Raw genomic sequence first — 144,179 nt, forward strand, 5'->3', positions numbered from 1 at the left:
CAGAGCATTCGTAGTTCGTGGAACTACGGTCGATTGGTGTTTTATAAATGAACAACTGTTTAGATCGCATCCTAAAGGCTAAACGTTGGCTTGTCTACTCTCGGCGGAGGCTTAAGCATTGGGTTGTTATGCGCATTAGGAAGGATTAAATGGTGTTCTTTTTCGAAAAGACTTTTGGTTACACGAGGGTGACAAGTTGGATTAATATGTCAGATGTTTTGATTTGTTGAGATGTTTTTGGTTGGATGACATTACTCGGATTGTCGAGTAAGACAACTCGTATCCTAACAGTCGGGAAAGGGAATAGAAGACTCTAGACCACTTCCTTTTTCATCCTTAATTATAGAAAGGATTCGATAATAATTAAGGTGCTTTAAATGGATGACGAATACTCGGATAATTGAGTAAGACAACTCGTATCCTAATAGTCGGGAAAGGGAATAGAAGACTCTAGACCACTTTCTTTTTCATCTTTATATGTAAAAGGAGTTTGATAAAATTAAGGTGTTTTAAATGGATGACGAATACTCGGATAGTCGAGTAAGATAACTCGTATCCTAATAATCGGGAAAGGGAATAGAAGACTCTAGACCACTTTTTGTTTCATTTGAGTAATTATGAAAATAAGGTTGTGTATAGTTGATGTATTTTTAGAATAAACGACAAGTACTTGAATAGTTGAGTAAGACAAATCATATCCAAGCATTTGAGAAGAGGAATTGAAGACTCAAGACCATCTCCCTTTTCATATAGTTTACTGCGAAAATGGTTTGATTAATTTATTAATTTTCGGAAGAATGACAATTGTTTGACTAACCGAGTAAGAGAACTCGTATTCAAACAATTGAGGAGAGGAGTTGAAAACTCAAAACCATCTCCCTTTTTCATTAGGTTTATTAAGAGAATATTTTAATTTAATCGGGTCTAGAGGTTTGTAAAGAGATGACGAGTGTTTAACTGACCGAGTGAGAAAACTCGTATTCCAACAATCGAGGGGAGGAATTAAAGGCTTAAAACCATCCCCCATTTCATTTTTATTTATTGTGAGAATAAATTGATTTAATTCTGTTTAGGCGGATAGAAATGATAATTATTTGACTAGCCGAGTAAGAGAACTCGTATTCAAATAATCGAGGAGAGGAGTTGAAAACTCAAAACCATTTCCTTTTTCATTTCCAAATAAAATGGTGTTTAATAGTAATTAGATGTTTTAATTAATTTGAATAGAAATACTCGATATTGGATCGAGATTTGAATTGGTATTTGTAAATGGATTGTGTTATTACTTAGTGAATCGATTATCTACTCGATTAATTAAAATCGAATAGGTCTCATTGTAAGAAAGCTCAAGAGTAAGTCATGTGAGGTTGATGGCGATGCTTTAAAAGCGATCGACTTACAAAGGCATGAAAATGGGCTCGATATTAAATCGAGAATTGTGTGATTTTAATGGTTTAACATGGTTCAAAATTGGTGATGAGGTTGAATGAGATTTAGAATAATAACGGAAAATGATGGCGAGATTGAATATATTTGAATTTGTATTATGAAATGGAGGAGGATGGTGAACTAAATCAGTCCATTTTTATTAACAAAACTAATTGATTAAAATTCAATTAAGTCATCTAATTAAGGTAATTAAAATCAATTATCCAAATTATTTGATTAAAGATTAATATAATCAAATAATTAAATTAATTAAAATTAATTAACAAAATTATCTAATTTAATCAAAACTTTAATTAATTAATTTAATACGTGACGATTCTGAAGGAAAAAAAATCAAATTTGAATCGGGAATCATGTGCTCATAAACCGGTTTGTACGAAATGACAACACGATTAATGTCATTCGCAATATCATAACACAGTGAAATATTCTATTTATTTATTGTGACTTTGGTGGTATATATACATAAAAAGGCCGAACCCATGGATAAAAAGAATTAGATTTTATTGCAACAAAATTGAAAGAATCTATCCCAAGCATTGTTCACCATCAATGTGAAAAAATTGATATAAAAAGAGACTACAATTTTATTTGGTAAATACCTCAAACCTATATAAAAACAAAGTAAAAACAAATTCTAGTAAATAAGTAGCAACCCCATAATTAACCCATTAGCAAACTTTTAACTCTAAACAACAGTCGATCATGATAATTAAAATAGAACAATCATTATTAAGTAGTTTGCAAGTGGAAACACATAAGTGTTAAGCTATTCGTCCAGCCTGGTTACAACAAACGGCAGTTTGAAATACATACGTTCGGAAAAATCCAATTCAACATCCTACACAAACTCTTCATGATACTTATATCATTATCACTTATCAAATAAGTATGAAATTTTTACTGAAAGACATGAATAATCATAATCAAATAAAAATTGAAATTCCTTATCAATTTAACCTGGAAGTACTTCCTGAATGACAATCAAGTTTAAACCAATATATATTGTAATTCACTTGAATTTTAGTTCAACAACATTAATAATCTTTTGGCTCAAATTTCACACACACCCATAATCGCATAAACAACATAAATAATCTTTCTATACTTAAGCAAAATTTCGAATGGACAATCTGAAAAATAAATACTGCTGACTAAAACTTGTGATCATGACATAGCCAAAATTTTGCATATAGTAGATTGATAACCAAGATGCAAAAATGACACGAATATGACAAATTGAGTTCAGAATAAAACCCGGGCAGCAACCAACAAATGGGATTCAAATGACAAAAAGAAGATTTACCGCAAACTAAGCTGGATGAACTCGTCGATGGATGATGCGAGTTGTTTCCGAAGTCCGAAATTCCCTTCATTATCAAGTTCGAACCCACTTCTGCTAAAACTTGATTGGGTCAATTCAAATGACCTCTGTGTTGTTTAACCATGATAGTGAACTCGAATCGCTTCCCCGCCTGCGATCACATGAAGGATGGTTGTTGTATGTTCAAAGAGACGGACAACAGTCATAGTAAGAGTTCACATAACGGAATGTATGAATTTGACGAGCAAATTAATTTCGGAGTTGTGACGACGGTGACTAAAGATTTGTTGGATCTGCGTCGGAAGTCAGTTCCAACCAGAAGTGAGTATTTCACGGCGTTAGATCGAAGACAGAAAGAGAAGTGGTTGAGATTTGATGGAGGTTCCGCCGCGTGGTGGTCGGAGTGGGTTTCGCACGGTGTAAGGGAGTACCGGTGGTGGTCGCCGGTGAATGTGCTTGGAGGAAGTAGCGGTCGTATCGATGGCGAAAGGGGTTTGTGTTTCATTTTTCGGAAGTGGTGGCATTGGATTCACGACAGAGGTGTAAAGATGACGGAGTTGGCGTGATGGTCGTTGAGAGGATGAATCGCGCGGCGGATGGAGGCGAATGGCGGTGATTGGGACGGTCACGGTGAGGATGGGTAGTTTTACGGTGGTGTGGGTGTGTTTACGTTAAGAGGCGGAAAAAATGGAGAGAGGAGGAGTGTGTTGTGGTGGTCGCCGGGTGGAGACGTGGCGGCGAAAGGAGATGGAACGGAGGGATGAAGGTAGTTGTTGGTTAAGAAGATAAACAATGAGATTCTCTGTGAGAGAAAAAGTGGATCTCCAGGAAGAAAAGGAACGATCCCTCTTTCTTTTTTTATTATTTCCTTTTTTATTTTTTTCTTTATTTTTTAGCAGAGAGGGAGATATAAAGTGGAAAAAAAACATGCATTCCTTTACTATCCGTTGGACTCTATGTACCGAGAGAGAGAGAGAGTTTTTTTTTCATTATTAATATTCAATTAATTTAAATGCTATTTTTGATTGGATGATAGAAATGGACACGGATTGCTAATGAGGAGCATTGATCAATTTGAATTGATGGCCTGGATCGAATCAAAGAAGCACACCAAGAAGCACATACTATTTAACTAAATTAAAATGCCTATAATGCTGTTTTTAGATGACTTAATCAATTGAATCAAATAAAATTCATAACTTTTAAAATAATCATGATAAAATTAAAATGATAACATGGGAAATTCTATTTATTTAATCTGACTATTTTGACGAAAGAACAAAATTAAAACAACTAAAAATGAATAAAAGTCGAACGAAAATTTGCTCGAAAAATTAAATCGGATGCACTAAAATGATCAACACAAAATATACTTATTGAAAAAATACAGCGTTTCTTTAAATTTTGAAATAAATTTTCATCGGTTAACAGGCTCAGGCAGGTCAAAACGCAGCCGAAACGGTCGCTAAAAAAATTTGATGAGCACACCAAGTTAAACTACGTGAACCGTAGATTAATAATACTGGTGTCTACAATTTTAATTTTGAAACTTTTTACCCGTTGATTTTTGCACGTTCTTGAGAAATGATTCAAACGATTTGTCTGTATTTTCAATAAATTTATTCTGACTGATATTTTAGTTATTATTCATGATGGAATGCATGTCATGCTGTGAATATGATGCAAATAAAAATGAAATCGTTTTTTTACAAAAAATGTAAATATGCCCGAACAAAATTGAGGTATGACAATATGAAGAAGACTATTGGACGGCAAAATGGAGAAAGCTCATAGAGCGGATGTCCACTGTTGGATGGGAAATGAGTGATACTGTGTACTGTCCTTCACCCATAAAATCAGTGGCAAGTGTGATGTATAGTACTGTCCTTGCCCACGAAATCAGGTAGTGGAAATGATGTTTGATTTTTACTATGTACTATTTGATCACATTCCCATTTGATCTTATCTTCAAGTTCATTGGATTCTGATTAAAGTTGATGAAGAATGAAATGAAAAAACATAAAGCTGGATTCAGAAATTTCATAATCTTTGGTCAGAACCTTGACAACATCAGTAGTCTGGTTTGAGATCTTCAGAGTCTCCGGAATCTTCAGTCAGAACCTTCATAAATTAAATCGTCTGGCTTGATATCTTCAGAATCTTAAGCTACATAACACAACTTCAGAATCTTGCCATTCTTCAGAAGTTTGGTGATCAGAGTCACGTCTAGAAGCATGAATTGAGAGAATATTGCAGAAGCAACATAATGTCTCGTCAGAAGCTTCTTAGGAGTGAATCAACACAGAAGCAAAATGATCATTGCATCAGCAATATTTAACATCTTTCAGAACTTCTAATAGTTGACGCATAAGCGGATTTAGAACACATAGTTCAGAAACTGGTGACGTTGCACATCATATATTCAGAATCAGAATTGGCTATTAAAGCTACACTAACAAACCATTAGGGTACCAAAAATTTTCTCACACAAATACAATATTGTTATCATCAAAACTCAAGGTATAAATACATAACCAAATCTTGTTCTAACAATCTCCCCCTTTTTTATGATGACAAAACATGTATTTTGATGAACAACTTTGTACATGGTAATCACAAAAGAATACATCTTACAGAAGCACAAAGCTCCCCCATGAGATGTATAATCCTATAAATATAAAATCAGAATGAAATAACACTTTCCTAATTAACCTTTTTGAAATACCAAAGTGAATTTTCTGTCAGCATCTGGTTTATCTTCAGAAGTTGATTGATGTTGTCTAGAGCACTGGTTTGATAACATCCTCATTCTGATAAGCTTCACTTCAGAAGCTTTGTTGAGTTCTTTTGAAGAAACTTTAGAGCTAGTTATCTTCTTAAACGAGTTGGTTTCTTATAAGAACCTTGACTTTTCAAGTCTGATTACTATAGAAGAAATTATTCCTTATAGGTGGATCCCAATTCCATGATTTTCAGAAACACTTCGATGCTAAGTACTCAATGTTCTAGGTTCAGAACATGAATATTAGTTCCTTGAATCTGATATTCAATCATCAACATGAAGGTTTATAGACTCAGATAAAAGACAATTTCATCAGAAACTGGTAACTTATATTTTGATATTTGATACTTCATGACAACTTCAGATGTTTGGTTATAACTATTTTTATTCTTGAGATATAGCCCTGTAAAACAATTTAACAAACTCGTTTTCGAAGTAGTTGTTAGCAGAAAACATTAATCAATGTTTAGGTTTTTAATTAAGGAATTTAGATATCAAAATAAACATTAATTATTCCCCTTAGATACGTTATCTTTTCTCCCCCTTTTTCATCAATAAAAAAGACATGGAAAAAAATAAATGAAGAGAAACAAACATATTTTCATTGAAATTCCAAAAAGGCAGTGAAAGATACAACTGATTTTTAACAAAACGGAAATACAAATAACTAAAAGGAACTATAAACGAAATGCAGCAAGTAAACATAAAAGACGTACATACACACTTAGATAAAAAATACATGTGCGAAGACACTTTTTAGAAAAACTAAGGATTTTGGGAAGAATGAGGAGGAGGTGGCGGAACAGCTAGGTAGTCATCCGAGAGATTTAAGGGATCTACCAACGGATCAACACCGTCTTCGAGACATATCTCCATGTAATACGCCAAAACTTCAGGTGGATCAATCTTTGTGAATATAGGATAGCTATCCAACTGGGTATTACTACCGTTGATTTTCTCTTTGGATGGAGGAAAAATTTCACTAGAGACAAACTTAGGGGGAGATCTGGGCTAAGCTAGTTGCAGTTGTTGAAACTGTTGTTGAATCGATTGTTGTTGAGCAACCATTGATGAAGATGAAGATGAAGATGAAGAACAGTTGCAGAGAGGGAGAAGGTTGTTTTAGGTTTGAAAACTGAAAGTGTGGGAGTAATGTATGTGTAGTGTGAAAATGTGAGTGAAGTGGATTTATATAGAAAATTTTGCAATGATGACAAAATGGAAATACACAGTCATAGAGGGAAGCGTAAGAGTTTAAACCTAATTCCAAGAATTGCAGAACCCAATGTGTCACGCTTTTATCATGCATGCTCAGAAAGTGGGTCAATTGTCACCACTTAGAACCACATGAAATCAAATGATAAGACAACTACTTAATGCAACAATTGTTCAGAATCAGGAAGACATATCAATAAGATTGCTTCTGATCAGAACCTTTATGATTTATGAAAACTTCCTTACTTCAGAAAGCTCATGTTTCAGAGTAAAAAAGAAAACATTCTCAGAATCTAATCTAGAGTTCTGAAGACTTAAACATTATGAAATACATCTTTTCATTGTGGACATAATTTCATAAATAAGCTTTTCAGAATGAACATTAATCTATCTTCAGCAATGGGTTTTGTAAAGATATCAACCCATTGATGGTCTGTATCAACAAATTTTAGATGAAAAATACCCTTATGAACATAGTTACATAGAAAGTGATGTTTAATTTCAATATGCTTAACCCTATAATGCAAGATAGGATTCTTAGATAAACAAATAGAAGAATTATTATCACAGAGAATAGGAATGTTACTCTCAGATATTTGATAACCTTACAACTGACTCTTCATCCAGAGTATCTAAGTGCTGCATCCAGAAGCTGCAATATATTCAGCTTCGGCTGTTGAAAGTGAGATTGTTGATTGTCTCTTGCTGGACCATGAGATCAAGTTATCTACCAGAAATTGGCAACTTCCAGAAGTACTTTTCCTTTCTATTCTGTCTCTAGCATAGTCAGCATCACAATAGCCTACCAATTTGTATTCACTTTATTTTCTCTAAAACAAACCAAGATTAGTAATACCTTTCAGATACCTAAAGATTCTCTTAACATCAGTTAAGTGAGTTTACTCAGATCTGATTGGAAGTGAGCACATAAGCAGACACTAAATAAGATATCATGTCTAGAAGTGGTTAGATATAAAAGAGAGTCAATCATACCTTTAAAAAGCTTATGATTTACCTTGCTTCTTACCTCTTCTTTCTCTAGAATACATGTAGGATGCATTGGAGTCTTCGCTAGCTTACATTCTGATAAGTTAAACTTCTTCAGAAGTTCCTTTTTATATTTGCTCTGATGAATATATGTTCCTTCTGAATGTTGATCAATCTGGATTCTCAAAAAGAATTTGAGTTCTCCCATCAGACTCATTTCAAATTTTGTTTGCATTGACTTAGCAAAATCCTTGCACAATGATGCATTAGCATAACCAAAAATAATATCATCAACATAAATTTTCATAACCAGGATATCATTCTTAAAGGTTTTGCAAAAGAGAGTTGTGTCCCCTTTCCCTCTAGTAAAATTATTTTTCAAACGAAAGTTACTTAGTCTATCATACCAAGCTCTGAGAGCTTGCTTCAGACCATATAACGATTTTTTTAGTTTAAAGACAAAATCAGGATTTTGAGAACTTTCAAAACCAGGAGGTTGATGCACATATACTTCTTCAGAAATATATCCATTCAAGGATGCACTCTTAACATCCATTTGATAAAGGATGATGTTATAATTGATTGCAAATGAAATTAAAAAACGAATAGACTATAACCTGACAATTGGAGCAAAGGTTTATGTATAGTTTATACCTTCTTGTTGACTATGACCTTGTGCTACCAATCGAACCTTGTTTCTGTCAACCTCGTCTTTCTCATTCAGTTTATTTCTAAAGACCCATCTAGTTCCAATGACATGGAAACCCTTTGGTTTTTGAACAAGATCCCAGACATCATTTATGGTGAATTGATTGAGTTCTTCTTGCATATCCATAATCCATTCATTATCCAAAAGAGCTTCATCAATAGATATGGGTTCTATCAGAGATACCAAACCTAGAAGAGTCTCTTCAAAAGGTTTGAATGAAGATCTTATTATGAGTGGACCATTCTTATCTCCCAAAATTAGTTCTTCAGAATGAGAAGTTCTTGATATACTATTCTTCTGATGAGTTGGATCAACGATAGCTTCTGGTTTAGTCGTTTCTCTAGATTCCTTGGCTTTGCCTTCTGAGTCTTTTTCTCCATAATCAGTATCCTTGGATTCTGAAAGATTGATCTTCAGATCTGCAAAATTCTCAACTAGCTTTGACTTTTCAGGTTAAGTTTATCATTGAATCTAACATGAATTGATTCCTCAATTATTTGTGTTTCTGTTTTAAAGATTTTGTAGCCTTTAGAGCATTCAGAATATCCTAACAATAAACACTTCTTTGCTTTAGAATCAAACTTGCCAAGATTCTCTTTAGTGTTCAACATAAAATATTCACATCCAAAAGGGTGAAAATAAGAAATGTTGGGCTTTCTGTTCTTCCACAATTCATAAGGAGTCTTACCTATAATAGGTCAGATAGAAATCATGTTATGAATATAACAAGCTGTGTTAACTGCTTCTGCCCAAAAATGGTTAGCCATATTAGTTTTTTGGATCATGGTGTGAGCCATTTCTTGCAAAGTCCTATTCTTCATTTCTACAACTCCATTTGCTGTGGAGTTCTAGGACATGAGAAATCATGGGAAATACCATCTGAATCAAAGAGATTTTCAAAATGTTTATTTTCAAATTCGTCACCATGATCACTTCTGACTTTGACTATTTTGCAATTCATTTATATTTTCACTAGTGAGAAGAGGTAGGAAACACAGAATGTGACTCATCCTTGTGTTTCAAGAACTTTACCCATATCCAATGATTGTAGTCATCAACTATGACCAATCCATACTTCTTTCCATTGATAGAAGCAGTTTTCACTGGTCCAAACAAATAAATGTGCAAAAGTTCTAGTGGTCTAGAGGTAGAAACAACCGTTTTTGCTTTGAATGATGTTTTAGAAAACTTGCCTTTTTGACATGCTTTACAAAAAGCATATGAAGCGAACTTCAGGTTGGATAGACCTCTGACTAATCCAAGCTTATTTAGCTGAGAAATCCTTCTCATGCTAACATGGCCCAAACGTCCATGCCATACCAATTGCTCCTCATTAACAGACATTAGACATTTTACATTTTGATCTTCAAGATCAGAAAGTCTAATTTTAAAAATGTTGTTCTTTCTCTTTCCGTTAAAAAGGATTGTACCATCTTTCTGACTGATAACGTTACATGACTTTTGATTAAAGACAACATCATAACCATTGTCACTAAATTGACTAATATACAATAAGTCATGCATCAGACCATTAACTAAAAGAACATTAGTAATAGAAGGAAGTTTATCGTTACCAATGGTTCCAGAGCCAATGATCTTTCCTTTCAGGTCTCCTTAAAAACCAACGAAGCCTCCCGGTTTAAGTTCCAAATATTGGAACATAGACCTTCTGCCTGTCATGTGTCGCGAGCATCCACTGTCCAGGTACCATGACCGGTGTTTTAGCTAAGTTGTTAAGGATGTCTACAACATAAATTATTTTATCCTTAGGTACCCACTTTCTAGGTCTTCTCTTGTTAGTTTTCCCAGAGTTTCTTACAACTTTGGGTCTTTTAGTAAAAGGATAATAATGAGGAATTTGTGCATGATACTTAGGTTTCAGAACAAAGTTCTTATCCTTTGTATATTTACGTGTCTGTGCAGAAGTATCAAGCTCAGTGCCAGCAGGCACGAAATGCACATAGAGAGGTTTTGGTTTTACCTTTTGACTTTCGTCAGGTTTTATAGATTCTATACAACCTAAAACTTTCTTACCATTTCTGCTAACTCCATATATCAAGGAAGCCATTTTTCTTCTATCTATACTTTTAGCCAAAAAGTATTGGAATGCTCTGTCATATCTAATGACGTAATCAATACCAGAAGCTTATGAGATTATTTCCTCCTCTAGTTTTGAAATTTTGCTTTTCAATGCAGATTTGTTACTTTTTAAAGAAAATAGTTTTCCATTTAAAGAGGAAATATCTTTCTCAAGTTCTCTCAGAGTTTCAGAAGCAATTACTTGAACTTGTTTAAGGTCGTTGGATTTACTCTGAAGACTCTGGTGCTTTTCCAGCATTTCAGAGAGACATGATTCAATATCAAAATGATATAGGTTAGAAAATACCTCTTTAGAATCGGAGCCAGATTTTGATTCTGATAATACATTGTCTTCTGGTTCTTTAGAATTTGTGGGATCATCTGCAGTTGCCATCAGTGCAACATTGGTTTTTTCTTTGTCAGAATCTTCTTGTTCAGATTTTGAGTCATCCTAATGTAGCCATCAACCCCTTCTTGCCTTTAGAGAAACTCTTCTTAGACCTTCTATCCCTTTTCAGCTTAGGACTGCCATTTTTGTAGTGGTATGACTCCTTGCACTCGAAGTAGATAACTTCTTTTCCAGAACCTTGCTTCTTCTGTCCAAACGAAGAATCGAAGCGACCAACAGTCCTTTTGACTCCTCTGAACTTTCCTTGACCATTTTGCCCATGCTTCTAGAGCATGTTGACTCTCTTTGAAATTATAAACAACTCATCATCATCGTCATCATCATCTGAATCTTCATCATATCCTTATGATTCTTCCTCAGCTTGATAAGCTCTTGTCTTCTCAGGCTTGGATTTTAGAGTAACAAATTTACCTCGCTTCTGAGGTTCATCTTCTTCAAGCTCAATCTCGTGGCTTCTTAAATAAATAACTATTTCTTCAAGACTGATGTTGTTGAGATCCTTTTCCAACTTCAAGGCAGTTACCATAGGCCTCCATTTTTTGGGAAGACTTCTGATAATTTTCTTGACACGGTTAGCTGTGGAGTATCCTTGAGAACATAGTCTCAATTGTTTCATCATCTTCCATTTTGAATGCCTCGTATTTATGGATTAAGACCAATGCCTTTGTCTCCTTTACTTGAGCATTTCCCTTATGAGTCATCCTCAGAGAATCAAAAATGAATTTGGCAGAATCTCTATTTGTTATCTTCTCACACTCCATACAAGAGATACCATTGAGCAATATGGTTCTGGTCTTATGATGAGTTTTGAAATCTTTCTTCTGTTGATCAGTCATAACACTTCTTGCTATAGTATTTCCTTCAGCATTCACTGGATGAACGTAGCCATCGACTACAAGATCCCAGAGATCAACATCGTAACCAAGAAAGAAACTTTATATTCTATCTTTCCAATAGTCAAATTTCTCACCATCAAATATTAGTGGTTTTGCACTGTAGTGATCTCTTTCATTATTGTTAACAACGTTAGCAGCGACCATTGTTTCTCACACAAACTAGGTCGGTACTGAATACTATGAGGCATTGATAAATCTCTTATCACAATCAGAACCGGAGCCTTGAAGCTAATTGGAGGTGTGAAAAACACAAGAAATGAGGGGGGTGAATTGGGGTTTACAAGCAAAAGCCTTTTCCAAAACAAGAACACCAATAACAAGTTAATAGGAAGAGATAAAAACACAAGTATTTTTATCCTGGTTCGCTTGAAACTCAAAGCTACTCCAGTACACCCGCCAAGGTGATTTTTCCTTATACACAAGGACTTAATCCACTATAATCAACATATTACAATAATCACAAAGAATAACCTTTTATGTCTTCTCAAGGATCCAATTATACCCTAGTCTCCTTAATAACTCAAAAAGAACAACCTTCATTGTCTTCTCAAGGATAACCTCCTCAAGGAATCAAACAAACAGTTTGAACAATATTTTGTGTGTTACAAGACGCTTATATACAACCAGATTTTACACAAATGAATAACAAACACTTTAAAGAAAAATTGTGTACAAACAAATGATAGTTTTTCACAAAGAAAATAGGCTTGCCAAAATATTGTGTCACCTGCATTTTTCTTCAAGTCTCCAAGTCTTACTTATATAACATATGTGTCGCATCTCAAAAAATATGATTCCTCGCGATGGTCGCGGAAAAAATTATGTTCGAACAGAGTCGCCACCGAACTTTATTTATCCCAATGAAGGGATAGGAAAATATCGATAAAACCTTTAGGAAATGGAATAATGGTCGTCGCAACATATTTCAAGAATATCAAAAAGGATTAGCCAAGACAAATTGCATAAGGATTAAAGCTTGCTTACAAATTTCATGAAGATTAAAGACTCAAAGTTATTGATCTTCAACTTATATGGGTACAAGCTAAAACTCTTTGCATTGATATTTGTTAGTGCTCAAAACATTTAGTCAAATGCATTACCAAAACATCAAATACATACCATAAATACTTACCCTTTTACAAAACACTAATTTTGGTCTTTTAAGTTCATGTAACCGGTTACCAATATCATGTAACCGGTTACATCCCTGGCAGTAGCAAAAAAAACTCTATAATCATTTTTAATATGATGTAACCGGTTACATCATTTAAGTAACTGGTTACATGATCGAGTTTTTGAAATTTTGGGCCATAACGTAACCATGTAATCGGTTACATCCTTCAGGTAACCGGTTACACCTGAACCAGTGGCACTTCTTTATTGTTATTCAGTGCCATACGAATTCATATCTCTTGCCCTTGACCATTGCATTGTTCCACTTATATGCAACCTTTCTAAAGGGTATAGAGTCTCCTATATATACTATACTTTTCAGATTTTATCACTCACCTCTTTCATACAAATTACAAACTTTAAATATACCAACTTTTAACCAAAGTGTTCATATATACATCAACTTTCATTGAGATATTTTTCCAACATTGTTACATACATATTTCAGAAAAATACTCTCATATATTCATACACATTGAGCACTAATATTATCCTTGTGATTTGTTTTACTTGAAAGAGAAGATCAATCAAGTGATTGATATATTTCATCTATTCAAACTCTTATACAAAAATTATACTTGTTATATCATTGCTTTCTAGGATTGTTAGGAAGCAATATTAGTCACATTGAGAGGATTGTTCTCATATGGTGACTTAGTGAAAATCCAAGAGGATTGTTCTTGGTTTTTGGTTATTTCTTGCACAAGTTACCAAACATAGTGAAAATCTCTTACTGCGTAAGGGGACTGGAGTACTCTCGGATTGTGAGGGGAACCAGGATATATCCTTGTGTCATTTATCTTTCCGCCTTTACATCTTTCATAAATTTCCAAACCAGAAATATTATTAACTTCATATCATAAAACCGGATAAAATTTTAAAGAACCTAATTCACCCCCCCCCCCCTCTTAGGCGCACTTCATTCTTACAGTCGCCACCGAACTTTATTTATCCCAATGAAGGGATAGGAAAATATCGATAAAACCTTTAGGAAATGGAATAATGGTCGTCGCAACCATATTCGGGTTCGGGGGTGGATTACGTCAGGGGAAGGTATTAGCACCCCTTACGCCCGTTGTACCCAAAGGGAACCTTTCAGTTCTAATTTGTGTTTCGAGTGTTAATTTATGTTTGTTTGTTATCCTTGGGTTATAAAATATTGAAAGTAGAAATGGATGAGAACCTCAGAAAGGAAAAAGGGGGAGTTTTTTTATTAGTGTGGTTGCGAAGATACAACAATCTCCTGCCTACGTATCCTTAAATAAGGAAATCAGAGCATTCGTAGTTCGTGGAACTACGGTCGATTGGTGTTTTATAAATGAACAACTGTTTAGATCGCATCCTAAAGGCTAAACGTTGGCTTGTCTACTCTCGGCGGAGGCTTAAGCATTGGGTTGTTATGCGCATTAGGAAGGATTAAATGGTGTTCTTTTTCGAAAAGACTTTTGGTTACACGAGGGTGACAAGTTGGATTAATATGTCAGATGTTTTGATTTGTTGAGATGTTTTTGGTTGGATGACATTACTCGGATTGTCGAGTAAGACAACTCGTATCCTAACAGTCGGGAAAGGGAATAGAAGACTCTAGACCACTTCCTTTTTCATCCTTAATTATAGAAAGGATTCGATAATAATTAAGGTGCTTTAAATGGATGACGAATACTCGGATAATTGAGTAAGACAACTCGTATCCTAGTAGTCGGGAAAGGGAATAGAAGACTCTAGACCACTTTCTTTTTCATCTTTATATGTAAAAGGAGTTTGATAAAATTAAGGTGTTTTAAATGGATGACGAATACTCGGATAGTCGAGTAAGATAACTCGTATCCTAATAATCGGGAAAGGGAATAGAAGACTCTAGACCACTTTTTGTTTCATTTGAGTAATTATGAAAATAAGGTTGTGTATAGTTGATGTATTTTTAGAATAAACGACAAGTACTTGAATAGTTGAGTAAGACAAATCATATCCAAGCATTTGAGAAGAGGAATTGAAGACTCAAGACCATCTCCCTTTTCATATAGTTTACTGCGAAAATGGTTTGATTAATTTATTAATTTTCGGAAGAATGACAATTGTTTGACTAACCGAGTAAGAGAACTCGTATTCAAACAATTGAGGAGAGGAGTTGAAAACTCAAAACCATCTCCCTTTTCATTAGGTTTATTAAGAGAATATTTTAATTTAATCGGGTCTAGAGGTTTGTAAAGAGATGACGAGTGTTTAACTGACCGAGTAAGAAAACTCGTATTCCAACAATCGAGGGGAGGAATTAAAGGCTTAAAACCATCCCCTATTTCATTTTTATTTATTGTGAGAATAAATTGATTTAATTCTGTTTAGGCGGATAGAAATGATAATTATTTGACTAGCCGAGTAAGAGAACTCGTATTCAAATAATCGAGGAGAGGAGTTGAAAACTCAAAACCATTTCCTTTTTCATTTCCAAATAAAATGGTGTTTAATAGTAATTAGATGTTTTAATTAATTTGAATAGAAATACTCGATATTGGATCGAGATTTGAATTGGTATTTGTAAATGGATTGTGTTATTACTTAGTGAATCAATTATCTACTCGATTAATTAAAATCGAATAGGTCTCATTGTAAGAAAGCTCAAGAGTAAGTCATGTGAGGTTGATGGCGATGCTTTAAAAGCGATCGACTTACAAAGGCATGAAAATGGGCTCGATATTAAATCGAGAATTGTGTGATTTTAATGGTTTAACATGGTTCAAAATTGGTGATGAGGTTGAATGAGATTTAGAATAATAACGGAAAATGATGGCGAGATTGAATATATTTGAATTTGTATTATGAAATGGAGGAGGATGGTGAACTAAATCAGTCCATTTTTATTAACAAAACTAATTGATTAAAATTCAATTAAGTCATCTAATTAAGGTAATTAAAATCAATTATCCAAATTATTTGATTAAAGATTAATATAATCAAATAATTAAATTAATTAAAATTAATTAACAAAATTATCTAATTTAATCAAAACTTTAATTAATTAATTTAATACGTGACGATTCTGAAGGAAAAAAAATCAAATTTGAATCGGGAATCATGTGCTCATAAACCGGTTTGTACGAAATGACAACACGATTAATGTCATTCGCAATATCATAACACAGTGAAATATTCTATTTATTTATTGTGACTTTGGTGGTATATTGACATAAAAAGGCCGAACCCATGGATAAAAAGAATTAGATTTTATTGCAACAAAATGAAAGAATCTATCCCAAGCATTGTTCACCATCAATGTGAAAAAATTGATATAAAAAGAGACTACAATTTTATTTGGTAAATACCTCAAACCTATATAAAAACAAAGTAAAAACAAATTCTAGTAAATAAGTAGCAACCCCATAATTAACCCATTAGCAAACTTTTAACTCTAAACAACAGTCGATCATGATAATTAAAATAGAACAATCATTATTAAGTAGTTTGCAAGTGGAAACACATAAGTGTTAAGCTATTCGTCCAGCCTGGTTACAACAAACGGCAGTTTGAAATACATACGTTCGGAAAAATCCAATTCAACATCCTACACAAACTCTTCATGATACTTATATCATTATCACTTATCAAATAAGTATGAAATTTTTACTGAAAGACATGAATAATCATAATCAAATAAAAATTGAAATTCCTTATCAATTTAACCTGGAAGTACTTCCTGAATGACAATCAAGTTTAAACCAATATATATTGTAATTCACTTGAATTTTAGTTCAACAACATTAATAATCTTTTGGCTCAAATTTCACACACACCCATAATCGCATAAACAACATAAATAATCTTTCTATACTTAAGCAAAATTTCGAATGGACAATCTGAAAAATAAATACTGCTGACTAAAACTTGTGATCATGACATAGCCAAAATTTTGCATATAGTAGATTGATAACCAAGATGCAAAAATGACACGAATATGACAAATTGAGTTCAGAATAAAACCCGGGCAGCAACCAACAAATGGGATTCAAATGACAAAAAGAAGATTTACCGCAAACTAAGCTGGATGAACTCGTCGATGGATGATGCGAGTTGTTTCCGAAGTCCGAAATTCCCTTCATTATCAAGTTCGAACCCACTTCTGCTAAAACTTGATTGGGTCAATTCAAATGACCTCTGTGTTGTTTAACCATGATAGTGAACTCGAATCGCTTCCCCGCCTGCGATCACATGAAGGATGGTTGTTGTATGTTCAAAGAGACGGACAACAGTCATAGTAAGAGTTCACATAACGGAATGTATGAATTTGACGAGCAAATTAATTTCGGAGTTGTGACGACGGTGACTAAAGATTTGTTGGATCTGCGTCGGAAGTCAGTTCCAACCAGAAGTGAGTATTTCACGGCGTTAGATCGAAGACAGAAAGAGAAGTGGTTGAGATTTGATGGAGGTTCCGCCGCGTGGTGGTCGGAGTGGGTTTCGCACGGTGTAAGGGAGTACCGGTGGTGGTCGCCGATGAATGTGCTTGGAGGAAGTAGCGGTCGTATCGATGGCGAAAGGGGTTTGTGTTTCATTTTTCGGAAGTGGTGGCATTGGATTCACGACAGAGGTGTAAAGATGACGGAGTTGGCGTGATGGTCGTTGAGAGGATGAATCGCGCGGCGGATGGAGGCGAATGGCGGTGATTGGGACGGTCACGGTGAGGATGGGTAGTTTTACGGTGGTGTGGGTGTGTTTACGTTAAGAGGCGGAAAAAATGGAGAGAGGAGGAGTGTGTTGTGGTGGTCGCCGGGTGGAGACGTGGCGGCGAAAGGAGATGGAACGGAGGGATGAAGGTAGTTGTTGGTTAAGAAGATAAACAATGAGATTCTCTGTGAGAGAAAAAGTGGATCTCCAGGAAGAAAAGGAACGATCCCTCTTTCTTTTTTTATTATTTCCTTTTTTATTTTTTTCTTTATTTTTTAGCAGAGAGGGAGATATAAAGTGGAAAAAAAACATGCATTCCTTTACTATCCGTTGGACTCTATGTACCGAGAGAGAGAGAGAGTTTTTTTTTCATTATTAATATTCAATTAATTTAAATGCTATTTTTGATTGGATGATAGAAATGGACACGGATTGCTAATGAGGAGCATTGATCAATTTGAATTGATGGCCTGGATCGAATCAAAGAAGCACATACTATTTAACTAAATTAAAATGCCTATAATGCTGTTTTTAGATGACTTAATCAATTGAATCAAATAAAATTCATAACTTTTAAAATAATCATGATAAAATTAAAATGATAACATGGGAAATTCTATTTATTTAATCTGACTATTTTGACGAAAGAACAAAATTAAAACAACTAAAAATGAATAAAAGTCGAACGAAAATTTGCTCGAAAAATTAAATCGGATGCACTAAAATGATCAACACAAAATATACTTATTAAAAAAATACAGCGTTTCTTTAAATTTTGAAATAAATTTTCATCGGTTAACAGGCTCAGGCGGGTCAAAACGCAGCCGAAACGGTCGCTAAAAAAATTTGATGAGCACACCAAGTTAAACTACGTGAACCGTAGATTAATAATACTGGTGTCTACAATTTTAATTTTGAAACTTTTTACCCGTTAATTTTTGCACGTTCTTGAGAAATGATTCAAACGATTTGTCTGTATTTTCAATAAATTTATTCTGACTGATATTTTAGTTATTATTCATGATGGAATGCATGTCATGCTGTGAATATGATGCAAATAAAAATGAAATCGTTTTTTTTACAAAAAAATGTAAATATGCCCGAACAAAATTGAGGTATGACAATATGAAGAAGACTATTGGACGGCAAAATGGAGAAAGCTCATAGAGCGGATGTCCACTGTTGGATGGGAAATGAGCGATACTGTGTACTGTCCTTCACCCATAAAATCAGTGACAAGTGTGATGTATAGTACTGTCCTTGCCCACAAAATCAGGTAGTGGAAATGATGTTTGATTTTTACTATGTACTATTTGATCACATTCCCATTTGATCTTATCTTCAAGTTCATTGGATTCTGGTGAAAGTTGATGAAGCATGAAATGAAAAAACATAAAGTTGGATTCAGAAATTTCATAATCTTTGGTCAGAACCTTGACAACATCAGTAGTCTGGTTTGAGATCTTCAGAGTCTCCGGAATCTTCAGTCAGAACCTTCATAAATTAAATCGTCTGGCTTGATATCTTCAGAATCTTCAGCTACATAACACAACTTCAGAATCTTGCCATTCTTTAGAAGTTTGGTGATCAGAGTCACGTCTAGAAGAATGAATTGAGAGAATATTGCAGAAGCAACATAATGTCTCGTCAGAAGCTTCTTAGGAGTGAATCAACACAGAAGCAAAATGATCATTGCATCAGCAATATTTAACATCTTTCAGAACTTCTAATAGTTGGCGCATAAGCGGATTTAGAACACATAGTTCAGAAACTGGTGACGTTGCACATCATATATTCAGAATCAGAATTGGCTATTAAAGCTACACTAACAAACCATTAGGGTACCAAAAATTTTCTCACACAAATACAATATTGTTATCATGAAAACTCAAGGTATAAATACATAACCAAATTTTGTTCTAACAATCTCCCCCTTTTTTATGATGACAAAACATGTATTTTGATGAACAACTTTGTACATGGTAATCACAAAAGAATACATCTTACAGAAGCACAAAGCTCCCCCATGAGATGTATAATCCTATAAATATAAAATCAGAATGAAATAACACTTTCCTAATTAACCTTTTTGAAATACCAAAGTGAATTTTCTGTCAGCATCTGGTTTATCTTCAGAAGTTGATTGATGTTGTCTAGAGCACTGGTTTGATAACATCCTCATTCTGATAAGCTTCACTTCAGAAGCTTTGTTGAGTTCTTTTGAAGAAACTTTAGAGCTAGTTATCTTCTTAAACGAGTTGGTTTCTTATAAGAACCTTGACTTTTCAAGTCTGATTACTATAGAAGAAATTATTCCTTATAGGTGGATCCCAATTCCATGATTTTCAGAAACACTTCGATGCTAAGTACTCAATGTTCTAGGTTCAGAACATGAATATTAGTTCCTTGAATCTGATATTCAATCATCAACATGAAGGTTTATAGACTCAGATAAAAGACAATTTCATCAGAAACTGGTAACTTATATTTTGATATTTGATACTTCATGACAACTTCAGATGTTTGGTTATAACTATTTTTATTCTTGAGATATAGCCCTGTAAAACACTTTAACAAACTCTTTTTCGAAGTAGTTGTTAGCAGAAAACATTAATCAATGTTTAGGTTTTTAATTAAGGAATTTAGATATCAAAATAAACACTAATTATTCCCCTTAGATACGTTATCTTTTCTCCCCCTTTTTCATCAATAAAAAAGACATGGAAAAAAATAAATGAAGAGAAACAAACATATTTTCATTGAAATTCCAAAAAGGCAATGAAAGATACAACTGATTTTTAACAAAACGGAAATACAAATAACTAAAAGGAACTATAAACGAAATGCAGCAAGTAAACAGAAAAGACGTACATACACACTTAGATAAAAAAATACATGTGCGAAGACACTTTTTAGAAAAACTAAGGATTTTGGGAAGAATGAGGAGGAGGTGGCGGAACTGCTAGGTAGTCATCCGAGAGATTTAAGGGATCTACCAACGGATCAACACCGTCTTCGAGACATATCTCCATGTAATACGCCAAAACTTCAGGTGGATCAATCTTTGTGAATATAGGATAGCTATCCAACTGGGTATTACTACCGTTGATTTTCTCTTTGGATGGAGGAAAAATTTCACTAGAGACAAACTTAGGGGGAGATCTGGGCTAAGCTAGTTGCAGTTGTTGAAACTGTTGTTGAATCGATTGTTGTTGAGCAACCATTGATGAAGATGAAGATGAAGATGAAGAACAGTTGCAGAGAGGGAGAAGGTTGTTTTAGGTTTGAAAACTGAAAGTGTGGGAGTAATGTATGTGTAGTGTGAAAATGTGAGTGAAGTGGATTTATATAGAAAATTTTGCAATGATGACAAAATGGAAATACACAGTCATAGAGGGAAGCGTAAGAGTTTAAACCTAATTCCAAGAATTGCAGAACCCAATGTGTCACGCTTTTATCATGCATGCTCAGAAAGTGGGTCAATTGTCACCACTTAGAACCACATGAAATCAAATGATAAGACAACTACTTAATGCAACAACTGTTCAGAATCAGGAAGACATATCAATAAGATTGCTTCTGATCAGAACCTTTATGATTTATGAAAACTTCCTTACTTCAGAAAGCTCATGTTTCAGAGTAAAAAAGAAAACATTCTCAGAATCTAATCTAAAGTTCTGAAGACTTAAACATTATGAAATACATCTTTTCATTGTGGACATAATTTCATAAATAAGTTTTTCAGAATGAACATTAATCTATCTTCAGCAATGGGTTTTGTAAAGATATCAACCCATTGATGGTCTGTATCAACAAATTTTAGATGAAAAATACCCTTATGAACATAGTTACATAGAAAGTGATGTTTAATTTCAATATGCTTAACCCTATAATGCAAGATAGGATTCTTAGATAAACAAATAGAAGAATTATTATCACAGAGAATAGGAATGTTACTCTCAGATATTTGATAACCTTACAACTGACTCTTCATCCAGAGTATCTAAGTGCTGCATCCAGAAGCTGCAATATATTCAGCTTCGGCTGTTGAAAGTGAGATTGTTGATTGTCTCTTGCTGGACCATGAGATCAAGTTATCTACCAGAAATTGGCAACTTCCAGAAGTACTTTTCCTTTCTATTCTATCTCTAGCATAGTCAGCATCACAATAGCCTACCAATTTGTATTCACTTTATTTTCTCTAAAACAAACCAAGATTAGTAATACCTTTCAGATACCTAAAGATTCTCTTAACATCAGTTAAGTGAGTTTACTCAGATCTGATTGGAAGTGAGCACATAAGCAGACACTAAATAAGATATCATGTCTAGAAGTGGTTAGATATAAAAGAGAGTCAATCATACCTTTAAAAAGCTTATGATTTACCTTGCTTCTTACCTCTTCTTTCTCTAGAATACATGTAGGATGCATTGGAGTCTTCGCTAGCTTACATTCTGATAAGTTAAACTTCTTCAGAAGTTCCTTTTTATATTTGCTCTGATGAATATATGTTCCTTCTGAAAGTTGATCAATCTGGATTCTCAAAAAGAATTTGAGTTCTCCCATCAGACTCATTTCAAATTTTGTTTGTATTGACTTAGCAAAATCCTTGCACAATGATGCATTAGCAGAACCAAAAATAATATCATCAACATAAATTTTCATAACCAGGATGTCATTCTTAAAGGTTTTGCAAAAGAGAGTTGTGTCCCCTTTCCCTCTAGTAAAATTATTTTTCAAACGAAAGTTACTTAGTCTATCATACCAAGCTCTGAGAGCTTGCTTCAGACCATATAACGATTTTTTTAGTTTAAAGACAAAATCAGGATTTTGAGAACTTTCAAAACCAGGAGGTTGATGCACATATACTTCTTCAGAAATATATCCATTCAAGGATGCACTCTTAACATCCATTTGATAAAGGATGATGTTATAATTGATTGCAAATGAAATTAAAAAACGAATAGACTATAACCTGACAATTGGAGCAAAGGTTTATGTATAGTTTATACCTTCTTGTTGACTATGACCTTGTGCTACCAATCGAACCTTGTTTCTGTCAACCTCGTCTTTCTCATTCAGTTTATTTCTAAAGACCCATCTAGTTCCAATGACATGGAAACCCTTTGGTTTTTGAACAAGATCCCAGACATCATTTATGGTGAATTGATTGAGTTCTTCTTGCATATCCATAATCCATTCATTATCCAAAAGAGCTTCATCAATAGATATGGGTTCTATCAGAGATACCAAACCTAGAAGAGTCTCTTCAAAAGGTTTGAATGAAGATCTTATTATGAGTGGACCATTCTTATCTCCCAAAATTAGTTCTTCAGAATGAGAAGTTCTTGATATACTATTCTTCTGATGAGTTGGATCAACGATAGCTTCTGGTTTAGTCGTTTCTCTAGATTCCTTGGCTTTGCCTTCTGAGTCTTTTTCTCCATAATCAGTATCCTTGGATTCTGAAAGATTGATCTTCAGATCTGCAAAATTCTCAACTAGCTTTGACTTTTCAGGTTAAGCTTATCATTGAATCTAACATGAATTGATTCCTCAATAATTTGTGTTTCTGTTTTAAAGATTTTGTAGCCTTTAGAGCATTCAGAATATCCTAACAATAAACACTTCTTTGCTTTAGAATCAAACTTGCCAAGATTCTCTTTAGTGTTCAACATAAAATATTCACATCCAAAAGGGTGAAAATAAGAAATGTTGGGCTTTCTGTTCTTCCACAATTCATAAGGAGTCTTACCTATAATAGGTCAGATAGAAATCATGTTATGAATATAACAAGCTGTGTTAACTGCTTCTGCCCAAAAATGCTTAGCCATATTAGTTTTTTGGATCATGGTGTGAGCCATTTCTTGCAAAGTCCTATTCTTCATTTCTACAACTCCATTTGCTGTGGAGTTCTAGGACATGAGAAATCATGGGAAATACCATCTGAATCAAAGAGATTTTCAAAATGTTTATTTTCAAATTCGTCACCATGATCACTTCTGACTTTGACTATTTTGCAATTCATTTATATTTTCACTAGTGAGAAGAGGTAGGAAACACAGAATGTGACTCATCCTTGTGTTTCAAGAACTTTACCCATATCCAATGATTGTAGTCATCAACTATGACCAATCCATACTTCTTTCCATTGATAGAAGCAGTTTTCACTGGTCCAAACAAATAAATGTGCAGAAGTTCTAGCGGTCTAGAGGTAGAAACAACCGTTTTTGCTTTGAATGATGTTTTAGAAAACTTGCCTTTTTGACATGCTTTACAAAAAGCATATGAAGCGAACTTCAGGTTGGATAGACCTCTGACTAATCCAAGCTTATTTAGCTGAGAAATCCTTCTCATGCTAACATGGCCCAAACGTCCATGCCATACCAATTGCTCCTCATTAACAGACATTAGACATTTTACATTTTGATCTTCAAGATCAGAAAGTCTAATTTTAAAAATGTTGTTCTTTCTCTTTCCGTTAAAAAGGATTGTACCATCTTTCTGACTGATAACGTTACATGACTTTTGATTAAAGACAACATCATAACCATTGTCACTAAATTGACTAATATACAATAAGTCATGCATCAGACCATTAACTAAAAGAACATTAGTAATAGAAGGAAGTTTACCGTTACCAATGGTTCCAGAGCCAATGATCTTTCCTTTCAGGTCTCCTTAAAAACCAACGAAGCCTCCCGGTTTAAGTTCCAAATATTGGAACATAGACCTTCTGCCCGTCATGTGTCACGAGCATCCACTGTCCAGGTACCATGACCGGTGTTTTAGCTAAGTTGTTAAGGATGTCTACAACATAAATTATTTTATCCTTAGGTACCCACTTTCTAGGTCTTCTCTTGTTAGTTTTCCCAAAGTTTCTTACAACTTTGGGTCTTTTAGTAAAAGGATAATAATGAGGAATTTGTGCATGATACTTAGGTTTCAGAACAAAGTTCTTATCCTTTGTATATTTACGTGTCTGTGCAGAAGTATCAAGCTCAGTGCCAGCAGGCACGAAATGCACATAGAGAGGTTTTGGTTTTACCTTTTGACTTTCGTCAGGTTTTATAGATTCTATACAACCTAAACCTTTCTTACCATTTCTGCTAATCCATATATCAAGGAAGCCATTTTTCTTCTATCTATACTTTTAGCCAAAAAGTATTGGAATGCTCTGTCATATCTAATGACGTAATCAATACCAGAAGCTTATGAGATTATTTCCTCCTCTAGTTTTGAAATTTTGCTTTTCAATGCAGATTTGTTACTTTTTAAAGAAAATAGTTTTCCATTTAAAGAGGAAATATCTTTCTCAAGTTCTCTCAGAGTTTCAGAAGCAATTACTTGAACTTGTTTAAGGTCGTTGGATTTACTCTGAAGACTCTGGTGCTTTTCCAGCATTTCAGAGAGACATGATTCAATATCAAAATGATATAGGTTAGAAAATACCTCTTTAGAATCGGAGCCAGATTTTGATTCTGATAATACATTGTCTTCTGGTTCTTTAGAATTTGTGGGATCATCTGCAGTTGCCATCAGTGCAACATTGGTTTTTTCTTTGTCAGAATCTTCTTGTTCAGATTTTGAGTCATCCTAATGTAGCCATCAACCCCTTCTTGCCTTTAGAGAAACTCTTCTTAGACCTTCTATCCCTTTTCAGCTTAGGACTGCCATTTTTGTAGTGGTATGACTCCTTGCACTCGAAGTAGATAACTTCTTTTCCAGAACCTTGCTTCTTCTGTCCAAACGAAGAATCGAAGCGACCAACAGTCCTTTTGACTCCTCTGAACTTTCCTTGACCATTTTGCCCATGCTTCTAGAGCCTGTTGACTCTCTTTGAAATTATAAACAACTCATCATCATCGTCATCATCATCTGAATCTTCATCATATCCTTATGATTCTTCCTCAGCTTGATAAGCTCTTGTCTTCTCAGGCTTGGATTTTAGAGTAACAAATTTACCTCGCTTCTGAGGTTCATCTTCTTCAAGCTCAATCTCGTGGCTTCTTAAATAAATAACTATTTCTTCAAGACTGATGCTGTTGAGATCCTTTTCCAACTTCAAGGCAGTTACCATAGGCCTCCATTTTTTGGGAAGACTTCTGATAATTTTCTTGACACGGTCAGCTGTGGAGTATCCTTGAGAACATAGTCTCAATTGTTTCATCATCTTCCATTTTGAATGCCTCGTATTTATGGATTAAGACCAATGCCTTTGTCTCCTTTACTTGAGCATTTCCCTTATGAGTCATCCTCAGAGAATCAAAAATGAATTTGGCAGAATCTCTATTTGTTATCTTCTCACACTCCATACAAGAGATACCATTGAGCAATATGGTTCTGGTCTTATGATGAGTTTTGAAATCTTTCTTCTGTTGATCAGTCATAACACTTCTTGCTATAGTATTTCCTTCAGCATTCACTGGATGAACGTAGCCATCGACTACAAGATCCCAGAGATCAACATCGTAACCAAGAAAGAAACTTTATATTCTATCTTTCCAATAGTCAAATTTCTCACCATCAAATATTAGTGGTTTTGCACTGTAGTGATCTCTTTCATTATTGTTAACAACGTTAGCAGCGACCATTGTTTCTCACACAAACTAGGTCGGTACTGAATACTATGAGGCATTGATAAATCTCTTATCACAATCAGAACCGGAGCCTTGAAGCTAATTGGAGGTGTGAAAAACACAAGAAATGAGGGGGGTGAATTGGGGTTTACAAGCAAAAGCCTTTTCCAAAACAAGAACACCAATAACAAGTTAATAGGAAGAGATAAAAACACAAGTATTTTTATCCTGGTTCGCTTGAAACTCAAAGCTACTCCAGTACACCCGCCAAGGTGATTTTTCCTTATACACAAGGACTTAATCCACTATAATCAACATATTACAATAATCACAAAGAATAACCTTTTATGTCTTCTCAAGGATCCAATTATACCCTAGTCTCCTTAATAACTCAAAAAGAACAACCTTCATTGTCTTCTCAAGGATAACCTCCTCAAGGAATCAAACAAACAGTTTGAACAATATTTTGTGTGTTACAAGACGCTTATATACAACCAGATTTTACACAAATGAATAACAAACACTTTAAAGAAAAATTGTGTACAAACAAATGATAGTTTTTCACAAAGAAAATAGGCTTGCCAAAATATTGTGTCACCTGCATTTTTCTTCAAGTCTCCAAGTCTTACTTATATAACATATGTGTCGCATCTCAAAAAATATGATTCCTCGCGATGGTCGCGGAAAAAATTATGTTCGAACAGAGTCGCCACCGAACTTTATTTATCCCAATGAAGGGATAGGAAAATATCGATAAAACCTTTAGGAAATGGAATAATGGTCGTCGCAACATATTTCAAGAATATCAAAAAGGATTAGCCAAGACAAATTGCATAAGGATTAAAGCTTGCTTACAAATTTCATGAAGATTAAAGACTCAAAGTTATTGATCTTCAACTTATATGGGTACAAGCTAAAACTCTTTGCATTGATATTTGTTAGTGCTCAAAACATTTAGTCAAATGCATTACCAAAACATCAAATACATACCATAAATACTTACCCTTTTACAAAACACTAATTTTGGTCTTTTAAGTTCATGTAACCGGTTACCAATATCATGTAACCGGTTACATCCCTGGCAGTAGCAAAAAAAACCTCTATAATCATTTTTAATATGATGTAACCGGTTACATCATTTAAGTAACTGGTTACATGATCGAGTTTTTGAAATTTTGGGCCATAACGTAACCATGTAATCGGTTACATCCTTCAGGTAACCGGTTACACCTGAACCAGTGGCACTTCTTTATTGTTATTCAGTGCCATACGAATTCATATCTCTTGCCCTTGACCATTGCATTGTTCCACTTATATGCAACCTTTCTAAAGGGTATAGAGTCTCCTATATATACTATACTTTTCAGATTTTATCACTCACCTCTTTCATACAAATTACAAACTTTAAATATACCAACTTTTAACCAAAGTGTTCATATATACATCAACTTTCATTGAGATATTTTTCCAACATTGTTACATACATATTTCAGAAAAATACTCTCATATATTCATACACATTGAGCACTAATATTATCCTTGTGATTTGTTTTACTTGAAAGAGAAGATCAATCAAGTGATTGATATATTTCATCTATTCAAACTCTTATACAAAAATTATACTTGTTATATCATTGCTTTCTAGGATTGTTAGGAAGCAATATTAGTCACATTGAGAGGATTGTTCTCATATGGTGACTTAGTGAAAATCCAAGAGGATTGTTCTTGGTTTTTGGTTATTTCTTGCACAAGTTACCAAACATAGTGAAAATCTCTTACTGCGTAAGGGGACTGGAGTACTCTCGGATTGTGAGGGGAACCAGGATATATCCTTGTGTCATTTATCTTTCCGCCTTTACATCTTTCATAAATTTCCAAACCAGAAATATTATTAACTTCATATCATAAAACCGGATAAAATTTTAAAGAACCTAATTCACCCCCCCCCTCTTAGGCGCACTTCATTCTTACAGTCGCCACCGAACTTTATTTATCCCAATGAAGGGATAGGAAAATATCGATAAAACCTTTAGGAAATGGAATAATGGTCGTCGCAACCATATTCGGGTTCGGGGGTGGATTACGTCAGGGGAAGGTATTAGCACCCCTTACGCCCGTTGTACCCAAAGGGAACCTTTCAGTTCTAATTTGTGTTTCGAGTGTTAATTTATGTTTGTTTGTTATCCTTGGGTTATAAAATATTGAAAGTAGAAATGGATGAGAACCTCAGAAAGGAAAAAGGGGGAGTTTTTTTATTAGTGTGGTTGCGAAGATACAACAATCTCCTGCCTACGTATCCTTAAATAAGGAAATCAGAGCATTCGTAGTTCGTGGAACTACGGTCGATTGGTGTTTTATAAATGAACAACTGTTTAGATCGCATCCTAAAGGCTAAACGTTGGCTTGTCTACTCTCGGCGGAGGCTTAAGCATTGGGTTGTTATGCGCATTAGGAAGGATTAAATGGTGTTCTTTTTCGAAAAGAGTTTTGGTTACACGAGGGTGACAAGTTGGATTAATATGTCAGATGTTTTGATTTGTTGAGATGTTTTTGGTTGGATGACATTACTCGGATTGTCGAGTAAGACAACTCGTATCCTAACAGTCGGGAAAGGGAATAGAAGACTCTAGACCACTTCCTTTTTCATCCTTAATTATAGAAAGGATTCGATAATAATTAAGGTGCTTTAAATGGATGACGAATACTCGGATAATTGAGTAAGACAACTCGTATCCTAGTAGTCGGGAAAGGGAATAGAAGACTCTAGACCACTTTCTTTTTCATCTTTATATGTAAAAGGAGTTTGATAAAATTAAGGTGTTTTAAATGGATGACGAATACTCGGATAGTCGAGTAAGATAACTCGTATCCTAATAATCGGGAAAGGGAATAGAAGACTCTAGACCACTTTTTGTTTCATTTGAGTAATTATGAAAATAAGGTTGTGTATAGTTGATGTATTTTTAGAATAAACGACAAGTACTTGAATGGTTGAGTAAGACAAATCATATTCAAGCATTTAAGAAGAGGAATTGAAGACTCAAGACCATCTCCCTTTTCATATAGTTTACTGCGAAAATGGTTTGATTAATTTATTAATTTTCGGAAGAATGACAATTGTTTGACTAACCGAGTAAGAGAACTCGTATTCAAACAATTGAGGAGAGGAGTTGAAAACTCAAAACCATCTCCCTTTTTCATTAGGTTTATTAAGAGAATATTTTAATTTAATCGGGTCTAGAGGTTTGTAAAGAGATGACGAGTGTTTAACTGACCGAGTAAGAAAACTCGTATTCCAACAATCGAGGGGAGGAATTAAAGGCTTAAAACCATCCCCTATTTCATTTTTATTTATTGTGAGAATAAATTGATTTAATTCTGTTTAGGCGGATAGAAATGATAATTATTTGACTAGCCGAGTAAGAGAACTCGTATTCAAATAATCGAGGAGAGGAGTTGAAAACTCAAAACCATTTCCTTTTTCATTTCCAAATAAAATGGTGTTTAATAGTAATTAGATGTTTTAATTAATTTGAATAGAAATACTCGATATTGGATCGAGATTTGAATTGGTATTTGTAAATGGATTGTGTTATTACTTAGTGAATCGATTATCTACTCGATTAATTAAAATCGAATAGGTCTCATTGTAAGAAAGCTCAAGAGTAAGTCATGTGAGGTTGATGGCGATGCTTTAAAAGCGATCGACTTACAAAGGCATGAAAATGGGCTCGATATTAAATCGAGAATTGTGTGATTTTAATGGTTTAACATGGTTCAAAATTGGTGATGAGGTTGAATGAGATTTAGAATAATAACGAAAAATGATGGCGAGATTGAATATATTTGAATTTGTATTATGAAATGGAGGAGGATGGTGAACTAAATCAGTCCATTTTTATTAACAAAACTAATTGATTAAAATTCAATTAAGTCATCTAATTAAGGTAATTAAAATCAATTATCCAAATTATTTGATTAAAGATTAATATAATCAAATAATTAAATTAATTAAAATTAATTAACAAAATTATCTAATTTAATCAAAACTTTAATTAATTAATTTAATACGTGACGATTCTGAAGGAAAAAAAATCAAATTTGAATCGGGAATCATGTGCTCATAAACCGGTTTGTACGAAATGACAACACGATTAATGTCATTCGCAATATCATAACACAGTGAAATATTCTATTTATTTATTGTGACTTTGGTGGTATATTGACATAAAAAGGCCGAACCCATGGATAAAAAGAATTAGATTTTATTGCAACAAAAATGAAAGAATCTATCCCAAGCATTGTTCACCATCAATGTGAAAAAATTGATATAAAAAGAGACTACAATTTTATTTGGTAAATACCTCAAACCTATATAAAAACAAAGTAAAAACAAATTCTAGTAAATAAGTAGCAACCCCATAATTAACCCATTAGCAAACTTTTAACTCTAAACAACAGTCGATCATGATAATTAAAATAGAACAATCATTATTAAGTAGTTTGCAAGTGGAAACACATAAGTGTTAAGCTATTCGTCCAGCCTGGTTACAACAAACGGCAGTTTGAAATACATACGTTCGGAAAAATCCAATTCAACATCCTACACAAACTCTTCATGATACTTATATCATTATCACTTATCAAATAAGTATGAAATTTTTACTGAAAGACATGAATAATCATAATCAAATAAAAATTGAAATTCCTTATCAATTTAACCTGGAAGTACTTCCTGAATGACAATCAAGTTTAAACCAATATATATTGTAATTCACTTGAATTTTAGTTCAACAACATTAATAATCTTTTGGCTCAAATTTCACACACACCCATAATCGCATAAACAACATAAATAATCTTTCTATACTTAAGCAAAATTTCGAATGGACAATCTGAAAAATAAATACTGCTGACTAAAACTTGTGATCATGACATAGCCAAAATTTTGCATATAGTAGATTGATAACCAAGATGCAAAAATGACACGAATATGACAAATTGAGTTCAGAATAAAACCCGGGCAGCAACCAACAAATGGGATTCAAATGACAAAAAGAAGATTTACCGCAAACTAAGCTGGATGAACTCGTCGATGGATGATGCGAGTTGTTTTCGAAGTCCGAAATTCCCTTCATTATCAAGTTCGAACCCACTTCTGCTAAAACTTGATTGGGTCAATTCAAATGACCTCTGTGTTGTTTAACCATGATAGTGAACTCGAATCGCTTCCCCGCCTGCGATCACATGAAGGATGGTTGTTGTATGTTCAAAGAGACGGACAACAGTCATAGTAAGAGTTCACATAACGGAATGTATGAATTTGACGAGCAAATTAATTTCGGAGTTGTGACGACGGTGACTAAAGATTTGTTGGATCTGCGTCGGAAGTCAGTTCCAACCAGAAGTGAGTATTTCACGGCGTTAGATCGAAGACAGAAAGAGAAGTGGTTGAGATTTGATGGAGGTTCCGCCGCGTGGTGGTCGGAGTGGGTTTCGCACGGTGTAAGGGAGTACCGGTGGTGGTCGCCGGTGAATGTGCTTGGAGGAAGTAGCGGTCGTATCGATGGCGAAAGGGGTTTGTGTTTCGTTTTTCGGAAGTGGTGGCATTGGATTCACGACAGAGGTGTAAAGATGACGGAGTTGGCGTGATGGTCGTTGAGAGGATGAATCGCGCGGCGGATGGAGGCGAATGGCGGTGATTGGGACGGTCACGGTGAGGATGGGTAGTTTTACGGTGGTGTGGGTGTGTTTACGTTAAGAGGCGGAAAAAATGGAGAGAGGAGGAGTGTGTTGTGGTGGTCGCCGGGTGGAGACGTGGCGGCGAAAGGAGATGGAACAGAGGGATGAAGGTAGTTGTTGGTTAAGAAGATAAACAATGAGATTCTCTGTGAGAGAAAAAGTGGATCTCCAGGAAGAAAAGGAACGATCCCTCTTTCTTTTTTTATTATTTCCTTTTTTATTTTTTTCTTTATTTTTTAGCAGAGAGGGAGATATAAAGTGGAAAAAAAACATGCATTCCTTTACTATCCGTTGGACTCTATGTACCGAGAGAGAGAGAGAGTTTTTTTTTCATTATTAATATTCAATTAATTTAAATGCTATTTTTGATTGGATGATAGAAATGGACACTGATTGCTAATGAGGAGCATTGATCAATTTGAATTGATGGCCTGGATCGAATCAAAGAAGCACACCAAGAAGCACATACTATTTAACTAAATTAAAATGCCTATAATGCTGTTTTTAGATGACTTAATCAATTGAATCAAATAAAATTCATAACTTTTAAAATAATCATGATAAAATTAAAATGATAACATGGGAAATTCTATTTATTTAATCTGACTATTTTGACGAAAGAACAAAATTAAAACAACTAAAAATGAATAAAAGTCGAACGAAAATTTGCTCGAAAAATTAAATCGGATGCACTAAAATGATCAACACAAAATATACTTATTAAAAAAATACAGCGTTTCTTTAAATTTTGAAATAAATTTTCATCGGTTAACAGGCTCAGGCGGGTCAAAACGCAGCCGAAACGGTCGCTAAAAAAATTTGATGAGCACACCAAGTTAAACTACGTGAACCGTAGATTAATAATACTGGTGTCTACAATTTTAATTTTGAAACTTTTTACCCGTTAATTTTTGCACGTTCTTGAGAAATGATTCAAACGATTTGTCTGTATTTTCAATAAATTTATTCTGACTGATATTTTAGTTATTATTCATGATGGAATGCATGTCATGCTGTGAATATGATGCAAATAAAAATGAAATCGTTTTTTTACAAAAAATGTAAATATGCCCGAACAAAATTGAGGTATGACAATATGAAGAAGACTATTGGACGGCAAAATGGAGAAAGCTCATAGAGCGGATGTCCACTGTTGGATGGGAAATGAGCGATACTGTGTACTGTCCTTCACCCATAAAATCAGTGACAAGTGTGATGTATAGTACTGTCCTTGCCCATAAAATCAGGTAGTGGAAATGATGTTTGATTTTTACTATGTACTATTTGATCACATTCCCATTTGATCTTATCTTCAAGTTCATTGGATTCTGGTGAAAGTTGATGAAGCATGAAATGAAAAAACATAAAGTTGGATTCAGAAATTTCATAATCTTTGGTCAGAACCTTGACAACATCAGTAGTCTGGTTTGAGATCTTCAGAGTCTCCGGAATCTTCAGTCAGAACCTTCATAAATTAAATCGTCTGGCTTGATATCTTCAGAATCTTCAGCTATATAACACAACTTCAGAATCTTGCCATTCTTTAGAAGTTTGGTGATCAGAGTCACGTCTAGAAGAATGAATTGAGAGAATATTGCAGAAGCAACATAATGTCTCGTCAGAAGCTTCTTAGGAGTGAATCAACACAGAAGCAAAATGATCATTGCATCAGCAATATTTAACATCTTTCAGAACTTCTAATAGTTGGCGCATAAGCGGATTTAGAACACATAGTTCAGAAACTGGTGACGTTGCACATCATATATTCAGAATCAGAATTGGCTATTAAAGCTACACTAACAAACCATTAGGGTACCAAAAATTTTCTCACACAAATACAATATTGTTATCATGAAAACTCAAGGTATAAATACATAACCAAATTTTGTTCTAACAATCTCCCCCTTTTTTATGATGACAAAACATGTATTTTGATGAACAACTTTGTACATGGTAATCACAAAAGAGTACATCTTACAGAAGCACAAAGCTCCCCCATGAGATGTATAATCCTATAAATATAAAATCAGAATGAAATAACACTTTCCTAATTAACCTTTTTGAAATACCAAAGTGAATTTTCTGTCAGCATCTGGTTTATCTTCAGAAGTTGATTGATGTTGTCTAGAGCACTGGTTTGATAACATCCTCATTCTGATAAGCTTCACTTCAGAAGCTTTGTTGAGTTCTTTTGAAGAAACTTTAGAGCTAGTTATCTTCTTAAACGAGTTGGTTTCTTATAAGAACCTTGACTTTTCAAGTCTGATTACTATAGAAGAAATTATTCCTTATAGGTGGATCCCAATTCCATGATTTTCAGAAACACTTCGATGCTAAGTACTCAATGTTCTAGGTTCAGAACATGAATATTAGTTCCTTGAATCTGATATTCAATCATCAACATGAAGGTTTATAGACTCAGATAAAAGACAATTTCATCAGAAACTGGTAACTTATATTTTGATATTTGATACTTCATGACAACTTCAGATGTTTGGTTATAACTATTTTTATTCTTGAGATATAGCCCTGTAAAACACTTTAACAAACTCTTTTTCGAAGTAGTTGTTAGCAGAAAACATTAATCAATGTTTAGGTTTTTAATTAAGGAATTTAGATATCAAAATAAACACTAATTATTCCCCTTAGATACGTTATCTTTTCTCCCCCTTTTTCATCAATAAAAAAGACATGGAAAAAAATAAATGAAGAGAAACAAACATATTTTCATTGAAATTCCAAAAAGGCAATGAAAGATACATTTGATTTTTAACAAAACGGAAATACAAATAACTAAAAGGAACTATAAACGAAATGCAACAAGTAAACATAAAAGACGTACATACACACTTAGATAAAAAAATACATGTGCGAAGACACTTTTTAGAAAAACTAAGGATTTTGGGAAGAATGAGGAGGAGGTGGCGGAACTGCTAGGTAGTCATCCGAGAGATTTAAGGGATCTACCAACGGATCAACACCGTCTTCGAGACATATCTCCATGTAATACGCCAAAACTTCAGGTGGATCAATCTTTGTGAATATAGGATAGCTATCCAACTGGGTATTACTACCGTTGATTTTCTCTTTGGATGGAGGAAAAATTTCACTAGAGACAAACTTAGGGGGAGATCTGGGCTAAGCTAGTTGCAGTTGTTGAAACTGTTGTTGAATCGATTGTTGTTGAGCAACCATTGATGAAGATGAAGATGAAGATGAAGAACAGTTGCAGAGAGGGAGAAGGTTGTTTTAGGTTTGAAAACTGAAAGTGTGGGAGTAATGTATGTGTAGTGTGAAAATGTGAGTGAAGTGGATTTATATAGAAAATTTTGCAATGATGACAAAATGGAAATACACAGTCATAGAGGGAAGCGTAAGAGTTTAAACCTAATTCCAAGAATTGCAGAACCCAATGTGTCACGCTTTTATCATGCATGCTCAGAAAGTGGGTCAATTGTCACCACTTAGAACCACATGAAATCAAATGATAAGACAACTACTTAATGCAACAACTGTTCAGAATCAGGAAGACATATCAATAAGATTGCTTCTGATCAGAACCTTTATGATTTATGAAAACTTCCTTACTTCAGAAAGCTCATGTTTCAGAGTAAAAAAGAAAACATTCTCAGAATCTAATCTAAAGTTCTGAAGACTTAAACATTATGAAATACATCTTTTCATTGTGGACATAATTTCATAAATAAGTTTTTCAGAATGAACATTAATCTATCTTCAGCAATGGGTTTTGTAAAGATATCAACCCATTGATGGTCTGTATCAACAAATTTTAGATGAAAAATACCCTTATGAACATAGTTACATAGAAAGTGATGTTTAATTTCAATATGCTTAACCCTATAATGCAAGATAGGATTCTTAGATAAACAAATAGAAGAATTATTATCACAGAGAATAGGAATGTTACTCTCAGATATTTGATAACCTTACAACTGACTCTTCATCCAGAGTATCTAAGTGCTGCATCCAGAAGCTGCAATATATTCAGCTTCGGCTGTTGAAAGTGAGATTGTTGATTGTCTCTTGCTGGACCATGAGATCAAGTTATCTACCAGAAATTGGCAACTTCCAGAAGTACTTTTCCTTTTTATTCTATCTCTAGCATAGTCAGCATCACAATAGCCTACCAATTTGTATTCACTTTATTTTCTCTAAAACAAACCAAGATTAGTAATACCTTTCAGATACCTAAAGATTCTCTTAACATCAGTTAAGTGAGTTTACTCAGATCTGATTGGAAGTGAGCACATAAGCAGACACTGAATAAGATATCATGTCTAGAAGTGGTTAGATATAAAAGAGAGTCAATCATACCTTTAAAAAGCTTATGATTTACCTTGCTTCTTACCTCTTCTTTCTCTAGAATACATGTAGGATGCATTGGAGTCTTCGCTAGCTTACATTCTGATAAGTTAAACTTCTTCAGAAGTTCCTTTTTATATTTGCTCTGATGAATATATGTTCCTTCTGAATGTTGATCAATCTGGATTCTCAAAAAGAATTTGAGTTCTCCCATCAGACTCATTTCAAATTTTGTTTGCATTGACTTAGCAAAATCCTTGCACAATGATGCATTAGCAGAACCAAAAATAATATCATCAACATAAATTTTCATAACCAGGATATCATTCTTAAAGGTTTTGCAAAAGAGAGTTGTGTCCCCTTTCCCTCTAGTAAAATTATTTTTCAAACGAAAGTTACTTAGTCTATCATACCAAGCTCTGAGAGCTTGCTTCAGACCATATAACGATTTTTTTAGTTTAAAGACAAAATCAGGATTTTGAGAACTTTCAAAACCAGGAGGTTGATGCACATATACTTCTTCAGAAATATATCCATTCAAGGATGCACTCTTAACATCCATTTGATAAAGGATGATGTTATAATTGATTGCAAATGAAATTAAAAAACGAATAGACTATAACCTGACAATTGGAGCAAAGGTTTTTGTATAGTTTATACCTTCTTGTTGACTATGACCTTGTGCTACCAATCGAACCTTGTTTCTGTCAACCTCGTCTTTCTCATTCAGTTTATTTCTAAAGACCCATCTAGTTCCAATGACATGGAAACCCTTTGGTTTTTGAACAAGATCCTATACATCATTTATGGTGAATTGATTGAGTTCTTCTTGCATATCCATAATCCATTCATTATCCAAAAGAGCTTCATCAATAGATATGGGTTCTATCAGAGATACCAAACCTAGAAGAGTCTCTTCAAAAGGTTTGAATGAAGATCTTATTATGAGTGGACCATTCTTATCTCCCAAAATTAGTTCTTCAGAATGAGAAGTTCTTGATATACTATTCTTTTGATGAGTTGGATCAACGATAGCTTCTGGTTTAGTCGTTTCTCTAGATTCCTTGGCTTTGCCTTCTGAGTCTTTTTCTCCATAATCAGTATCCTTGGATTCTGAAAGATTGATCTTCAGATCTGCAAAATTCTCAACTAGCTTTGACTTTCAGGTTAAGCTTATCATTGAATCTAACATGAATTGATTCCTCAATAATTTGTGTTTCTGTGTTAAAGATTTTGTAGCCTTTAGAGCATTCAGAATATCCTAACAATAAACACTTCTTTGCTTTAGAATCAAACTTGCCAAGATTCTCTTTAGTGTTCAACATAAAATATTCACATCCAAAAGGGTGAAAATAAGAAATGTTGGGCTTTCTGTTCTTCCACAATTCATAAGGAGTCTTACCTATAATAGGTCAGATAGAAATCATGTTATGAATATAACAAGCTGTGTTAACTGCTTCTGCCCAAAAATGCTTAGCCATATTAGTTTTTTGGATCATGGTGTGAGCCATTTCTTGCAAAGTCCTATTCTTCATTTCTACAACTCCATTTGCTGTGGAGTTCTAGGACATGAGAAATCATGGGAAATACCATCTGAATCAAAGAGATTTTCAAAATGTTTATTTTCAAATTCGTCACCATGATCACTTCTGACTTTGACTATTTTGCAATTCATTTATATTTTCACTAGTGAGAAGAGGTAGGAAACACAGAATGTGACTCATCCTTGTGTTTCAAGAACTTTACCCATGTCCAATGATTGTAGTCATCAACTATGACCAATCCATACTTCTTTCCATTGATAGAAGCAGTTTTCACTGGTCCAAACAAATAAATGTGCAGAAGTTCTAGAGGTCTAGAGGTAGAAACAACCGTTTTTGCTTTGAATGATGTTTTAGAAAACTTGCCTTTTTGACATGCTTTACAAAAAGCATATGAAGCGAACTTCAGGTTGGATAGACCTCTGACTAATCCAAGCTTATTTAGCTGAGAAATCCTTCTCATGCTAACATGGCCCAAACGTCCATGCCATACTAATTGCTCCTCATTAACAGACATTAGACATTTTACATTTTGATCTTCAAGATCAGAAAGTCTAATTTTAAAAATGTTGTTCTTTCTCTTTCCGTTAAAAAGGATTGTACCATCTTTCTGACTGATAACGTTACATGACTTTTGATTAAAGACAACATCATAACCATTGTCACTAAATTGACTAATATACAATAAGTCATGCATCAGACCATTAACTAAAAGAACATTAGTAATAGAAGGAAGTTTACCGTTACCAATGGTTCCAGAGCCAATGATCTTTCCTTTCAGGTCTCCTTAAAAACCAACGAAGCCTCCCGGTTTAAGTTCCAAATATTGGAACATAGACCTTCTGCCCGTCATGTGTCACGAGCATCCACTGTCCAGGTACCATGACCGGTGTTTTAGCTAAGTTGTTAAGGATGTCTGCAACATAAATTATTTTATCCTTAGGTACCCACTTTCTAGGTCTTCTCTTGTTAGTTTTCCCAGAGTTTCTTACAACTTTGGGTCTTTTAGTAAAAGGATAATAATGAGGAATTTGTGCATGATACTTAGGTTTCAGAACAAAGTTCTTATCCTTTGTATATTTACGTGTCTGTGCAGAAGTATCAAGCTCAGTGCCAGCAGGCACGAAATGCACATAGAAAGGTTTTGGTTTTACCTTTTGACTTTCGTCAGGTTTTATAGATTCTATACAACCTAAACCTTTCTTACCATTTCTGCTAACTCCATATATCAAGGAAGCCATTTTTCTTCTATCTATACTTTTAGCCAGAAAGTATTGGAATGCTCTGTCATATCTAATGACGTAATCAATATCAGAAGCTTATGAGATTATTTCCTCCTCTAGTTTTGAAAATTTTCTTTTCAATGCAGATTTGTTACTTTTTAAAGAAAATAGTTTTCCATTTAAAGAGGAAATATCTTTCTCAAGTTCTCTCAGAGTTTCAGAAGCAATTACTTGAACTTGTTTAAGGTCGTTGGATTTACTCTGAAGACTCTGGTGCTTTTCCAGCATTTCAGAGAGACATGATTCAATATCAAAATGATATAGGTTAGAAAATACCTCTTTAGAATCGGAGTCAGATTTTGATTCTGATAATACATTGTCTTCTGGTTCTTTAGAATTTGTGGGATCATCTGCAGTTGCCATCAGTGCAACATTGGATTTTTCTTTGTCAGAATCTTCTTGTTCATATTTTGAGTCATCCTAATGTAGCCATCAACCCCTTCTTGCCTTTAGAGAAACTCTTCTTAGACCTTCTATCCCTTTTCAGCTTAGGACTGCCATTTTTGTAGTGGTATGACTCCTTGCACTCGAAGTAGATAACTTCTTTTCCAGAACCTTGCTTCTTCTGTCCAAACGAAGAATCGAAGCGACCAACAGTCCTTTTGACTCCTCTGAACTTTCCTTGACCATTTTGCCCATGCTTCTAGAGCTTGTTGACTCTCTTTGAAATTATAAACAACTCATCATCATCGTCATCATCATCTGAATCTTCATCAGATCCTTATGATTCTGCCTCAGCTTGATAAGCTCTTGTCTTCTCAGGCTTGGATTTTAGAGTAACAAATTTACCTCGCTTCTGAGGTTCATCTTCTTCAAGCTCAATCTCGTGGCTTCTTAAATAAATAACTATTTCTTCAAGACTGAGGATGTTGAGATCCTTTTCCAACTTCAAGGCAGTTACCATAGGCCTCCATTTTTTGGGAAGACTTCTGATAATTTTCTTGACACGGTCAGCTGTGGAGTATCCTTGAGAACATATTCTCAATTGTTTCATCATCTTCCATTTTGAATGCCTCGTATTTATGGATTAAGACCAATGCCTTTGTCTCCTTTACTTGAGCATTTCCCTTATGAGTCATCCTCAGAGAATCAAAAATGGATTTGGCAGAATCTCTATTTGTTATCTTCTCATACTCCATACAAGAGATACCATTGAGCAATATGGTTCTGGTCTTATGATGAGTTTTGAAATCTTTCTTCTGTTGATCAGTCATAACACTTCTTGCTATAGTATTTCCTTCAGCATTCACTGGATGAACGTAGCCATCGACTACAAGATCCCAGAGATCAACATCGTAACCAAGAAAGAAACTTTATATTCTATCTTTCCAATAGTCAAATTTCTCACCATCAAATATTAGTGGTTTTGCACTGTAGTGATCTCTTTCATTATTGTTAACAACGTTAGCAGCGACCATTGTTTCTCACACAAACTAGATCGGTACTGAATACTATGAGGCATTGATAAATCTCTTATCACAATCAGAACCGGAGCCTTGAAGCTAATTGGAGGTGTGAAAAACACAAGAAATGAGGGGTGGGGGGGGGGGTGAATTGGGGTTTACAAGCAAAAGCCTTTTCCAAAACAAGAACACCAATAACAAGTTAATAGGAAGAGATAAAAACACAAGTATTTTTATCCTGGTTCGCTTGAAACTCAAAGCTACTCCAGTACACCCGCCAAGGTGATTTTTCCTTATACACAAGGACTTAATCCACTATAATAAACATATTACAATAATCACAAAGAATAACCTTCTTTGTCTTCTCAAGGATCCAACTATACCTTAGTCTCCTTAAGGAATCACAAAGAACAACTTTCTTTGTCTTCTCAAGGATAACCTCTTCAAAGAATCAAACAAACAGTTTGAATAATATTTTGTGTGTTACAAGATGCTTCTATACAAGCAGATTTTACACAAATGGATAGCAAACACTTTAAAGAAAAACCGTGTACAAACAAATGATAGCTTTTCACAAAGAAAATAGGCTTGTCAAAATATTGTGTCACCAACGTTTTTCTTCAAGTATCCAAGTCTCACTAATATAGCATAAGAAGAAGACCGTTGAAGGACAAAATGGAGAAAGCTCATAGAGCGACTGTCCACTGTTAGATGGGAAAGAAGTGATAATGCATACTGTCTTTCGCCCCCAAAATCAGTGACAAGTGTGATGTATAGTACTGTCCTTGTCCATGAAATCAGGTAGTGGAAAGGATGTCCAATATGTACTATGTACTATTTGATCATGTTCCCATTTGATCTTATCTTCAAGTTCATTGGCTTCTGATGAAAAAGTATGAAGCATGAAATGAAGAAACATAAAGCTGGATTCAGAAACTTCAGAATCTTTGGTCAGAACCTTGACAACGTCAATAGTCTGGCTTGAGATCTTCAGAGTCTTCAGAATCTTCAGTCAGAACCTTGATAACTTCAATCATCTGACTTGAGATCTTCAGAATCTCCAGCTACATAACACATAATCTTGCCATTCTTCATAAGTCTGGTGATCAAAGTCACGTTCAGAAGCATGAACTAAGAGAATATTGCAACAACAATATAGTGTCTCCTCAGAAGCTTCTTAGGAGTGAATCAACACATAAGTAGAAAGATCATTGCAGCAACAATATTGAACATCTTTCAGAACTTCTAATAGATGACACATAAGTGAATTTGACATAATTCAGAAACTGATAACGTTGCACATTATATATTCAGAATCAGAACTGGCTGTTAAAGTTACACAATAACAAATCATTAGGGTACCAAAATTGTTCTCACATAAATACAATATTGTTATCATCAAAACTCAAGGTATAGATGGAGAACCAAATCTTGTTCTAACATTGACCAGTCGGTGCTTACTAAGTATGCTGACCATGTGGCGTATCGACTATGGTAGGGAGAGGTATATATCTTTTATGTTTAACTTTAATTTGTTTATTATTATGCCATATAGCGAGATTTATACTAGATTATCTTGGGCGGCACACATAACCTATAAGAGCCTATTTAGACATCTTTTGTATATTATATATTATTTGTATTATTTGTATGTTACTCAGATATCTTCATCAGAATTTTTTATTAGATAATATTGTAGATCTCCCATTGATGCAACATCAACATAAACTAACATTTGACAATGAATTACATAATTAAACATAACTTAAAAACAATAATAAATAAGAAAAACTAGACACTACCATATGATTATGGACGTTTCATCATCTTAATTATGTCGTCGATGGATCTTGAAATCTTAGCATCTAACTCGATCGACCCCTTTGTTAATCTACAACGAAATGATCTCTACGTATCCTTTACATCTTCATCGATCTTCAACTCAATAAGGTTGCATTTCACCCTCCTATCAGTATCAATCCAATCTTTATGAAACTCAATCTTTCTCACCTTTCTGTTTTCGGTATCAGACAACAATTCATTAACTTAGACGTTAAGGCGGCGAGAGATGTGGTGACATCCGAAAACCGAAACTTTACGGGAGGTGAAGCTCCATTGAAGTAAACTTCTGTCTTAATTAGATATGGGGAAAAAAACATTTTTTGAGATGTTTTTATCAAACAACATGCGACTTCCCTATTTATACAGTTTTGCGTTTACTCTAGACCACAAAAAAACTGTCGGTGCAATCACAGTCATTCAAAACTGTCGGCAAAATCCTAAGCGTTTAAAATTTCAAACAAATACAATTATAGAAAATTTCACTTTGGTTGAAATTTCCGATATTTAAAGGTAAATTTGGAATTTCCGAAATCATTTGCAACTTTTCAAAAAATTAAAACTTTTCGAATAATAAAAAATTTACAATACAATACCGAAAATTTAGTTTGTATCGGAAATTTTATTCAAATTTCATTCAAAGACAATTTTGACAATTTGAAACTACGGAGATGTCAAATATAATTAAGGGGTGACAAGTTAAATTCTCCGAAACCGGCCAGCCCAACCCGATCATTTGTCCGACCGAAACTACGGTAGGTAGCAGTAGGTGAATGGATTCGTGCGTGGCGTGATGACAGAATACATAGCAAGACCTTTTCATTATTACGTGGAGGCAACTATAAACGAATGAATCACTTTTTTATTTCTTGTTGACTTTCTCCATTTTCAACTTCTATTCTCTTTCTCCCGCCTCCAAAATTCACCTGCAACCAATCTCTCGCCGTTCTCGTGAATTTCGCATTTTCAGTCTCCTACACGTCACACAGGTTCGTTTCCTCTTTTCCCTCTTCAACCTCTCTCTACTTTCAAACGCATCTCTTCGATAGGGTTTTTCCATGAACTCAGAAATTACCAACTTTATTCCTATTAAGTCAATTCATTCATATCTCATCTGTGTGCTGTGGACAACAATGCGATTAGGTTTGTGGATGAACTGTGAAACGATTACCTCCTCATTTTGCTTTCTTGCAGGTTGTGTATTGTATGATCATTGTTTGAATGGTGTTTGACTGTGGTTACAACGCGAAAAGTTTGTGAGGTATCCAAATCCAATAGAGTCATTTCTCGTTCACACTTGTTCAGATATGAAGGAGAAGAGAGTTAGTAATATTTATATGTATGCTCTCTTCCTACATTTCCTTCCCTCTTATTTGCAATTTTGTTTTCAACATATTTACTACAATTTATAATCATCTTCAGATTTTACACTATTCTGTTACTGCATGCCAATTTTTCCCCTTCAATTTACAATTTTTTTGCATCATTATGTGAGTTTCTAGTTGACATCAGATTAAATCATATAGACTTTGGTTGGTCATTGACTACTTACCAAAAATAGAGTTATATCTAAAGAAACTTTCAGAATTTGGGTTGAGTCTAACTCATCCCTATAAAACCGACCTTGAGGGTGAGGATTGTCCCCACTTATAAACACAATACAAGCCATATCTCTAAGCAATGTGAGACTAAATCCACCCCTTCAAACCCAACACAATGAAGGTATTGGGGGCTGCAATGAAGGCAAGCCAAATGTCACAATTAAGGCGACTAGGGGCGGTCCGCAATTAAGGCGGAAGTTTCAATAGAAGCATGTGTGTGCTAATGACAAAAACAAGCTTACATATTTCAATTACATTTACAATAGTTTATTGAAATTGTTTATTATTTGTGACATTTGCAACTTATTCCATTATACACCCGCAAATAGTACCTCTATTTGTTTTGTCATGATTAAATTGCAACTTATTTACAGAGGGCCTCCAAAAAAACTTGAGATGGCTCTGCCCGCAGTGTCAGTGATATGTGTTGTAGGATATATAGCTAATTCACTATTTACTTTTCCACTAATTCCTAATATTCTTAGACTTAGAAACAGAAAACCTCCTACTTTGGGATGTTGGCTTTCCACTTAAATCTTTATAGTACTAGTTTCAGACGACCGACCTTTCAAGTACCTCTTATTAGTATTGAGACTTTGATGCTTTACATGAATATTTGGTCTTGAGATGTTTGTTTTGGAGTTGTATAATTTTGTAGTATTCAACACATAAATGCCATAAATATAATTTGTGAATAAGATATTTGATGATGACTCCCCATTTCTCCTCCATGCTTCTTATGTTTTTTTTGTTATTCATGTTCCTCTTTCTGAATGGGCAGTCTTTACGACAGTGTTAGAGGAATTTTAGATTTTGATATCTTTCGTGGACTCTTTCATTTATTTCTAGGTTGGATGACTTGGACTCTAGATTGTCCTCATCTTCTGATGCTGGAGTTAAAACATTTAGTATTGATAAATTTAGCCATGGTGCCCATGGAAGCAGTAAAACCTCAAGGTCTTTCAAAAGAGGAATGAGAAAAGGATCTGAAGGACTGAAGTCAATTGGCCGATCATTTGGGTTTGGAGTATCTAAGGCTGTGTTCCCAGAAGATCTTCAAGTTTCAGAAAAGAAGATATTTGATCCTCAAGACAAATTTTTACTATTCTGGAATAAGCTTTTTGTTATCTCTTGTATTTTGGCTGTGTCTGTGGACCCATTGTTTTTTTATCTTCCTGTCATCAATGATTCATTACGCTGTCTTGGTATAGACCGAAAGTTGGCAGTTATAGTTACCACCTTGAGGACATTTATCGATGCTTTCTATCTTATACACATGGCTCTCCAATTCCGTACTGCTTATATTGCTCCATCATCTCGTGTTTTTGGACGAGGTGAGCTTGTGATAGATCCGGCACAGATAGCAAAGCGATACTTACGGCGGTATTTCATCATTGATTTCTTATCAGTATTGCCCTTACCACAGGTCAAAAAGATTGTTTTAACCTAATTCAATCTCTTTTTATTTTATTGTTTAATGATGCGGTGATTATTCCTTTAGTTTTAATGATTCTTTTGTCTCAATGCTATGCTTATATCTCTGTCATCTCTCACTCTGGGTTGCCAAGTTATCCAGGCTGCTTATATATACTTAGTGGAAGTTTGTTAGTTTAATTCTTATATTTGGGGTTGGGTGTGGTGAACCAAAAACACTTTTACTTGTGAGACTGAAGAAAGAGTACAATAAAGGTAGATAATAAGATATATTCCCCACTCCTCAATCAAGGATCAAAGAAGAAACATTGAAAATATGAACAATGTTGGCAATACAATAACTATCTTGAGCTTTCTTATTTGATTTCTCTAATTGGTTTCTGTTGTAAATAATGTATTTTTTATAATTATTAGTAATTTGTATTTGGCCCGGTATCATTAGGCTTAGAATAGCCTACAACAACAATAAACAAGACCAAACTTTATCCAACTAACTGGGGTCGGCTATATGGATCAAATTTCTCTATAACATTCTATAAAAGACCATGTTTATATCCAATTCATCAATCTCGAGATCTTTCTTAATAGTTTCTTTTATAGTTTTTCTAGGTCTTCCCCTACCTATAGTTGTTTGACTACTCTCTATTTGATCTACTCTACTTACTGCTAAGTTCACATGTCTTCTTTCTACATGTCCAAACCACCTAGCTTATTTTCAACCATCTTTTCTACTATATCTCTACATGTCCAAACCACCTAGCTTATTTTCAACCATCTTTTCTGTTATATCTGCAACAAATAGTTTATTCTCGTGTTGGTTCCTAACTGCCCAACATTCTGTCCAGTACAATATCGTAGGTCTTATACATTTTACATACATGAAATTTACTATTCAGTTTTCACATGGTATCAAACAACTCTCTTTCTTGAGGGTCTCGTTTTCGCATAAAAACCCTAGTCGCTTTCATTGTGGTTCCCTTTTCTCTGAAACTCTAGTCACCTTCATTTTGCTCCTTGTTTTGCTGCCTTCATTGTAGCCTATTTCCCTCGTTCAATACCCCTGTTCTTCTATTCAAGAACCTGGCTTTGATATAATCTTAAAATTTGAGTTGGCTCTAACTCAACTTTATAAAACTAGTTTGTAAAGTGAGGATTGCCCTCACTTATAAACCCATGTTCAAGTCATATTTCATCAAATGTGGGACTATGAACTGTTTTCTTTAATTATAGAGATTCTGGCTTTTGAGGACTGTGTTAAAAATGATATTTGATAATAATATAGAAGAAAACAGAATAATGGGTAAATATCCTTCTGCTATACTGGAACAGTAGAGGTTATATATTTGTAAAAACAACCTCACACCAATGCATTAGGAAAGCCTAGAAAGGTAGGACATTATAATACACGGTTGACATTATGGCTTGGGATGGATAGTTGTTGATTCTTCGGAATTCTCTATACTTCCATTTAGATGTTTTAGATGTGTTTATTATTGGATAACTCATTTAGTTTTTGTTCTGTTAATTATTTTCTTCGCGTACGGTCTAATTCCTTTTATTTTCCATTGGAGTCACTTAGTATTAAATGCAATTATTGTGTGATCAGAAGAAACAAACGCATAATGACTGCTTGGACAGAGCAGAAACTTCAAATTGCCAATTCTGCGAAAACAAAAATCATATAGAGGGCTTCTTGTTATATATTGTTCACCATATTTCACTACCCCATGCAAGTAATTTTCTTATGAGAAATGTCAATTTCTAAAAATCTTATTGAGAAGTAGAATACATGGTTCTGCCATCGAACCATGTCTAGTGTTGCTACTCTAATGGTGAGATGATGCCTTTGACGCATAATGTGATGACGACTCTATTATCTTTTTTTATGACATCAGGATTTCATGTTTTGCCAAATAGTTTTCCTTAAAACAAACATCCTCATTTCATCAACATCATATTCCTTTTGCGTGAAGAAGACTCTTTTTTGTTTGTGAAAGTAGCCCTGTCTTTATTGGTTAATAATACCTCCTGTTGGTAAGTAATAATTAAATTGTCATCTCCTGTGAATTCCTAAGTGCAGTTGTCCAATTGAATATTACTTTCAATATTAGGATAATGCTAAGAATTTGAATGGCTAACTGAGTATTTTGTTCGCCTTGTGTGGCATGAATGTTCCTTATAGTTATCAATTGCTTTGAATACTCTGGCAACATGTAATTGTAATCTCTTATGACTAGTAAGTTGTCCTATTGAAACTGAAATTTATGAAGTATAAAATACTCTATTCTTTTTTCCCTTTCTTAATTTTTCTCTTTTATGTTTATGAATTCAGATTGTGGTGTGGAGATTTCTTCAGAGTTCAAAAGGTTCAGATGTTGTCACAACAAAGCAGGCCTTACTTTTCATTATATTGCTTCAGTACATTCCAAGATTTCTCCGTATGTTACCATTGACTTCTGAACTTAAGAGAACAGCCGGTGTCTTTGCTGAAACTGCTTGGGCTGGTGCTGCATATTATTTGCTATTATTCATGCTTGCCAGTCATGTATGTTATGTTTTGATTTTGCCATTTAATTTTCGGAGTTATTATGCTTTCTCATTATAAGTTTATGCTAGCATTTTTGCTATCAACCTTTGTGGTGATAAACTTTGACATGGGTTTATTTTGCATCCTTTTTCATAAATTATCAATTGCAGATAGTTGGGTCGTTTTGGTACTTATTAGCTGTTGAGCGCAATGACTTTTGCTGGAAGAAGGCTTGTAGTGACAATGGGTACAACAAGAAATTCTTGTATTGTGGCAACCAATACATGGAAGGTTATAGTTCCTGGCAGAATAAAAGTGAAGCTATTCTTACATCACAGTGCTCTGCAGATAATGAAAGTCCACCTTTTGACTATGGGATATTTACACAAGCCTTGAAATCTGGCATTGTTTCATCTAACAAGTTCTTGTCCAAGTACTGTTACTGTTTATGGTGGGGGCTTCAGAACTTGAGGTATTTAATTTTATTTTCATTGTTAATTTTCATTAATCACATCAAGTGAAAACAATTAAAACAAAACACTACAACATATATGTTCTGTCTGATCTAAATACAAGGTTTCTCTTGTATGTGGCATGTCTTGATTGATTTAAAACTTGAGTAGTGCTAGCAACACTCATCCTAACATTCTCTTTCAATCACTTACTCTCTTGATGTGTTTATTTATGCTAATAAATATGTACAACCAAATCCCTTGATTATAGGGATAAATTCAATCTAAAAATAGATCTGAATCTATCCTATCTGTTACAGTATAATATTTACACAAGGTAATAGTATCATACCAGACTTTCAAGTATCACAACACCCTCCCTCAAACTGGAGCATATATGTCCCATGTAGATACTTTTGCACCTCTACTTGATTTGGCGAAGGTATCAGGTAGATAGTCTGCTAGAATTCCCAAATATATATTGATCTCCCCTCAAAGAACATTTTCACTAATAAAATGACAACCAATCTCCGTGTTTAGTTCACCATTGAAGACTTTGTTAGATGCAATGTGTAATACTGCTTGATTATCACTAATGAGAATCATGGACTGTAATTTGAAAAACCTCAAATTGAAAAGAAGTTGCTTCAACCAAATAAGCTCACATGTAGTACTAAGAGAAACAGAGAAGTGTGAAAACAATTCTTTATCTATGATGAAATGAATTTCTGAACAGAAAGTTCAGATTACAATCCTTTATATAGGGTAATTAACCTACACACACCTTAGACTTATCCTACACTCTTGTAACTGCCAGTGCCAGCTGTCCTGAGAAGGCTAACTAACCTTAGCTACACTGGCAGGAGAAAAACTAACTGCTGATACTTCTAGAGTACATCAGAAGATTCTTGGACTCAGAAAATGCCAACTAAGTAAGTAAACCCATTTGTATTTGCCTATATTCTTTATACATTAACAAGTACGAGTCATAGTTTAATATTCTACTTCTGCACTTGATCTAGCAATGCCTTTTTTTTCTTCTTCTAACTGACAAACATTTTGGGGGCTTCGTGGGCATTCATTTTATTATTTTCCATGAGCCGTTAAAGCTTTGATTGGCGTGTTCTTCCATATCTGGGAGCTTTATTCTCTTTCGTTTCCCTTGTATTTCCATGCAGTTTCATTAATAAAATTAACTTCTACTTGTGATAGGACATCTCCTATCCAATTTTGACATCTAGAGAATCTTTTTTCTCTACAGAGATATAATTTCAATGATTTAAAAGTTACAGACCTTATCAACCGTGCATGTTACATTTTTGTTTGCAACTTGATTTTTTTTTTACTTTGTATACACATGGTTCAGAGCAGTGTTGTCGAATATCTGCCACGGCGGAGATTGATGGCGGTTTTTGACTCACCGCCACGTCTAAATTTGTGAGGGATGGCGGCGCCATACGCGGATATGGTGGCGACGCCAAATGTCGAATTTTAGGCCCTCCACCATGGTCCGCCATCGATAACACTGGTTCACAGTCCTTGAATTTTACCATCTTATATCCAAAGCATAAATGTTTATCATGTTAAGGTGCAATGCAAACATTCTGTGACCTAACTTTTTAGGTCAATACTTGCTGGAATTAATTTTCCTCCATCTAGGCTGCTTTTCAGAAGTAGGAATGACCAAAGGGCATGCTTTCTATTTTCAACAATCTAGTGTAGAATGATATATTATGTGTTCCTATGTTTGATGCTTTATATTAAGTTACTGAAATTAGTCACGAATTCATTCTTAGTTTATTAATTTATTTCACTGCAGTACACTTGGCCAGGGGCTTCAAACTAGCACCTACGTTGGGGAGGTTATGTTCTCAATAGCATTAGCCATAGCTGGCCTTATCCTCTTTGCACTTCTGATTGGTAACATGCAGGTATACTTAAAAATCAGCTTATATTTAACATGTTACAAATAAGAACGTGGATGATATTGGGTCTTCTATTATGTAGTGGGACTGTCCTTCGGATTTCCACCAGTTTCTTTTAATCTCAGAGGTTTTGGCTGGTGTAAAGAAGCTAGGATTCTGTGGTATTGCTCATTCGTTCATCACAGTTCTCTAGTGTTTATGGCTTGGGAGAGACTAATTTAATAGGGATAAGTTTATTTTTTATAGCCCCTAATAGTTTTCACCTTTTTAAAAAATGAGGAGCTAAAAAGGTAAATGAGTATAGAATGAGGATTAAAAATAAACAGTTTTCACAAATTTGGCCTTAGAATGTCTGTGTTGAAATATTAAGCATGCATTGCACACATCCGTTAGTGAGTAAGCTATGAGAATTAAAAAGGGGGAGTCCATTTACTCAACAAGCTGAGAATTGAAAAGGAATGTTATTTTTAATATGCTTGAGTGATTACCACTGAGCAACATGTTTAATTTGTTTACCTTGAAATTACAATGATAATATCAATAAATGACACATGCGATTTACAAGGAGCAACTAAGCTAGCACTACTTCCTAAGATAATTGAACTTGTTCTATCAGCTATACAATAAAGATAAGCTACTTAAAAAGTGGAACATGAATTTGTTTTGATGTTTAACAGTCTATGACACAACGGAGTAGCGCTACTTCCTTACATTTGACACAATAGACTAGCACTACTTCCTTACATTGATATGTTCCTATGATGCATGGGTACGGGTGCGGGTACTGATACGTGATACACCGTTTTAAAAAAAAAGTCAAGATACATGTGCCACAATAAAAATTAAGATTTTTTCTGTAAAATGTATTACTAGAGAACTAAATTGTTCAATTCATAACAAAACATCACAGTAAAAGTTTGAAAAATAAAAAATAGTGTTAAATTACAATAATAAAGAAACTAAAATACTAAATATATTATATTATTGAATGAAAAACCACAAAGTTACTCAAAACAAAGTAATAAGAAAAGAAAATTACCACACTTATGGTCCGTGTACTCGGCCCGTGTACATACCTGGCGCGGGCACTTCAACATATTAGAAGTACCCATGCTTCATAGATTATGTTCTAACTTCCAACATAATTTATTGAGTAGACTCAAAGGGATGTGGAATTACAAGGTTTGTAGTTTGTATCCATGATTTTCTATGTCAACGAGTAACTTCAGCGTCTACTGGAGAGTATGTCAGCCAACGTGCATTACAAATAAAACCTTTGTTGCATCAGCATGAAGGATACATATGACAAATTTAATTGAAAACATGTTTGAGTGCTAGAACCATAAAAAAAAATTCAGAAGGCCCAAAGCATAACCCCTGTTTTAGGGTGTGTAAAGAAGGCTCCATATTTCAAGAAATACATGTCAATAATGTATTTTTTCGTTGTTTAGGTCTGGCTCTCGGGATGTATCGTTAGGATAGAATAAGGACAATTATTTTGTCCGTAAGTCCATTAGTAGATTAGTTAATTAGTTGGAAAGGATTGAGATGAGGCTGGTACATTGAAATTACAGAAATTCAGTTTAGGGGAAATATTCTGTACATTTGATATAAGCTAGTGAAAGGACAAATTCTTTGTAGAAAGCCTCTTCCACCCGGCTCCTAAAAGTTACATTACAGAAAGATTGATCTGCTTCTTCCAGTTGTTTGATTGGATAAGGCACGTATAGAACAAAAACACAGTCATGCGTGGCTAGATTTTCTTGGTGTCAGTTTTTTGAATTTATGAACTGTTCATGCTAAGATAGACCGAAGATTTCTTCGTGAAGGAGTCCAAGTAAGTACACATTCACATATGTACACAGATACCGAGGACAGAGCAGTGCATGTTATTTCTTTTTTCTGAATAATTTTCCTTATCATTGACTGGCATTGTAAATAACTTTCAAGGTTTGTGTTCATAAATCATGAAGGGCATATTATTTAAAACTGATAGTCGTTTCTATTTCATATGATTACAGACATATCTTCAGTCTCTTACCATTAGACTTGAAGAAATGAGAGTCAAGAGACGTGATTCAGAACAGTGGATGCATCATCGTCTGCTACCACAAGAGCTTAGAGAGCGCGTGAGACGATATGATCAATATAAGTGGTTGGCGACACGTGGTGTAGATGAAGAAAATTTGGTTCAGAGTCTTCCAAAGGATCTTCAAAGAGACATTAAGCGTCACCTTTGTCTGGCTTTAGTTAGAAGGGTATGCTTCCAAACACTTGAAATTTACCCAATTTTTTAATCTTGCAAAAGAGTGGACCAAAGTAGTTGTACATGAAAGAATCAACATAGTAAATTACAGTAGTTCAGTATTTGGTGGAGAAGAATGTTACACAACACTCTTTTAAACAAATTCTTGAACACAGTCTTTTTGATTGATTCACGGTCTTAAAAGTAAAGAAATTTTTAAAAAATAAACTTAATTAACTGAATTTATTTTTCAAAAAATAATATGATGATAATGAATATATTCAACAATGTGTCAAAAACAGTGTGTTGTGAGTATTCCTTGCGTGGTAATGGTATTAACTATCACTGGTATTAACTATCACATTGAATATGTCCCGTGCTTCCCAGACAACAACAACCAAGCCTACTCCACAAAAGCGTAAAATACCAGTATTTCCACATAGCCAGGGTAGCATTCTCGTCTCTGTTGTACTAATCTTACTCTCGTGATGACAATTTACAGCCCAATACTCTGCCTCATACAACAATATTGATTTTACCCTTTAGCTCGAGTAGTACCTTTTAATCACACAAAAGTCCGGGGTGCTCTTCCATTTTATCCACCCCATTTGAATTTGATAGTTTACATCTTTCTTTATTTCTCTGTGCTTTGTACAATGTACCCAAAATATTATAAACATCTGAGTTTGTTAATTTATTAATTACCTCTCTTGGATTTGTAGGTTCCTTTATTTGAGAGTATGGATGAGAGATTGCTTGATGCCATATGTGAGAGACTGAAGCCATGTTTATTTACAGAGAGTACTTACATTGTGCGGGAAGGAGATCCGGTTGATGAGATGCTTTTCATCATACGTGGTCGGCTTGAGAGTGTCACTACAGATGGTGGGAGGAGTGGATTTTTTAATCGCAGTTTCCTAAAAGAGGCAGACTTCTGTGGCGAGGAGCTTTTAACGTGGGCGCTTGATCCCAAATCTGGCTCTAACCTCCCATCTTCTACTCGAACAGTTAGGGCTTTAATGGAAGTTGAGGCTTTTGCATTAACTGCCGAAGAGTTGAAGTTTGTCGCTAGTCAATTTAGGCGCCTTCACAGTAGACAGGTTCAACACACCTTCCGCTTTTACTCCCAACAATGGAGAACTTGGGCTGCATGCTTTTCTTTGATCTCTTTAGCTGTTTTTGCATTAAGCATTAGTCGACAAACGACATTGCACATCTGCGGTTCTCTCATTTTAAACTGTTTCACATTATAGTTTTTACGCGTTATTAAACATATACAATAACTAAATGACAGGAAGATAGGAAACTTGTGCGCGAACCATGTAAGGGGAGTTCTCGATACGGTCACCGCGAAGAACTTCCCCGAGATTCTCAGCACTGTCGACAATGTGATCTGGACGACAGTAAGGCAGAGAATAATAAGAGTAAGGAAGTTGTGTTTTTGTAGAAGATAGTTTGTTCACTTTCACCCTCAATGGATCTCCCTGTCATCCATCAACATGACATATATATATTTTTCTGATTAGCAAAAACCAATTCTAATAAAGCATGCAAATAAAACAAAACATATGAAAATCTTAATAGATCTCAATTCTCAAAAATAACAATGTTAAATGTAATTCAATTGCATTGAATGAAAAAGATTAAGGAATGAAACCTTGTGGAAATCCTCGGGTGCAACACCAGGAAGGTAAAAAGAAGTAGCAATGTGGAAATGGAGGATGATAAGGAACATAAAACACACAGAGATCCATAATCCTTTTTCCATGGTTTCGATTTATCAAACCAAACAACCAACGTTTATCAATCAAACACTTTTCTCTCTCTCTTCAAACTAGTTAGTTTTTGTGTCAAGTTTTCTTTCCTTTTTATTTACAAAAGTATGTTGAAGAGTAGTAGGCGTTTGGACACTAAAAAGGAGGAACCATATTTACGTACCATGTCCATAATGCATTAGCTATTCCAACATAATATAATTATGTAACCATGTTGAAAAGTATTGCTAATAATAGCAATACAAATTTTTCTAAGGAAATCATAATTTTTGTTACTATTTTTTAAAGTTGTTGCAACTCAAAACAAATTGAAATAAGAAAAAATAATTAAAATCAATGTCAATCTATGTTAAATAATGCTTAACTGGAGTTTATTTTCCAGTTAATATTGATGTGCATAAAAAAAGTTAACATTTAAAAGCACTTGACATAAAATAAAAATACTTAACATATAAAAAAACGCTTTTCAATCCTTTTTGGACACAAAATTGTGAGAGGTGAAGTCATATTGAGAGAAACTTAGAGAAGCAAATGAAGTGATTTTTAGGATTCATTGTTCTAAGAATTTGAAGATCTTTGGAGATATTTAAGGGATCTGGAAAGCACTTCTAAACACTTTGACTTTGTGTGATTTATATATTGAGTGGAGGAGAGATTGAAAAGGAGTTGAATAGAAAGTAAGAGATGTTCTTATGAACTTGATAGACTATTTTCTTATTACTCATTTTATAATCTTTTGTAACAACTCTTAAAAGTATAAGGATTAAAGAATTGTCTTCTCTCCAATAGTAGATCAGTTTGATCGAACTTGATAAACAAATTATGTGCTATTCCTATTTGCTAGATTAGTTTTTGCTTGAGGCACTTTATTTTGATTGTTATTGTTCTTTGTCACACACATAATTATTCTTGTTTAGCCTTTCAATTACACAACATTTGACACCCTCTGTGAAAAAAATGGGTTAAGTTTACAAGTGAGCACCATAAATTTTAAATGGGGCATTTAAAAGTTTTTTTAAGACAATAATTTCGAATTATGGATCAATTTTGAATCACTGTATATAACCAAATCGTTGGCTCATAAGTTGTATCTGAAACAACAAATCTACTCATTTCAAATGGTAGAGAGAAAATCTATTGTGTAGCAATAAACATAATTTAACAAAACCATTGATGACTTGTAAAATATTGAGGTGAAATTTGATGATGACGACAATGTTCTACACTTGTTGAGCTCATTACCTAGATCTTTTGAACATTTAAAAGAGGATCTTCTTTATAGTAAGGAAGACACTTTCACATTAGAGGAAGTCCGCTAGGGCATAAGAACCGACGAACTAACCAAGATGAAATATTTGAAGGTTGGCGATAGTGGTGAAAACTCAAGTGTTTAAAGAGGAAAAAATGGGAGTAGAGGAAACCAAAAGGGGGGGAAATTCAGATGAAATTCTAACTCCACAAATTTTGATAAGTCAAAGTTAAAATGTTTCACTTGTCATAAAACTAGTTACTTCAAGAAGGATTGCCTCAAGAGGGGGGAAATGATGAGTTTGTTCAAATTGTGGTTTCTTAGATGAGAACGGTGCCGTACCTTGAAAAATTAGAACACGATGTTCGCGAAGTGCGATCGCATACTCGCAGGATGGATTTAATAGAGTCGTCGCCGAACTTTATTTATTCTTAAAGAGAAAAATGAGAAATATCGATAAAACCCAAAAAAAACGACAATGATTATGATCGTCGCAATCAAATCAGGATTCGAGAGCCGATTACGTAAGGGAAATGTATTAGTACCCCTCACGTTCGTTGTACTCAACGAGAACCATTTAGTTAATTGTGCGCGTTAGTGTTAACTTTGAAATGTTTAGGATTTTTGAGTTATTTAAAAGGGAAAAAGAATATGACCAAAAGATTTATTTTTTATTAGGGTGTCTGGCGAGAGAACTCAATGCTTACGTAGTTCTGGATAAAAAATGTTTGTTTGTTGGTCGATTTTAGCGAAAACTATTTTGTCTCAATCGATGGAAAAATATTGCTTGCTACCCAAAACAGACGAGGAGCGGGCGTTTGCGTCACATTGAATGGATTTACAAATAAGTATTCACGGGAAAACGCCACTTATCTCAACTCACACGATTGTGGACGAAACATTGTCTGGCACCGTCTCGAGACAAAACACCTTTCATTTTAAAAAAGTTTTGAACGATTGTCAAAAGAAAAAATGGTTTGAATGTGTTTGATGTATTTTTGGGTTGGAAGTAGAGTATTTATGACTTCCAAGTTTTTATAACTTGGGTCTAATACTCGGGACTATGACTGAATTTTACACACAGGTAGTTATTTTCTTTCATTTTGTTATGAAAATAGTTTGAATATTTACAAGTATTTTTAAGACTTATCTGAGAAAATGCATTTGATGTTGATTGAGGTTTATTTTGTATTTATTAAAAAAAGTGAAAATAATTTGAATGTGGAATGTCTGAGAAGTTGGAATAGTGGAAGTGGATTGAAATAGTTTGATTTGAGAAAAATTATCGACATTGGATCAAGTGCTTATTATTTTTTATTCATATTAAAAATGGTTGATTTTATTCTTTTTTGTTATTTAAATGGTTAATTTGTCTAACTAATGGCAAGAAAATAAAAATAAATAAATACAAATTACAATTAAAGAGATGGAGAATACACTTGTCTATATGGAGTAAGAAAGCGAGTAAAATACGGGTCCATCAAACAAGTAAATGCCAACATATAAAAATAGTTCATTATAAAAAGATCCAAGAATAAGTCACTGAACACACAGAGGCTATGTTAAATCAAAAGACAACTGAATTTAATGCTATGTTAAATTAACTTAAAATGGAAAGAGACACAAAGAGGCGGCACCCCTAGTATGCTACTTATCAACAATTCTTTTAAAACAATTAGAATTAATCTATTGTGTTACAAGACATGGCAGATGGTAAGAAAAGAAAACAAAATTAAAAACTGGAAAAAAATAACATTAAACTTAGCATTCACATATGAAAGACTTTTCTCTCTCATTTCTCATAAAAGTCACACTTTCAAATTCAACAGAGAAGAAAGAAGCTCCAACATCAAAAACTACTAATTTTCTCATCAATACAACAAGGCCCAAACAAAATCAATATGATAAGCAAACAAATCCAAAATCAAACAAACATAGAGAAACGAGGTGAAATACTGACGACACGAGTAAGGCTAAGTATGATTTTCCAGTGGTGAAATGAAGCGTGGTTTTGAGGTTAATGGTGAGGTATGGTTGCTGCAAAATCACTAAAAAGTGAGGAGGATAACATATATGTGAATGGAGGAAATAATGTTATGTGGTAGAGGTGTTGTATTTTGCGGTGGTTCGTAGCTTTGAGTGGTGCGTGATGGTGACCATGGTTATTATTGGTGCAGCCGACAGGTGGTTAGTATGGAAAGGATTAAGGTAAGTAGCAGCGTGGGGGTTCTGTTGGTGGTAGGGAAGCTTTGTTTGTGTAGTTTGTTTGGATGGTGGAAAGAGATAAAGAGAGTGAAAGTTATGTGAAGAAAATATGGAAGGAGATGAATATGTTGAAGGGTTTGTTGCAGTTTGTAGTGTGTTGGATGAAGTTAATGTGTGTACAGTGTGAAGGATGGTAGGTGAGTGTTCACGTATTTGATGAAGAAGAAGATGCAAGGTGGAGCTCAGACAGTGAGATCTTGAGGGTTTTTCATAGAGGCTTGAGTGTTTTGTTGAAGGGAATGTTGGAGGATTGTATGATACGGTGTAGGTGAAGGAAGTGAGGAGGAAGTTTTAAGGTGGTGTTTTCATGGAGTTAATAATACGAGTGTTTCTTTGTGGCTTTGTGTGAAGAGTTATGGAGTGAATGTTGTGTTGCTACTATTAGAAAAAGAAAGTGATATTGGTGAGATGATAGCTAATGGTTTGAGAAAAAACATGTTGGGATAGTCAACAAAAAAAAAGCTCTCTCTTTTAGTTCCTTCCCATTGTTTTAAAAAATGAGGCACAAACCTTCTTCCATTAATTGGTTTGGGGTTTTCTTTTTGCTTATGAAAAATGAGAGAAAAAAGATTATGACAAAGTGTGTGTCATTTGTTAGCTATTGTCCCCCTCTCTTCGTTGCCCAATGGTCACTTTTATAGTGTGACATGTAGGGCTTCCATTATTGAAATAGATATCACAATGTCCATGTTCTCGATCTTTGCAGTGAAAAAAAGAGTTTAAGATAAATAATTCAAATAAAATTTAAACTATCCTAAATAATCAAAAGAAGATCGAAACAAAAATATAAATAATCCTATTTAATTAATTCGAACCTTTTGAGAAAAATAAATAAATAAAATGATTCAAAACGAATAAAAAATGCGTGCAAAAGTGTTCCAAAAAATGAAATGAATTCATGAAAATGATTAGCGCAAAATAAATCTTTCGGAAACATGCATGTTTTGATCAAATTTTGAAATAAAAAATGATCGATTAAAAGGCTCAGACTGTTTTAAAACGCGACCGAAAAAGTAGTCGAAAAAAATAAAACGAGCACGTCATGTTAAATTACGTGAACCGTAGATTAATAAAATTGACGTCTGCAAGCTCGATTTCGAAAATTTTCGCCCGATAATTTCACATATATTTGAGAATCAGTCTGACTGGTTTGTCTGTAGATTCGAAAAATTATAATGGTTGACAATTTAGGCATTAATCAAAATGTAATGCATGATATGTTATACAGATGATGCAAATGTCAGCATGCGTGTATCAATTTATTGAATGGGGGCAAATTGGGGTATGAAAAATGGTTATGAGTGCTAGTGCACTAGTGGCGACAAATTTGGAGACAAAAAGAGTTGGGTCGTGGAATCAAGATGCTCTTATCACATGTGCCAAATCAATATTTTTGAAATAAAGTGGAGTGGTTCAACTTGTTAACAATAAAGGCTTGCAATATTCACAGTATTGGTACAATTATACATAAAATGTTTGATGACCGTGAGTTTTAGAGCCGAAAAAACGGAACGAACTAACTGGTTTGGCCTCAAAGCTTGCGAAATATTTCATATTTGAACAAGAAAGTTATGACCCATTTATTATTCAAGCTTTTAATCCCACCCCATGAAAAGCCTGATGTTTAACTGGGCTAGCCTATCAGATTTTCTGATATCCCGCTTATTTTATTTATTTATTTTTATAAAAATTATAGCATATTATATTACTAATGTCCATATATATATATATATATATATATATATATATATATATATATATATATATATATATATATATAATATATATATATATATATATATATATATATATATATATATTGGAGATCAATTTACTCCAAGAGTAATTTTTTTAACTTACTCCAAATCATAGCCTTTGAATCTAATCTAATCTAATCTAATGGTTAATTAAATAAAAAGCTAATTTAACCATTATATTTATTCAATTCAAAGGCTATGATTTGGAGTAAGTTAAAAAAGTTACTCTTGGAGTAAGTGCAAAGGCTACGATTTCCATGAACGCTGGATCGAGAGTTCACAACCTGGTGTTGTCTTCACATTTTTTGTTGTTGTCAGGGTGTTTACGAGGGCGAAATGAGAAGATGCCACAATGTAATAGTTAATGGCACCCATATTCCATAAGTCCCTAGTTAACAACGAGTATCGATCCAATACTGGGGTGCATTCCGTGGGGGCTACAAGATTTCCCCTTGATGCACCAGGGTCTCCTCAGACCGGATCATAGAGCGGAGGTCTACAAAGAGTCCCTGAAGAAATATACCCTGATTCTAGTTGCAGGAAGGTTGGTCGATATCATCATACGACATATGTCCTGCTTCCCCGCTCCAAAGGAAAGACGACGAGCCTATTAAGGAACACCGTCCACGGTTGACCATCATTTCGATCTGAGAGCAACTCGTAAGTCAGTCATTTCTGCCATAGAAGAACCACATATATACTTTACTTAGATATCCACTATGGAGTAGGAATGAGGCAGTGGAACCTAAAATGCGATGATCGAGAAACACCTCACTAGAGTATCAGATAGGGACATTCAATTATCCCAAAATCAAAGGTTGGCCTCAAGTTACAATCCTCGAACTAGTCGACCTCCCAAACACGCATCCGTATACAAATGCAAGGAAAGGCACCTCGGAGCCCTGGGAAAAGGCAGATGCCAAATACCTCAGACACTTCCCAACTAAAGAAGATGTTCCAAAGCGCAAAGTGCATTCATCCCAGAGCTTTAGAGAAGATAACGATTGTGAAAGCACATATTATAATTTGGTATCATTTACGTGTTTTAAGTATCTATGGTGTTTTTATGTTTTACAATTCGATTATTGTTTCACTTCTTATTCGTAATTTGTATGTTATTTCAATTCATTTGTTTGATTGTAAAATTTCTTTCCATTTGATTGTAATCAGTTTGGTTATGTAATTGTACCAATAAGAACCCTTTGCATTTCTCATTGTATTCAGTTGATCCTTGTTAGGTATTTCCTTTCTGAGCATATGAAAGTTATTGTTTTCTCATTTCCACATGAGTAGCTTGAATCACAAGTTAGAACATTTGAATTTTGATGTTTTTGGTATTTGATTCGGATCATCTGTAATATCTTATTCGAATCATTCACCTGTTGAAAATTAGAATTACATTCTGGATCATTTGATTCGAATCAAGAGCTGAATACGATTCGAATCATAATCCCATTTGATTCGAATAAAGTGAAAATAATAATTCGAATCATTTGAAAAATTATCTCCTTTTAATTTTGTCTAGATTGATTCGAATCAAATATCCTTCTTGAATTGAATCAAACCATAAAAAACCCAATTTTTCATCATTCATTTAAATGACTGTGTCTTTTGATTACAGAAAAAATGTGTGGGAAACCTAAGATGATTCATAGAGACAAAAATAGTGATTTTTGTCCTCTCTTCTTAGTGTGTTCATCTTTATACCATTCTTCTCTCTTCTTCTCCAAAAATACTAATCTTTGATATTGAACCCATGTCAATTCTTTATCTATTTTTTTGTTGCATATTGATTTGTGCAAATGGCTTGTTACTTTTGTGTGAAATTGAGAATGAGTTGATCAATCTTGTTGAGGATCTGATCAAGCTCTTGATAACCATCAAGAACTAAGACCGACTTATCTAGAAACTTGTTTGAACCTTGTGTGTGTGTTCATTATTCATCAAAGTTGAATTACTTGACTAATCGCTTGTAACGACAGTTGTTGTTGAGATTATCTAGCATTGTTCACCATTTTAATCCTTGTTCTCTTTCCTTATTTAAGGACCCCCCCCCCCCCCCCCCCTCTAAATATTGAATGAAAGGGAGACAATTGGTACATTAGGGTATCTAATGTTTTTGTGTGTAACTAGTTTTTTATTGTAACATGTACATGTATCGTTTCTTGAGTGAAGTTTAGATAACAAGATGACAGTTTTCATTATACTCCAAGGAAGACCTTGGAAGAATCAAGTATCAACGGTCCGTAAGGAGAAGTTGGAACTTGTCCTTCTTTGGAGAAATATTGCTAGTAGACAAAGTTGGGAGTTGTCCAATATATGCTTAGTTAATGGCAATCGCTCAAACAAGAAATCGTTGGGATCATGTGGATTTCCATACACGAATACTTAGAGCAGGTTATTGTGGATATCAAGGTTATTGGATCAAGATCTTGAGGGATCTTGTATTGTATTAGCAATTTAATGTCTGCTTCATTACAAATAGTTATTGTAGGATAGTTCTTTGTAATTAAAAACCAATAATCATTTTATGATCATAGTGGGAGATCGTGATTATTTTCCATTGGCATCATCCATTGAAGAGTTCATGTAGGAAAAGCGAGGACGAACGCCGAAGTACTATATATCTTGAGTATTTTTCTCTTTCCCTATCCTTTTTATTTTACAAGCATTCATTCATTCATTTCATATTTGCTACTGCATGTTTGCAATTTCATAGATTGTATACCATATAGGTTAGGCCGTGCTTATAGTGAATTAACATATAAGCTTAGGTATGTGGTGTATCAATCTTAACAAATCATCATGAAGTCAATTATGCATTGTTAAGAACATCCAAGTAATGTGTTTTTGAATCGCTTTGTTTATAAGTTGCTTTAGATGTCATGTAAGTGACTTACTCTATGAATGATTTATCTTATGGTTATCTCATGTATCATTTCATGTAGCTTGATTCATTAAGATACTTCCAAGATCTCGTCTTTGTGTTTTGCTTCCACACTTTCTAAAATCCCTGATTTTGTTTTATGGGACCTAACAAGTTTTTCAAACTGTCTAAAAGGATTTTGGGTCTATTCAACCCCCATTCCCCTTCTACACATAGTTGTTTCCATATTCTCACCCAACAGGTTGAAGACTCTAGACCCCTCCCTGCCACCCCGAGGTCACCGTCGAGGATTATCCACTCTGGAGATTATTAATTTATTTGTAATGAATTAAATTCATTATTAACACAAATATATAAACAAATATTGGGGCATAAATTCCTTACTTTCCCCAGAACTCGTTCTCGGATTGCGAGCATGTCCAACATAATCTATTGAAGAGCACCATTAATCGCCTGCCTCTAGCTTGACACCTCATCCTAGAGAGATTTCAAAGCCTCCGCGTCTATTTGATACTTCTCTACCTGGTGAGTCATCTTCTCAATAGAATCAAAATAAATCTTACACCTCTCCTCTGCACCTCGGAGAGAACCCTCAAGTTCAGTCACATGAACCGCTAGAGCCAAAGGAGATCAATTTATTTACATTGTCTCTTGCAATGAATTAGCAACTTTAACTTCCTGTTGCAGCATAAATAACTCCTTGGGAAGATTAACGCACTTTAGATCCATACCCTTGGAATTCCTTTTCCAAGTATCCATCTTCTTAAAGGGACCTCTCGGGGCCAATACATCACCCTGTCCAACAGAGACGGGAGAAAAGATAGAAGCAACTTTGAACATGTTGTTAGTAAGCTCATAAGCCATTTTCATCTTATCTCCCTCAAGAAGATTCTGAACAAGGATAAATTTAACGTCGAAACAACACCAACAGACTCCTTAGTAGTGTGTGGAAGTCGGTAAGAAAAAATGTTCGACATCTTTATAAAGGGAGTCACCTCCCCAAAAGCATCACCCTTAACAACACGAGTCCATTTCGGAGAAGCCTCACCCCGAGGAGATTGTTTTTCCTCATCTCGAGCCCTCTTGGTTGAAACTTGTACTAGTTTAAAAGTATAGGTGTGCATGTCACCCATGCAAATGGCAAGAATGCTCAGAGGCCTTAGTAGGTATATTACGTTTATGGTGGTTAGAGCTTGTTCGTGGCGGCATAAAGCCCTGTATGGTGATGTAATTAGTGGTTTAAGTGAACTTGCTGATGTGAGGGGAGAGGATAGGTATGAATCATTGTGTTTTGGGTAATAGTTTCAACACAATGCATGGCATAATGAGGTCCACCACAAATTTCACAACTCACAACTTGAACTGGTTGAAGTTGAGCTACCTGTTGAGTATCTATATTCATTGCCTTGAGTCTTTTTTCAACTTCTATAGCAACTTGGTATTCCATCTTTATACTCTGAGGAGCTATTTTAAAATTAATCCTTCCCTCTGGCTTGCTTACACTCCTATCATATAACTCTAAATGTTCATTTGCAATAATGACTTTTATAACCTTCTTGATACGAGTGGTTGTTGTAAAGTTAGATGAGTCACCAGCAGTTGTATCAATCAATTGTTTAGTTTTCAACCTGAGACCATTAACAAACATTTGCATTTATTCAGTCTGATCTAAGTTATGAGTAGGACAAGCAACCAGTAATCTCTTAAATATCTTGTAAGCATCACTCAATGATTCTCCCTCCTTTGGTTTAAAATTCATTATATCATATCTTTTCCTAAGAAAAACAGAAGTAGGAAAATACTCATTAAGAAAATTTGTTTCCATTTCTTCCCAACTAGTGATACTTCCAGCAGGAAGCGAGTAAAACCATTCTTCGACATCTTCATCTAAAGTAAATGGAAACATTCTCAACTTCCTGGCTTCTTCAGAACGCCCATCTAGCTTCAAATTATTACTCCTAGTAAGAAATCTTTGTAGATGTTTATTTGCATATTCATTAGTCTTTCCTGTAAAAGGTCTCTTCTCAAGATGTTGGTTAGTAGTCGGGTGTAACTGAAAATTTTCTACATCTATCGGTTGGTTAACTATCGTCAGACGACCACCTGGGGTATTTGCTCTACCATGATCCCCAAGAAGTCTTCCTTCAGTTGCTTCAGCCATAACTGGTTCCTTTGCTTCTCTATCAGAATCTGTATCTAATTCAACCAAGTCATCTACCTCTTTATCAACCAGCCTTGCTTGTCTTTGTCGGGCATGCAATGTTCTTTCTGGTTCTGCGTCAAAAGAAAAATCAGTCGATGGCTTTCCTCGCATACAAATTTAGACAGATATTAGTAGTAACCAAATAATAATAAAAAAAAAATAACAACTGAAATAAAATTTTAGTTGCAGAGCAAAAAAATTTAACTAAAAATAAAATTGTAAACTCTATAATCTTTGGCAGTCTCTGACAACATCGTCAGAAACTTGATATGTAAGTTAGTAAGTGTGCTAATCTGCCATTATAGTAATAATGGAAAATCCCAAGTATCGATCTCAAGGACTACTTGACGATACAAATTTTTGGTTCTACTTAGTTAAATAAAAGCTTTGGGGGTTTCAGATTGTTTGTTTGAACAATTGAAAATAAAATGCAATAGAAGGTAAAGAAAACAGTTGAACAATTTAAAGATATTATGAGTGAACATGCTAGGAAAGGTGTATGATTAGACTCATCAACAACAGTAAATTAACCTTGCAACAACTTGATTCTATAGTATTGACTACCGGTTCCTAAGGGTGTTTACTCCTAAGTCTTTAGTGAGAAAACCTTTAATCATTCAAATCAATCCATATTTCCATAGTGAATTACAGATAAAATTAAGCATTATTTTAATCAAGAGTATTTTGTTTTCCACATGGTATCCTTAGGCCTAGGTGATATCTACTATGAATTATTCATAATTAAGCATTAAGAATGGTGACCCAGCCTAAATATTAATCATAGATCAAACTCAATTTTTCTGAAAGAGAAAGTATTAAGCACAAATTGTGTATAAATCAAATATCACAAAATCAAAGTCATTAAAAGGTAGAAATTTAGAATTGTATCATAAATTTGAATCAAGGAACTCCCATAGCATTAGGGGGTTTTGTTACTCATAACGATTAATAAAAACATGACAGAAAGTGTAGACATTACAAATTAATTGAAGAAAAGAGGTCTTCAATCACAAAAATTCATGAAATCCTTGATCCACCATGAAATCTTCAGTGTTCCAACATTCAAAACGCGTTCTTTGTACTAAAAAAGTGTTCAACCCTTGGAAATTCGCGTTTTTTCCGCTAAATAGACTAATTCAGGGCCTTTTCAGATATTGGTCGTGCCATACGCACCGGGGCACTTTTTACACTGACTCATACGCGTATTGCCCAAGGTAGGGCGTATGGCCCAGCTGGAGCCATACGTGTAAGGATTTTGGGTGCACATAGGGGACCTGGTTGGCTGGCCTCATAAGCGTATGGGCCTTCCCATATGCGTATGAGCGGAGACTTGATTTTCACCTCTGTCCTATTGTTACGCGTATGTTGGAAGATGTTGCTAAGTGTCCATACGCGTATGGGAGGCCTCATACGCGTATGGGCAAGAAATGTGCATTTTTCTCTCTTTTCTGGTTTCTTCTCTTATCCAACTCCTTTTTACTATTCAGACCTATAAAGACATAATCATCACCTCAGGTGTGTAAAATAGCTCAGAATTAGTAAAACCTTAGCAGATCAAGTTATTGTAGAAATCTACCAAAATAAGCTTAAAGTACTGCCCAAACTCACAGTAATTCACCTGCTTTTGACATTCAAATAACACCAAAACTAACACAAATGGTGATTGATCATAACCCTAAACTTAGCTTGTTGCTTTCCCTCAAGAAAATTTTAGCATAAAAACATTATGTCACCAATCATCAACAAAATACAGTCATAAACACATACCTTTGAGATCTTCCATGGCTCTCTTTCATTCCTACCTTTAGTTTGGCCTGATCATAAAGATCGAATGGCCTGTCATACCAACACTTGATAACATTGTTTCTCCTGTAAGCCTTATTCACACTCTCACCATTTCTCTCAGGTGTTAATGCATATACTCTCAAAATTCACAGTACCTATTACCATGCCATAGGCTTGTATAAACTCTCTTTCAATTATCAGATACATACTACACACACTTTTTGAGGTCTTTTAAGGTTATAGTAGGGCTAGGGATATGGTGGGATGATATTCGGATAAGTAGGCTAATTGTTCAGAGTATTGCAATCATTCTTTTCACTATGGTCATTTCAAAGTATCATTGTTGGAATCTCTTTAAACATTTTTCTTTGGTCAGCTGGTCTGGACTTCTCAAATTTTCAACTGAGTTCTCCTTTTGGTGAGTGCTCTTGTGTATTTTTTTTTTCATTTAATCTCTTTTCAGCTCTTTTATTTTCTTTCTAGGTGCACTTACCTTTAGTATTGATGCATAGCTACCCCAAACTTAAAGGTTTTTATTCCACCAGTAACCCCAAAGTTAGAATGAAACACAGATTCAAAAACAAAATATAAAACTCTGAATAGGGTAGGGAAGTGTTTGAGCCATGATCTTGAGATGTGGTGAAATAATAACAAACAATGGGGATATAGGTTCAAAGTGGGTTAACAAATGATACATTAATATATGGGATGTCTAGAAAGGCTCTAGGATTTAAACAAACAATGTGCCTCAATGTGTGTAAGCATGCAAAGGATATCATAAAATAGCAAACACAAGTTCTAGATAATAAAAATATACCTTAATGCTCGCTCATATGATGAAATTTGTGTTTGGATTTTTCTGTTCTCACCATATTGGTAAGAGCTAACAATGTCCATATTGCCTCTCGTATGATGCAACTTTACAAGCTTTCAAAATGGCTCTCACCCCTTCCAGTAAAACTTCCAGAAAACCACATCACGTCATTTTAGAGCTAACAATGTCCACAGTGCCTCTCGTATGATACAAACTTTATTTGGGTGCTCAGGGTCATCCACTCATGCTAGTCATCATCACTTAAATATCATAAACATAAAAATGAATTAACTGGAAATAAATGCAATATTATTAAACAAATTTTTTTTGGCAGTACATACCGAAAATGAAAGTACATTAAACTTAATAAAAAACCAAGAACAAAGCTAAAAATAGAAAGAATAATAAAACTAATCTTCCTTCGTACCCCTGTCTTTGTCCAACATCTGAGTGTCATAGTTGATCATGGCATTCGGGTCTCCATGATGCACAAAGGCAGAGATAAGAGACATATGCCCCTGTTGGCCTCTCTGCTCCAGACTTCTGAAGGGGATATTGTGTTGTTGAGGAGTGGGTTGAGAGAAGGGATATTGATGGTGGTGGTGCTGTTGGACCAGTCCTTCAAGCTGTATGAGTGTATCCATCTCAAGATATTGATAGCGTTCGTAGAATGATGTTGGAGGGTCGCCTGAATAGGCGGTCTCTGAATCCCTAAGCAACTCCCTGCGTATCCACCTGATAGGTGATATAATGACTTGGAACTTCAATATGCACACATAAATCCTACATATAACAAAACATGGACATTCAGTCTCTGTGTCCTTGAGAGTTCTCGTTAGCAAGAGGAATTCCCGTAGTCACATACTAGGGTTGGGGTCTTCTGGGTCCAGTAGACTCTTCTGGGAGCTCCTCTGTCTCTGGTGCCTCTGTAACTGGGGTTGTCTTCCTAGGGTTCTCCGCTATCCACCCAGCATCCAATGGTCGTTCCATGTTTATAATGCAGCCATCTGTAAACTTTGATACCCCTTCTTTCCTACATAATAAAAGAATGATAGTAGCATGTCTCAGAGACTTCTTAGTCGTACTTTGGGTCATTTCATCCGTGTTAGTATAAATGATAAGGACGATATTCACAGCACGTCGATTCAGCAGATAATATAAAGCCAGAGCTCTCATAGTGATGAGCTCTGACCCACTGGATAGTGTCCATACTGTGAGGCAGAACGTAAGTCCATGCCTTCGAGACAGTATCCAGATTCATAACAGCCAACTTCCTAGGAATAAGAGTAGAAGTTGGTTATCGGTCTCTTCCCTTAAGTGCCAAGCGATCCAACATCACTCAGTAAGGTCATCTAGTCCTAGAGGACGTCTTCATCAGCTGGTACTCACAATTTGGTTCCCTAAACTTCATCTTCAACAACCTGTTCATCATTTTCCAATCGTACTAGATTTGTTCCGCTTTGACACAAGAAACTAATTCAGGATCTGCAGTAGTATCCTTATAAGGGGATGTGTAGGCACTAGCATAGAACTCCAACACCATCTTCTTAGCCACTAATTGGATCTGACTATTCAGATAAGTCAATTTATTTATCTTCAGGATAACATGTATGTCATGGTATTGGTCAGGATGAAGGTTAAAGGCTCTCTCCTCAATGATTTTTCTGTGTAATAATGAAAAGTATCTCTCTCTGTGCTTAGTAGAGATGAACATGTTAGAGTCATGAGATGAAGAAGAAGATGTATCCATTTGTTGATTACTTGGGGAGATCTGACCTGTATCAGAGGAAATCTATGGAAAACCAAAAAAACTCAGAGAATTTGGTCAAAGAACACATTATAGCGTATGGCTAAGAGTGGGAAATGTTAGAAAGAATATATATTGCCCAATACGCATCATATGCGTTCTTCCAGGGCCATACATGTATGACAGTTCTCATACGTATATAGGCAGAGGGTAAAACTAGTTGAAATTTTGGATCATGTATCATACGCATATGCTTCCAGGTGACTGTTGCATATGTGTATCACCTGACCATTCGCGTATGGCCCAGGTTTTTGAAAAATGACCTGACCTTTTGCATTCCTCATACACGTATGGGCAAAGGCCCTCAAATTTTAAAAACGTGTGCAACTTCATACACATATGTGTCATACCCCAAAATTTGCCCATTAATCTTGCAAAACATTTCTCGAAGCACTCCAACTTGTTCTGCAAGACACTGACCTTAAAGGAACAAAAGCCCAGCTCACAACAGGCCCAATCCAGAAAATGGCCCAAACTGGCCTGCTCGCTAGGCGAGCAATTCCTTCGCCTAGCGAACCTTCGCTACACGCTCGCCTAGCGAACCTTCGCTACACGCTCGCCTAGCGAAGCTTGCGAACATCAGAATTTTTGGGCTTCATTCTGAGCCCATTAGGTCACCACAATCACTATAAATACCGGCACTTCAGTCACGAAAAGAGAACGAAAACGGAGAAAGGAGAACCCTAGCAAGCAAACCCTAACACTCACGGGAGGCAAACCCTGAAGGAACTTGGCGGCATCAAGGTTTACCTCTGCCCAATTCAATCCGATTTTGCCGATTCGAAGTCGCAATTCAGTTGCAAACAGGTTACACTGCTATTACTGCCTTATGTTCTTAATTTGCATATGGCATTATGATTAAATTTATGAAAATATCTTAAGTTTGGCATGTGAATTTTAGTATGTACCTGAATACCTTAAATGATTAACCATATAATTGCTGTAATGAAAGCCATAAGGCATAAAATTGGTTGAAATTGTACTGATATCAAAACCAGAATCCGCAGCCACTCGCTAGCACCTCGCTAAGCGAGCATGCAGCGAGTATTCGCTAAGCCTTCGCTAGGCGAGGCAGGAGCGAACGTGACAGTAGCTGATTTTTCTATTCTGATTTTTCACTCATGTTTTATCATAGCCATGCATCATTTACCCGACCCTATTTACAGTTGTGATTCTTTTTGTGGTGTAATCCTCGATTACACCCTGATTTGGTGTTCTGACATGTTTTGTTGAGTTTTTGTAAAGGTTCACATATCCCAGGAAAAGATTGCTGGTTAGGTATTCCACTTTATTTGTGGGATACCCTTGTGGAGATTCACTCTGAATTATTCAATTGATTTTAATGTATTAATTTTATGGCAAAGATCAACCTTAAATTGCTTAATTGATCTTAATGTATTAATTTTAATGTGGGAATTCCTCCTAATTACCTAATTGATTGTAAAATACGGCCTTTGAATATGTGATCTTGGACCTCTTTTTGTTGCCCTACGGTATTACGGTATAATGGTCATGTCCCGCGAATGTGGGGATATACTTAGCCAAGACCCTTCGATTAAATCATCATAAAATAAATCATAGTCCCTCGGATGTTGCCTTCGAATATACGATTTTGTCCCTCGATGACCCTTTGGTGTAGCTTACGGTTAAATGATGATCGTCCCTCCGAATGCTAAGGTATCCCTACAAAAGTTGCCTTTAATGACCAATCGATGACCCCACGATGTCCCTTTACATCCAAAGGATAAAACTACTTACTTCTCAATAGTAAGGACAGTTTTACCCTCATAGGGATAGGAAATGCCCGTAAAGACCTTGGGTAGGTATAACTCTTAATTGCTTATCCACAACCTAAAATATTTTTCACACCCCATACCTTTCAAAACATCTTTCAGAAAACCACCACTTGGTATACATTCATACTAGAATCGTTACCGGGTTATATTTTTCTAAACAACTTTCTAAACTAAACGAGATAACCACTTTGTATACATTCATGCAAGAATCATTACAAAGTTAAATTCTCTTTTCAAAACATTTTTTAAACAATTCACAACCACTTTTTTCAGACAAACATAAGTGATCAAGCAATTAAGAGCCCATGGATAACCATGGATACAAAGGGTGTTAACACCTTCCCTTTGTATAATGTACCTCCCGAACCCAAAATCTAAATTAAGGTCTTTCCTGTTCTTTTCCGCCTTTCCTTATTGGATGAAAGAAAAGTCGGTGGCGACTCTTGCTAACCGCGACATTTGCTTTCCGAAGCAAAACACCCCAAGTCAGTTCACCGTATGACAATATGGACCAAACCATGCGTGTATGAATAGAGGGCATGCAAAAAGGGGGGAAAAAAGGCATCCTCATACGCGTATGGACTAGGCCATATGCGTATTGTGCTCCACTCCAATCACTACAAATATTGGAAGGGCAAGTTCGTCTGTGTAAGGGGACGAGAAGACTCATTTGGGGTGTTAGTGGATGATGGTACCCCTCTCTTTCCCTTATCTTAGACAAATGATACTATGGCGATAAAGGGGTATGACAATGAGTACCTCACCCTTGAGGAGGGGAGGCTTATTCGCCTCTCGGGGAAGTTTGAGGTTATGGATTGTCGTAAAGTGATTAAACTTTGGTTGGACAGTGGCAAACACCTCTCCATTTATTTAAGTAATTTATATTATTTTTACCTTTGTGAGTATTGCTAGACAGTATTCGTGACCTACTCACATTGTTTTGCATATCAAATGGTGAGGATTTATGCTTAGGAGAAGAGAAAGATGTAGGAAAATATCAAGGTTGTTTGTTCGAACACCAACAGACCCCGGAGTCACCCCGAGGGTTTACTGTAAAGGGGAGGAAAATGCAAGTTGAGGATCTGACTCTAAACTTTCCCAAAGTGAAGGTTAAATGATATATGAGGGTTCTTCCTTTGCTGCTGATATTGCCTCGCCTACTTTTAGGAAGGGAAACACTGAGGTTCCTTCCATAGGCGAAGTTCCCCCACCTATTGCGACTTTGTGGAGCGATTTCAATTTTGACACCCTCCAATTCAAGAGTTATAACCTTTCTTTCTCCAAGGAATTTCTTGCTGACTATCAGGCCCTTCGCTCCAAATTGACATCGGATATTGTAAGTAGGAAAACAAAACAATTACAGAATATGTTAATCATCTCAAAGCCTTATGGATGGAGTTAGACCACTATGGAGTTATCACAACCAAGTGTACAGAAGATTCAACAACACTTAAGGAGTACACTGAGCAAGATAGAGTTTATGATTTTCTGGTGGGACTCAACTCTGACTTTGATCAAGTCAGAATAAAAATTCTTGGCAAAGAAAAAGTACCAAAGGTTAACGAGGTAGTGGCTATAGTGAGAAGTGAGGAGAGTAGAATGGGGTTAATACGGACAACACGACCTGTGAAGAGCTCAGTAATGCTAGCTAAGAAGAATTCAACCATGATAGTTAATTAGAAGAAATTGGGAGGAACCTATATCGAGAAGAATAGAGAAAGGGGTGTGGTGTACTCATTGTAACAAGTCTCGTCATACTAGAGAAAATTGTTGGAAATTGAATGGAAAGCCTTCTAATATAGAATGGGGACATTAAGAAGGCTTATCAAGAAAGGGAAGAGATGCACGGATAATTGGGAAGACTAATGGAGACAGTCTAGAAAAAAGGGTGCAACTTAACCTAAGTGAAGTAGAAAAGGTAAGGTCTCTGCTCGGTAAGTATGAGAAACCAAGGGTACTTGTACTTTAACATATTTAAGTATGTTCCTATTTTATTTTTATTTTTGAAAATCTCCGTATTCATTTGAACTTAATACTTCAGATATCCCCTAAATAATACTGGATATTGGATGTTGGAGCCACTGATCACATGACACTATTATCCACAAACTTCACAACTTATTCACCTTGCTCTAGTAATAAATAATACATAATGTAGATGGTACTTTTATAATTTTAGCAGGTCAAGGAACAATTCAAATTAACTCATCCACGACCCTTAACAATGTCCTTCATATCTCAAAATTGTCTACTAGCCTAATTTCCATACAAAAATTCACAAAAGACCTATCATGTAATGTTATTTTCTTTAATAACTCTTGTGTTTTTCAAGACAAGAATTCGGGGAGGACAATTGGAAGTGCTAGAGAATAGAATGGTATTTACTACTTGGATAACAAAGATTCAAGCCCAAATTTTATCAACAACAAATACTTTTTTTTCAGAATCAATAAAGACCAATAAGGAAAAGGTTCCCTTATACCATTGTCGTTTGGGTCATCCTTCGTTTAGTGTCATTAAGCAGTTATTTCATGTTTTATTTAAAACATTAGATGTTGAGAGTCTTCATTATGAGTTGTGTGTGCTTGCTAAACACAAGCGTGTACCCATTCTTGTTATTAATAAAATGAGTATTTTTCTATTTTATCTAGTTCATACAGATGTGTGGGGTCCATCTAATATTTCAAATATTACGGGTGCCCGTTGGTTCATAACCTTTATTGATGATTGTACTCGAGTTACTTGGGTCTACTTACTCAAACAAAAATCTGAAGTTACTCATGTGTTTCCTCAATTTCTCTCCATGGTTAAAAATCAATTTGGTATGAGTATTAAGATGATTCGGTCTGATAATGCAAAAGATTACTTTAATCATAATCTTAATTCTTTGTGTCAAAATGAAGGTATCATCCATGAGTCTTTGTGTGTTAAAACTCCTCAACAAAATGGCGTTGCTGAGATATTTCAAACATGTGCTATGATATTTCAAAATAAAGTTCCCAAGAAATATTGGGGCGAGGTCGTTTTAACTGCATTGTATCTTATAAATTGTTTGTCTTCTATTGTCATTGCCTCTAAAACTACTATGGAAGTTTTATCATCGTTATATCCTAATATTTCCACCTCTAATAACCCCACTCCTAGAATATTCTGGTGTACATCGTTCGTCCATATTCATAGTGATGGTAGAAAAAATTGATCCTAGAGCCTTAAAGTGTGTCTTCATAGGATATTCTTCCATTTAAAAGGGTTACAAATGTTATCATCCACCATATCATAAATTCTTTGTCTCTAGAGATGTCATTTTCCATGAACAAGAAAATTATTCCGTTGAATCTCATCTTCAGGAGATGAACGTAAATAAGGAACATGAGTCTCTCTTACTTCCTGGCCTTATTCTAAAACCAGAAGTTGAGGTTGAAACTATTAGTGACAATGTTGAAATTGAATTTGATTCTGAAAAAGATGAGAATTTTGAAATTGATGTAAGATATGGGAAGAATTTAGTATATACAAGAAGAAAGATCATTCCTGAATCTACTCGTATCCAAGAGTCTGATCCGACATTACATGGGGTAAATTATGTTAGTACTCAAACTCTAATGATTCAATTTTTGGATTTTCTCATGAACAGGATCCAGAGTCCAACTCAACTCCACTATCGCTACCATCACACAAAAATCTTCAAATTACCCTTAGGAAAGAGACCATAAACTATATCAAAAAGTCACTTTATCCTTTATCCGAATACCTAAGTTTTGAACATGTTTCACCTATCCACAAAGCATTTCTCACAAATTTGAACACTATAACAATAAATATATCTCTATCTGAGGCATTTTCCAATGGGAAATGGAAACAATCCATGGATTTGGAAATAGAGGCATTAAATAAGAACAATACTTGAGAAATTGGTTTCTCTAGCAAATGAAAATAAAATTATAGGGTGTAAATGGATATACACTGTTAAGTACAAGGCATATGGGTCTATTGAGAGGTACAAGGCAAGATTGGTAGTCAAATGATTCACTCAAACCTATGGAGTAGATTACTTAGAGATATTTTCTCCAGATGCAAAAATGAATATTGTGAGAGTGATATCATCTCTAGCAGCTAATTACAATTGGAACTTAAATCAATTTGATGTGAAAAATGCATTCATTCGTGGTGAGTTTGAAGAAGAACTCTACATGAATGTACCTCCTGGGATCCGTAAACATACTTCCATCAAAACTGTGTGCAAGTTAAGAAAATCTTATGGGTTAAAGCAATTGCCACGAGCATGGTTTGGAAGATTCACTAAAGTTACGGTAGGTTCGGGCTTCAAACAAAGTCAAAAAGATCATACCATATCTATCAAACATTCTGAAATAAGGAGAATAAATGTGTTATGGATATACGTGGATGATATTATAGTCACAAGTAATGATGAGGAAGAACAATTGTTCAGCATACACTTAGCCGAGGAATTTGAGATTTAGACTTTGAGAAAACTGAAATACTTTTTGGGAATTGAAGCTGCCCATTTTAAAAAAGAAATTTTCATATCTCAACAAAAATAATTACTGATCTTTTGCAAGAGACTAGCAAAACAGCATGCAAGCCTGTAAATACACCAATTGATCCAAGTGTAAAGTTGAGAAGCGCAAAAGAAGATATTACGGTTGATAAGAAAATGTATCAGAGATTAGTCAAAAAAACTTATTTACCTCTCAGATACTAGACCTAATGTTGCTTTTGTTGTTAGCTTAGTCAGTCAATTCATGCATTGACCAAAGGAGATTCATTTACAAGCTACTCTCCGAATTGTATAATATTTGAAAGGAACACATGGTAGAAAATATTTATTTGAAAAAAAATGGAAGTGGATGAAACATACCAATGTTAATTATGCATAACCAATTATAAATAGGAGATTAACTACATATTATTGTACTTTCTTAGATGAAAATCTTGTGAATTGGAAGAGTAAAAGATAAAGCGTAGTATTAAAATTTAGTGCTTAAGGAGAGTTCACGACAAAGGGTATGTGAATTAATATGGCTAAAATTAATCTTAGAAGATTTGAGGATAAAGTGTAATGAACCAATGAAACTTTAATGTGATAATAAATTTGCTATTAGCATAGTCTGTATTCCAATATAACATGATAGGACCAAACATATTAAAACTGAATATTTATTAAAGAAAAATTAGAGAGTAGTCTTAAATTAATTGCACTCCACATATGTCCTCTCAAAGCAACATTGTCGATCTTCTAACAAAAGGGTTTAACAACAATAACTTAAAGAATTGTTTTCAAATTGAAAATGATAGATAGACTTATACATTCATTAACTTGAAGGGAAGTGTTTTAAATAGTAATTTTATTATTGTTATTTTAGAATTATTTATTATTGTTATTTTAATATTATCAATAATTTATGTTTGGATATTTAGTAAGGCCGGAATACTCTGTTTAAAGAGATTAGTGTTTGTCTATTCATTACTATCAATAATATTATCAATAATATTCAGATTCAAACACAAGTTTATTAATATATTTTCAGTGCCTTCAGATTTAACAATCTATTTACCAATCCAGACAAATTTCATCTCAAATGTAAGATGAAATTTGAAAAGTTAACAGCACAAACGCAGCATTAAGAGAGAGAATTGATGATAAAATTGAGCTCGTGGAACCACACGGCACGATTAAACAAGATTTGAATATGCATTTAAGATGCATTCTTCAATACCCATTCCACTAAAGTTGATACACCAAATCCTGTTGCACAACGCTGCTTTTCATTCCAAACAGGACCAGCTAAATCAATATGCATCCATTGAACATTTTCGTCAACAAACTGCAAAACCACAATTGTTTTAGAAAATCGCAACGTAGCATTCCGGTAAGACTCATATAACGTATAACAGGGGAACATAAGCTTTCATTGAAAGTCAATGGAGTATAGCATATAGATATTATGATTACTACCTGCTTGCGAGAAAGTGACAATATAATGATTAACCATATACCTGCTTTAAGAAAAGAGCAGCAGTAATAGCACCACCTTGTCGACCACCAGTGTTCACCATATCAGCAACTCCAGATTTCATTGTTTCCCAGTAACTTTCTTCTATTGGCATCCTCCATAGTTTCTCCCCACTCACTTCAGAAGCATCAAAAACTTCCTTAGCCAGGTCATCGCTGGGTGTAAATGCACCTTTAAAAACATAGTTAGCATTAGTAATCAGCTCATAAATGAAACAATTCATTCTATGGGATCAGCAATTTAAAGACAAAGTACCAATAGTGGAAAACTAGCCATAATTGAGCACCAGTAGTGGAATATTACCTGCAATTGAGGGTCCTAGAGCAATTATACATGCCCCGGTTAATGTTGCCAAGTCAATTACCTGACAAACAGCAAATCAATCTGTTAAACCTATAAGTTGTGAGCATGTTCCAAAAATATACATAATGCGGCGCAAGCGTAGTGGAAGTCCACGGGTTTTTTACCAAGGAAAATAGTACATTTTTGTTAAGCAAGTCAATTAAGACTTTTGGAAATATAAGAAAGATGTAGAAGTAGAAGGGTGGGTGCACACCTTATCAACACCTTGGTTACAAGCATACACCAGAGCATCTGCTAGAGTAAGCCGACCTTCAGCATCTGTGTTGTTAACCTATACAAGAGGATTTGTTAACTTCATATTCTGAAAAAGCATGCAAGGCCAAGAACTATATTTCTTCCGTTATATGATTCCTAGCTGCCAAAAATTGAGTTCGTTGACTGTTTTGTATAACAAGTATTATACTTCTACCATTATATAGTTTTATGCAGACAAAACTTGTGTTTGTCGACTAACAGTGGTATCAAAATGTATTCATGTATTATTAGTGTGAAACATATGATTTAACATAGATATGCAACTATACACTTGGAATGATTCTGAAAGCTTGAAAACCTTTAAGTAAGCTTTAAAAAAACGGATTAACTGAAATATATTGAATCAAATAAAAAAATTTGAAATATCCCTCAGTCTTTTCAAATTAATATATCCTGGACATTGACAACAAAATTTGGATGACCAGTATGAAAAGATATGTGGGATATGCCTAGGTCATAACAAGCCATGCACAGTACATTACTTCTACGAGACGATGATAACTATCTAAGCACTCGAGGAACCCTCCCATAAAAGCTAGCTATCAAGGGGGAAGAACCAAGCCTCTAATTTAAAGACAAAGAACGTATGAATATAAATCATATAGCTAACTGCCTCTAATTTAAACCATCTGTTAAGTATAAATAATCTAAGAAAATAAAGTTTAAATTCAACACCTCCAACTTACTTTACACAATAGATGGATATGTAGGAGCAGGGATCCCTAGAAGTGAAGGATCACTCTATTGATATATTATAATTTTAGTCATTACTCATCACTTGTATTATTAGCCAAGCATAAATATACATGAAGTCACTCATTTTAATATACACTAAAGGCGCGCAAAAAAAAAGGATAAAGATGTGATCAAGACCAAAACAAAAAAACTCAGTTTGTTGTATGGGATTAATCACGCAGCAAGACTAAAATTTGAGAACGGGTTAAGTGTAGCTAAGAACAATTTTCTAACATCGATTCAAAAAAAAAAACTGAAGCATCTAAATAAGCATTCCAACAAAGAAGATATTGACACTAACGACAATGCCCTCTTTCACCATGAGAGTGATAATGGTAAAACCAAGTTGCACATCATCTAGGGCGAGAAAGCTCAATTGGTTCTACTATGAGTGATGATTCCGCTGTAAAATCTAAATATCTTTGAGGCCCTCTTTAAATTGGTATGAGCATTGACCATATCACCAGAGTCAGGGCAACAATTTTTTTATTGATTGATTTGTGTTAGGATCCTCTCTTTGAACAAGAAAGAATTCCGAGAATAGTGGTGTAAAAATAGATTCAAATGAATGAAGATAGCAAACAAATAAAATATTTCTTATTGGTATAGAGAGATTGAGTGACTCGCCAAACTTTTTAATGAAATTATGAGATCAAAGTAAATGTCGAATGAATGATAAAACAACACTTTAATTCCAATCTATAAGAACAAGGGTATAATTGTACAAGTTAAAGGGGGATTAAACTTATTAGTCATGCCATAAAGATAAAGGAAAGAGTGATTGAACGTATACTAAGAAAAGAAACTTAATGTAGTGACTGAAAAATCCATAATTTAAAAGAGATTTTTGTTATGGAAAGAACATATATCATGTGATATTGGGTCACATACTCGCCCGATCGCAATCAGACTTTTCAGGATTACTAGTAGTATTAGTGTGATGAAGATCAGTGCTTAAGCCTTTGTATCATCATATAAAACCATAACCATATCATAATGTCCTTATTCGTTTTAATTTTAACTCCCCACCTTCTTATCAACAAACCTTATCATAAATTATCTTATAAAATTTAAAAGGATCACTTGTAATGATTAAAACAAAATCAAAATCTGCAAAATAGGCAAAAACTTGTGCCAATGCCATAAACATAAACATACCCCCTCACCTCTATAGTTTTTCCATTTGAAGCTGTGAGAACGTCTCCAGGCCTCATACCTGTTCCACTTATCATATTCTCACAGGCTGCGACTATAAAATGAACCTGCACATGCAAAACATTATGATCTTGGATATAAATTGAAATTTCTACTTTTTGTAAAAAGAACAGAGAGAAGAATAAATAAGAACAGCCCTATCCATAAATAATTGGGGGAAAGAAGATGCACCAAAAAAACATAGGCATTCTACTATAACCAAATACACCAAAACCATCAGCATAAATTGATCACTACAACAAAATTTCAGTCTTCATATCACTACTTAAATCTTTAAAAGCATTCAAGAGAAACTGCTACAAGAAATCAAAAAACTGTATTCCAAAGGAAAGTAGCCACCCAATTTATATTTAACAGGGAAACTAAAAGATATTTAAAAATGAGTCAAAAAATATATCTCCTTACATAGGCTCTTAATATTTCTTTTAAAATTAGAAGGATAATTTTAATTGAAAATTGCACAAATCAATAAATTTAGCCAATGCATATCCGTTCAAATGACAGGGAGTCCTGTAATCAGGGGGGAAGTCGGGGGTTTGTGAATGGGAAGATTAGTCGAGGTCTAATGTAATTTTAGGAGATTGAGAGTCACGGACCAAAAACTAAAAATTATTTGAAAAGGAAAAAATATAAAGGGTGATTTAAATAATATACCTCCACTCCAAGAGGTTTGATTTGTCCAAGAGCTTTTGCTGCTCCAAGAACTGCAGCAGATCCACCCATATCAAATTTCATGAGCTCAATCATACAGCCAGGTCCGGTCTTTATGTTGTAGCCGCCACTAATACAATAACAATAAAAAAATATTAAAGAAAACTTACGCGTAGCATGTCAAAAAACCACAAGAGAGAGAAATTTCATTTACCCACCCTGTTCTATATTACAATAAAACTTCCTTCTCTAAACTACAATTCTCAGCACATTTCTTTTTGATGTATCGTGATATTGCTTAGAGCAGCCTACCCATAAAGTTGTCCATATATTGAAATTGAAAAACTCATCATATGACCTAACGTAACTATTACAATTTGAAAATACATAACATAAAATGTAAAGTGCAATTCAGATGGTAAGAAGCCTGAGCCTCCCAGCAGGTAAAGAGCATTTACTCAATGTGAAATTTGAACATCAAAGGACTGCTAGGATTAGAGAAAAATCAATTAAGTGATTATTTAAAAGAAGTGCAGTATAGAATTAAGCCACCGTGTACAGAGAATTGAATTGTGAATACGTACATAGTTAAATAGTAGATATATGGTACAATGAGCTAAACAGATTGAAATACAACTCTTAAATAGAAAGTACTATTCATAAATAGAATATCTACAAAAATAAGGCCCTCAAACCTGGGCTGTACGCGCAACTCTACAGTTGTGGCATCGCAGATTGAAGGTGCGGCTGTGCACCATAGTGGCCACTACCACATAAGAACACGATACAACCCATGGGAGGGACCCAAAAATACCCTTAAAATGGAATATTGCAGAAGGGGGAGAGTACTCTTTTGGGCATTTCACAGCCAATCAGGCTTAAGAGACACCCTAGTGCCTCCTCCAACCCAATCCGCTGTTTCCAGAAGCCGAATCTTCTCAGTATCTGGTGACGTATTACATCCTTCCTCTTCTTTTTTTCTGGTGACCCAGCCTCCTTTTGTTTCTCTTTTTTCCCTTCCTACTCTTGGTTTGCTATTATCCATCTCACTAGTTTATTTCTTTTACTTTTATTGGTATTTGAGAAACTATTAAAAAGATCTCGAGATTAACGAATTGGATAGAAATATGATTTTAAATAGATTATGGCGAAAGTTGATCCATGTAGCCGACCCCACTTAGTGAGATAAGGCTTGGTTGTTTTTTTTAATTGAATTTATTATGAGGTGCAGCACTATTTTGACCCTTATAGCAACCGCTACACTAAACCGCTCCCCGACTACATTTTTGTGATACACCAATATAGCAATAGTGGCCACTACACTAAACCGCTCCTCTACTACATTTTTGTGATACGCCAATATAGCATAGTTGTACCCGGCTTCTAAGTGCCTCCATCTGGGAAGAACAACTTTGCATCAAACTAGATGATGGTATCGAATTAATTATCATAAAAGTAAATGGTCTAGTAGATTAGCATTCTAATTGGTAATAAAATAGAATTATACTACTAGTTTCTAGAAATATATGGTGTACCATACTCTTCAATGGATGATACATGCAAAACCAGGCTAGTGTCAATCACGGTCACTACCCTAAGAAATGGCAAGTGTTTATTTGTGTGCAATCTCCTCAATGAAAAACATTTCTGACCTCGCATTGTTTCAAACAAAAAAGAAAGAGAAGCAAAAATGTACCAAGTATATTGTATCAGTGACCAACAAAGTTAATCAGTAACACGCAGGTATAAGCTCAAAATTTACACTATCCATAGCACATGAAAGAAATTTCACTTCATATTGACCAATCAATTTGAGTTAAAGCTGAAATAACAAAAGGCTTGGTTTTGGTTAGATTAATTACCTATCAAAAGTCAAACCTTTTCCAACTAACGCCAACTTGACATTGACAGGTCCGGTTGGAGGTTTATAATGCAAATGGATAAAATGAGGAGGATTTGCGGAGGCTGCAGCAACAGCCAGATAGGACCCCATTTTCAATTCCTTACACTGTTCAGCATCCAATATTTTGGCGGTAAAAACATCACTAAATGTTGAAGCAATCGTAGATGCTTCTTCTGCCAATACTCCTGAGGCAAACATTCATCAAGAACAAATTAAATATTAAAAATGAAGTATTTCACACATGCAGCAATAAGTTTGTTCAACTTCCTAGCCTATAACCGCAAGCCTTATGAACCCCATACACGCATGCGAAATTTCAATTCAACTTTTAAACGCCAGCAGTTACAACCCTTTGAATAGAAAAACGAGTTAAATCCTATGAAAATGCAGTTCTTGTCAAACCCGTGCTAGTTCAAATGAATTATCAAATCCAGCAAACTCTCAATTCTAAAGCAAATTTGTAGGCCTGAATTTGCACTTGGTTTTGGCTTCAAAGGGCATAGTTTTCACCAAATTTATTGAGTACTTGAAATCATTTTTCTAAGAATAATTTATAATTATAACACAATAATACAAGTGCGGAGTCTAGCAAGAAAACAAAACAGTGAAATAAGTAACAAACTTTTGTAAGATTACAATTGACCTAAAAACTCTGAATTTTGATAACTTTGCAAACAAGCAAGTGTTTGACAGTTCATTATGAACCTTGCAAGATTACAATTGACCTTAACATTAGAACTAAAAGTTAAAAACAATATCAGAAGTTTGATATGAACCTGGTGTGAGAACATTAGCTGGAGAATTTACAAGCTCCCTTCCAAGAAGGATTCCAGAAGAAACGTCTCCTGCATACTTAAGTTTCTTCTCCACTTCAGGCCCTGTTCCGAGACCAATAATGTCAACTGATTTAAGGGACGTTTTCTTCGACTCCGACTTGTACCTGGTATCCTCAAATGTTCCCAGAACAGTCCCTACCACAATTCATAAACATCTGAACCTTACACACAAACATACATCATATACATATATACAAGTAATTTGGCAATCATAGATAATTAGCTATTCATCATCGACGAGATTCAAGTCTTAGGGGTTGTTTGGATAAACAGCTCAATAAAGCACCTATCATGTAAAAGTACTTCTGTAAACCGCCAAATAAATTGGTGAGTAAATTCAAGAAGAACCGTCTCCTATTAACCGCCCAAGAGCGACTACAGAAGAAACGTCTCCTACTTATGTGAACTATTAGAGATACATGATTAGTTATTTATTACTGGTTAGTTAGTGCCTATAAATAGGTTTGGAGTAGTCAATTGTACCTAATTCTTTCATTTGTAATATGATCAATGCACAAGAGTTTAAGTCTTCTTTCTTCTTTCATGGATACCATGTTACATAACATGGTATTAAAGTCTGGTTTTCATTATTATGATCAGAAAATATAGCCATTAACAAACTAATCAATTTATAACAAACTCTAACTAACCAACTAATCTAACTATAGAATTCTGAAAATTACGTGTGTGTGTGTGTGTACTCAGATAACGCTATTTGTATTTATAATAGTGTTACAATAAATGCATTGAATGTTAATGAAGAAACACTAACTTAGGAAGTCGTGTATTCTAGGAATACTAACAATCTAGAATATCTAAAGGTTTACTTAATTCTAACACTCCTCAATCTAGAGCATATATGTCATATGCACCAAGTTTGTTAATTAATCATTTGAACCAACAAAATCAGTTATGATTTCTCCCGAAAGAATCCTATCTCTTAGAAAGTAACAATCAATCTCTATGAGCTTAGTTTTTTCATGAAAAATCGGGTTTGAGGTGATATGTAGTGCAACTTGGTTGTCACAAATTAGTTTCATTGCTTTGACGTCTCCTAATTTAAGTTGTTGGAGTAATTGTTTTAGCCATGTGAGTTCAACATGTTGTTGATGCCATAGCACGATATTTTGCTTCTACACTAGACCTTGCAACTAAGTTTTGTTTCTTGCTCCACCATGAGATCGAATTTACTCTAATGAAGATACAATACCCTAAAGTGGACCTTTTGTCTGCTAGTGAACCTGCCTAATTAGCATCTGAATATCCTATGACCGGGGTATTACCTTTGTTTTCATAAAGTAATCATTTACTCGGTGTACTTTTTATATACTTAAGAATGTGAATCAAAATGTTCCAATGGTCATACATGATGTATTTAGAAATTGTCTAACCGCGCTGACAACAAAAGTAATGTTTGGTCCGGTCACTGTGAGTTAATAAAGTTTGTCAACTAGACATTGATATCTACCAAAGTCCTTTGGTGGCTCCCCTGACCTGGTAATAGCTTGATCTCAGGATCCATGGGAGTGTCACTAGATCGGCGACCAAGCAAGTTGGTTTCTTCAAGTATATCAAAAGCATATTTTCGTTGAGAAATGTCAACACCAGTCTTGGATTGAGAAACTTCAATTCCCAAAAAATATTTTAGTGGTTTTAAATCTTTAGTTTGGAAGTGTAGATACAAATGTTGTTTCAACTGTTCGAGGTCAGCCTTATAATTATCAATGATGATGATGTCATCGACATAGACTAGCAGATAGAGGTAAGTGGTTGGTGAAGAATGTAATAAGAAGACAAAGTAATCAGCTTCACACATCTAGTCATGCCATGCTCTTGGATCACAATGTTAAACCTGTCAAACCAAGCATGGGGAGATTGTTTCAATCCATAAAGAGATCAAAGAAGCCAACAGACGAGGTGAGAAGCACCGCCACTAACAGAGAATCCTGGTGGTTGCGCCATGTACACCTCCTCTTGTAATTCACCATGTAGGAAGACATTTTTATGCCCAAATGATGGAGCGGCCATTGATAAATAACTGCTAAGGCACGAAAAAGGCAGACAGATGCAATCTTGGCGGCAAGAGAGAAGGTATCTCCAAAGTCAAGGCTAAAGATTTGTGTGTATCCTTTCGCTACAAAGAGAGCTTTTAGGCGGATAATCTTTCCATCAGACACAATTTTAACTGTATTAACTCATCAACAACCCATTGTAGTTTTTCCATCAGGTAAAGGAACCAAATCTCAAATACCATTGGAGTGCAAAGCTGCCATCTCATCGATCATAGCATGTCGACATCCAAGGTCAGACATAGCTCACTTGTAGTTTTGGAAAAAGATATAGAATCCAAGGAAACCACAAAAGCAGAGTAAGATGTAGATAATCGATGATAATTCAAATGACAAACATAAATAGGATTATGATTCCGAGATGACATGTCACCTTTACGCAGAGCAATGGGTAGTTCCAGTGTAGTATGTGAATGCTAAGAGTTCGACAGAGCACTGGGTGAGTCTTGATAAGCGGGTGGTGGACATGGCCTCCGATGATAGGTGTGGGGATAGAGTCAGGTGCAGGGACAAAGAGAGACTGGTGCAGTACAATTGGAATATTCTTTTTCTCAGTAACACCGTTTTATTGAGGAGTATGAGCACATGAGGTTTGATGAAGAATACTTTGTGAAGTCCAAAAATATTGAAAAGACGCATACAAATATTCACAAGTGTTCTCCCTTTGCAATATTTTAATGGGTACCAAATTGTGTGTTTCTTTCTGAACAAAAAGTTTGAAAGATCGAGAAAACACCTAAGCAGTTTTTCATCGAAAATATCCAAGTGCATCTAGAAAAGTGATCAATAAAAATAATAAAATATTGATAACCCAAACATGTAACAACATGGCTAAGACCCCAAATATCATAATGAACTAAAGCAAAAGGACTGTTGTGGTGGTCGGTGTTCGAATGTGGTGGTCGGTGTTCGAAAGTGGTGGCTGCAGCAGGGCGTGGGGAGTAATACAGCGGAATGAAAATGACTGGCATGCTCGCCAGATGATTTCAAGGAGCTGTGTCGCACGGGATAAGGGGTCAATTGGTTACAAGCATAGCTGAAAAGCATATAAAGCAGTGGTTGAACAAATGATACATTCAAGAAGTAAAATGCGGAGTAGTCCTAGGATAAACCACTAAGGATGAACCACTACTGACACCGTATAAAATTCTATAAAGTCTGTGTGTCTATAATCGGGTCACACTATTTGTATTTATAGTGGTGATAGTGTAAATATTTATTGTTAATGAAAGAAGCAGTAAGGCTTTGTTTGGATCGGTGGAACGGAGCGGAATGGAGTGGTGTGGATTTAATTCCATTCCATCACTTACCACCATATTTCTTCCCCTCCAATTTGGACGGAATGAACAACTTGTCTTATCCCATTATAAAAGTTCCAAACAATGGAATGGGACATTCGTTCCGCTCCGCTCCATTTCACTCAGTCTCACTCCGCTCCACTCTATTCCGCTTTGTTCATTTTATGATATCCAAACATAGCCTACCCTATCCTAAGAAATTTTATATTCTAGAAATAGTACCCATCTAAAATATCTTCAGGTTTACTAAGTTAATTCTAACGTTAACCAACTAACTTCTATATTTCATTAGCTCCCACAAACTCATAAGAAGAAAATACTTGATATGAGTTTGGAGTATAAAATTAAACTAATTAACTTATCACAAACTATAACTAACCCAACTAACTTCTATATTTATTATGAATAGATAAGTAAAAAAAAATTGAAAAAATACCGGTGACGATTGCAGAAGCGGTGTTAAGGGAAGGGAGTCCTTGAGAAGAAGCTAAAACGACCGCAACATGGGCCGCCTGAGCGGACTTAGCAGCTGCAGCAACAGCCTCACCAAGGCTTTTAAAGGCGGCCGGGCCAGAAGCAGAAGCTCCGAGGCCGAGCAAGGCGACTCTCTTGGATCCAATTCCAGCTGCAATTCGGAGAACCGTTGACTGTCCAACTTTTCCGGTGAAGTCCTCTTCGAATGAGGCATCAGCTAATAAACCGCCCAATTTGGAGTCCAGCGCGCTCAAAATTGGATTCTGGAATCTGGACTCGCCGTCCCTAGCTACGTCCTTCTCCGTCACGGCAACGGCTAATAGGTCCCCTTTCCATTCCGCAACGTCAGTGTCCTTCGCCGTAAACGAGAGCTTCATTTTCACAAACACAACTTAGGCATTAATAGTCATACAAAAACTAAGCGTAAACATTAGGTTGTGGGAGAGAGGGACCTTGGGGGTTTCCTTGATGGCGGGGTGAGTGAAGCCGAGAGTGGCGTGAGCCATGAGGCTGCGGAGAGGTACTGCAGTGGTGGAAAAAAGACGCGGTGGTGACGAAGCGGACCTTAGAGCGAGTGTTCTGATGAAGAGACGAGAGGAGCAGAAGGAGGAAGAAAAGACAAGTGAAGTAGTAGATGAGGCTGCTGCCAAGTACGCCATTTTTTGTTACGATACACGCTATCTTTCTTTTCTTTTTCTTCTAGAAAACTTATCCATCTTGAAAAAGAAAAAAAATGACATTGTTGAGAAAAAACATTTTGAATATTTTCTTATTAATATTGTGAAAATATTTGTGAAAGATGATATAAGTTAGTATTAAATTAGTTATGTAATATCACTAATAAAAAGATTGAAGAAAGTAGAATGTATCTATGTGTTTTCAAGGAATTACACTAATGTAATAATTAGTATTATTACTTTAATTTTGATAAATTATGCATATGTAATAATTGATCATATTAAGATAGATATTTTTAATTAATAATAATAATGTTTTTGTTTATTATAATCCTTCCATTTTGAAATATCGATTAAGATGTTCCATTGAAGTCTTGTCGAGAAGAAATTTATGAAATGTATGTTGTCTCGTTAAAAATCTTATTAAAAAAAATTTATTAGGATAAAAAAATCTTAATAAGGAACAAAGAATACAACATGATGTTCCCCTTCAACATAATATATTTAGTTCTTCTTTAAAGATCTCAAAGGTGATGCATTACAATATTTTATACATGTTTCTTGAAAAACTGATGTAGGAAGTGCCTTTCTGAAGAGATTTGTCATATTATCACTTGAACGAATATATTGAATATCAACCTCTTTGTTTCTTTCGAGTTCTTGTGTGAATGAGAATTTTTTTGGAGGGATATCCTTGATTCGGTCACTTTTGATGTAACCTTCTTTCATATGGATAACACATGCAGCATTGCCTTCATACAAAATTGTTGGATTATTATCAATTGGTAAATCAGATGCTCCTTGGATATGTCGAGTTACCGGTCGTAACCATCTACGCTCTTTTCTTGCTTCATTAAGGACAATTGCTTCAACATGATTTGAAGAAGTTACTCCAAGTGTTTGTTTTTGTGATCTCCTTGATATTGCAGTGTTACCATGTCTAAATATATATTCAATATGTGATTTAACATTATGTGGATCTGACAAATATCCTGCATGCATAACCAAACAAAACTTGTTTTGTATTGTTAAAATAAAACAAACCAATGTCAAATGTACCTCGGAGATATCGAAATATATGTTGTATTCCTTTCCAATGTCTTTTTAAAGGACATTAACTGAATTTTGCTAGTAAATTCACTACAAAAGCTATATCAAGTCTTGTATAGTTAGCAAGGCACGTGAGTACACTAATGGCACTGAGGCATGGTACTACAGAGCCAAGATCTTCTTCATTACCTTCCTTAGGTCTAAATGGATTTATTTTCAACATTAAATGTTCTACCCATCATTAGAGTACTCAATGGGTTTGTTTTGTTCATGTTAAACATTCTCAATTTGTAAACCTATGCAAAACCTGGTTTTCTCAAATATTCCATTTCAAAATCTTTCTTTAAGTAATCTCTTGCTTCCTTAATTTCTCTATTAGTTCCAATGATATTTAAATCATCAACATTGACAACAATTATTACCAAACTGGATATTGTTTTTCTTATAAAAATACAAGGGCAAATAGGATTATTTACATGGCCTTCTTTAAGCAAATATTCATTTAGTTTATTATACCACATGCGTCCGAATTGTTTTAACTCATACAATTATCTTTGCAACTTAATTGCATATATTTCTCTAGATTTTGATGTCTCTGGCATTTTAAATCCTTCTGGAGTTTTCATGCATGTATCAATATCAAGTGATCCATACAAATAAGCAGTAATAATATCCATAAGATACATAAAGATTGTTAAATACTGATAAACCAATTAAATAACGAAAAGTAATGGCATCCATAATAGGAGATAGAGGTGTACGTGAGTTAGGTTGGATCGGGTTTGGCCTAACTCGTTGTCTAATTCGTTCAAACTTCAATGGGTTTGGTTCGTCGTCCAACCCGCAATTGCATTGTCAAAACCGACCTGAACTGATCCGTTCATCAATGGATTGGGTTGGGTTCGCGGGTTGTGTTTCAAATAAAAATATATATTCTTTATGATTCTTTTTGTCGGTTTTAAAAAAATGTAAAACAACTCAATATAATCATACTCATTTATAACACTCAAATTCAATTAAACACATCATATAATGTCTAATAAAATTCATCAACATGACATAACACTTTATAATAGTATAAAATTCAACAAGACACGTTATTTTCATAAAATATATAAATTGGAAATAATACAAAAGAAACTAAGAAACAACATTTAATCTTATAATTATGTAAACTCATTGGTCTAGTAGTATTATTGGTGGATAATAAATTTTTTTGAAAAAATTATGGTTACTAGTGAGATATTAATTTTATATTTTTATTTAAAATAATAATAAAAATAATAAGAAATTATTAAAGTCACATCAATGGATCGGGTCAACGAGTCCGCGAGTTGCAAAACTAAAATCCGATACTTGAACCAAAACTATACGGGTTGTTGTGGATTGAGTTTGGTATACCCGTAAATAAATGAGTTCGGGTAATTTATGGGTTTGGTTGGTTTGGGTCAACGGGTTCGTGGTCGACCCACACCATGAACACCTTTAACAAGAGATATATGTTACCTAATGAAATCAGATACTTATTCTATACGAGTATGTTTGGTTCTAAAGAGAAGTTGTGAAATGAGAAATATGTGTGAGAGAGTAAGAGAAAAGAGAAATATGTAAGAAATTGAATAGATTTGAAGTATTATTTGTTGTAAAAGAAAGATAAAAGAGATAGAGAGAGAGAGAAGTGTTGATTAAGTATGAAAATACCAAAATATCATTGGTTTAAAAAGCATGTATTAAAAATTAAATTTCATTTTTTATTTATTAATGTTAATTTAAATAATTAATTAATTATTATTTAAAGTAAATAGATTATTTAATTATTTATTTTAATTTAATTCATTAGTTGTTAAGTTTCATAATACACTATTATATTTAATCACTCAATTTTTAATTATTTGAAAATATCTATATAATAAAACAAATATAGGGGAAAAAATGGTATTAACGAGAATATAATGTATTTTCTTGTTTCTTCTCGTTTGAGGAGAAGTAAAAAGTAGGTGGGACCTCCGTGTTTTACTCTCTCCTTGCCCGCTCCAAACAAGATAAATAAGTAATTTATTTTCTCTTTCTCTCTTTAGTCTCTCTCTCACATTAAACTCTCGCGTACCAACAAGTCCTACATGATTTTTCGATCTTCTCTATGTAACTCTTCTCTTTCATATTTAATAATAATAAGGGTTTTTTAATAAGTATTTATGTCACAATTTCAAAGACTCAATATAATTATACTTTTGTAAAACAAAAAATAATAAGAATAAGAATAACATATTTCATATTATATATAATTCAAAAAATCACACGATTATCTCACATAACTAATAACATTTCAAAAGAATATATTAAATATATAATTGATTTTTGAATTACTTAATAATTAAACTAAACAACATCCTATCAACTTCAACGAAATTGACAAACTTCTACTATTAGGGCTCTTACTATCCCGCATCTTCACATTCTTCTCATTCATTCAACGGTTTAATAACTGCACACACATCCTATCTCGATAAATCTTAATAGTAAAGCCTAAGAAATCGCCTTTTGGAGATTCTTTGCTTTCACATAGTCATAACATCTATTACCTATAAAAATCTCATGTTTGTTTCGTCATGCCTTATGCACCTCACATTCGTAACTCTCACAATTATCAGCATCTATGAGCTCAAACTATATATGAACCAAAAACGCATATCTTTTTTATATATGTATGGGAAAGTGCTGTAAAATATTAAATATTTTAAACATACTTCAAAATTTTAATACATAACTTAATATATTGTTATCATAATACTCTTACCAAAATATTTATCTGAACCTTAACTCTGCACTTGATTTATTTTCCCCAGTAATATTCATCATCATAATCACTGTCATAATCAATCGTAATGACTTCAAGTTTACGCGATACTATTTCATTCATCATTCTTGCCAAAGTTAGCTTTCTCTCTTCAACTTGTAGATCACAAGAATCATATCCGCTGCAACAAAATGACAAACATATTACCAATATAATAAAACAACTCAGGTTTTGAAACACATTTTTCTTTATGTTTTCTAGAAAATTAGTTGTTACCGCACCGTGAGGATGATGGTAACTTGAGACTCTTAATTCCCTCTTCCTCACACGTTCTAAATACACTAAATATGACTAAATAACATTAATCCTACTATTATATATTTAAAAAAAGTATGGGTCGGGCCAAAATTTCATTGTTCTGCAAACCTAAAGTCAAAACCCATTCATTTTATATTTTAATTTTCTATAGTATTATTTAAGTTTTTTTATTTCTTTATATCATTATTTAATATTATACACGTTTTCCATCTGTTCCTATCTTACACACTCTTGAGTCTCGCATTTTTGGTTGTGTTGCTTTTGTTCATGTTCACAAACAATATCGCAACAAATTGGATCCTCGTGCTGTCAGATGTATCTTTCTGGGTTATGCACCCAACAAAAGAGGGTACAAATGTTATCATCCTCCGAGTTGAAAATTCTTTGTCTCTAAAGATGTCACCTTTCATGAAAATGTGTCATATTTCACTCGTTCTCAGTCTTAGGGGGAGAACATAAGTGACTTAGAGTCAGAGTCAGAGTTTGAGTCCGAGTTTCTGATCCTTGGTCCTAGCCTCCCTAGAACACCTATCAGTGTTCCCTCTCTTGAACCCGAGTTGTCACCTAGTTTGAGTTTGAGTCCTAGTTCAACACCTGAATCTGAGCCAGTAAGTGTTCCTGGTCCTTCAAGGCCTTCTGTTTTACAGGAATCAGCACCTCCAACACCAACTCTAGTGTATCAGAGAAGAAGTAAACTTGACCTTCTCTAGAAACAAATCCAATCGCCTGAACCGGAGGTAAGTACTGAAAATGATTTTTCTAGTGATGATTGTGCCATTTCTGATACTTGTGACACTAATCCAGTTGATTTGCCCATTGCTTTGAGGAAGGATAAAAGATCTTGTCCCTCCCTATATCGACACCCTATCTCTCAATATGTCTCCACTAAACATCTTTCCACACAATATCAAAGTTTTATTGCAACTGTTGATTCTGTGAAAATCCCATCATCTGTTGAAGAAACATTGCAAAATAGAATTTGGGTCCAAGCTATAGATGAGGAAATGAGAGCACTTGAAAAAAATGGTACTTGGGAGATTATTGAAAGGAAAAGAGACAAAAGTCCAGTTGGATGCAGATGGATTTATACTGTAAAGTACAAATCTGATGGTACACTTGATCGGTACAAAGCAAGACTAGTGGCAAAAGGTTATACTCAGACGTATGGTATTGATTATGAGGAGACATTTGCCCCAGTGGCAAAGATGAATATTGTTTGAATTTTACTATCTCTTGCTGCTTTATGTGGATGGGAATTGCAACAGTTTGATGTTAAAAATGTGTTCTTGCATGGAGACTTAGAGGAAGAAGTGTATATGGAGATTCCACCAGGTGTTGGCATAACAAATGGAGCTAACAAGGTGTGTAAATTGAAGAAAGCCTTATATGGACTAAAGCAGTCCCCTCGGGCATGGTTTGGAAGATTCACAAAGGCAATGATGTGTTTGGGCTATAAGCAAAGTCAAGGAGACCACACTTTATTTTTTAAACATTCACAGGAAGGAAAACTGACTGTACTTCTTGTTTATGTTGATGATATTATTGTTACAGGAGATGATTTGATTGAGAGACATTTCCTCAAAGAGAAATTATCAGCAGAGTTTGAGATGAAAGACCTTGGGCAACTCAAGTATTTCGTGGGAATTGAGGTAACCTACTCAAAGCAAGGCATCTTTATTTCTCAAAGGAAGTATGTGCTTGATCTTTTGCAGGAAATTGGCAAACTTGGATGCAAACCTGCAAGTGTTCCCATTGAACAAAATCACAGGATAAGCTTTGAGGAGGAAAGTGACAAAGTTGACAAGGGTCAATATCAGAGATTAGTGGGAAAATTGATTTACTTGGCACACACTAGACCAGATTTGGCATATACAGTCAGTGTGGTGAGCCAATTCATGCATGATCCGAGGGTGAGACATTTGCAGGCTGTAGACCGCGTTCTACAATATCTTAAAGCAACTCCAGGGAGAGGACTTTTGTTTAAAAGAGGTGGAAATCTAACTATGGAAACTTACACTGATGCGGATTATACCGGATCAGTGAGTGACAGAAGATCTACGTCAGGCTATTGTACTTTTCTGTGTGGTAACCTTGTAACTTGGAAGAGTAAGAAGCAAAGTGTAGTTGCTCGATCAAGCGCCGAGGCAGAATTTAGAGCTATGGCACTAGGAATTTGTGAGCTATTATGGATGAAACAAATTCTAGAAGACTTGAAGATACAATGTGAAGGTCCTATGGAATTGTTTTGTGACAATAAATCGACTATTAGTATTGCTCATAATCCTGTTCAGCATGACAGGACTAAACACATTGAGATTGACTGACATTTTATCAAAGAGAAGTTGGATAGTGGACTGATAACTACATCTTACATTCCTTCTGGGCATCAGCTGGCAGATGTGTTAACAAAAGGCTTACCAACAGAAAGATTCAGGCAACTTACTTGCAAGCTGGGAATGATAGATATCCATTCACTAGCTTGAGGGGGAGTGTTGTAAATATTAGATTGTAAATAGTAATTATTTCTATTAGTAATGAGGCCCATTAGTCAAAGCCCATTAGGTTTCCTATTCTCTCTTATTTAAAGCATGTAGATGTAACATGTAAGAATCACTTTTTAATATATCAGTAAAATATTTTACAACATATTTGATTCATGCTTTTGATTTTTTTTCTATTTTTTAATCAAACACTAATTCTTTTTTACTTTTACATACCACCTTTCATAATATTTTTTAATCTAACTCTATTTTTTTTTAATTTCATTAATATAATAATTATTAACTCTAACAGATGAATTACATATATGTTATTATTTTCGTCACTTAGCTTATACTACCTCTGGTCCTATTTATAAGAGATAACTTAATTTTAAGATATATTAAATAATCAATGTATCTGGACTATATATGGATCAAATATATTTATTATTCAATATATCTAAAAATTAAATTGTCTCTTATAAATAAGATCAGAGGGAGTATCAAACTTTATTGAAAGTATGGAGCGACAACACTGATCCCAATACATATCTGGATATATTTATACCAAACTAATATAGGTTTGTTACTTAAAAATAGTGATAACGCCGTTAAAAATAGCGACAACACCGTCCCTCGTACGTATGCATAAGTTTGGTAATAGTGGATACTCTGAAGATCAATTTTTGGGGAGAGAAATATGTCATTTCATTAGGCTAAATCTCTATAATTCTTTGGTGATGGTCTTTATTCCCTTGACTCTTTTATTTTCTACTTAATTTCTTTACTTTGAGTTTCCATTGGACTCTTAAATTAATGATTTTCAAACCTCCACAATTCCCCCTGTGTATGGAGTCACACGTCTAACAAGTGCCATCATAGCCTAACTCGTGTTTAAATACTAATCGTCTTAGGAGGAAGATGACTTATAACAATGTCTTTAACAAGAGGACTTTCCTAAACACATTTCCACTATTTGTTGGTTATAGGTTTGAAGTGTGGAAAGATGGATTTAAAATATTCTTTCAAAGTTTTTATCTTGAATTGTAGGAAACAATAGTCAACAATTTGTTTATCCCTACTCACTGCATAAATGGTGAAATAGTAGATAAATCAGATTAGGTTTTAAATCTGGTAAATCACATAGTAAAGGCTTTAATAGGAAGAAATTGAATCGCACAATATATAAATGCTCTTATTGTGATAAGTTTGGCCACCTATAGACCTTTAATTATGATAAACTAAGAATGTCTAAAGGTGGTAGCCATATACCTCTAAGAACTTCTAAAGCATAATAACCTAAATAAATTGGATAATAAATGTGAAAACTCATTGTGCTCTGCAATGATGTTTTGCCGCTTTAAATGAAGTCTAAGTGCATGTTAAATGAAGTTATGCAAAGTGTCAGACCTAGATATTTTGGTCCTTTTTAGACTAAAATATCGTATCCCTTTTTATTTATTAAAATAATTTATTTTAGATGTTAAAATATTTATTCTTTACTCTAGGATTATGATTGAATAATTTATTCTTATTAATTAATCTTCTATTATTATGAGATTTCATGTGAATAGGTGGTGGAGTTTTTTATCGCTACAAAATTAAAAAACTAAGAGAATAATATCTCGCTATTTTGTTAGATGATTAGTATAACACATATTTGTGTTTAACTAATTAATTGGAAGAAGTTATATTTTACTTATTTTATATTTCGATGTATATAAATAATTATTTGAAGTAATTTAATTTGATACATTTTATTTTGATGCTATAAAGCTTATTAGAAAATAATTATATAGATTTTTATTATGAAAATGGATTACCATTTGAACAGTGGGTGTTATTTAGGCATTTTGGGCTTAAGAGCTCGAAGTCCATTTCCCTCAAACTCACACGATATATATCGTGTGAGTTTGAGGGAAATGGACTTCGAGCTCTTAAGCCCAAAATGCCTAAATAACACCCACTATTTAAATGGTAACCCATTTTCATAATAAAAATCTATATAATTATTTTCTAATAAGCTTTATAGCATCAAAATAAAATGTATCAAATTAAATTACTTCAAATAATTATTTATATACATCGAAATATAAAATAAGTAAAATATAACTTCTTCCAATTAATCAGTTAAACACAAATATGTGTTATACTAATCATCTAACAAAATAGCGAGATATTATTCTCTTAGTTTTTTAATTTTGTAGCGATAAAAAACTCCACCACCTATTCACATGAAATCTCATAATAATAGAAGATTAATTAATAAGAATAGATTATTCAATCATAATCCTAGAGTAAAGAATAAATATTTTAACATCTAAAATAAATTATTTTAATAAATAAAAAGGGATACGATATTTTAGTCTAAAAAGGACCAAAATATCTAGGTCTTACACTTTGCATAACTTCATTTAACATGCACTTAGACTTCATTTAAAGCGGCAAAACATCATTGCAGAGCACAATGAGTTTTCACATTTATTACCCAATTTATTTAGGTTATTATGCTTTAGAAGTTCTTAGAGGTATATGGCTACCACCTTTAGACATTCTTAGTTTATCATAATTAAAGGTCTATAGGTGGCCAAACTTATCATAATAAGAGCATTTATATATTGTGTGATTCAATTTCTTCCTATTAAAGCATTTATTATGTGATTTACCAAATTTAAAACCTAATCTGATTTATCTACTATTTCACCATTTATGCAGTGAGTAGGGATAAACAAATTGTTGACTAGTGTTTCCTACAATTCAAGATAAAAACTTTGAAAGAATATTTTAAATCCATCTTTCCACAATTCAAACCTATATCCAATAAATAGTGGAAATGTGTTTAGGAAAGTCCTCTTGTTAAAGACATTGTTATAAGTCATCTTCCTCCTAAGACGATTAGTATTTAAACATGAGTTAGGCTCTGATGGCACTTGTTGAACGTGTGACTCCATACACAGGGGGAATTGTGGAGGTTTGAAAATCGTTAATTTAAGAGTCTAATGGAAACTCAAAGTAAAGAAATTAAGTAGAAAATAAAAGAGTCAAGGGAATAAAGACCATCACCAAAGAATTATAGAGATTTAGTCTAATGAAATGACATATTTCTCTCCCCAAAAATTGATCTTCAGAGTATCCACTATTGCTTAATAGCATTTAGAAGGTTAATCCAACAAACCCTCTTATACAAGAAAATGAAATTTTCAAGATAACTTATAACTAATAAACATATAGAGTTTGAAGCAGCTAGTCTCCAAACAACGAAAATGATCTAAGCGATTAGTCTTCACACTAAACAAAGATTTTGCATAGAATGGTCTTAAAACAATATGAAGATTTAAGTTGTTATCCTCCGAACCAAACTGATGCTTTATACAGACTGCTCACGAACCGAAACAAGATTTTTACCGGGTTGTTATCAAACCTACTGAGTTTAATACCAAGTTGAACTCAAAACTAAGAGAGATTTTACCACATGGATGATCGTAAATCAAAAGAGCTTTTAACTGGGCTAAGGTCAATAACCTTTGTGGAGATTTTTAAAGATTGATTTCCACGAACCAAAGTATAGTTTTTTCACATGTGGAACTCACAAACCAAAAGAGAGCTTTTCATTAGTGGAGCTCACAAACCAAACATAGACTTAACACTACCCCCAAATACAAATAAGAGATTTGTAAGTGGTTAAACCCTAACTAAAATAATCACTTCCTAAGAGAGAATAATATACTCAAGAGAAAAACTATACTCTTGGTAAATTTACAATTATACCCTTACCTAAAATAATATTCTCATCGAGACTCAAGAACACTCTAAAAGCAATATGACTAAAATATATGAGAAAATAAGAATGACTTATAGAGGTGATGGGAGAATAATTATGCTATAAATCTAATTGATTAGACAATTTGAAAATAAAAATCTTAATCAAGCATACAATATCCTAATCAATTTGCTAGGCTCCAAAAACATTTTTTGGTTGTTTTGATTAAAAAATGAGAGACTCTAAATGTTTCAAGTGTGTGTGTGTGTGTAATTTATCCATAATACTTCAAAAAATTCCATTGTGTCTTTACAAGACACTGATCACTCAAAACGAACACGACCAGACAAACTTTCACACTTTCTCTCTTTCCCATTTTGAAGCTTCAAGTATTGATATCAATATCTTTGACTTTAGCAACATACAAGAGCCTTAAGTCTTCTTGATTAGGATTAAGATATTTTTGTATTAGTTACCATCATCTGAGATGTTGAAAGTTTAAACCAATAATGATCATAAACCCAAGTCTTCACTTAAGAGTCGTTGAACTGCTGTGTTGTACATCTTTGACCGCTTGAGCTAACTTTAGCAATTACTTGACTTCAAGTGTTATCATTATCAAAACCATGCATCATCAAAACCATGCCATCATCAAAACTAAGCAGTTGTTGATTGGCTTGTATCTTGTTATCCATAAGTTTCACCATCTTGAATCACTACTTGATTATACCTGCATGCACATAGATCCACATTATTATCACAATATTCCATTCATAAGCTACGAACACAAATGCAATCCATCATATTATTGATGATGCATTTTTCCAAATCGAAGTTTATAATCCAATTGCGAGGTAGTGAGGTAGCAATCAAATATCATCCACAATCCAACTTCTATATTTATTTATTTATTTTCAACCTATCAAGTTTGACCATATAAAAGCCATGTTCTATGTCCACAAAATCCATATCTTCCCAGATTTCCATACAACCTTAAGTCGATCTCACATGATAAAAAAACTAATAGATTTCTCTAATAATTTGACAATCATTATATCATTCCAAAAACTTTATTAACTCACCCACCTTTTGATCAATAATTAATTAGTGTGGATCACCATTTAATTTCAATGCAAATTTTTGTGTGACCAATCATATCAACAAGTTTCCTTCAAGGTAAACATGTGATTTACCCTATAAGTTTATCTCTGAACTATATCTTTTGATATCTTGAGACAGAGCCGTCTCTGAGGACGTGCAAGACGACCTCATTTTTTTATGATTAATCTAAGACAAAAAAGGCTTCCATACACATATTTCATATTTCACGGTTAAATAAGACCTCTTAAAAAAATTCACAACTAAAATAAAGTTAACTTCAGCTTTTTACACAGGGCCTCTCGTAATTTTGAGACGACTCTTTCTTGAGATGTACTAATAAATATTTTTTATTATCACTACTTAACTTGTTTTTACTTTTACATAAGATTATGGGTGTTCATTGATCAAGACAAATTCGAACCAAACAGGAACCAAACCAAACCATGATGTTTGGGTTGTGCAGTTTTTAGTTCGGGAAAAAACTGAACCAAACCAATGAAATTCAATGTTAATTGGTTCGCCAACGAATTTTTAAAATTCTACCCACGAGTCCGTCAACCCGAACGAACCATATTAATTCATATAATTTATATCATATTTATCATGAAAACTAGTAATACATATTCAACTTCAAGAAGAAAAAAATGAAATGTCATTTGTGACATTCACAACTTACATGGAGAAACGATTTTTTTTTTTTTATATTATTATGAAAAAAATTAGTTGATATAAATTAAATATTATTTAAAAATATTTTTGCACATTTGTTTCTAATGTTTCCGATCAATCCAACTCAAACCAACTTGTTGTTTCTCGGTTTGATTCGATTTGAATTTTATAAAAAAAAGAGTACAAATCCAATCCAAACAAATCAATATATTTTTTTATCGGTTTGATCATCAAGTTCTCTCAAAATCGAACTAAATCTGCCCATAAACACCTCTACATAAAATAAAGAAACATAAATCATTTTTTAAATTAATTGAATAATAAGTATCTAGGTTCCATTTATTTCAAGTTTTTAAAAACTGATTTTTATTGTGTTGTATATTTTTGTTTTAAAATAATTTTAAAAAAAAATTCTAACAAAAAATGTGTTTAAATAATATTTCATATAATACTATTATTTAAAAAGTAAAATATATGTAATAAATGTAACAATAAATGAATGATGGGTATTTCGGAGATTCATGCCTATATTTCAAAATTATTTTAATGATATGATAAATTAATATTTTATATTAAACGATAATATAAAATTATTTTATATTGACAACATGTCTATTAAAGTCATAGATTAATTTAGGTATTTTATGTTCTTACGATAATTTTGATTATCAAAATTTTAATATATTTTTTTGAAAAAAATCATATAATTTTATCTCTATTTTACTTTTTAATAATGTATATACGAATTTCTAATCTACTATGCATAAATTTGATTATTTAATAAGCTTAAAAAATAATTTGTCTCATATAAATTTAGCCAAAAACAAATTTACATAACGGGGTAATTAATTTCCTAGTGAAAGTAAAAAGTTTAGAACAAACATATTTAGAAAAGACACAAGACATGAATTTGTCTAAAAAAAGACGCTTCTTGTTTCTTAAAATTTAGTTGTCCAAGTCAACAAATGTTGACTCGTTTCTTCTACAGTGCGTTGTTCTCGTGTTTCAGATTGTGGTTTCATTCATCATCATCACTGAAAGTGAAAGACCCCTTCTCTGTTTTTGAACTCTGATTCTGATACCATGTTAGGGTTTTAAAAGATCCAATTCACATGGAGTTGAAAAAGGGCAAGCTTGTCAGGTACTATCCAAATTCTCTCTCTTTCTCTCGCTACTGTTTATTTCTTTCTTTATCTGTTCATCATTGGAGCTTGAAACTTCCTCAATGATGCATGAAACTTGTTTTGTGGAAAATATTTTCCTTCTCTTTGTTTATTTTGTATTGGATTTGAAACGATTTTTTATTGTGATGCTGTGTATGTAATAAGATATTGAAATTTATGATTTTAGGTTTTACTCCGATGGGAAAAAGCATAAAGAACCTTCAGGCCTTGAATACAAGGTTTCATCGTCTTCCTTGCTTAAACCTAGTACCAATGTTCTTCCATTAGGTAAAACTAAAATAGGAGGATCTAAGGTATTCCCTGAGGACCATGAGCCGTGGAGAAAAAGAATACTTGACCCGGGTAGCGCGATTGTCTTGAAATGGAACCGGGTCTTTATAGTTTCTTGCTTGGTGGCGCTTTTTCTTGATCCTCTCTACTTTTATTTGCCTAGTGTCGTTGAAAATACGGGGTCTTCGTGTGTGAGGACTGACCTAACGTTACGGATTGTTGTCACTTTTCTTCGGACTATTGCGGATGCTTTTTATCTGTTGCACATCATGATTAAGTTTAGGACGGCGTATGTGGCACCGAGCTCACGGGTGTTTGGAAGGGGCGAACTTGTCATGGACCCAAGTAAAATTGCTTGGAGATACATCAGATCTGACTTCTTCATTGATTTTATTGCCACACTACCACTACCACAGGTTTGTACTTCTGCTTTGACATATAACCTGCCGGGCCTTCTGCAAGCTAAGCTTGCAATTCTTGTTCTGATGCTTAATCTCAATCCAATCTCCTGAGTTGTTTATTAAATTTTGAAATTCCTTTAAAGGGGTGCGGTGTACTGATAATATCTTGGTTTTTCTTTTTAGATGGTCATCTGGTTTATCATACCAGCTACAAGGACCCCTCAGACTGATCACAAGAATAATGCTCTTGCATTGATTGTCTTGCTCCAATATGTTCCAAGATTATATTTGATTTTTCCATTAAGTTCTCAAATAATCAAAGCAACAGGAGTGGTTACAAAGACTGCTTGGGCAGGAGCTGCATATAATTTGCTATTGTACATGTTGGCTAGCCATGTATGTAATTTTGATTGATTTAATGCTATGCTACTATTTAAAACTCTCTCACACACACTCGTGTTATCTGAATTATTCGAAACTTATTGATCCGAGTCCAATTTTCTGCTAGGTTTTAGGGGCATCCTGGTATCTTCTCTCTGTTGACCGATATACCACTTGTTGGAAATCTTTATGCAAAAAGGAAGATAACCCTCGTAATTGCTTTCTCTACCTAGACTGCAGTTCTTTGAACAATGATATGCGCAAGATATGGGCAAATAGTACAGATGTGTTTAGTAGCTGTGACCCCAGCAATGATGACATTCAGTTCAAGTATGGATTATTCCAAAATGCATTAACAAAGCATGTTGTCTCTTCAAACTTCATATCAAAATACTTATATTGTTTATGGTGGGGGTTGCAGCAATTAAGGTATGCCACGGTATTCCTGTATTAAGTTATGAAATTTGATTTTATAAAGGCTCATTTGATTAATTCATGCCGATGTTCACTTTTTGATTTCCTTCATCTTACGAATAATATGCTTGCTGTTATTACTAACAAAATGATAGGGTTTAGGATGGAAAATGAGAGAAAAAGTGAATACAGATACTATGATATAGTATGGGATTATATTGATATGTGATGGGATTGATGTGTAATAGTGTTATCAAATATCCGCCATGGTGGCGCTATGGCAGATATACATGGCGGGTTTTGGGCTAGTTGCAATGGTAAGTACAGATACTATGATATAGTAGCGGCTGATATTCTGGGTTTTTCGCCATAATACGCTATAACAGCACCGCAAATTGGCCGGTATGGCGGGATTTTGGCTTTCCGCCATCCACAATCGACAACACCGATGTGTACCAAAATACAAAAGTCCCAACACCTATTATTAATAGTAATAATGTAGTCGAAGTGCTACTGCAGCACTTCTTGTACTAGCCAATCATGATTTAATACATTTTCATACTTTAGTTAGTGCAGTTCACACAAGAATATTGGTGGTTTTGTCAGTTTTGGTGTCATATTGGTGGTGGCATGCGAAGGTTAGAAACCCGTGATGGAATTAGAGAAAAGAAAGAGTAATTTAATTGCTTGACTAACAAATTAACAGAACAAGACAAACATCTCTCTTCCAAAGTTTTCTTGATTCTGCTCTGTCATCATATGCATCTAAGATGTGGTATTTGTTGGGTAGTCCAGAAACTGCAGACTAGCGATCCTGGAAGCTGTTTGCCACGAAATCAGTGCCGTTTAGCTTTTGAGTGTTCTGATTTCTAATAGCTGATAGAGCAAAGGAATAGGTGGACAGAAGTATGAGTATTATTACTGAAATGTCAAGGGAAAACAGAGCAAGCTCTCATACAGACAACCAGAGCAACAAAATGCTCCTCAGAGAAGTTGAGGGTCTGTGTGCGCGCGCGCGCCAACTACCAGGTCTAACAGAATACATGCATGACTCCACACACACTCCCCCTAATCATTATATTGAAATATTCTAACTAACTGCTGATCTGGCAGCAGCTATCACTCAGCAGTATGTTTCTTCTTATGCTCATACACTCTCCAAACCTCAGGCCTATTCTGATTAAAGCCCACTAAAACATTTCCATCAGACCCCACAGCAGTGTCTATGTCCAGGACTAGCACCCTATCAGTAGTCTCCTTTTAAAGCACGCTCTAACAGTGATTCTCCCTATTATGTGAAGACGGCGTCTGAATTTGTTACTCAATTAGTCGAAGAACAACTTGTCTTACACATAATACAATTCAAAAGTAAAAATGTCAGCTAACCGGTTCTTCCTCTCCTCAATTTTCCTTTCACCTAGCCCCCATTTCTCCCTCAACACATCTCTATCTTTTCTTTCCCTTTTCTTCCTCTAAACTACATGTGTTGTGCATCAATCACCAAATAACAAATAAAATAGAGCTTTGAGTATTCTGCACGTTAACTCCCAAACAATTGGCTGAAAAAAAGTTGGCCCCCGGATCTAAATAGCAGAGTTTAAAGCCTTGTTTGTGGCTGGGAAATGGTAGTTTTATCTTAAACTTCCATTTCTAACTGATAGCTGTCATTGTTTGTTGATGCCTTCTTTTAATAATGATTATGATTATGATTATCTTTGTTATTGTTAAAACTCTATTATATTTCAGTATAAATAGTATATAAATATTAATCTCTTTATATAGAGTATTCTAACCTAATGAGTCGGACTTAAGGTCCAAACATAAATTACTACTAACAAAAGGAAAAATAACATTAGTGAAATATTAATTATTTACAATGCTCCTCCTTAAGTTGAGCTTGAAAACAATTCTTTCAAAATTATTGTTGTTCAACCCTTTTGTTAAAAGATCTGCAAGAAAGAGACATATGGAGTGCAAATAAGACTACTATCTAATTTTTCTTTCATGAAGTGTCTGTAAACTTCAATATGTTTGGTTCTATCATCTTGCAATGGATTATGGACTATGCTAATAGCAGACTTATTATCACAATAAAGTCCAATTAGTTCATCACACTTCAGCCCTAATAATTTGCACTTCCCTTGTGCCATTGCCCTAAACTATGCTTCATCACTAGATTTGCATACCAAACTTCGTTTTTTACTCTTCTAGTCACATTTCCGCCCAGAAAAGTGCAATAACTTGAAGTTGATCTCCTATCCACAATTGACCTGGCAAAGTCAACATCAATATATGCTTCAAGACCTACACTTTCATTTCTTTCAAACAAAATTCTTCTACTAGGTGTTCCTTTCAAATATTGCACAATTCAAACCGCATATTGTAAATAAATCTCCGTTGGTCGGTGCATGAATTGAGTGACTCAGTTAACATCAAAAGCAACATCAGGTCTACTATGTGGGAGGTATATAAGTTTTTGGACTAACCTTTGATCCATTTCCTTATTAACCGCAATATCTTCTTATAAGAACCACATTGAAGGCGGGTATGGTTTTTTATGCGGAAGCAAAACCCTCACAAACGAGAACTCTCTTACCATGTTATATTTCGGTATAAATAGTATACAAGCACTGAACTCTTTATATAGGGTGTTTCAGGTTCAAACATAAATTACTACTAACAATAGATAAAATAACAGTATTAAAATATAAATTATTGACAGCAGTTGTTATTAATATTAATTGATAATATTTATTTGGCTTTGTTTCAGTTCTTATGGACAGAACCTAGAAACAAGCACATTTATTGGAGAAACGTCATTTGCTATTGTGATTGCCATCTTGGGCCTTGTATTATTTGCACATTTGATTGGGAACATGCAGGTATTTGTAGATATTTTGTTTTGGCCTTCCTATCTAAATTATATGAAAGTGTGATAAACGTCTATACTTTCATTCTTGTTTCTTTTGTTAGGTTTCTTATAGATTTATTAGAATGGTTATAGATTTCCTAGAAAAGTTCTTTGTTAAACTAATGTTCTATCTTTCATTATATAAGAAATTCATTCAGAAGAAAATAATTTCATTAGTTGCTAACTTCATATTTAGAGAATACAAAAAGAATGTTTTCTTGTTTTGTAGGAACTAGGAATCATTTCCGTTTTAGTATTTTAACAATGGTCATATGTACTATGTATTCTCATGTTACACAACACAATGCCAGCTAGGCTTTTAGACTATCTGAGTAGTGTGCATATACATATTTAATGAAATGTTCTTGGTCTTCTTTACATTGATTCTTCTTTTGGGTTGATTCCTTTGGTATAGACATATTTACAATCAATTACTATAAGGCTTGAGGAGTGGAGGCTAAAGCGAAGAGACACAGAGGAGTGGATGGGACATCGCCAACTCCCTGAAGATTTGAGATTTCGTGTTAGACGATTTGTTCAATATAAATGGCTTGCAACCCGTGGTGTGGATGAAGAAACCATTCTTCGTTCGTTGCCAACCGATCTTCGTCGTGATATCCAACGCCACCTATGCTTAGACCTTGTTAGACGAGTATGGTTTTTTTCCTGCTGTTTAATGTTTTGTAGAATCTTATATCATAGTGTAGTCGTCATGTTTCACTTGCATGTACATTTTCAGTGTGGATCCTCCTTTGCTTATGTCCATAGTTTGGAGCATAATTTCAGTTGCATGTACATTTTCAGGTTCCCTTCTTCTCACAAATGGATGATCAGCTTCTTGATGCGATATGTGAGCGGCTGGTATCTTCTCTAAGCACTCTAGGCACCTACATTGTTCGGGAGGGTGACCCTGTAACTGAAATGTTGTTTATTATTAGAGGCAGATTAGATAGTTCTACGACAAATGGTGGCCGGACTGGTTTCTTTAACTCAATCATATTGAGACCTGGAGATTTTTGCGGTGAGGAACTACTTTCTTGGGCACTACTTCCAAAATCAACCATGAATTTGCCGTCTTCAACCAGGACAGTTAAAGCCCTAAGCGAGGTTGAAGCTTTTGCTCTTCGAGCTGAAGACCTAAAGTTTGTCGCTAATCAATTTAGGCGGCTCCACAGCAAAAAGCTGCAACACACCTTTCGATTTTACTCTCACCATTGGAGGACTTGGGCCGCTTGTTTTATACAGGCTGCCTGGCGTCGATATAAGAAAAGGATGTCTGCCAAAGATCTCGGTTTGAGGGAATCCCTTCCTTTAGACGAGACAGAGGCAACTGAGAGAGAACATGAAGAGGAATATCCTACTGGTTCAAACTCATCTCAGGCTAAAATGAATCTCGGGGTCACAATTCTTGCTTCAAGGTTTGCTGCGAACACACGCAGAGGAGCACTAAAGATGAAAGACGACTTGCCTAAGCTACGGAAGCCTGAAGAACCCGACTTCACTACCGAAGCAGAGGACGATTAGTTCCTCTTTAGAGACATTTAGTTGAGATATTCAGCTTAGTGTCGACGGTGATTTAGAATGATGATGTATGTATTATAGAAAGAAACACTAAAGGGAAGAAAAATTGAACTGATTGGGTAGGAACTAAATTGCATATTCTGAAAGAATCCTTGTTTTTCTTGCTCTATTCATGTAATTGATAGCCCTTATCTGTTCTTGCAACACCATTATCAAAAGTCTGCGTTTAAACTCTCCAACAAAATGGTAGAGTTGAAAAAAAACATGTAACATTTGCTAAGCCCTCTCGTATCAAACTCACACTATACGAGAACTTTTTCAAGAGTGAGGCATCATCCATCTTATTTACAAGACTATATATGCAATTCAACTACTGCAACAAATCACTCATCCAAATTTAACATATATTCTATGTCTAATTTCATTTCCTATAATAACTTGTCTCTACTTCATTCACATTATTCTATATCCCTATTTTTTCAAACTGAACATAAAACCTATATTGAGGCCTCCAAGTTAGAATGTTGGAAGCAAATGGGGCAACTTGAATTTAATCTCATGAGAAAATAGGAACATGGAAACTTGTAGATTTATCATAAGCCAATAAGCCAATTAGTTGATAATTGTAGTTGGATATATAAAATCCCTAACTGATGGTTCAAAATAGTGTCTGTCTTCGACGAGTGTCGGAAGGTATTTTCGTGTGTCGAAATAACATGTGTATAACATAGTCTGTATTAACAGTATTTGACAGAATGTTAAATAAAATCCGTCGAAGCATGTAATTATCGAAGGAGTTGATAGAGTTGAAGAAGATTGACTTAACTTAGTATCAGTTAATTTGATCATTTTGTGATTACTTGAAGTGCAAGTAATCTCATCTATAAATAGATAGAGATGAATTCTATTTCATTTGTAATAGGTGTAATACAAGTTTTGTAAGCATCGTGTAATTTCGGAAATCACAATTATGATTGCAAACACCTTGAGTGCAAGCAGCTTGCACAATAATACATTAATCTTTTTTCTCCAGAATTTTACACATAATATAACTTTGATTCTCGTTATTATTATTTTTCATTCTTAACTTTTTACTTGCCTTAATTTTTTTTACTATAAGTAAATCATTACGTGTGAATGGCATAATTGATTTTTTTAAAAATTTTAAAATTTTAAAAAATTCAAATGATATAATTGAAATTTATTTATAAATAAGAACTAATTTATAATTTAAAAAAATTTAAAAGATCAATTTATAAAATTTAAAAATTAATAAACATTCTAGAAAATATGATGACCAACTTGCAAAATTTGAAACAATAATAATAATTAATTTGACATTTAAGAGTATGAGAGAAATTTCAATTTTTTTTTTTAATTTTTGGTGCAATTTTTAAATGTTTAAATTTAACCGGGACAAAATATTTCATAGATTTCTATAAAATTATTCATATTTTTATTCAAATAATAAATTTTATATAAATTATTTTAAATTCTTGTAAAATATTACATTTTCTCGTTAAAATGCCTCACCCAAACACATTTTTATTGATTTTCTAAAAATATATCTTTTTGCAAAATATGTTTCAAATTTTTATTTATAAAATTTTAAGCAAATTAAACATTGGATATTTGAACTTCAATATATTCACCATTTAAAAAAGATAAAAAAGACTCAAACAAATACAACATGATAAATTATCAAAATTACTATTATTGAGTGAAATCTATTTGAACTACGCCATTCCATTTCATGTGAGATCTATTTTTAAAATGTAAAAATCATATTGAATTCACTCCATAAAGCTAGAAAGAGTATTTCAAGCACTTATTTCTATTTATAATAAATCTTATATCTAATTTTTAATAGAAAGTTTAAACTTAAATAAATGTAACATCAAATTTATCGAATCAATCTAGTTTAGCAAAGACTAAATAAGAGAGTAAACCATCAAGTTAGTCATTATTTATGTAAAACGCTCTCAAACATGTTTTTACTCTATTAATATTATAATTTAGTATTTGTTTATGTCAAACATTTTTTAAAATTTAATTTAACTATTAGATTTATGCAATTTAACGGTGTTAACCGTGCCAATCCCCTCCATTCACTAATTTTTATTTGTTTAAAGTGACTATCCATTCTCCTTTCAACTATTTTTTCTTCATCAATCTTCTTTATTAATGTCCATTTTTCTTCTCCACTCTTCTTCTCAAATATTTCTAATCTTATTATTCAATTTCTTTGTGTTTGTCATATTAATGAATTCTAAACACATTTACTTTTCAAAATAACAAGAACCCTAAATTTCTAATTTTTGGTTTTGATTTTTTTCATACAAACATATACTTATTTAATATAAATTGAATAAATACTTAGACCTATTTGATAATTAGTTACGAAACACAAGAACTAAATTGGTGAATATATTCTAATGTTGCTCAATCATGTAGAAATTTATTTGATAAAACCAAGATAAAGATCGACTAATTTAGGATTTTTTTTATTTAAAATAATCATATTTTTTCAAAACTAATATCAAAATAATCACTATTTTAAAATATTTACTAATATAATCACTTTTCCAAAAAAAATAACCAAGTCGTCATTTGTTTTGACGCATGCAATGATTCTGTTGAACACATGCGCCACTTGGAGTAGCGCATGCATGTTTATTTCGTCACTATGAGTGGTGCATGCATGTCTGATGCGCCACATGCAATGGCGCATGCATAATCCACTTAGTGAATGCACCAATGTATGTGACTACTACTCATTTGCACGTCTATAAATATAACATCACTCTCTCATAGATTTTCACACATCTTCTTACTATCTCCTTCCATTTTTCTTTAAAATATCTTCATATATGTCCTTATATTCAAAGAGAAATGCCGATTTATTTTTTTCAACAGTGCAACCTCCGATGAAGATCCAACTTTGGAATGTAGATACATTCGAACATCTTAACAGGACCCTGAACCGTTGGTCAGATGGAGAAATTGCAAATGATAAAAATATCAGAAGAATTCAAAGGTTTGATATCACGTTCAACCAAAATTGAGAAATTCATTTTTGGGTAAATGTTAAAACTGACAGAGATGTTCACATGATGATGTATAGTTATCACAAAATTATTTTGATGATTGTAATCACATAGTTATGTTGTTTATTTGTTGTATTTGTTTGTGATGTTATTTTATTGTTGTAGTTGTTTGTGTTGTTGTTTAATTGTTGTTTAAATTATTGTTTACTTGTTGTTTTCAAGTTATTGTAACTGAATCTTATGATATTTCTGAAATGAATGTTGTTTTTAATATAAAGCAAAAAGGTTACAATTAAAATTATGTTGTTGTGCTTGGTCCAACACTGAGACATTTTGTACGATTATGACCGGGCTGACGACATGAACTACATAATCTCACCATTTTGTTCGCTGTATCCATTTCGGTTCGAATACGTGTTCTGTTTGAGAGATCACTTTTCTTTCTTCACATTATTTTATTGTGTCAGAGTATTTTCCCTTGATATGCAGACCAATAATCCTCTTTTGCTACCACCGAAAAGCTAATTTTGTAAACATTGCATAGGAAGGATCCTGTCGAACCTTTGAACATGCCACTATGACATGGGAGCAGAGCATACAGAAGGCTTGGAACTTTCTGTAGTCGCACCAACCTCTATCTAGTTCCACTCAATAGTGTCCCCTTGACATGCCTTCACTGTGATCCATTGACTCATCAACACTGTACCAACCTTTAATACGGTCAAACAATATGACCACATGTGTGTTAGCTTTGGCAGCTTCCTCTTTAATGAATTTCATTGAAGCATCACTGAACAGCTACCCATATTGTAACATTGAACTCCATTTGGAACGTTTGATCTCAAAAAGTGCCCCTAGCCTAAAATATGTTGCTCACACTAAAGCGGTTATTGGTAGGTTTCAAATGACTTTGAAGACAAAGTTCATTGATTCCACGAGATTTGTTGTTATGTGACCCCATCGTTGATCGTTGTCGTATGACCTGGTCCACTTCTCCAATGGAATATTGTCGATCCACCTTACTGCATTTGCGTTTGACAATCTGATATCTTCACGATAGTGTTTGAAGGAAGGTTCTTTTAATGCATATCCTTCATTGACAACCTTCTTCCGTAGTGTTTTGTCTTTGATCTCCCGCGTGAAATTTTGAGCGATATGTCTAATGTAGTAGACATGCATCGAAAGAGGATCCTGTCAACCGTTATCAATATTTTTATAGGCACTCATAATTGATGGGTGTCTGTCTGATATCAAACATAAGTTAGGCTGAGGAGCAACGTGCAATCAGAGATTTTTAGGAAAAAATTCCATCCCCCAACAGTCTCCCCTTCAACTAGTGCAAAGGCGATTGGAAAAATATTATTATTGCCATCTTGTGTCATTGCCATGAGTAGCGTTCCTTTATATTTCCCGTACAATCATGTACCATCAATTTGTATAATAGGTTTACATAAAGCAAAACCTTTGATACATGGTTCATACCCTCAGAAGAGTCGGTTGAATATGCCATTACCACTAACACAAGTCTCGTCTGGAGTATATGCCGACAACGTTTTCAAATTGACAATAGTCCCTAGAGCATAATGCTTAAGTGCCACTAAGTATTTTTGAAGTTCTTTCCATGAATCCTCCCAATTACGAACACTTTTTCAACTGCCTTAGTCATTGCTATCCATGTCTTCCTATATGATGGAGTATAATTGTATTGTGTAACAATATGCAAGATTATTGTACTCATCTTTAACGACAGATTATGACTAATGACAGACAAAATTTCGTCGTATATTAACTGAGATCTGAGTTTGTGATGGTCCTGTATCTGGTTGGTGATTAAGTAGGTGTGAACTTGACCCATAAAACCTATCTCCCAAGAATCATTGATGGGAAAATAGCAAGTGTACTATTTTTCTCACTGTAGTAATAAAAGGGAATTTCCCCGTTTGTCGATCTTAAGGACTGCTTGACGATACAGAGTTTATAGATTGTTTCAATTAGACAAAAGCCTTTGGTTTTTGTGTGGTGAGTAATTATACTACCAATTTCAAATAAAGAAAACAAGTAAAAAGGTTGAACGAGATACAAATGAGAGAAGATTGCTAGGGTTCGGTGAATGAAACTTCCTGTAACAGATATAATTTATGAAGACTTAGACAAAATTCCCGTCAAATTAATTCCGGTCCTCAAGGGCATCTATTCCTAAGTCCTTAGTAACAGACCTTTGATTATGTAACCTAATTACTATGTCCATAAACAATTAGGTTCATACTCAAGCATTCAAATATCAAGAATTACCGGTCAGATAGAAAATCCCTAGTCCTAGGTTATTTTTACTATCCAAAGTTCTTATCCAGATCAATGAACAATCGCTGTCCAGCTTATATTATTCATATAAATCATCATTCGTTGGTCCGACGAATAAAGCAGAAAAAACAGTAATAAGAACAAATCAATGGAAAAGAAGGAATAATCAATACATTCATAAACATCAAATCTGTCACATTCAGAATCAGGGTCACCCCCTAGCAATGGGGGGTTTAGCTACTCATAATAGAAGTAAAAACAAAGATTAATATTGTTGTCATTACAGAATTTCGTGAAGAATCAATCTTCAATAGTCGGAAAACTCTTGAACATATGAATCCTTTGATATTCGTTGAGTCTCCAGCTCTCAAAACGCGTCTTTTTTCTCCAAAAAATGTCCAACCCCCGGAAAATCGTGGTCTGGCCTCTTAATAGCTATTCAGTTGGCTTTTTCCTGAATTTGTGCTCCATACGCGTACTGCGCTGTCCCATACGCGTACTGCCTAGTATGAAACGCGTATTGGACGTAACACAACCTCTGGTACGCGTATTGCCCAGACTGGTACGCGTATTGCCCAGACTGGTACGCGTATTGCCCAGGCTGGTACGCGTATCACCAGAAGCTTGTCTTTTGGCTGAATTTTCCTTCCCTCTGGTCATTTACGTATGCTACGCGTACTGGGAAGGTCCATACGCGTATCATGTAAGGTCATACGCGTATGGACAGCAGGTTCTCCAAAAATTGGCTTTTTCTTCCGTTTTCTTGCTCGGGCTCGATTTCGCATCTTACATTTGATTTCCTGAGCTTCCAAACTAGCTTTTTACCTGACTTATTTACGGTTAATTAGTGGACTGTCTAGCATAAATGGTGACTGATCACAACCCCAAACTTAGCTTGTTGCTTGTCCTCAAGTAACATTTTATTACCATCAAAGATCATGTCACCCCAAACTTACTGTAAAACAGTTCTTACCACAATACTGCTGAAATTTTTCGCACTGGACCTCTTGATGTTCTTCAGGTTTTCTGATTCTTCCACATAGCCAACGAGCTAGAAACTCTTTCCCTCAGAGATATGACTTTACCTATCAGCTTATATCACACTCTCACCAAGTCTCTCTGGGTTAAAGTGTTATCACTCTCAAATCACAATATGCAATATCAAATCAGCAGTTTGAATAAATTCTCTCATCCTATCAACATGTACAATCACACACACTTTTTGAGGTCTTTTAGGGTTGTAACGGGGCTTGGGTTTAGGTAGGCTATGAAAGTTGAACCTAGGTTTTTTTTTTTTTTTTTTTTTTGGTTCAGAATATATGAAATCATTCTCTTGCTACATTTCTTTTTTTTTTTATTCCTGTAGGGTTATGCAATCCTCTTTTCTTTTATTTCTAGTGAATGTAGCATCTTTCAAGAGCTGTTCTTCGCTTTTCTCTTTCTTTCTTTTCATATTGTTTTTTTTCTTTTTTCTTTTCTCTTTTTTTTTTTTCTTTTATACGACATTCACTTACTAATCATGTACTGCAAAACGGGTATATCAACAATAAATGATTAAAGGCTCAACAGGGTAAAACAATGGATAATAATAATAATGGGATGGCTAGAAAGGCTCTAGGTGATAACAAAAAACATGCCTCAGTGTGTGTATTCGTACAGCTAATAATAACAAAAGAACGTACGCAAACCAAGATTGATAAAGACATACCTGATATCGCTCATATGATAATAAGTGTTTGGCTTTTTATGAACTCACCAGGACGGGTTAAGCTGACTTGTTCTATCATACCTCTGAGTTCAAAGTTCATGTTCGTGGTTCTGATGTTAATCTTAACCAATGCGTCCAATCATAAACAACAGTATCTACAGTCAGGGGACTGAAAGAGAGAACGCCCAAGTAGTTGGTGTACGTGATCAAGAAAACCAATAGCCAGACATAGTCACGTATCTAATGAAATAAACAGGAAACTGGAGGTAAACCAAATCAAATTCATTAGAATAAGCCAACCCATAATAGGTGGTTACATCAAAGCAACAGAAATTAACAACTGAATAACTAAAAAAAACAAAAATTACACAAAGAAAACCAAAAGTACAAAAACAACAAGCAAAATCAATCACTCTGTCCACCGTCCTGCATATGGGTATCAAAGTTAATCATATTTGTCGGATCCAACATAGTCTGCCCTCGTGCGAAGGCAGAGATAGGCGTCAACGTCTCTGTGTGGCTCGACGGAGACTGCTGCTGCTGAGGGGGTGTCTGGTGCGGTGGCTGCTGCGGAATCTCTCCCCCTATCTGAACTGGCTGGTTCCACCAAGGAAAGGTGAACTGGCCAAAATGAGGTGCTGGAGGCGGTCCCGAGAATCTATCTCTGAAGCGCTGTGCCTCCTCCCACAGATCCGTCTGATGAGTCAAAACTCTCCCTGATAGCCCATACTGAAAGCAGAAGTCCTGCATAACACAAAACTGTGACATCTGCATCCGGTACTCTCTGGAGTTCTCATCAATTGGAGGAGGCTGAGGTGGCTGTGTCTCTGCTGCATTCGGCTGAGCCTCCTGGTGCGGAGAACTGGTGCTTCCCTCCCTGTCTCGTGGTTGCCTCAGAGGTCGGGGCGGATCATCTGTGACTGTCCTCTCCTTCATCCAATTGGCGTTCAGCGGTGCAGCCGGTCGCAACATCAGCGAATCCGAGAAATCCGGAACACCCGCTTTCTTGCACAGCAGGTAAATCACAGTCGCGTGGCCTAAGGATTTCTTAGGCGACTGAGCGATGTCATCCATATCAGCCGCGATGATCTGTCCAATATTCACTTGTTTCTGATGCAGGATCTGATGGAGAAGCAGGGCACGTTCGGATATCAATTCTGACCCGCTCCGATTCGTACTCAAATTGTGATGAATGAAATAAGCCAATGCCTTAGGAATCGGAGCGAGATCAACCACCATAATCTTCGCCGGAGAAATTTTTGAAGTGGGTGCCCAATCGTGACCTGGCCTAATCAGTGAGTTCTTCATATCAGTGTAAGGCCAGTAGTTCTTGTCAGACCGTTTCATTTCGGCAAACGGGCAAATGGACTCATAAAATTTGCATTTCAGCACACTGTTAATCGTCTTCCCATCATATTTGACCACTTTGCCCCTTACCCATGAAACGAACGATGCATTCCCTGTGGGGTCTTCCTCATCAGATGTTACCCGTAGTGCATTGGCATAGAACTCCCAGATCAGATCCAGTGAAACCGGTTGGATTTTGTCATTGAAGTATATTAGCTTCTGCTTTTTCAGAATATTAGTGACCTCTGGATACGTGTCATTCTGATACATCCAATGTTTTTCTTCGACCATGTTGCGACTCTTGATTTGCTCATATCTATCTTCATGGTAGGTGGTACGGAATGTGTTGACCTCGCTTGGTGATTGAGACATGATATTGATCTGTGGACTGAATGAAAAAGAAGAAAACAGAGAAAAATCACAGTAATACGCAGAAAACACGTAATGAAAAAGTGAGAAAATGAAGCCCGTACGGACAAAAACTATATATGCAGCCCCATAAAACTGATATGCGTATGATACGCTGCCACTACGCGTATCAGGCTTCCTTACGCGTACCTTACGCGTATCACTATGCCATACGCGTATCATACGCTGCTGAAACAAGTGTAAAAAGTGATCTGCGTAACAGATCACGTATCATAAGGTGATACGCGTATGGCCTGGTCCCTTACGCGTATCATACGCGTATGCTTCGTCTATACGCGTATCATACGCGTTTCACCAGAGGCGTGCATTTTTGGTGTCCAATACGCGTATCATAAGGCCCATACGCGTATTGGCAGGTTCATTTTCAAAAAAAAATTCTTTTTGTTTTTTATTCAAAAAAAATTCTTTTCTTAACAATAACTGACTCGGCAAAAATAAAATGACAAAAACAATCAAACCTCCATTGGGTTGCCTCCCAAGCAGCGCTTCGTTTAACGTCGCATGGCTCGACGGGACACCTCATACTCAGATGAGTGTAACAGTTTCAATTGGTCCCCCTTCACCGGGATTGTATGGTTTCAACCTCTGACCATTAACTTTGAAAGTGTCGCCATTCTTCTCATTTTTAAGCTCTATTGCTCCATAAGGAAGTACTTTGTTAATGACGAACGGTCCAGACCATCTTGACCTCAATTTCCCTTGGAACAACTTCAACCTGGAATTAAACAAAAGTACAAGTTGTCCCTCCCGAAATTCCTTTTTCTGGATCTTTTGATCATGCCACTTTTTTGTTTGTTCTTTGTAAATTTTGGCATTTTCATAAGCTTGATTCCGGAATTCTTCCAACTCATGGAGTTGAAGAATTCGGGATTCACCAGCTTTGAAAAGATCATAGTTAAGGAATTTGGAGGCCCAGAAGGCTCTGTGCTCGAGTTCGAGTGGTAAATGACAAGCCTTACCGTAAACTAATTGATAGGGAGACATACCTATTGGTGTTTTAAATGCAGTCCTGTATGCCCACAATGCATCATCCAGCTTTACTGACCAATCTTTCCGAGAAGCACTTACCGTCTTTTCTAAGATTTGCTTTATTTGACGGTTGGATACTTCCACTTGCCCACTCGTCTGGGGGTGATATGGTGTGGCTATCTTATGTTTGACATTATACTTCTTCAACAGATTCTCCAAGAGTTTATTTATAAAATGCGTACCTTGGTCACTAATTAAAGCCCGTGGTACCCCAAACCTAGAGAAGATGTTATGCCTCAAGAACTTCACCACCACTTTAGCATCATTTGTTGGTAATGCCACAGCTTCTACCCACTTTGACACATAATCGACCGCAACCAATATGTAATTCTTACCAGATGATGGCGGAAAGGGTCCCATAAAATCAATTCCCCAAACATCAAACAGCTCCACTTCTAGCATTGAGTTTTGCGGCATCTGATTCCGTTTTGTAATGTTACCTATTCGTTGGCACCTATCACATTCTCTGACTATAGAATTTGCATCTTTGAATAGCGACGGCCAATACAAACCCGATTGGAGGACTTTTGCTGCAGTTCTATCTCCACTGAAATGTCCACCATACTCTGAATTATGACAAGCTTTCAGAATGTCGGCTTGCTCTCTTTCTGGAACACATCTTCTGATCAACCCATCCACTCCCTTTTTGTAGAGAAATGGATCATCCCATAGGTATAACCTGCAATCATAAAGAAACTTTTTCTTTTGGTGAGAATTAAAGTCATCAGGTATAACCCCACCTACCACATAGTTCGCATAGTCAGCAAACCATGGTATCTCCTGAACAGCAAGTATTTTCTCATCAACGAATGTGTCCCGAATAGGATGATCCTCCTCAGTTTCTTTGATTGGGGACATGCGAGATAAGTGATCCGCGACCGTGTTCTCGCACCCCTTTTTGTCTTTGATTTCCAAATCAAACTCCTGAAGGAGGAGGATCCATCTCAAAAGTCTCGGCTTTGATTCCTGCTTAGCAAACAAATACTTTAAAGCAGCATGGTCAGTATACACAATGACTTTTGAACCAAGCAAATATGATCTAAATTTGTCAAAAGCATAAACCACGACCAACAACTCCTTTTCGGTAGTTGCATAATTCATTTGGGCCGGGTTAAGGACATGACTAGCATAATAAATCACATGCAATAATTTGTCCTTTCTCTGTCCTAGGACAGCCCCCACAGCAAGGTCACTTGCATCACACATTATTTCGAAAGGCAAGGACCAATCGGGGGCGATTACAACAGGTGCACTGATCAACTTACTCTTTAAAGTTTCGAAAGCTACCATGCAGTTTTCATCAAAATTAAATTGCTTGTCTTTGACTAGCAAATCAGTCAACGGTTTGGCGACTTTTGAGAAGTCTCTGATAAACCTGCGATAAAAACCTGCATGACCCAAAAAACTCCTTATCCCTTTTTCATTCACGGGAGGTGGGAGGTTAGCTATCACCTCCACTTTGGCTTTATCCACTTCAATTCCTTTGTGGGAAATTTTGTGTCCTAGCACAATTCCTTCCTGCACCATGAAATGACATTTCTCCCAATTGAGAATAAGGTTAGTTTCCTGACATCTTTGCAAAACAAGAGACAAGTTAGCTAAACAATTATCAAAAGAAGAACCAAACACAGAGAAATCATCCATAAACACCTCCATATACTTCTCAAGCATGTCGGAGAATATAAATGTCATACACCTCTGAAAAGTAGCTGGGGCATTGCACAACCCAAATGGCATCCGTCTGTAAGCGAAAATACCATAAGGACATGTAAATGCAGTCTTTTCCTGATCTTCCGGGGCTACAGCAATTTGGTTGTATCCCGAATATCCATCCAGAAAGCAATAATACTCATGACCTGCAAGTCTTTCTAACATTTGATCAATAAACGGGAGAGGAAAATGGTCCTTTCTTGTTGCAGTGTTCAGTCTTCTGTAATCGATGCATACTCGCCACCCTGTCACTGTGCGAGTTGGGATCAGTTCATTCTTTTCATTTAAAATTACTGTGGTTCCTCCTTTCTTGGGTACCACATGCACTGGACTCACCCACGAGCTGTCAGAAATGGGGTAAATCATTCCCGAATCTAACAACTTTACAACCTCTTTCCTTACCACTTCTTTCATTGCTGGGTTTAACCTCCTCTGTGGTTGCACTACTGGTTTCTGATTATCCTCCATCAGTATCTTATGTATGCATACTGTGGGGCTAATACCTTTTAAATCCTCAATAGTCCACCCCATAGCACTTTTATGCTTCTTTAGTACCTGAATCAACTTTTCCTCATCTATGGCATTTAGCTCAGAACTGATAATAGCAGGATAATTTGTTCCAGATCCTAGAAAGACATATTTAAGATTTACAGGCAATTGTTTTAATTCAAAATTTATACCTGGTTTACTTACCTTTTCATTTTCTAATTCCGGTGAAGATCTCAGATCCTCCCACCGACGTGGTTTGGATTTCATCCAAAGAGGTTGTGTATCCAGCATGGCAAGCACTTCTTTTTCTTTTTCATCATCATTCTCTTCAATCTCTCTGACCGACAGACTAAGAACTCTTTCCAATGGTAATTCAGGAAACTTTCTTTGCATTGTGCTAGTTACCATTTGATCAATTACTTCAACAGAGTGGTTTGTACACATCTCCTCTTTATGTTTCATAGTTTCCCTGACATCAATTCTGAGCTCTTCATCATACACCTTTAGGGTCAAGGTACCTCCCTCAATGTCTATCATGCATCTACCTGTTTCTAAGAAAGGTCTTCCCAGAATCAGAGGTATCTCTTCATCTTCTGGCATTTCCAAAATTACAAAATCAACAGGAAACACAAATTTATCAACTTTGACCAGAACATCCTCAACTACCCCAAAAGGTCTCTTCACTGAGTGGTCAGCAAATTGAAGTGTCATTCTGGTATCCTGAACATTTCCAATTCCCAGCTTCCTGTAAATAGACAAAGGCATAAGGCTAACACTAGCCCCCAAATCAATCAGCGCCCTTTTAAAAGACATGTCTCCAATGGTACACGGGATGGTCACAGAGCCTCTATCTGGCTTCTTTACTGGAATCTTCATACCCTGCAAAATAGCACTACAAGTTTCAGTTAATATAACAGGGTCAGTGTCAGTGGTGCGCTTCTTGGAGATGATGTCTTTCATGAACTTCGCATAGATAGGCATCTGCTCGAGTGCCTCAGAGAATGGAATATTGATTTCTAGTTTCCTGAACAACTCCATGAATTTCTGAAAATTTTTCTCATCTTGCTTCTTCTTTTTGTTTCTTTGTGGGAATGGAAGCTTAATGATGGGTTTTGGTTCAGGTAGCTTTTCTTGCACCACCGGCAGTGTCACACTTTCTTCCTCAGTTGGTGTCTTGTTTTCTAAGATTTCCAGGTCCACTTCAAGCAATTGATCTTCTTCTTCATCCTTCTTCTTAAGATCTTCAACAGATTTCCCGCTTCTTGTTGTTACCGCACTCACATTATTGTGCTCCCTCGGGTTGTCACTGTTGCACTAGGTAATGCGCCTGGTGTTTGGGCATTTGGTATCTGTTGTGCTATCTGACCCAATTGAATCTCCAGATTTTTAATGGATGCATTGGTGCTTTTCTGATTATTTCTGGTTTCTTCCTGAAATTGCATACTCTGGGTAGCCATCTTCTCTATAGCAATCTCCCAATCAGCTTTCTTTGGAACTTGTTGCTGATAAGGTTGCTGTTGGTACGGTGGTTGTTGTTGTGGAGGTCCTTGGTTCTGAATATTACCTTGCTGATCTTTCCAAGAGAAATTAGGATGATTTTTCCACCCCGGATTATAAGTATTGGAGTAGGGATTATTCTGCCTCAAGTAATTTATAGCTTGCACTTGTTCTGCGGTTGCAACACAATGCATGGTAAAGTGTGGTCCACTACAAATCTCACAAATCATGGTCGGAACCGGTTGCACTTGAGCAACAGTCTGGGTACCTAAATTCATAGCTTTCAATCTTCTTTCAACCTCAGCAGCAACCTGGTCCTCCATTTTCACTACCTGGTTTGCTAATTTCAAGTCAATTTTTCCCTCTGGCTGATTCACAGTACGGTCATATAATTCCAAATGCTCATTTGCTGCAATAGCTTCGATGATCTTTTTGATACCGGTTGCTGTTGAAAAATTAGATGAGCCACCAGCAGCTGTATCAATGAGTTGCTTAGTTTTCATTTTCAGCCCGTTTACAAAATTCTGCATTTGTTCAGTTTCATCCAGATTATGTGTAGGACATGCAACTAAACATCTCTTGAATCTTTTGTATGCATCCCCAAGTGTCTCTCCGTCTTTCTGTTTGAAATTCACAATGTCATACCTCTTACGGATATACACAGAAGCAGGAAAATACTCATTCAAGAATGTTGTTTCCATTTGTTGCCAAGTAGTAATGCTTCCTGCGGGTAGGGAATAGAACCATTCCTCAGCGTCCTCAGATAATGTGAAAGGGAACATGACCAATCTCTTTGCCTCTTCAGAATGCCCATCAATTTTCAATGATGTAGTCATAGTCAGAAACCTCTGCAGATGTTTGTTTGCATCCTCATTGATCTTTCCTGCAAAAGGTTTGCTTTCTAACTGGCGGATAGTTGAGGGATGTAATTGGAAGTGAGCAACATTAACAGATTGGTTAACAATGGTCAACCGCACTGCTGGGTTATTCTGTCTGCCATAATCACCTAAAAGTCTTTCCGCTGGAGGTGGGTCTGCAGCCATGTTTTCAGTGTCTGGATGTGACTCTGTGTCTGACTCAGATTTTTCGGAGTGAACAGAAACTGGAGTGACAGGTGTGGCCGGTTCTTCGGTGTCAGAGTTGGCCAGTTTCTTCTTTCTAGCTTCTCTGAGCTTTTTGCGCAATGTTCTCTCTGGTTCTGCGTCAAAATGAAAATCAGCTGAGGCCTTACCTCGCATACACAGATTAGACAGAAGTTAGTTATAATAATAATACAAAATAAAATTAACAATAAATAAAATTTTGGATGCAGAGCAACAAAATTCTAATTGAAAATAACTTAATAAATTCTACTATCTTTGGCAGTCCCCGGCAACGACGCCAAAAACTTGATGGGAAAATAGCAAGTGTACTATTTTTCTCACTGTAGTAATAAAAGGGAATTTCCCCGTTTGTCGATCTTAAGGACTGCTTGACGATACAGAGTTTATAGATTGTTTCAATTAGACAAAAGCCTTTGGTTTTTGTGTGGTGAGTAATTATACTACCAATTTCAAATAAAGAAAACAAGTAAAAAGGTTGAACGAGATACAAATGAGAGAAGATTGCTAGGGTTCGGTGAATGAAACTTCCTGTAACAGATATAATTTATGAAGACTTAGACAAAATTCCCGTCAAATTAATTTCGGTCCTCAAGGGCATCTATTCCTAAGTCCTTAGTAACAGACCTTTGATTATGTAACCTAATTACTATGTCCATAAACAATTAGGTTCATACTCAAGCATTCAAATATCAAGAATTGCCGGTCAGATAGAAAATCCCTAGTCCTAGGTTATTTTTACTATCCAAAGTTCTTATCCAGATCAATGAACAATCGCTGTCCAGCTTATATTATTCATATAAATCATCATTCGTTGGTCCGACGAATAAAGCAGAAAAAACAGTAATAAGAACAAATCAATGGAAAAGAAGGAATAATCAATACATTCATAAACATCAAATCTGTCACATTCAGAATCAGGGTCACCCCCTAGCAATGGGGGGTTTAGCTACTCATAATAGAAGTAAAAACAAAGATTAATATTGTTGTCATTACAGAATTTCGTGAGGAATCAATCTTCAATAGTCGGAAAACTCTTGAACATATGAATCCTTTGATATTCGTTGAGTCTCCAGCTCTCAAAACGCGTCTTTTTTCTCCAAAAAATGTCCAACCCCCGGAAAATCGTGGTCTGGCCTCTTAATAGCTATTCAGTTGGCTTTTTCCTGAATTTGTGCTCCATACGCGTACTGCGCTGTCCCATACACGTACTGCCTAGTATGAAACGCGTATTGGACGTAACACAGCCTTTGGTACGCGTATTGCCCAGACTGGTACGCGTATTGCCCAGACTGATACGCGTATTGCCCAGAAGCTTGTCTTTTGGCTGAATTTTCCTTCCCTCTGGTCATTTACGTATGCTACGCGTACTGGGAAGGTCCATACGCGTATCATGTAAGGTCATACGCGTATGGACAGCAGGTTCTCCAAAAATTGGCTTTTTCTTCCGTTTTCTTGCTCGGGCTCGATTTCGCATCTTACATTTGATTTCCTGAGCTTCCAAACTAGCTTTTTACCTGACTTATTTACGGTTAAATAGTGGACTGTCTAGCATAAATGGTGACTGATCAATCATTCATCTTCCGATAAGATGCTGACAACCGGAACAGACATAGCTCATTACGACAATAGATCTTATACCTTGTTGCATTAGTTCGATCAACCATATAATCAATTGATAATTCCATGTGATACTTTTTAATGGCTCTGAAGCAGTCTTCTTTAGTGCGAAATTTGTCTCCTTCTTTCAATGATCCTTGAGTTTGTACGTAAGGATTGTGAAATATATCTGACGGAGGTTCATCTGCGTCCAAATTCAAGCTTGTCATATGTTGAGGTGGACAATATACATGACTAGCTGGTAATGACTCTTGATGGTGGTCGACAGTTTCATCATTCACCATTTCATAAACCAATATCTCGTCTTCTTATTCTTCCTCATCAATAGCATCGACTTCAGCTCGTTCGTCATTATCAGTTTCATAAAACACTTGTGACAAATCTACGAATTGAGACAATTGATTTTATTGTTTTAAAATATATAACTCAATATCATTGAACCCAGATTATTCATGACTGAGAAACATATTATGAGCATCACCATCTCGAATCTTCAACTGATAAAACTTAACTTGGTTGTAAGCAAAAAATATCGAATTTTTGTAGATGATTTATCTCACCTGACTACACTGTAATTTTTTTTCTATTCATTGTTTCAAATGTGAAAATTTTGATCGTCTATTTATTGTAAACCTTATTTTATTCAATATATGGCCCATTTTTTAATCTATTTGTTTTTTTTTTCATCTTTCGTGTGCATTTTATCAATAAGTTTGGCTCTTGGGAATCTTTTGATTTTTCAAGCTGTCCAAGCCGACAAGAGATTGCGCGACATAAGAATCTCTCGACCTGTTAAACCCATACTGAAATTCCAGGACATTCGAGTAACTTATGTGTTATAAAAACTAAAATCGGATAACTCACATTCAAATATTTCACCATCGGTATGGGTATTGATCATGTAGTGTGGTGATGAAGCCATTTTTGCAAGATGCAATGCAAGTTTATTGTACTGGTTACTGCGTCTTAGTCGTATTAGCATGCAGTTAAATAGGGATGAGGATGGATTTCAAAAAAGCAAGGTATGCGTCTTAGTCTTACTTATCTCTTAATCATCTTTTTTAGGACCCAAAGAGATTTCTATGTCGTGTACATTAATATGTATCAGACGACCCTTTGATAGAACCGTATTTACGAGCATGCAATTTTGGTAATCTACTCAACATAATCTCATACTCAGTTGATTACAAATTTATTCTTGCTTTGGTAGAAAGATGAAGACCCGAGACCTACACATCTCACCTTCCATTCGGTGAATGTACCGTCATACTTGAGGACGTCTACATGTTGTTGGGTCTACCTATCGATGGTAAGGCCGTAAATGGTAGGTTTAACCAAGATAACTCTATATGAGAGGAATTGTTGAGTGCCCCTTTGTGTGAAAACACAACTACGAGACAAACTTCAGGTTAACCTAGGGGCCAAGGTATTAATTTAAAATATCTTAAACTGTATTATTCAAGTATAACATTAAATGAATAATCGACTGAGTATGAAAAGATAATTAAAGCTCGTTGTTATATTATGATTCTATTTGATAATTTTTTATTTCCTCAAAATACTGGTAATACGGTAAATATTATGTATTTGCCATTGTTACGAAACATAAATAAAATAGGCACATATAATTGGGGTTCAACTGCTCTGTCCCATCTATATAGTTCGTTGTGTAAAATGAAAAAAAAATACTTATACATTTTATTTTTGTGCCTATTTGCTATAAACATGAGGTTGATTGAGAATGTTGTTACTCACCTCGTTAACGAGAAGCCATTCACATTCCCATACACAATAAAGTAAATTTATCTTAAATATTTTAATTTGTTAGATTTTATACTACAACTGACTCTAACTAATATATTTTCAATCTTTTTAATCTTGGTGGATTCACAATTGTATAAGTTTTTTTTAGGATTGCTGAAAGAAAAATGCATGGTAGATTTATAAAAAAAATGCATTGTAGAAATGTAAAAAAAAATTGTTTTACTAACAAATTTAGAGACCCTAACACATCTCACTTTTCGTTTCAATTGTGACATCTCCGTTAATATCAATAAACTTTGCCTTCAACTTTAACAAATTAGACGAAAATGACTAATAAAAAATTAAAGAATCAAAATAATCGTTTTAAAAATTAAAAGATCAAATTAGATTCGAGTACAAGAAAAAAAAATATTTACCCTATATTTTTCTAATAATAGTAGGATTTAAATATCTATGCTACAATTTTCATGTTACTAATTTTTTAATCCCCACCGGTTCTACGTAGACTCTCGAGTTCTTAAACACGGGGAATAACAGAGTTAGGAACATCTTGTCGTCTTACCAAATTGATGATTTACTCAAACGACCAACCAGAAATTGGAGTACAACAGAATTGGAGCCTTGTGCCCATATATATCCATAAGTTCCAACGATTGATTAAACTAGTTCTTCGCAAGCAATTGTATGTATTCAAATTAATCTTTATATTACAGATAAAATATAAAAAAATATGCTCTGCAAAATTATATACAGGTCAATATAAAATGATCTAGTAGTGTGTTTAGACAAAGGAAACAACCAATTGTTAAATGGTCAATACTTATCAAAATCATATAACTCTATGTTTTTGTACTTCTGGGATATAATCTCAGCTCGAACTTTTCTGGCCGTGTCTGTCGCACAACCAACAAGAATAAGAATAGATGTTCCAGCAAACCCCCGGAATGCAGTCAAGTGTGCGGTCTGCTCAACAACTGCAGGTCCAGCAGCCAAGATTGCCAAAAATGTTGAACCCAGAACTGATATTCGACTAAGAACCTGCAGAGTATATTTTATTTTATATTTTAAGCAGTGTAAAATGAATGGATCCAATAGTTCTCTAACTAGCATGACTGGTTTCAGGGTAAAACAAAACATGTCAGTGATCAGCATAAACTTCCAAGTTAAAGATATGATAAAATCGGTAAGAAAATCATGGAGCACGAGGCTAGAGATAAGAAAATTACTGTTTTAATAAATGTAGCTGTACTTTTGCCTGGTCTGACAAGTGGAATTGAAGCACCTTGACGTTTCAATTGTTCACTCACATCATCGGGATCCAGTTGTAGGAAAGTATAATAGTAGTTGAAGAAGGCAATCAAAAGTATGTTAAATGGAAGATAGAAGGAGCCTACAAAAAACATATCCGTTTAAGTAAAGGGAATCAACTTTTGAAGAAACAAAAGTTTAAGGGCTACAAAGAATGTAGGATTCCATTTCCATAATGTATTGCAACCAGGGTTGTAAAATGTCGGCAACGGCAGATATCAGTGGCGTTTTTTTGGCTATCCGCCATGGCCGAATTGGGAAGGATTGCAGTGCCATAAAGCCATACGCAGACATGGTGATGCCATATGTCGGAGTTTTGGCTCTATGCAATGGCCCGCCATCGGAAACACTGATTGCGACAGAAAGACCTATATTTCTTCAATCATTTCTTAGCAGTTTATTTTCTTAAGATCACAGTTTCATAGAGCATCAAGTGCGAAAGGATTAACACCAAATGTCAGGACCAGACATTTCAAGCAGAAATATTTTATTAGAAATCCAGAGATAAACCAACCACATACCTCCTGGATTCAAAGCCACTGCAGCAGTTTTCAGTGAGCTTAAACCAGTGAAGCGTGCTAAAGTACCAGGAAGAGCTAATGATGATGTAGAAAAAATGATAGGCATTACCCCAGAACTATTTACCTGCCAAATTCGAAGATCTACACTCTCAAATTTCAAACTTTACTAAACTCTATTTTATGGATAATTAAATGCACATCAAACAGTATTAAGTATTGTACAAAAAGGTAGGTAAACGAGGAGAGCACCTTAAACGGAAGGTAAGCCGATTTTTCAATCCCTCCACTTTTGCTGGTGAATCTAGAAGCATAATTAATAGGAATTTTTCTCTCTGCTTCCTGAAAGCCATTATTGAAAGCAACAACATTACTCAGTTTTCTAAAATACTTGTTTATTACTGAGGTGTCAGGACCGTCTTTGAGGGTGTCCAAGGCCGGATACCGTATATGGCCTAAAATTTGACACGTTTAAACCATGATGAAAAAGGGCTTCCTAAAATATCTGTCACAGTTAAACCATGACAAAATAGAGTCCCTATTTGATTTGACATATTTTGGTTAACCTACAGAGAGCCTCTGAAAACTTAAGAGGGCCCTGTGTTGTATATTCAATAATTGAAATGAGATTTACCTGAACATAGACAATACCAAGTACCAACAGAAAGAATGAGACAATGATGGTAACAAGTCCAACATAGTTAGCATCACTAAACGCCTGTGAAAATGTGCGACCAAAAGACGCCGGCAAGTATGAGATAATGTTTGTGAATATCAAAAGAGAGGTACCATTCCCAAGTTTGAGTTCGGTAATTTGTTCCCCAATGTATGTAGTAAAGACAGAGCCAAGTGTTAGTAAGATAACAGAAGTAAGCGCCCACTCTGTAGTAAAATCATTTGCATAGGGCCGTAGGAAAAGAACTTGCCCGATAGCCTGTACAATAGCAAATCCAACCGAAGCATATCGAGTATACTGAAGAAGCTTCTTTCTTCCCGCCTCACCTTCTTTCTTCTGAAGATCTTGCAATTTGGGATACACTTGAGCAAGAAGCTGAAAAACAATCTGCGCATTGATGAACGGAACAATGCCAAGAGAGCATATTCCAAGTCTACCAATACCTCCACCAGAAAAGGAATCCAAAGTAGTTAACAAAGAGTTCTGATCCAAATTTCCTAGAAAAGCGTCCCTATTAACTCCACCCAGAGGTATATACACACCGAGCCTCGACAAAGCAAGAAACCCTAAAAGCTTGAGAAACTTCCCAGGCAGTGGACCATTAAAGAAGTCACCAAAATCAATTGAACTATCCTCAATTGCAGCTGCGAGTTTGAAAATACATGAATGAGTTGCTAGAAACTTTAGAAAAGAAAACAAATAATCGGAATCGGAGTAAAACAAACCTGCTACGCCTCGAGGTTTATCTTTTTGCGAAGAGGTTTGAAAGATAGTGAGGAGATTTCTCCAAGTAGAAGATGAAGATAAATCTGGATTAATGCCTAGAGGATCGAAATTCGCTAGGTCACAACTGCATGGAATTCGAAACATATTAGAGAAATTGCATTGTTGTTTGGTCTAAAATTGATAGAAAGAAATGGTTACCTGGTATAGAGATTGGAGGAGGAGGATGAACGGAGACGGAGAGAGAGGTTGTGTTGACGGAAAGATGAACGGAGAAGACGGGGAGAGAGGTTGTGTTTTGTTGGAATGAGACGGCGGTTAAGCGAAGAACAGCGGAGAGTAGGGGAAGGGTCTCTTACGGTTATCAACATTATTATCCAGAAACGAACTTCAATTGCCAACACTACGCTACTCTCTCAACTCTCAAACAATTTTTAAATTATTATTAATATATGCACAAAAATATCCTTTGCCAGTGGATATTATATAAAACCGATAGGTAATATAAAAATCATAAAATAATAAAAATTACATTTTAAACTAGTTCATATTTAAAACAATTATCTGTTCATCATAGATGTTTAAAGATGCTTGATTTTTATTTTAAACACATAATATGAACGAATAATTGTCATGAATTGATAATATAATTTTTTTTAATATTAATTGTATATAACAATTATTCTTTAATTTTGATCAATAATAATATTTAAAATACATAATAAGATGATAAGTTTCCTATAATATAATACATAGTATTTTAAAAACTAATATTGCCGAGTGTTATGTTTATTTAAGGCTATTAATTCAATGTGGATCAAGAAATTGATGGTATGTTGGTGAAGTCTACTTCGGAAAGGTCTTGATTCAATGATTCTATTAAATTGAGATGTATGTGCAATGTTTGCACCCCAGCAATCAAGTTAATGAAATCAGAGAAAAGGAACTTGTAAGTATATAATGTGGTCTACCTTGGTGAACAATAGTGAACAACAATTAGAAAAACCACGGTATAGTGTAATGTTGGCTGAATTTTCAACCATTAAGATGAGTGGATCTCCTAGCAAAATTATACATATGCGTCAATATGGGGGGACAAGTCTATCAATTGGGCCTTCATATTGAGTTGGTTTTATTAGCCATTGGTATGTTCAAAACAAATAGTATTTTTTTATAAATAAAATCAATAAATTTTATTTACAAAAACCAACTTATCGGAATAAGAGATTTTGGGCTGATCTATTTTTCTTCTTTAATTATCCTCGACTTCCATTTATATATAATTGATTTATTTTTTTAATATCATAACTGCAATTTTTTATAAAATCACAAGAGCTTTTACATTTGTTGTGGTAACTTTTCTCTTTTTATTTTGCAAATTTACTCCTCTCGTTATTTTAATTTTTCACCGGAAAAACCATTATTTCTTTCGCATTTGTTTCGGCAACTTCACCCTATCAATATTACAAAGTTACTCATCCTCTAACTATTTTATATTCTCACCGAAAAACCTTGAATGCTTTTATGTTTGTCCATGTAACTTCTCCCTTTTTTTTTTTAAAAGTAATCCTCCTCTGACAGGGTTATTGCATTTTAATATAACATTGTTATAACACAACTTTGGAGTACATTGATTTGGAGGTAATATTGTTTGTAAGGTTTTTATATGATTTTGAAACCTCTCATTTTTATCCCCCCTCTTTATATGCTATTGCACCATGTCTTGATGAGTGGTTTATGTTTGCTCTTATAAAACCTATCGAAGTGTGGAAAACAACAAACAACTATGTGAATAGACCTTAGCAATCTTTCTTGCCTTTAAGGTGGTAGACCTGACAATCTTTATTACCTTTAAGGTGATAGACCTTGGCAACCTTTCTTTGTTCCATGAGGTGGTGGACCTTGGCAAATTCTTTATGTGCCTATGGAGTTATAGACCTTGACAATCCCTTTGATCAGCTTTGTAGAGTTATAGACCCTTGACAATCTCCTTGTCTATTAGGTTATGGACCTTGACAGTGCCTTTATTTGCCTTTAGAGTTATAGACTCTGGCATCCGTTCTCTTTGCCTTTAAGGTTATAGGTCTTGGCAGTTTAGTTATTTTCCTATAAGATTATAGACCTTGGCAAACTCCTTTTTGCCTATTAAGTTATAGACTTTGGCAATCTTTCATCTTTCCATGCAAGGTTATGGACCTTGACACTCCTTTTTTCTGCCTTATAGGAAGGTATACCTTGGCAATCCAATCAAATACATTTCTCTATTTTCATGATTCTACGAACTACAGAGCTCTGACTTTCTCATTGTACGATGAGAATACATAGGCACAAGGCTTCAAACCCTTGGCAAGTGTAACATCCTAAACCCCGCGCATAATTTATCACGTAAATTAAATATAAAATAAAACCACATAGGGTGTTACACATTCATAACACACATGATTTGCTCTGTAACACGAATTTCAATAGTAAATTTCAATACACACATTTGTAATAAGGATGTTTACACGACATCCCACTTATCTAAATCATGTCTGGGATGTTTACACGACATCCTTCTCATCTGATTGGTATTATGTATTCACATAATAAGACATTCATAACTTGTCACTACATGCTCACTTCCATTTTAAAGTATTATCGCAGCAGAATTATCATCACAATTATGGAAGATAAAGCAAGTAATAATATCTAGTCTCAACTTCAATTTTAATAACAAAATAAGAGAGTTTTAATCAATCAACTCAAAATCTTAAGAATTCTCAACAACAAAATTAGTCTTATGACTTCAACATAATCAGACATAAGGAATAAAACAAGCATTTAACCCAACCCGATGTTACATGATCAGAGCAAGGTACCACTAGTAAAAGTGACAAAATAAAGAAGTAATCCAAGAGCTACATTCCACTTACTTCAGCAATACTACTCTTGAGTATCTGCACGATGTCCATGTAAAGGTAACATTCAAACAGAAGGGGTGAGAATTCATTTCAATAATAACGATATAGAATGAAGAATAGACTACAACATCTACATAATCATGCAAAACCATATATCACATTCTTACATCCAAATCATAATCAACATCATACACGACAACAAATTAATTATCATCAACATCATACAAAATCGCATATCAATTATCATTAACATCATATGCAACAACATCTCATCCAACAACACATCAATAACAACCAATACAAATGCAACACTTATGCAATGTACTCAACACCGACTCGACATGCACATGGTACCAAATATGAACACTCAGGTTCATCTCACTCCTTGATCCCCACCATAGGATCGATTCCCTCTTGGAACCGGAGCACACCAAAATCACTACCATCACCATAGGTATAGCTTCACTAATCCCACATAATAGGAATTAGCTACTCGCACTCGATCCATCACAAAGGGATCGAGGCTCACCAAAACTCGTTACCTTCAACATAGATAACGCTTCACTAATCCCTCATAATAAGAATTAGCTACTCGCACCCGATCCATCATTATAGAATCGAGTCTCACAAAAATTGGACTGAATCCCGTACATCAAGATGCTTGACTCTCAAATAACATGCATTAACACAACAAGGTTCACCTAAAGGATCCCCACACACATCTCATCATTTATGCATCACACCATTCATCATGTAACAACCAATTCATGTTACCACATGAATAATATCAACAAATAACAACAACTCATCAACATCTTAACATCACCGACATAACACCATAATTATCACACAATGATATTACAATAATGCAACGATTCATCAACCAAACGTATAAATCAATATATTTATTAATACAGTAGGCATGTGAATATTATTAAAACATATTAACAATCACTACCATGTTTTAGGTCTAAGCTTTAGCTTTCTAATGCTTCAAACGCCATCAAAATCGGACTTACGAAATGAAAGTTATGACCAAAATCGTCGGGATGTGTCAACAATTTATTAACCGAACGTAAGAACAAAAACTTCACCAACACAGTAGGCATAGGAATAATACTCAATCAATTCACTTATCACCATCATATTATATCTCTTAGAGTCAACTTTCTAATACTTCAAACCCCAACCCAAAATGATTCACGAGTTGAAAGTTATGATCAAAACCGTGCACGAAGGCGTTACTAAAAAGTTATTGTTTTCTAAAATTTCCAACACAATTTTCATCTTCTTCAAACCCAAAAACGTCCATGAAATAATCACAAAAATTATTTTATCCCTGAAATAAAGTTATAGCCCTTGATTTCAGGTATTCAACGCTTCAAACGACACTCAATTTGGACTTACGGATCAAAAGTTATGGTCAAAACGATTTCGACCAAAAAACATAAAAAAAGCTTGTGATTGTGACGGACATAATGCAGAATTTTCTGCGTTTTTCATCGTTGGAGGACTTCCGGACCTCCGATTTAGATTCCGCAAAAAGACAAACGTTAGAAAAATTACAACTCATGTAATACTCTAGTTATCTAAAATTAATTTACAGCTTTAACACAATTAAATCATTTAATCACATTTTTAAGATTATGCCTAAAACCTTCGAAATTGCAACAATGGTGAATATAGATTCAATCATCAAAACACAAAAATACACTCATATAATGCACATGAAATCCATCATATAATCATCACATAATAACCATCATAGCATCCCAATTCAAAATTATGAATCAAAACACCTAACCCTAAGGAGGTTAAGAGTTCCTCCATTCTATCCTTCTATCATACCCTTTACTATTGGAACAGGTTCTCACCCTTACCTTAGATTTTCCAACAAGATGCACACTTCAAACTCTAACAATGGAGTTTTCCTTTAGCCCTAACCCTTGCCTCTTCTCACCACAAAATTCTATTTTACGTAAAGTCCTCCAAACTCTCTTACTAACCTTTTTATCATTAACCTAATCCCCCTCAATTAGGAACTTCCACCATTGCCCTCACTTATCATCTTATTTACCATCATACCCCTCTTGGCTCTAATTTTCTTTTAATAAAATAATACTAATAATATTCTTCTTTTTGTCCCTACTATTTCTACTCTTCTATTTTATTCCAATTAAATAAAATAGTTATAGGCTAATTATTAAAAATTCTCATTATCCCCATTAAATAAGTAAAATAACAAAATTTCATTATTTAATTAAAATGCTCATATTCTACTTATTTTATTATTTATTTAATTAATTCAAATAAAATACTATTTATTTCAATCACTAATTGAAATTCTAATTAATCATCAACAACTATATCAAACTCTTACTCCCTCCATACTTCTATTTCAAGGATACCTACCCCCACAATCCTACACAATTAATTTAAAACACCCATTAATCATATAAAAATCTAAATAATTCAAATTAATCAATTAATTAAATTTGGGGCGTTACAGCAAGCACCCTAATTATTAATTCTTCTTTCACATATTTATTCATTCTTTCTCTATCCTACCATTCATTTTCCATTCAATAATCACTACATTCATTCAAAATCTACCTGCATTCACTTCATGTGATATACTCATTCTTTGAGCCCAATACAGTATTTCTTTAAGCTTCATTCAATGTTTGCCTTTGAACCAAGAGATGTTTGCCTTGATGCCAAACACTTAATTCCTTTGTTTTCGGCCAGACCATATATAGTGGTTACATGCCTTAGACTCCCCGCATATTGGTTCATGCCAGTTTTCTTCTTGGATTCAGATTTCATCCCTTTTTGGAGACAAATCACATTATCCTTTGGTTCAAACCATATCTTTATCACAACTCATTTCATCTCCTACCATTAGTTCTATGAACTTTGGAGCTTTGAATTCCTTATTGCACTATAAGGATACGTAGGCATGAGGGCCCTGATCCTCTCCGAGCACTTTATCTATTCTTTTTTCTTTTCCCTTTATTCTTTTGTGAGTATCTTTAGATATCACACTCATCCGAGCTTAGAACAACCAAGACGGTTATCGTTGAGTACAACAAATATAAGGGGTGCTAATAGCTTCCCCTTGAATAACCTACTTCCTTACCCAGTTATCTCTTTCTCCCGGATTTTATCGATATTTTCCTTTTCCTTCGGGAATAAATAAATTTCGATGGCGACTCTGTTGTATGTTTCAACGTGCGATACGTTCGGATATATTTTCGATATCTTCAATATTAATATAATTTTTTAATTAATATTTATGCGGACTTAACTGGCTACTCGCGGTCCATACGGGCTATCCCTAATGGGTATCAAAAAAATTTGGTCGGGTTAAAAAAGTATGACCCATTTTGACGGTTCTACTAGTAATGGAACCAACAAAGCCTCAATCTAAGTGATTTATCAATCATTCCTTTTTATTTGTGTCATCCAATGTATTTATATCTAAGTCCCTTTATCGCTTCCTTAATAATTTTGATGGTTATGGCCATTAATTGCCTTTTCTTGTATAATTGTGGTCGTTGTGGCACTACGCCAAAAACTGGAATAGACAGCGCCCCTTAGAGGGCGCTTTATTACAAAAGCGCACTCTAAAGTGAAGAGAAAAAATAAGGAGCATACTACTGGAATAGACAGCGCACTTTAGAGGGCGCTTTTGTAACAAAGCGCACTCTAAAGTGAAGCGAAAAAATAATGAGGAAATGGAGGGACACCAATAGAGGACGCTTTATTGAAAGCGCCCTCTAAGGGTAACCTTAGAGGGCGCTTTTAAAAAAGCGCTCTCTAAGTCCATGTACGTTTCCAGTTTATAAGGCGCTTTTGGAAAGCCTTAGAGAGCGCTTTTAGAAGCGCCCTCTTAGGCCCCCTTTAGAGGGCGCTTTTGTAACAAAGCGCCCTCTAAAGTGAAGCCAAAAAAAAAATAATGAGGAAATGGAAGGACACCAATAGAGGGCGCTTTAATGAAAGCGCCCTCTAAGGTTACCCTTAGAGGGCGCTTTTAAAAAAGCGCTCTCTAAGTCCATGTACATTTCCAGTTTATAAGGCGCTTTTGGAAAGCCTTAGAGAGCGCTTTCAGAAGCGCCCTCTTAGGCCCCCTTTAGAGGGCGCTTTTTTTACAAAAGCGCCCTCTAAGGTCCCCTTTAGTTAACATTAAAATTATAACATATACTGCATGTCTCTTTATTTTCCCTCTCTATAAGCTATTTCGTTTACGTAACTGGGTTTTCTCTCTACTGCGATTACTCTCTACTGCGATTACTCTCGTCCTCCGTTCGTTCTCCCTCCCTCACCGTCGTCGTCGCCGTCGCCTTTTTCTGCTGCTGCGTTCACGTTCACTGAGTTATCTGCGTCCACCGTCACTATTCACTTTCTTCTCCATCGTTACCGTCACCTTGAAGGTATTTCTCTTCTCCATCGTTACCGTTCACTTTCTTCATGTGTTTGATTAGGGCATTTTCTAAACTGAGTTTTACATTTTGTGCATTATGTTGATTAATGTTGTTTAGGGCAAACTGAGTTTTTTATTTCTGATTGAAAACTGATATCATTTGAAGTGTGTTTGAGCTTGTGCTTGAAAGTTTGATGATTATAGATGCAAGTTTGTTCATGTTCCAAACACCATAAGTTTGCATTGGTCTTTTGTATGCAGTAGGTGTGTGTGAGTTTGTATTCAATAATGATAAAAAAAAAGAGTTTAGATTGTTGTAACATGAGAGAAATGGAAGGTATATGAATGTGTTTTTTGTGTAGCTTCACGAATATGGTCATTGTCTTACTTGGGTCTTATTGAATCATTTCTATATTACAGATAAAATGGCTAACCAAGACGATACCCATGACGCGAATGGATCACGTAACAATGTTGAAACAGAAATCAAACGAGGATGGACTGTTATGAAGTCAATCATTCGTGCAAGAGACAAGGGTGTAAAATTTGAAGTACATTGGAGTGCTGAAGACCAACTAATTGAGCCTAACGGTTCAATGTTGGCAAGTTACATTGGTTTCCTTGTTCGATAACATATTCCGATTACATGTGATAATTGGAGAAGTCCGGAATTGAAGGTTGGCAAAGAAAAAATATGGTCCGAGATACAGGTACTTACCATATATTGTTATATGTTTTTTTTGTTGACTATTTGTTGACCATATATTGTTATAATATTACTTATAATAACACACTCCATGTGTATGTTTTTTAGAGATCCTTTCACATCGATGAAAGCCGGCAAAAATATTGTATTCAATTGGCCGGAAAAAGACTCTGAGGATTTCGATCCTTTTTGTCCAACAAATTTCTCAAGGATGAGGAAGGAAAATTTGTTGAAGCAGAACGGCCAATGAAGTATGCCGAGATTATTTCAGCCGATGAATGGGATAACTTTGTCGCCAAACGAAGAAACGAAAAATTCCATGTAATGTCTATTAATTATGGTATTATACAATTGTTAAGTTACTTGGTTCTAATATGCCTTAAACTTTTTTATCCAGGAAGTAAGCGACAAAAATCGGAAAAGGGCATCAAAACCCGCGTATCCGTACAAAAAAGGGCGTACGGGATATGCACGGTTACAACAAAGAATTGTGAGTATATTCAAATGCTATGAGCTTATACATTGTCACAATATGTTATAATTGATGATCTTATAATCTAATTCAATGTGTAGCTAGCCGAGGAGAAAAGTGACGCAACATCTCTTCCGGAGCACGTATTATGGAAGGCTGCTCGGGTTGGGAAGGATGGGGCTGTCGTTGAAGCGGTCCAAAATGTTTATGACGAATGTGTAAGTATATGTAACATTATTTCTTTAATTATATCGAAAATTTTGTTAGACATATAATTCATTTTTAATCTCCTCTAATAATATTTCAGGAGACTTTATCCCAAACCTTACCTTCAACCGAGGTCCAGAATTGCAGGAGCGTACTTAGTCGAGTACTAAATGTTCCTGAGTATTCCGGTCGTGTGAGGGGTAAGGGTTTTGGTGTGACTCCGTCGTCATTTTATAAAAAACCAAAAACAAAAAATCCTACCAACAAAGAGGTGATGGAGACCTTGGCGGAGTTAAGGGCACAAGTACTCCAACTGCAAAACGAGAATGCAAGGTATAGAGAGGAAAGGTGCGGTTCCGAGGCAAAAGATACTAGTGACCGAGCTAGTATCAATTGTCAACCGAAATTTCCCGAGGTAATTATATATGTTATTATGAAATTAAAATAGCACTTTTTTACTTGACACATATACACGTTAACAATAACATTTATTATTGGTTTAGGGCATTACACCTTGTCAGCTGTATCTATCGTCACCAACTTATCGCATAGTTGGCAAGGGAAAAGTGCACAATACTTCGGGTGAATTACTTCACCATAATCCCCTCCCGGTGGGATATATGAAAGTTTCGGTTGACCTTGTATTAGATACGGACGCGCTTCTACCATTACCTGACGTTGTTTCAGAGACAACGTTGATGCGAGATGCAGTCGGATCCTTTGTTGGTTGGTCGTCAGATCTAATTTTCCCAGATGCCGAGGTATATATGTTCTAAATGATTATGAATATTTAGTATTCACATTTCAATTCAGCTACAATTATGATATTTAATCAATCCTTATTACATGGTAATGTTAGACTCCTACAAGACCCACACATAAAGCTGGTAAAGGGATTTCAAGACGCATCGAGTCGGTTGCATCTCAAAAAGAGGTACAAATATATATACCCATTGAATTATATACGCAACGATTCTGTTGCATCACAAAAAGTCATGATTTATTTTATATGAATTTTTAGGTTCCCGGTCGAAAGTTGAAAAGCGCTGGTAAGGATAATCCAACGACGTCCGGGACAAAATCTCAAATTATGATGCGTCTTGAGAAAATGGTGGAAGAGTCCGATATTATGCACGGCGCCATTCGTAGTGTAGATTTTGATGAAGGTTGTCATACCCCAAAATTTGCCCATTAATATTTCAAGACATTTTTCAGGGCACTCCGACTCATTTTTATGACACTGATCTCAAAGGAACGAAGGCCCAGCTCACGAATGGCCCAATCCAGAAAATGGCCCAAACTGGCCTGTTCGCTACACGCTCGCCTAGCGAGCGTTCGCTACACGCTCGCCTAGCGAACGTTCGCTACCAGCTCGCCTAGCGAAGCTGACAGACAACAGAAAATTTCGGGCTTCATTCTGAGCCCATTAGGTCATGAAAAAGAGCATTATAAATACCAGCACTTCAGTAATGAAAAGGGAAAACGAAAAAGGAGAAAGGAGAACCCTAGCAAGCAAACCCTAGCGCTCACAGACGGAAAACCCTGAAGGAAAAGCCGGCGGCCGCAAAGCTACCTCCGTCCAACTCAATCCGGCTCGCCAGCTCAAGGTTGCAATTCGATTGCAAACAGGTTTACATTACTATTATCGCTTCATTTTCTTAAGTTGCATGTGATACCGCTTTATATTCTTAACTTGCATGTGATATTATAATTGAATTCATAAACATATTTGAGGTTTTGCATGTGAGTTTAAGTATGCCAGCCTATCCTGAATGTTTGACCATATTATTTCTATAATTGAATACCATAAGACTTGCCGCATGCTGAGATTATATTGTTCTGAAATTCAAAACCCGCAGCCGCTCGCTAGCACATCGCTAAGCGAGCCTGTAGCGAATACTCGCTAGGCCTTCGCTAGGCGAGGCAGAGGCGAACGGGACAGTAGCTTATATTTTGTTTGTTCTGTGTTATGCTTCTCTTGATCTGTTCCCTTATCATCATACATTATTTTGCATGACATTTTTTTGCGGTGTAATCCTCGATTGCACCCTGATTGGTATTCTAACCCGTTTGCTGAATTTTGTAAAGGTTCACACACCTCAGGAAAAGATTGTTGTTTAGGTCTTCCACTTTATTTGTGGGATACCCTTGTGAAGAGCTGCCCTAAATTGCTTAATTAATTCTAATGTAATTAATTTTAATGTATTATTTTTAATGTATTGATTTTAATGTGGAGATTCACCCTAATTACCTAATTAACTTTAAAACATGGCCTCTAAATATGTGATCTTGGACCTCTCTTTTGCCTTACGATATTACGGTATTACGGTCATGTCCCGCGAATGTGGGGATACCCTTAGCAAAGACCCTTCGATTAAATCATCATGTCCCTTTAAAATAAATCATAGTCCCTCGGATGTTGCCTTCGAATATATGATTTTGTCCCTCGATGACCCTTCGGTGTAGCCTACGGTTAAATGATGATCGTCCCTTCGAATGCTAAGGTATCCTTACAACTGTTGCCTCCAATGACCTATCGATGACCCTACGATGACCCTTTTACATCCAAAGGATAAAACTACTTACTTCTCAATAGTAAGGACAGTTTTACCCTCATAAGGATAGGAAATGCCCATAACGACCTTAGGAAGGTATAACTCTCAATTACTGGATCATAACCTAAAACATTTTCCACCCCTCACACTTTGCAAGTCCTAGAAAGTCACCACTTGGTATACATTCATACTAGAATCATTACCAAGTTATATCTTTCTAAACTGTTTTTCAAAATCAAACGAGATAAATACTTTGTATACATTCATACGAGAATCATTACAAAGTTAAACTCTCTTTTCGAAACATTTTTAAACAATTCACCAACACTTTTCAGACAAAAATATAAGTGATCCAGCAATTAAGAGCCCATGGATAACCATGGATACAAAGGGTGCTAATACCTTCCCTTTGTATAATGTACCTCCCGAACCCAAAATCTATTGAGGTCTTTCCTGTTCTTTTCCACCTTTCCTTATTGGATAAAAGAAAAGTCGGTGGCGACTCTTGCTATCCGCGACATTGCGATAAAAAGCAAAACACCCCAAGTCAGTTCACCGTATGACAAAGGTGTTTTCGGATTTGCTCATTCCGAAATAATTGCAAAGGAGGACATGCAACAACTTTTTGAACACGACGAATTGGGCATCGCTGTCATTCATACATACATATGGTACTCCGATCAATCTATAATTTACTTAGTTGAACAATTTATTTACACATTTCAATGAGTAGTCTAATGTTTATTATGTTTCTATTTAAGGTATATGTATGACACATTGATTCGGGGAACTGAATTGTGTAACCGTTTCAATTTTATTGCTGCTTCCCGTATCAACACAACGTTAATAACGAAAAATCCAACATCCGTAAAGAATGATCTAGTCGATAGATTCATGGCGACCGGCGATAATACTACACCCAGTTTGTATTTTTTACCGTTTAATTCTGGCAACGGGTTAGATTTTCTTTCTAATAATTTCATTCTAATCTATGTATATCTTTTACGTAGAAAATTTTCATTCATCTAAATTTTTGTTTTATTTTACAGTGGTCACTGGGTGTTGGTTGCTATGGATCTTTCGAGACTAATAGTGTATTATCTCGATTCGTTATCGGGTGATTGGAGTAAATATCCGAGTATGAAGAAGACGGTTGACGCGTAAGTGAAATTCCCCTAAATATTCGTGTGTATTTGTATATTTAATTATGTCTGTCAGATTGATCTCAATATACGTTTTTATTTTGTTAGGGCAATACTAAAATTTAGATCGAAAAAGAATTATCGTAATAGGAAGGACATTACCTGGGTCAGAGTTGAGGTATATATTAAGTATCTTATTTTTGCTTAATTATAATTGTGTTTATTTTTTGCTTATAATAGTGTTTGTAAGAAATTAACTATATATATATTGTTTGTTTTTCTGTGTAGTGTCCTCAGCAAAACAATTCGATCGATTGCGGATTTTTTGTATTGAGATTTATGAGAGATATCATTGCGTTGAATCGTATAGACATCCCAAAAATGGTATGGAATAATAACTTAGGGTTTATTTTAATATTATCGGATATTTCATCTAATTTGTTACTAAATGTTGAATATGTTTTATTCTCTTAATTGTAGTACTTTGACGAATACAAATCTTACTCAAGAGCTCATTTGGATGAAATGAAGGATGAATTGTGTCAATTCATTATTGATCAAAGAATCATATAGCTAGGTTGTATATTGTTGTACATATATGTATGGAATGTTGTTGTTGTATGTTGTTGTTGTATATATGTTGTATATTGTTGTTGTACTAGTTTTACTAAATCATGAATATGTTGTTGTATATTGTTGATCAAAGAATCATATATTAATGTTGTATATATGGAGGATTAATGTTGTATATAAATGGATTCATGTTGTATATATCAATGGATTAATGGTGTATAACATTGGATTAAAGGATGAAATCAATATGAATTTTACACTTTTGCAGCATGCGAACAGGTTCCCAATTAAATACCCACTGTTTTTCAAACAATTTTTTTTAAAATAACTAACACTTTAGAGGGCGCTTTCTGTAGGAAGCGCCCTCTAAACACTTTACATTGACAACTTTAGAGGGCGCTTTGTCCAGAAAGCGCCCTCTAAGGTGGCTTTACATTGACAACTTTAGAGGGCGCTTTGTCCAGAAAGCGCCCTCTAAGGTGGCTTTACATTGACAACTTTAGAGGGCGCTTTATCCAGAAAGCGCCCTCTAAGGTGGCCCTTTTATGGACCACTCCAGAGGGCGCTTATTTTTGAAAGCGCACTAGAATGTGGCCCTTAAAGGGCCACTTTAGACAGCGCTTTCTCCAGGAAAACAAAGCGCTGTCTTTACCTATGCCAGCGCCACTTTAGAGGGCGCTTAAAAGCGCTGTTATAGGCCAAAATAAGCGCCCTCTTTTCCCTTATTTGGCGTAGTGTGGCATTATTTCCATTAATAGCTTTGTCTTTTTGCTTGAGAGTGACCTTTATGCCATTATTTCCAATATTAACTTCCTTTTTCTTCTTGTTTGGGCATGTTTAGTTTTATTTTATCGAAATCGTTACATGAGTCATGGCTGAGTCAACGAGGTTGAGTTGATCTCCTGACCTAGGGTCGAGCCGACCTTTTGAATAGATGAAATGACCCTCTTTTCGTAAAGGTCACACTACTACGTCAACCACGACTGTTGGAAAAGGGATACCACCACGACTGATCAACCGTTGTGAGGTAAGGGGTGATTGTATGTATGATGCTTTCCACCACGGTCGTGCGATTGTTATTATAAACTAGGTAGCACGCTACCTATCACAATAATTACTTTAAACAACCATTGTGATATTCCTAACGCATAACATTTAATAATGGTTGGTATAAACAACCGTTGTGATATATACACTGAAGTTTATTATAAATCATGTGGAATGCTTATTTATACAATGCTCACTAAAAATATAACCTTTCAATCTTATCTAGAACGTTATAATATGATAAATTAAGTTATATCAGAAGAACAAATTCAGATTTAATGCTAGACAAGAGTTCTTCAACTCCTTATCTACATTTTGGTCTTTAACGATTAGAACTTTGTTTAATGGTCATGGTTATTTAATATCCCCTTCCTTCACCTCTAGTTTAATTTGCAAATATTATTTACTTTTCAAACAAATTAGAGGTGGGGAAATGGACGGTTGAAGAATTACAAGCATTAAATAAAGATCTAATTGTTAAAGAACGAAATGCAGATAATGAGCTGTAGAATTCTTGTCTAGAATTGAATGTGTACTTGTTTTCTAATATAACATTATCTATCATATTATAACTTTCTAGCGCAATTTAAAAAGTTATATATACGGTAAGGGATTGAAAAAACACTCAAACCACATAAGATATAATAAACTAATCTTTTGAACAAACATAAACAACAACATTCATCAACAACAAACCTTAAACAACATACAAGATATAATAAACAACTCTTATTAAAAACAACAAAATCATTAACACATAACATAAACTACATACAACATACAACTTTTATTATTAATAATAGCAACAACAACATATCAACTCATAGAACGTTTCAGAACGTACATGTCCCATAATGGCATCCACAATGAAATGAGGATGAAGCTGAAGTGTGAGTTGCAAGCTTGTGTTAATTTGAATGGAAGTCATTCTGGGTCTTTCACACAAGTTTGCAGCGCTCACTTTAACTTCATCATCGTTATTGAAACAAGCATCCTTATTTACAAGTAAAAACAAGCAGAACCTGTAAGGTAGCCATATTGAAAGTTCAAACATTATGAAACAAGTTATTGAAACATAAACAATAATACATAAACAAATTTTGAAACATAAATTATTGTGAAGATGAACCTGTAAGGTAGCCATTTTCTTTTAATGCAATAAAGGTAATCCTTCGAAGAAGACGAGTTCGCTGCATAAGTTTGGGGTTTCCATATGAGAGAGATGAGTGACAAAGATGTTATGATTTGTTTTGAGAGAGACGAGTGAAAGAGATGGTATAGTTTTGTTTTGAGAGACATGGTTGTCATGTACTAAAATGAGATATAATTTCACTTATATATAAATAAGTAACACCTTACAACATGGTTGATAATATGAACCGTTATGAAATGATTACACCTTACACCACATTGATTATAAGAACTCTGGTGATATCCAATGTCAAGCCCATTATGTCACGATAAATGGAAAATTGTTGGTGTTAGGATTCGAACCCTTTCACTCCATGTATATTTCACTTTGGTTGTTAATTATGACCGTAGTGAAATGTCTTTTAGTAAATATCAACAAAAAGAAAAATGCCCAAAAAATAGTTATTACCACGGTAAACAGGACGACCATGTAAAATGGATGTTAACGAAAAGTCTATTTTATAGTAGTGTCATATCCACCAATAAGACTCAAGATCGTTCTGAGCATCTGTGTCCTTTTGCGTACTCCCTAGGGTTTAGCGAGCTCTAGGTTTAGAGGATTGAGGCAATTCATGTCATCATTACATATCTTTTTGTTATGACTTTTATGAAACAATTCATTCTTCTTTTAAAACCATGATTTTTCAATAAGATCCTATGCTATGAATAAAACATACGATATTTCAACGAACCTTTGGATATTCCATGCAGTGAGGATTCACCAATTAACGAAGAAAATCATTAATAATCTACATCAAAGGTGCTCTCATTGTAAAACTCGCATTCTTTACTATGTCATAAGTCCATTTTTCAATTCACAACTTCTTTAAATCATTAATCAAAGGTTGTAAAAAGACATCAATGTCTTCTTTTATATTTGATGGTCCCGATATAAGAGAAGTCAAATATATATAAGGTTTTGAAATTCAAATCGCAAGAAGGAGTTTATATGGTGTAATAGACAAATAAGAATAAGGGGGAAATGTTGTTTTATGATAAAATGAAATTGATA

General features: G+C 34.9%; 4 protein-coding genes across 4 annotated transcripts; 2 read left to right on the forward strand and 2 right to left on the reverse strand.

The window, feature by feature from the left end:
* The first annotated feature begins 43,120 nt into the window (after positions 1 to 43,120).
* Positions 43,121 to 54,023, forward strand: LOC127089620 (probable cyclic nucleotide-gated ion channel 5). Its single transcript, XM_051029365.1, has 9 exons — positions 43,121 to 43,381; positions 43,587 to 43,731; positions 44,843 to 45,419; positions 47,760 to 47,972; positions 48,125 to 48,426; positions 50,226 to 50,337; positions 52,353 to 52,589; positions 53,299 to 53,751; positions 53,871 to 54,023. Exons 2-9 carry the CDS (start codon positions 43,700 to 43,702, stop codon positions 54,021 to 54,023), a joined length of 2,079 nt encoding a protein of 692 aa, XP_050885322.1. The 5' UTR covers positions 43,121 to 43,381; positions 43,587 to 43,699.
* A 22,403-nt stretch (positions 54,024 to 76,426) lies between these two features.
* On the reverse strand, positions 76,427 to 87,471 carry LOC127091077 (leucine aminopeptidase 1). Its single transcript, XM_051029644.1, has 10 exons — positions 87,201 to 87,471; positions 86,711 to 87,119; positions 82,848 to 83,042; positions 82,031 to 82,256; positions 80,172 to 80,298; positions 79,469 to 79,564; positions 77,506 to 77,583; positions 77,253 to 77,313; positions 76,933 to 77,120; positions 76,427 to 76,760 (listed from the first exon to the last, which is right to left on the reverse strand). The coding sequence occupies exons 1-10, from the start codon at positions 87,405 to 87,407 to the stop codon at positions 76,632 to 76,634; spliced, it is 1,716 nt and encodes a 571-aa protein (XP_050885601.1). The 5' UTR covers positions 87,408 to 87,471; the 3' UTR covers positions 76,427 to 76,631.
* Positions 87,472 to 100,510: 13,039 nt separating this feature from the next.
* On the forward strand, positions 100,511 to 106,886 carry LOC127091158 (cyclic nucleotide-gated ion channel 17). The gene is made up of 7 exons (XM_051029748.1): positions 100,511 to 100,741; positions 100,951 to 101,470; positions 101,639 to 101,851; positions 101,964 to 102,265; positions 105,021 to 105,132; positions 105,577 to 105,813; positions 105,966 to 106,886. The coding sequence occupies exons 1-7, from the start codon at positions 100,713 to 100,715 to the stop codon at positions 106,683 to 106,685; spliced, it is 2,133 nt and encodes a 710-aa protein (XP_050885705.1). The 5' UTR covers positions 100,511 to 100,712; the 3' UTR covers positions 106,686 to 106,886.
* Positions 106,887 to 125,395: 18,509 nt separating this feature from the next.
* On the reverse strand, positions 125,396 to 128,418 carry LOC127091237 (preprotein translocase subunit SECY, chloroplastic). The gene is made up of 7 exons (NM_001426948.1): positions 128,150 to 128,418; positions 127,951 to 128,075; positions 127,184 to 127,869; positions 126,802 to 126,891; positions 126,553 to 126,676; positions 125,950 to 126,113; positions 125,396 to 125,761 (listed from the first exon to the last, which is right to left on the reverse strand). The coding sequence occupies exons 1-7, from the start codon at positions 128,317 to 128,319 to the stop codon at positions 125,537 to 125,539; spliced, it is 1,584 nt and encodes a 527-aa protein (NP_001413877.1). The 5' UTR covers positions 128,320 to 128,418; the 3' UTR covers positions 125,396 to 125,536.
* Between the last annotated feature and the right edge of the window lie 15,761 nt (positions 128,419 to 144,179).

Source organism: Lathyrus oleraceus, chromosome 1 (assembly GCF_024323335.1).
Source record: "Lathyrus oleraceus cultivar Zhongwan6 chromosome 1, CAAS_Psat_ZW6_1.0, whole genome shotgun sequence".
Lineage (NCBI taxonomy): Eukaryota > Viridiplantae > Streptophyta > Magnoliopsida > Fabales > Fabaceae > Lathyrus > Lathyrus oleraceus.

Coding starts and splice junctions, on each gene's coding strand:
- LOC127089620 (XM_051029365.1), top strand. CDS start 43,700: ATGAAGGAGAAGAGAGTTAGTAATATTTATAT. Junction 43,732..44,842: donor AGAGTTAGTAATATTTATAT/GTATGCTCTCTT, acceptor ATTTATTTCTAG/GTTGGATGACTTGGACTCTA. Junction 45,420..47,759: donor CAGTATTGCCCTTACCACAG/GTCAAAAAGATT, acceptor TTATGAATTCAG/ATTGTGGTGTGGAGATTTCT.
- LOC127091158 (XM_051029748.1), top strand. CDS start 100,713: ATGGAGTTGAAAAAGGGCAAGCTTGTCAG. Junction 101,471..101,638: donor CCACACTACCACTACCACAG/GTTTGTACTTCT, acceptor TTTTCTTTTTAG/ATGGTCATCTGGTTTATCAT. Junction 105,814..105,965: donor GCTTAGACCTTGTTAGACGA/GTATGGTTTTTT, acceptor GTACATTTTCAG/GTTCCCTTCTTCTCACAAAT.
- LOC127091077 (XM_051029644.1), bottom strand. CDS start 87,407: ATGGCGTACTTGGCAGCAGCCTCATCTACTACTTCACTTGTCTTTTCT. Junction 77,584..79,468: donor CAAATGGAAAAACTATAGAG/GTGAGGGGGTAT, acceptor CCTCTTGTATAG/GTTAACAACACAGATGCTGA. Junction 77,314..77,505: donor GTAACCAAGGTGTTGATAAG/GTGTGCACCCAC, acceptor GCTGTTTGTCAG/GTAATTGACTTGGCAACATT.
- LOC127091237 (NM_001426948.1), bottom strand. CDS start 128,319: ATGTTGATAACCGTAAGAGACCCTTCCCCTACTCTCCGCTGTTCTTCG. Junction 128,076..128,149: donor TCCTCCAATCTCTATACCAG/GTAACCATTTCT, acceptor AATTCCATGCAG/TTGTGACCTAGCGAATTTCG. Junction 126,677..126,801: donor CGGCTTACCTTCCGTTTAAG/GTGCTCTCCTCG, acceptor CGAATTTGGCAG/GTAAATAGTTCTGGGGTAAT.